General features: G+C 39.3%; 8 protein-coding genes and 1 long non-coding RNA gene across 18 annotated transcripts; 5 read left to right on the forward strand and 4 right to left on the reverse strand.

Moving 5' to 3' along the window:
- Positions 1-20,574: 20,574 nt before the first annotated feature.
- On the reverse strand, positions 20,575-22,109 carry LOC122049557 (protein TIFY 6b-like). Of its 3 annotated transcripts, none has more exons than XM_042610928.1 (7): positions 21,893-22,109; positions 21,604-21,773; positions 21,436-21,524; positions 21,277-21,367; positions 21,120-21,195; positions 20,981-21,038; positions 20,575-20,903 (listed from the first exon to the last, which is right to left on the reverse strand). In XM_042610928.1, exons 1-7 carry the CDS (start codon positions 21,978-21,980, stop codon positions 20,756-20,758), a joined length of 720 nt encoding a protein of 239 aa, XP_042466862.1. In that variant the 5' UTR covers positions 21,981-22,109; the 3' UTR covers positions 20,575-20,755. The 3 variants fall into 3 exon arrangements, with proteins under 3 accessions (XP_042466862.1, XP_042466861.1, XP_042466860.1); XM_042610927.1 differs by having other exon boundaries at positions 21,604-21,776; XM_042610926.1 differs by having other exon boundaries at positions 21,604-21,785.
- A 3,221-nt stretch (positions 22,110-25,330) lies between these two features.
- On the forward strand, positions 25,331-27,989 carry LOC122047288 (uncharacterized protein At1g66480-like). The gene is made up of 2 exons (XM_042608459.1): positions 25,331-26,001; positions 27,547-27,989. The coding sequence occupies exons 1-2, from the start codon at positions 25,390-25,392 to the stop codon at positions 27,589-27,591; spliced, it is 657 nt and encodes a 218-aa protein (XP_042464393.1). The 5' UTR covers positions 25,331-25,389; the 3' UTR covers positions 27,592-27,989.
- LOC122047286 (ubiquitin receptor RAD23d-like) lies at positions 27,477-56,179 on the reverse strand. 5 transcript variants are annotated; one of them, XM_042608458.1, is made up of 13 exons: positions 55,971-56,179; positions 53,534-53,585; positions 53,162-53,323; positions 42,764-42,814; positions 41,834-41,916; positions 41,682-41,744; positions 33,696-33,873; positions 33,183-33,332; positions 33,035-33,100; positions 32,913-32,960; positions 32,721-32,836; positions 32,555-32,636; positions 29,094-29,214 (listed from the first exon to the last, which is right to left on the reverse strand). In XM_042608458.1, the coding sequence occupies exons 3-13, from the start codon at positions 53,255-53,257 to the stop codon at positions 29,098-29,100; spliced, it is 1,050 nt and encodes a 349-aa protein (XP_042464392.1). In that variant the 5' UTR covers positions 53,258-53,323; positions 53,534-53,585; positions 55,971-56,179; the 3' UTR covers positions 29,094-29,097. The 5 variants fall into 5 exon arrangements, with proteins under 5 accessions (XP_042464391.1, XP_042464390.1, XP_042464392.1 ...); XM_042608457.1 differs by lacking the exons at positions 29,094-29,214; positions 53,534-53,585 and adding an exon at positions 27,477-27,607 and having other exon boundaries at positions 55,971-56,175; XM_042608456.1 differs by lacking the exons at positions 29,094-29,214; positions 53,534-53,585 and adding an exon at positions 28,382-28,735 and having other exon boundaries at positions 55,971-56,175.
- A 390-nt stretch (positions 56,180-56,569) lies between these two features.
- On the forward strand, positions 56,570-60,227 carry LOC122047289 (protein CPR-5-like). The gene is made up of 5 exons (XM_042608460.1): positions 56,570-56,998; positions 58,338-58,394; positions 58,477-58,512; positions 58,617-59,387; positions 59,471-60,227. Exons 1-5 carry the CDS (start codon positions 56,639-56,641, stop codon positions 59,999-60,001), a joined length of 1,755 nt encoding a protein of 584 aa, XP_042464394.1. The 5' UTR covers positions 56,570-56,638; the 3' UTR covers positions 60,002-60,227.
- Positions 60,228-62,066: 1,839 nt separating this feature from the next.
- On the forward strand, positions 62,067-67,526 carry LOC122047290. Its single transcript, XM_042608462.1, has 5 exons — positions 62,067-63,064; positions 63,189-63,886; positions 63,972-64,061; positions 66,385-67,119; positions 67,290-67,526. The coding sequence occupies exons 1-5, from the start codon at positions 62,965-62,967 to the stop codon at positions 67,362-67,364; spliced, it is 1,698 nt and encodes a 565-aa protein (XP_042464396.1). The 5' UTR covers positions 62,067-62,964; the 3' UTR covers positions 67,365-67,526.
- Positions 67,527-67,648: 122 nt separating this feature from the next.
- Positions 67,649-69,035, reverse strand: LOC122048725 (F-box protein At1g10780-like). The gene is made up of 3 exons (XM_042610259.1): positions 68,504-69,035; positions 68,141-68,422; positions 67,649-68,020 (listed from the first exon to the last, which is right to left on the reverse strand). The coding sequence occupies exons 1-2, from the start codon at positions 69,033-69,035 to the stop codon at positions 68,151-68,153; spliced, it is 804 nt and encodes a 267-aa protein (XP_042466193.1). The 3' UTR covers positions 67,649-68,020; positions 68,141-68,150.
- A 40,870-nt stretch (positions 69,036-109,905) lies between these two features.
- Positions 109,906-124,373, forward strand: LOC122047291. 4 transcript variants are annotated; one of them, XM_042608465.1, is made up of 5 exons: positions 109,906-109,984; positions 122,886-122,969; positions 123,293-123,396; positions 123,746-123,826; positions 124,183-124,373. In XM_042608465.1, exons 1-5 carry the CDS (start codon positions 109,972-109,974, stop codon positions 124,210-124,212), a joined length of 312 nt encoding a protein of 103 aa, XP_042464399.1. In that variant the 5' UTR covers positions 109,906-109,971; the 3' UTR covers positions 124,213-124,373. The 4 variants fall into 4 exon arrangements, with proteins under 4 accessions (XP_042464399.1, XP_042464397.1, XP_042464398.1 ...); XM_042608463.1 differs by lacking the exon at positions 109,906-109,984 and adding an exon at positions 122,451-122,715; XM_042608464.1 differs by lacking the exons at positions 109,906-109,984; positions 123,293-123,396 and adding an exon at positions 122,451-122,715.
- Positions 124,374-125,698: 1,325 nt separating this feature from the next.
- Positions 125,699-127,259, reverse strand: LOC122048727 (alpha carbonic anhydrase 7-like). The gene is made up of 7 exons (XM_042610260.1): positions 127,159-127,259; positions 126,874-127,102; positions 126,680-126,786; positions 126,508-126,610; positions 126,003-126,170; positions 125,843-125,896; positions 125,699-125,776 (listed from the first exon to the last, which is right to left on the reverse strand). Exons 1-7 carry the CDS (start codon positions 127,257-127,259, stop codon positions 125,699-125,701), a joined length of 840 nt encoding a protein of 279 aa, XP_042466194.1.
- A 10,370-nt stretch (positions 127,260-137,629) lies between these two features.
- LOC122049558 lies at positions 137,630-139,411 on the forward strand. The gene is made up of 2 exons (XR_006130987.1): positions 137,630-138,356; positions 138,433-139,411. It is a non-coding gene; the product is annotated as an uncharacterized LOC122049558 (long non-coding RNA).
- Positions 139,412-143,620: the final 4,209 nt, after the last annotated feature.

The raw sequence follows: 143,620 nt of genomic DNA on the forward strand, positions 1-143,620 counted from the left end.
TTAACTAGTTATACCTTTCTTTGTATCTTAAAGACCTCTTGATCTTCTGCTGTATTCCTCTCCTCCTCTTGGACGTCGTGTGAGCGACGATCTACCAAGAAGCAAAACCACCCAAGTCCTTCTTTCTTCCAAGACTTTCGGCCACCAAGGGATCAAAGCTAGGAACACCACCTCTTGCTCTTCTTTCTTCCTTGCAACCTGATGGCCACAAGATGGTTGAAGCCTCTTGATGTCGCCGACCTTAGGTGAGAAAGTAAGGGGAGAATAAGAATATAAGGGGGCCGCCCACAAGGAGAATAAAAAAGGAATAGAAATTGTGTAGATGATTATTACCTCTAAGGCACCATCTATCCTCTTTTATAATCCTTGGTAATGGCTAAAAAGAAAAGATTTTAACAACAATTAAAATCTCTCTTTTAAATTTCCTATTTTGGATGGCTACAAAAGGAAAGTTTTAAAATTAAAAATTTCTCTCTTAAACATTGTAGATGGTTACAAAAAAGAAAGATTTTTAAAATTAAAACCTCTCTTTTAAATCATGATTACAAAAAAGGAAAGTTTTAATAAAAAAAAAATCTCGCTTTTAAACCATTGTAGATGACTATAAAAGGAAAGATTTTTTAAATTTAAAACTCTCTTTTAAAATCATACGGATGACTTCAAAAAAGGAAAGTTTTTAAAATTAAAAATCTCTCTTTTAAAATATTGTAGATGACTACAAAAGGAAAGATTTAAAAAATTAAAAACTCACTTTTAAACCTATCTTGGTCGTCCCCTTGCTTGAGCACTAAGCAAGGGGTGGTCGACCCCTTGCTTGGGCACCAAGCAAGGATGTGGCAACCCATAAGGATAACTTTAGTGGATGCGAGGTTTTATACATAGAGGATACAATAGGAACCTAGAGGAGAAATTGATTTTGGCCTCCTGATGAGCTTGAGCTTCTTATGTTCGACCCGAACACCCAACTCAAGTTCATCAATAATAACTCATACCACTAAAGAGTTATTATTGAACTACCGCACCAATCCCATATTACATTATGGGTTCCTTCTTATCATGAGTGCGTTAATCTTCCTGTGTTTAAGATATCGAATGCCCATTAATTAAATGAGTTACTAATAACTCACTTAATTAACATCTAGCTCCAAGAATAGTACCACTCAACTTCATTGTCAAGTCGGAACTAAGTCCACCTACAGGGTTTACATGACAATCCTTATGAGCTCCTCAAGGGGGCATCATCATCCTAATAAATAGGATACAGTTTCCTTCTATAATCAACAACACACTATATAAATAATATTATTTCTCAACTTATCGGACCTATTGATTTAACAAATAAATCTCACCCTTTGATAAATTAAAGAAATAAATACTAAGTACATGTGCTTGTTATTATATCGGGATTAAGAGTACACACATCCATAATAACAGAGGTTCTGTTCTTTTATGCAGTTAGTATAAAGGAACAACCTCAAATGGTCCTGCTCTATACACACATAGTGTACTAGTGTAATTTTATAGTCAAGATAAATTAGTACCAAATTACACTACAACCATTCCAATGGTTTGTCCCAATCCATCTTGGTTGTGAGCTTCTATTTATAATTTATAAGGAACTGATACCATGATCTTCTGTGTGACACCACACACCATGTTATCTACAATATAAATTAAATGCACAACTGCATTTAACTAAATGCAAACATTTGATCAATGTGATTCTCATTTCAAAATAAATGTTTATACAAAAGCTAGGCTTTTATGATACATTCTAACATGCCGGAGGCGCCCTCAACAAGGGTTAAAGGCGCCTCCGAGGCGCGTCTGCACCTCTGCCACCTTCAGGCAGAAGGCGCCCTCCATAAGCATGAAGGGCACCCTCCATAAGCATGGAAGGCGCCCTCCATGAGTATGGAAGGTGTTGGTTGGTCCTAGGAAGATCGTACCGGTTTCACTGTACAAAAAATTTGTACAAGTGTCGAACCTTTCCTAAATAACCTATTGTGTTCTTTAGAAGTTAAATTAGGAATCACAAACGGAACTTAACATTATTGATTTCAAATTTAACTTATCTGTTCTTAATGGTTTAGATTTGGGTCGCAAGCGAAACTTAACACTATTGATCCAAATCAACCTATGTTATAAAGTTAATTAAATATTTATTTCTAAAATCGGCTCCCAGGTCAAACATGGCGAGGCACTAGTCCTTCTTGGGTATGAGATCATCCACCACTGCCTCGGCAAAGCCTTTAATATAAATTCAATATTTAATTTCCTAAAATAACATTAGGTTTAACCGAAAAGAATAATCGAATCACAAATTTGAAAAAAAAAAAAACACAACTCGAATTACAAATTCGAAAAATTAGAATCTAATGCCTCTTGTGTTTGGAATTCATACAAAGAAAAATAACTAGCATGATGCGGAAAATAATTACTAGTTATACCTTTTCTTTGTATGCTGATAACCTTGAGATCTTCTGTCGTATTCCTCACCTCGCCTTGGACGTCATGTGAGTGACGATCCTCCAAGATGAACACCACCCAAAAGCCTTCTTTCTCCTTCTCTAAAATCTGACCACCACCACAAGAGAACAAAAGAGAGCAAGGGGAAAAGAAGAGGGAAAGGGCCGACCACAAGAGGGAGCACCAACTTGAGAATAAGAATTGATAATGCATGAGGTCTCCTCTCCCCTTCTTTTATATTACTTTCCCAAGGCAAATAAGGAAAGACTTTTATAAAAATTAAAATCTTCCTCTTGTTTTTCCTTTTCTCCTTTTATTTTTCCTTTTCTTTCCTCTTGATTGATTCAATCATCAATCATTGATTCAATTGATTGAATCATGGATGATTGGATGCTTTTAATGGTCGACCCCTTGCTTGGACACCAAGCAAGGGTGGCCGGCCACATCATCATCAAGAGAAATAATTTTTTATAAAATTTTATAAAAGAAGAAATCCTCTTATAAAATTTTACAAGCTCTCTTTCCTTATGTGGATGTTAAAAAAGGAAAGTTTTAAAAAATTAAAACCAAGTCTTAAAATTTAAAACTTCTCTTCTAAAATTTCCTTTTTTAACATGGTTACAAAAAAGGAAAGTTTTAAATTTAAAACTCTCTTTTAAAAAACCATGAGGATGGTTAAATAAGGAAAGTTTTAAAACTTTTAAAACTCTCTTTTAAACCATGTGGCATAATTCAAATAAGGAAAGTTTTAAATTTTAAAATCTCTCTTTTAAACTTGTAGCTATCTACAAAGAGAAGATTTTAAAAATTTAAAACACCCCTCCTAATTTGAAATATCTCCTTTGCTTGGGCACTAAGCATAGGGCCGACCCTCTTGAGGAGATGGTGGTCGGCCCTTGGCTTGGTCACCAAGCCTTGGGTCGGCTCCCTTCTTGGACACCAAGATGGACTTTTATTTGTATGAACTTGAGGCTTTAATGAGGCTACGATAGGGACCTAGAGGAGAAATTGGTTTTGGCCTCCCGACGGGCTTGAGTATCCCGTGTTCGCCCCGAACACACAACTCAAGTTCATCGATAATAACTCATTCCACTAGAGAGTTATTATCGTACTACCACACCAATCCCAAATTACATTATGGGCTCCTTCTCATCATGAGTGTGTTAGTCTCCCTGTGTTTAAGATATCGAATGTCCACTAATTAATTGAGTTATTGGCAACTCATTTTAATTAATGTCTTAGTCCAAGAGTAGTACCACTCAACCTCATTATCATGTCGGATTAAGTCCACCAACAGGGTTTAACATGACAATCCTTATGAGCTCCTCTTGGGGGCATTCTCAACCTAGATGACTAGGACACAGTTTCCTTCTATAATCAATAATACAAACTATAAGTAATATCATTTCCCAACTTATCGAGCCTATTGATTTATCAAGTTAAATCTCACCTTTTGATAAGTCAAAGAAATAAATACTAAATATATGTGTTTGTTATTATATTAGGATTAAGAGCACACACTTTCATAATAACTAAGGTCTTGTTCTTTTATTAAGTCAGTATAAAAAGAACTTACCTTAAATGGTCATACTCAATATACTTAGAGTGTATTAGTGTAATTTATTAGTCAAGATAAACTAATACCTAATTATACTACTACTATTCCAATGGTTTGTTCCTTTCCATCTTAATCGTGAGCAACTGTTTATAATTTATAAAGAACTGATAACATGATCTTCTGTGTGTGACACCACACACCATGTTATCTACAATATAAATTAATTGAACAACTACACTTAACAAATAAATGTAGACATTTGACCAATGTGATTTTTTTATTTCAAAAATAAATGTTTACAAAAGCTAGGCTTTTAGTATACACTCTAATAGAAGGCTCCTTCGGCCAGTCAAAATAGTCGTTCTCAATGGATAAAGCTTTATCCATTGCATCTCACTGGAGGCGCCCTCAAGCTATAGATAAGATTTTCCAAGGACTATAAAAAGACCCATGGACCAAGGAAATATGTATCAACTCTAGTTCTCATTTCCTACCACATTCCTGAGCTTTTGAAAAGTGTAATAGACTTCTCCGCCTACACGAAAGAGATCTTTTAGCGTTTTCCTTTGTCTTTGATTAACAACCACGTAGGTTCTAACCAAGTAATTCATTTGTGTCTTTCTTTATTTATTAGTTACTTAACGTCATTTATATAAGTGTGCTACTAATCTAAGTTGAAGATCGATGAAGGGTTTTATTTTTCTATTTCAGGCAATTCACCCCCTTCTTGCCCGCCCCACTGCCCTAACAAGTGGTATCAGAGCCCAACCACCTCAAAAGAATTAACTGCCGACTGAAGCATTAAGATCAAAGACGATGGCTGGACCGACAATCTATCCACCAAAATTCAAGGGAGAATTTGTGTCTTGGAAGAAACGAATGGAGGTATTCTTCAAAACTGACTTTGAAATATTGCTAATAATTAAATACGGTCTTGTAGCTCTAAACCCCCCCCCCCCTCCCAGGAGAAGAAAAAGAAGAATATCAGTGGACCAAGAAGGAGTAAGCAGACTTCATAGCAAACGGACGAGCCGAGTTCCACCTATTCAGCGTACTTCCACCCAGGAAGTAAATTGAATCAGAGATTACAACTCAGTAAAGGAACTTTGGGAGAAGTTCCTGGAACTGCATGAAGGAACTTCCGAAACAAAGCTTACGAGATGGGACATGCTCCAGAATCGACTGACGAACATCTGGATGGAAGAAGGAGAGTCAGTAGCACAACTACATGGAAGACTCAAGGATCTAATCACCGAATTATCAAACCTCGGAGAAAAGGTAACGAACTGGGATGCACAAAGATATGCATTAAATGTGTTCCCAAGAACACTTGAATGGACATCTATAGTAGACTCCTACTATATATCAAAGGATCTCGAGGTAAGTACTTTAGAAAGTCTTTTCTCTACTTTCGAATTACACGAATCTCGGTGTGCAAGACAAAGAAAAGGATCAAATCAGAATGTTACCCTAAAGGCAAGAACAAACGATTCAGACTTCGAAGAATCAATTGAGCTACGTTTAGTTGGGTGTAATGTAATCTAGCTTGTAATGTAATCTTGATTACATTACTACATTTGGTAATGTAATGTATGTAATCTTTGATTACAAAGGTGATTATATTTTTTTGTTTGGTGTTCATTATTTTATATAAGGAATGTAATTCGTATTATTATAAAATGACAAAAATATCCTGCGACCTCTACCGACGGTCGTCGCACCTCTGCCGGAGCTTGCAACAACCAGCGCCCACCACAGTTGGCCTCCTCCGTCGGCCGCCGCCGCCAACAACTCCCGATCACCACCGGCAACGGTGGCGGCGACAGCAAGCGGCGGTGGGCGGCGGCCAAGGTGGACCAGGGGTATATTCGGTATTTAAATTTTGATTAAACGGTGACCTCGTAATGTAATCGGATTACATAGTATTTGCTTTGTAATTCAGATTATAAAACTTCATTACCTTTTGTAATCTAGATTACATTACATTACAAATTTAAAATTAAACCAAACAAAATAATCAACCTTGTAATGTAATTCTGATTACATTACAAGGCAGATTACACCCTACCAAACGTAGCCTTGATGAAAGTGAAGCAGCCCTAATGGTAAGGAAGTTCAATAAATTTATTCAATCTAATAAATTTAAATCACAGACAAAGAGGGATTACTGAAACAAAAGGAAGGTCTGATGCTACAACTGCAACGAAGAAGGGCACATCATGGATGACTGCCCAAAATTGAAGAAGAGGGACAAGGAAAAAGATAAAGTCTAAAAGACCAACATCTTCTAAACATAAGAATATGAAGGTCACATGAGATGAATCATCATCCTCCGATTCTGAGGTCGAAGCTTTCTCCGGACTAGCTTTACTGGCCAACCACCAAGTAGAAGATGAAACCAGCTCAGAGATGAGCATCGATGAAGGGGGAGAATCAGAAGAAGAAAGCTGCGATGAAGGGGAAACATTAGAATATGAGGTAAGTGAAGTACATGCTCTATCTCCCAAGCAGTATTTTCAGTTTATTAAGATTCTTTCTAAAGATTTAGTTAAATTAGAAAAAGAAAATGCTGAGTTAAAATTAAACTTATCAAAAGCATGTCTCTTAGACTTATTTAACAATTTAAAATTAGAAAATGATAAATTGAAAAGTCAAATTGAAAGTTTAAAAGAACATGCGTGTTTGAAATTAACTAACTTTCAAAAATCAAAATTTAGAAATTATAGTAAAATCAATTGGTACATAAGGAAACACAGGGACAAATTAGGAAAATTCTAAAAAATCATGTACCTCCCAAATTTTTTATTAATCCAATAGGAAGGAACCTGTATTGGATTCCAAAATTATGTTTGAACTGAATTTTTCTTTGGGTTTTCAGAAAAGGAAATTAAATGTTTAATTCTTTAAAAGACTTTGTCTAGAAAGTGGTTGATGATCCAATAACCAAGAAAGCCTACTACCTCACCACAACCTGGAATTTAATTACTGAATTGAATATTTAATTGACAAACTGATAAACATGTCAAATTTATGCTTTCAATATTTGTCAATCATTTCAATTAATTTAGCAAAATTATAAACTTTTAACTTGTTTTCTTAAACTCAAACTTATTATTAACCTTACTAAAATTCTTTAAGTACCCCAATTTTTTTTTATGTGATCAAAGGGGGAGGAAAAGGTACAACTTCAAGGGGCGTTAAGAGCTTAAGATTTTTTTCTTTCAAATTTGAATTATGCTAACTCTATCAATTTGAATTTGAATTATGTTTTTGCAATTTCTTTGATTGCAAACTTATGCTTAAAATGTTTGTTTTACAATTTCTTTTATTGCAACTTATTCGTTTTTAACCCTAACTTGAACTTAGGTTGATGCACATAAAAAATGTAGAGATTGTTGATCCCCGTGGTTGTTTTAGTGTGATCAACCAAGTTAAAGTTAGGTCCGGTTTTGTTTTGATCTCTGTGTTTATGTGTGCAGGAGCTTAGGAGCACAGGAAGTCGAGCGGAAGACGTAGCTAGCGAGAAGGATGACATGGGAAAGGAGCCGACGGGCTTGGTGCATCCGAGAGACAAAGTGCTACGAAAGAGTACATCGGTGGACGAGAAGAACGTATGCGACGTTCGAGGGACGAGAAACTATAGCGGAAGCCTGCTCGAGAAGAAGGTCAAAAATTAGGTTCGTGTAAACCCTATTTCAATTGGCCACAATCACTCAGGCGATCGGAGCAGCGGAAGAGCGAAAGAAGCTGATGAAGATTGCCGGAGGCGCCCTCAACAAGGGTTGAAGGCGCCTCCGAGGTGCGTCCGCGCCTCCGCCACCTTCAAGCGGAAGGCGCCCTCCATAAGCATGGAAGGCGCCCTCCATGAGTATGGAAGGCGCCTTCGGCTAGTCAAAGTAGTTGTTCGCAGTGGATAAAGCTTTATCCACTGCGCCTCGCTGGAGGCACCCTCCAAGCCCTTTAGAGGTTCCCTCAAGCTACAGACTCAAGCTATAGATAAAATTTTCTAGAGATTATAAAAAGACCCCTGGATCTAGGAAATATGTATCAACTCTAGTTCTCATTTCCTAGCATATTCCTGAGTTTTTGAAAAGTGTAATAGGCTTCTCCACCTACACGAAGGAGATCTTTTAGGGCTTTTCTTTGTCTTGGATTAATAACTACGTAGATTGTAACCAAGTAATTCCTTTGTGTATTTCTTTATTTATTAGTTTCTTAATGTCATTTATATAAGTGTGCTACTAATCTGAGTTGAACATCGAGGAAAGGTTTTATTTTTCTATTTCAGGCAATTCACCCTCCTCTTATCAGCCCTGCTGCTCCAACAGAATAAACCGACTGAATTTAAAAAATTTGGTTCAATTTTTTTTTTCAAAAATTCATTTTTTTAGAAAATTGGTTATTTCGGTATGATTTCAATTTTAAAATTTCTTATTCAGTTAAACCAAATAGACTGAATAAACTAAATTTTTCTACCAAATCAAAATTTTAGACTATATGTTTTTAGACCAAAATTGAATTTATTGAATTTCTAGACCCGACTTAGAAAAATTTGGTTAAACCCATATTTTATCAATTTGGTTTGGTTTTATCAAAAAATTTGGTCGGTTAAGTTAGTTCAAAAAAAATTTTGTTCAATATAGTTCAGTTTTAATCCCTACCATCGGATACTAATTGAATCGTGATTCCCTCTCGGATCACTTCGCCTCGGATCATCGACTAGTATCGAAGATGGAGACTCGACTCAGATTTGGCAAAGTCATCTTGATGATTGCTCGACATAGATACAAATAGAGGTAAGGCTTCATAGCATCATTGGTTGATGTCATTTTCACTCCACGTCATCCGACAGGTATAATTTATTATTATAAAATTTTATATTACAATTATGTTTGACATGTTGTATCCTATATGCATATGATGTGTGTTGTAATAATTAATTTATTATTATTATTGTCTTCCATTGTGCATTTGTGAAACGTGTTCAATGTGCGCATTCATCGAGCCCGCAATAGGATTTTGATTGTATTCCCAATAACCCTTCACTCAAACAAAGAACCACCACTATTCTTATGGTCTAAACCTCCCTTTAAGCATCTTGTCACCCTTGATGTGCTCTGGGCCTCCTTGTTGGTGCAACATCCCTCAGGTCAAGGTTGACCTGGTTGACCAAGCTTGAGTCTTGGTTTGGGTTTCAATGTTTGACAATACGAGACTTCGATGATATGGACAAGTGCCGGTGCAGTTGTTCATTTGGGGAGATTGTATGGTGCAATTCCCCTCTGATCAGGGTCTGATCAGGTTGACTGAAGAAGAGTCAAGTAGGTCAAGGTTGACCGGATACTTGACCGGGAAGTCCTAACTGGGATGTTAGGCAGAAGGTGAAAATCCTAGTGAGTGAAGCTAGGTGAAAGTCCTAGTGAGTGAAGCTAGGCAGAATGGAAATCCTAGTGAGTGAAGCTAGGCAGAATGGAAATCCTTGTGAGTGAAGTTAGGTGAAAGTCCTAGTGAGTGAAGCTAGGCAGAATGAAAATCCTAGTGAGTGAAGCTAGGTGAAAGTCCTAGTGAGTGAAGCTAGGCAGAATGGAAGTCCTGGTGAGTGAAGCTAGGTGAAAGTTCTGGTGAGTGAAGCCAGGCACGGAGAAATCCAGATGGGTCAAGGTTGATCAGACATCTGGTGAAAAGTCCAAGTAGGTCAAAGGATTGACTGGATACTTGGCACGGAGAAATCCAGATGGGTCAAGGTTGACCAGACATTTGGTGAAAGTCCAAGAAGGTCAAAGGAGTGACCGGATGCTTGGCATGATGAAGAAAAGTTTAAGTGGGTCTAAGAGGTTGACCGGACACTTGGTGAGGGAGTCCTAGCAGGTCAAGGGTGACCGGATGCTAGGCATGATGAACCAACAGGTCAAGTTTAACCAGATGTTGGTTTGGGAGGTTTGGGACTTAGTTTTGGGCAAAAACTAGTAGCCGGATTGATCAGCCGATCGATTGGCTGGAGCCCAATCGATCGACCGATCGATTGGTGTGTCCCTGCGACAAGCCTTCGTCCCAATCGATCAGTGGATCGATTGGGAGGCAGTCGCGAGAACACAGTAGCCTTCTGGATCGATCAGTGGATCGATCCAGAGGTCCCAATCGATCAGTGGATCGATTGGGAAGGTGTTGTATGTCGCGATAAGCCTTGGATCGATCGACCAATCGATCCAGGCGAATTTCCAGAGCACAGAGGCGCTCTGGATCGATCTGTGGATCGATCCAAAGCCTCCCCGATCGATTGAGAGCAATCCAATCTATCGGGATCCGACCATTGGCGTAGATAAAGGTCATTGCGTCTTCTTCGGTAGAGCTTACACGATTCATCTCTGATCTTCACCAGCGACTCCACAACTCTCTCTCAAGTTCAGATCGCGAGTTCTTGAAGATTCTTGGAGGTTTTTCCAAGTCAAGAGGCGGATCAAAAGCAAGAAGAGAAGTTAGGGTTAGGGTTTATTGTAAGCTTTTGCTTGTATTTCATATCCTTTCCTTTCTTCTTGTATTGAGAGTTTGTAAAGGCTTCTCCGCCTTCGGTAGTTACCGTAGAGGAGTGTGTTTCATAGTGGAGGGTGCGTGAGTGTGTGGATCCTTGGATTAGTCACCTCTTGTGAGGTGGATACCAAGTAAAATCTTTTTGTTAGCATTGTATTTTGTTTCTTGTACATTTCCGCTGCACATCTTTGAAGAAACAAGCAACGCCAACCACGAAGCACGCGACGAGCTATTCACCCCCCCCCCCCCCTCTAGCTACTTTTCGGTCCCAACACTCCTCTCAAGCATCCGATCACTATTGACTTGCTCCGAACCTCCCCTTAAGCATCCAGTCAATTGAGGTCACTTCTTTCCTCTAAGACTTTTTAATCACCTAGGGTGCATTCCCCAGGATTTTCGCCAAGCATTCAATCACCCTTGACATGCTTGGACTTTTTGCTTAGAGTTCACTCATCTGGGATTTCCCACCTCCTTTGTTCAATGTCAGTATTCCACCCACATGACTCAATCTGAACTATGACTCTGATACCAATTGATATGACCAGAAAAATTCACATATCTCTACAATGATATGATATTATTCACTTTGGGTTTAAGTCCTCAGGCATCCGGTCAATCGAGATCACTCCTCGGTTCACTCCCCCAGGAATTTTGCTAAGCATTCGGTCACCCTTGACCTGCTTGGACTTTTCACCACCTAGGGTTTACTCCCTGGTCACCCTTGACTTGTTTGGAAGGGGTTTACTCCCCTAGGATTTCCACTAAGCATATTGACCTGCTTGGGCAGGGTTCACTCCCAAAAGATTTCTGTCAAGCATATTGACCTGCTTGAACTTCTATCTCAGAGTTCACTCCTTTAGGATCCCCACCTCCTTCGTTCAAGATCATTATTCCATCCATATGGCTAGATCTGGACCATGACTCTAATACCACTTGATAGAACCAAAAGAATTCACATATTTCTATAATAATATGATATTATCTACTTTGGGTCTAAGTCCTTATGGATTTATTTTGAGTTTAAGCCAAAAGGCCTAAACTAATGGAGATATCTTTCATCTTATGAACTCATAATCTTTTCTATATATTACTTGTTAGTGTATGTACTTATGTGCCAAGACACTCCTTATGTATTTTGTGGATAATTATTTCATAAAAGCAAGTATATATCATTAATTATTTATTTTTTTGTACATATATGATTAATGATAAAGTTCCACGGATTAATAAATATATTAATATAAAAATAGTTCTTGATCGGATAGATATCTAGAGGGAACATGAATATTTAGATCAACGTTGAGTATGACTAGGTCGAGATAAACGAGGGATGGATATTCAAGTTATACTTGGGGGTGTCTTGATCTTAGAGGTACACTAGGCATGATCTGCTTAAGAGGATACCACATATTAAGCATCATTTGGTTATTCCTCTTATGAACGAGTGTAACTGATCTTTTGACTTGAGACTTTCATTTATGTTGAAGCAATCTAGGTGCCCTAGGTTTTGATGTTTGGGCAAAGGTTTAAGTTAGGTTTATTGCTGTATTTGATATACATTGTGAGTGTGCAGGATACAAGTACAACAAGGAAAGTCCAAGTGTGATCTTGGCAAAGGAGGAAAGTCCAATAATGAGTCTTGGCGGTGTAAGTCCAAGCATGTAGTCTTGGCAACGTAAGTCCAAGTGTGACTTGGCAATGGATGAAGTCCCGGAGGTGAGGAGCCTCTTGGCAAAGAAAGACCCGACAATATGGACAAGGCCGATGGAAGCTCCAGAAGGTAAGACGTGAAGGATGGGGAGGCATCCGAGGGACGCAAGGCTGATGGAGGAGGCTATAGGCTAGGTCTAGGTTGGTCGGGCGAGAACGAGTGCTGAGTGAATGTACTCGAGGTAAAATCCTAAAATTAGGGTTTACTGTAGCAGTACTGTAGTGTTACTGTAGCAATACTGTAGCAGTCGACTGATGACTGTAGCAGTCGACTGGTGCACTGTAGAGAGCCGTTGAGAGAGCCGTTGGGATGGCACCAGTCGACTGGTGCAAGGACCAGTCGACTGGTAACGGGCAAATAAGCTTACTGATTTGTTCTAAGCTCTATAAGAAGGAGCTTGGGATGGCCGGCCAAGGTGACGAAATTAGACTTGGTTAAAGCCTAATTAGTAGTCACTAAAGTGCTCAAGGATCTCTTGTGTCCAAGTGTTCTTGGTTGAAGTTGTGGTGAGGTTTCTCCACCCACAAGGAGCGGTTTGAGCTAGCCGGAGTTTCCGGGGACTAATCCACCGACGGATTGAGGGATCGTCCACCTTACGGACAGCCGTGGAGTAGGAGCATCATCTCCGAACCACGTTACATCGACGTGCATTGGTTTGCTTGTTCTTTTCTTTATCTTTAGCTTTCGTATTCATAATTTGTATTGTATTATTCCGCTTGCGCACTAACGAATACATAGGAAGCCATCGATTTGGGTGAGACGCTATTCACCCCCCCTCTAGCGGCCACCGATCCTCCAACAATTTATTCTATGCGTGGAGTTATATACTCTAACGGCGTTAAAAGTAGTCTTTAATCAGATTATGATTAATATGGTTGTTGGATACATAACAAAGCATAGAGAGAATAATGTTGAGTCATTAGAGGATTCATTGTTCTCTTGGAAATATTAGTAACTCGAAATCCATGTCCATGGGAGGAATGATTTATCATTCAAAAGGAATCTATTATATTTTGGAAATCAAGTAAAATAATTAATCTGCTGATGATGCATAATGTACCGAATTAATTGGGATGTAGGCTAGATGAAGAGATTAAATTACATAGTAATCGGCTTATAGTAGTTTATAGTTTATAACTAATATTAATTTTATCATATTGGGTGGCTAAAAACTGTTGCTAGATGGTTACCTTAGTCTGTATATGGATTTACACTGCCCTCATGTATAAAACCTAGAGGGTCGCATACATAGTACGTAGACATGAACATTATTTATAATTGATTATTTTTGTTGATACTAAAATTAACCAATTTATTATTTCAGAATAAGAATTAATTGAGTTATTAATAAATTATAAAACATTGGAAGCTAATACAGGTCAAAATCAAATATAGTTTTATTTGATTCAAAGAAGAGGAAGTAGAGAATTTGGATAGACATAATAATGGTGATCCTTGGAAAATTTGAAGAGTCATAACTCTTCATCTTCCTTGAAGAATTAATGGAGGTATAATTCTACTTAAATGAAGAATTAATGGAGGTCATAACTCTTCATCTTCCTAATTAATGGAGGACATAATTCTACTTAAATGAAGAATTAATGGAGAGATTAATTGTTCATCTTCCTTGGAGGCTATAAATAGCCACCCTTGGAAAGGTTTGAATTATGAACTCTCTCTCCACTTATCCCTCGAAGACTTCTTCTTCACTTTCTTCCATCAAAAAAGATCGATAGTGCTTCCAAGGTTTTGTCGATCTAAGAGGCTAACACTTGACGAATCGTATCAAATTCGTGATCTAGTGCATGTGGATACTACTAGAGGAGTCACACGTGGGACTATCATTTGTTTGTGATATTATTCACTCTATCAAGGACTACAAGGTATATTTTATTTTGAGTTATTTTATTTAAAACTATATGTACCACGAAGAGATCCATGATTTAAGGAGAAAAAATATCTGATTTTAGTATATGTATTCCGCTGCACTATGATTCCAACATTATCAATGTGAGACTTTAATTGTATTTATAACAAAAATGAACTAAATCCTTGGTTGAAATAGTTATTCAAGCTTAGTTTGATTCCATTTTTATAAGCTTGATTTAATATTGTCTTGAGCTTATTCATTTATATATTATCCAGTTAGTGTTGGGTGCACAATATTTAATTTAGAATTTTGATATATGACTAAGGTTAAAATTAGGTTAGTTGTTATCTAACCAATTGTGTTAAGTTTTAGGTGCAAGATACTTGACAAGTGTTAAAGTTATAGTTGTGAACCAGACAGTGACTAAGTCCTAATAGATCTAGACATCTAAATTTCTGATTGGGAATCATGCATGAGTTAAGTCTTGATTGGAGATCAAACAATAACTTTTTAGCTATAAGCTAAGCTAGGTGAATCAAGTCCAAGTGATTAAGGTTTGACAGACAAATTCCTAGCTGGGGGCTAGGTTAATCAAGTCCAAGTAGAGTTAGCTAAGAGCTATAGGCTTGACAAACAAGTCCAGGAAGTGTAAGTACCCCAAGGTAGTTTTTGATGTAATCAACCAAGTTAGGTTAGGTCCTGTTGATATTTAACCCCTATGTCTAAGTGTATAGGAACTTAGGAGCACAGGAATGTCGAGAGAAAGACGCAACTAGCGAGAAGGACGACACAGGAGAGAGCCGACGAGCTCAATGCGTCCGAGGGACTAAGTGCTGCGGAAGAGTATGTGGGCGGACGAGAAGGAGGCGTGCGGCGTTTCCGAGGGACGAGAAGTTGGAGTGGAAGATTGCTCGAAGGCTGAAAACTGGGTTTGGGTAAGCCCTATTTCGGATGGCCGAAATCACCCAAGCAAGCAAAACTAGAGCCGGAGCGGAAGACCTGGACCTAAGCGAGTGGAGCCAAAGCAAGAACCCGGACCAAACAGTTAACACAAAGTTAACTTAGGTATGGATGCCTGGACTGAGCCTAGGCGCTTGGACCATGAATTTTATCTAGATCAAGTTTGATGAGATCTGTTGCGATGGAGATAAAGTTTTATCCCCTAGAGGCGTCTGGAACCCTTCTAGGTGCCCCGACCGGGACTATAAATATAAACTTGGTCCCAATAGTTCAGAACAACACTAGTGATTGATTCTTCTTTAGTTTTGTTCTGTAATTGAGTGCTTTAATTGATATAAAGAGGCTTCTCCGCCTGAAGGAGAGTTTAATGAGTTTTCAACTTTCTTGGATTAACAACCTCCCCAGTTGTAACCAAGTAAACCTTTTCATGCCTCTTCTTTTTCAGTCTCGTATTTATTTTATGTGAGTGTTAGTACTATAAAGTTCGAGGAAAGTTTATTTTTCTTTGCAGGGCTATTCGCCCCCCTCTAGTCGGTCGACAAGGGTCCTACAAGTGGTATTAGAGTCAGGTCGCTTCAGGAGGACTAACCGTCGAATGAAGCACATGAGATGGTCGGACCGAGCATCTGCCCACTGAAGTTTGAGGGGGAGTTCACGAGCTGGAAGAAAAAGATAGAGGTATTATTTAAGACAGATTTCAAGTTACTTTTAATAATAAAATTTGGTTTTGTAGCACCTGAGGACAAAGAAGAATACCAATGGACGAAGAAGGAATAAACCAATTTCATGGCAAACGGTAAAGCAGAGTTCCATCTGCTGAGCATCTTACTGCCACAAGAAGTCAACTGGATCAAAACCTACGAGTCAACCACGGAGCTTTGGGAGAAATTTCTGGAACTACACAAAGGGACCTCGGAGGCAAAACTCACGATACGGGATATGCTCAGGAACCAGATCAGCAACATCAAGTTAGGAAAAGGCGAAACTGTTGCACACTTCACTCAAAAATAAAGGAGCTCATCATTGAACTTACGAATCTCGAGAAAAAGGTAAGCAACTAAGATTCATTAAGGTACGCGCTTAACGCATTTCCTAAGACTACTGAATGAGCATCATTAGTAGATGCTTATTATATATCTAAGGATCTAGAATTAAGTACTTTAGAAGAAATATTTTCAACTTTTGAAGTCCATGAAATGAGATGTGCAAATTTGAAGAAGGAGTCAAAACACAACATTGCCTTAAAGGTAAAGATGGACAAATAAGACTCTGAATCTTCTCTCGACGATGACGAAACAACACTCATGGTAAGAAAATTTAAAAAGTTATTTAAAACTAAAAAATTTAATCAAGTGCAGGGTACAAGAAGAAAAAGAAAAGTAAGATGCTACCACTATAATGAAGAAGAACACGTGAAAGACAGCTACCCAAAATTGAAGAAAAGGGACAAGGACAAGAAAAAGAACAAGAAGTCATCCCAGACCAAGTATAATCTAAAAGCGACATGGGATGACATGTCGTCTGAATCAGAGATAGAAGCTCTCGTCGGACTTGCGCTAGTGGCAAGTCACCAAGAAGATGAAGATGAAGCAAGCTCATCTGAAATGAGCATCAAAAGCATCGATGAAGGGGGAGCGACATCGGAAGGAAGCAATACTTCAGGAGGAGCTTCAAATTACAGGATCGATAAGGTAAGTTAGGTACGGTCTCTTCCTCCTAACAAGTTATTTAAGTTTGTAAAAATATTATCAAAAAATTACTGCAAGTTAGAAAAAGAAAATAAAGAGTTAAAATCAACCTTAGCTGATTCTTGTCGATTAGAAGATTTCGACAAACTAAAATAGAAAATGGAAAATTGAAAAAGAAAATTTAAAATTTAAAAAGTCATACATGCTTAACTTTTATTCCTTTTAATTTTAGAAATTATTCAAGACTTAATTGGTATCTCAAATATCATAAGGGTCAAATTAGGAAAATATCATAGAAATATATTCCTAAAAAATTCTTGATTAATCATGTAGGAAGGAATCTATTTTGGATTCCAAAATCATATTTAAATTGATTTTTTTGGACTTAGGGCTTTCATAGAGAAAATTGAATATTTAATTTCTTTAAAAGTCTTTGTCTAGAAAGTGGTTGTTATTCCAATAACCAAGAAGACCTAGTGCCTCGCCATAACTTGGAAACCAATTATTGAAATAAATGTTTAATTGACTTACTGTGAAACACTTAACTAATACTTTAAATTATTTTTCAAAATTTCTGTTAGAAAAATTCTGATCGTTAAAATTTATTTAATAAAAATCATATTTGTTAGAGTTATTTTAGTAAATTTATTTTTTCTGTGAAATATTATCTAAACAATTTTCTAAAACTTTTTCGGTTAGAAAATTTTCTATGAATTAACTATCAAAATGTATTTTTTTTAATTTTTATTTAAAATTCAACTTTTTATGAAATTTTTTGCATGCTCAAATCTTGTTAAGATTTTCAATAATTAAAAGAGTTTTTTTTCAAAATTTGTTAATAAAATCAGAGTTTTTGAAGCTTAACCTTTCATTTTTTTTTTTTTGTTTTCCCTTAGAATTTAAATTTAGATTTTCCAAAGTCATTTTAAAGTACCATATTTAATGTGATCAAAGGGGAAGAAGGGAAGATTAAGTCTAAGGGGAGGATAATTTAATATTTTTTTTTGCACATTATTGAGTTGTAAATTTATTACCTTGTTATTTCTTTTTTATGTTTGTTTACCCTAACTTAACTTGGGTTGCTCACATCAAAAATGAGGAGATTGTAAGTACCCCCAAGATAGTCCTGTTGGTATTTAACTCCAATATCTAAGTGTACAGGAACTTAGGAGCACAAGAAGTCAAGCGAAAGACGCAGCTAGTGAGGACAGCACGAGAGAGAGCCAGCAGGCTTGGTGCGTCCGAAGGATGAGGTGCTATGGAAGAGTACGCGGCCGGACGAGAAGGAGGTGTGAGGCGTTTCCGAGAGACGAGAAGCCGAAGCAGAAGATTGCTCGAAGGCCAAAAAAATGGGTTTCGGTGAACCTTATTCTAGAGGTCCGAAATCATCTAAGTAAGCATAGCTGGAGCCAGATCAGAAGACCCAGAGCCAAGCAAGCGGAGCCGGAGCAAGAACCCGAACCAAACAGTTAACACAGAGTTAACTTAGGTCCGAGTGCCCGGACCATGAATTTTATCCGGATCAAGTTTGACGAGATCCGTTACGACGGGGATAGAATTTTATCCCCCTAGAGGCATTTGAAACCCTTCCACACGCCCTGACCAAGGCTATAAATATAGCCCTGGTCCGGTTCAGAACAACACTTATGATTGATTTTTCTTTATTTTTGTTCTGTAATCAAGTGTTTTAATTGTTGTAAAGAAGCTTCTCTGCCTGAATGAGAGTTTAGTGAGCTTTCAACTTCTTTTGATTAACAACCTCCCCGGTTATAAATAAGTAAACCCTTTCATGCCTCTTCTTTTTCAGTGTTATATTTATTTTATACAAGTGTTAGTGCTATAAAGTTCGAAGAAGGTTCGTTTTCCTTTGCAGGGCTATTTACCCTTGTCTAGCCAGCCGACAAAGGTCCTATAGGAAGAAGCAACTAGAAGTTGTGGCTTGACACCTTAGACTAGATGAGTCAGTTGGAGGTTGAACATCCAGACTCAGCATAAGTGCAAGTAACTTTACATTTGATATCATACTCATTATGTTACATGTAGGGAACCATGTTTGACGATTCCAGATAATTAGATGGAATCCAGGGGTGACTAACTGATGATAACTTTCGACGAAAGGATTTCGGAGGGTCTAGGTGACCAAGGATACAGGCGACCGGAGTAGCTTCGAGGCGACCGGGAGATGTCGTTATCAGCAAACTGAGGGAGTCGGATCAAGATGAGATTTGACCCTTCTCCAGGCGACTGAAGAGCTTCGTTAACGTTATCAAATGGATAAAAGTTTTAACCACATCAACACCTCTATAGGCAATTGAGAAGGCTCTAAGTGACCTGAGGATTCCTATATAAGGAGTTTTGAGGCATATCTTGAAAGTCACTTATTTATACATAATTCACTCTTGTTCTCATGCTCTAAGTGCTTTTTTGCCTTCTGTGTTGCGACAAGATTGTGAGTGACACTTCACTTTATTTTAATCGACAACATCTAAAGTAATATTTTTATTTTTGTTGTGTTGCTTAATTTTGTTATTATGCTTAATTTTTAAATTCTTTTTCGGTAATGTTTCTCCATCCAAGAGAAATTAAAAAAATAAGAATAATATTTTATAACTACCGTGTGTCTATACTTCTAGGTTGATTGACCAACTTTCATGTGTAAACTATTAGCTAAATATATTACATGTTTTTATTGTTATGTATTGTTATGTGTTATTTGATTGAATCAGTTTAAATTTAGTTTATTTTTGATGGACTACTCTGATTAATTTAACGGTTTTAATTACTATCTATCCATTTATAATGCTATTCACCTCTCTAAGAGTTTGATCTTACACTCAATTTAAATTTACTTTATTGTTTGTAGTTTTTACTAGTTGTCTTTTTCACTAGGAAGTTTAGTTTATCCACACCCCCTGCAAGCCCTCACGAGTCGAGTTTAGTTTATCCACACCCCCACAAGCGCTCACGAGTCGGGTGCAGGAGAGAGCAAATAAGAGATTTGAGGATGATTTTAAAGATAGTTTTTGAGTGGGTACAAGTTATAAGTTATACTCCGAATTTATTAACACATCGATTGATCGAGTTAGATCTGGATTAAAAAAATAAATAGAAAATAAAGAAAATTAAAAAAAAAAAAACGAAATCAAATTAAGCATCACTCTCGCAGTCTCACTCACATAATGTCCTTTCTTCTTTACAGTGGCACACTAAATCTTTAATGGCTCAGTATCTCTCTAATTCCAACACATGATCCATATGCTATCTTCCTTTACATAATCAAGGACACATTACGAGTGAGACGTTTAAGATAAACATAATTAGAATTAATTTGATTCAGACGGTTGAAATTCAATATAAGATTTTAAACTTTAAACGAATATAACTTTTAATTTGAAATCTATCGTTGTATAGAATTCAAAAACATATATTTATTACCGATAAAAATCATAACTATCAAATTTTCAATCCTAAATTTCATCGTTAAAATCTTTTTTGAGAGTCTTTTTACTATTGAGGGTCTTTTTATTATTTTAAATAATTTTTAAGTATTTAAAATAATTTTTATATTTTTGATATATTTTTTAAAAAAATTGTCTTGATCCGTATTTTGATCCGTATTTTGATTTAAGTTAAGATGATTAATTTAATTATTTTTTTAGATAAAAATATATTTCCTTATTTTGTAAGATTAAAATTAACATCTTAATTTTTTTTTCATTATTTGAATAAATCGTGCTATAATTCCTTCTAGTTTTAATAAAAAGTTTTTTTCTTGAGATTCCTTTTCTCATCTTCTTTTCAATTTTCTTCTTCTAATCAGCCATAATCACTATAACGTAAGAAGGAAGAGGTTTGAGTGCCACAAACAGAGATATTCTCAATTGATGACGACTAAACCACTATAACACAGCAGTATAATTTCGGCATATTTCTGGCACTAAAATGAGCACCATGAATGGCTCAACGCTAGACTATATCGTTAGCTCAGTGCTGATGGACTCGATGCTGTTCTTGAGGTGTCCGGCGAAAGATGAATGGGAGGTGCTCGACGCATTGCATCCTCCACTGTCATTCCCCGATGATATTTTGGTGGAGGAGTACGGCATGGCACCGGTCAGCCTGCAAAAGGAACAAGAAGACACTAAACAACGTAACACTTGTAATCGAAAAGCTTCACATGAACATCACCAACTCACCTCTCTTTTCTCTTTTCCAAGAACCGTGCTAAGGACGCCTTCCGAGCTTGAGGAATGGCTGCCGGAAATCGATTGCCAAGGTTAGTTGAAAGATGGAATTAGAGCTTAAAGGATTCAGTTATTAGAAGTTGATGATCACCTCTTGGAGCGACCGGTTTAAGAACAGATGCTTCGTTTGCCCCACGATTTGCCAAAGATGACATTATTGATTGAGCCTGGAAAAAAAAAGGTATTCCTGAGAAATTAAACACTACTAATTAACCATATCTATGCGAAGAAGATGAAAGAATACATACCTTGTCTGATGGAACATCATCAAAAACATTCACACAGCCGCCGTAGAACACCGTCAACTGAGCAGTCCTTTGGTTTTTCTTGGCCTTGTTCCTGAAGTGAAGGAATAACAGTTACTGGCTGTCTTACTGATATCTGAACTTTCTGAACGAAGTGTTTACCTGTGACCGAAGGATCCAACAAAGGGGAATACTTGTGATGATGAACTAGCAGCAAAATTGTGAGGATTCGGAGCCTTGAAGTAAGGATTCTGAGACAAATGGAAATATGAAGAAACAGATACAAAAGATCACTGATCCATTTTGATGAAAGAGGAATTGCAAACAAACCTGAGGAGCTAAAGCAGGGTGGTGGGGAGCCCTTAGCAGAGGGTGAGATCTCAAAGAAGGGTGCTTGGGCAAAGCGTGGTTTCTTGGCCTCTCCTCTTGCGAAGCCTTGAAGAGCATGAACTGCTGCATGGCTGACGCCTTGTTTGGGAAAGGCCACTGCAGAGATGGACCTGCTAAAATAGCTTCGATTTGAAGGGGAGAAAGAAAACAGGAACAAACCAATCAATTGGGAGAACGACTCGAAAGAAAAAGGAAAACGCTCCAAAATCGAAGCTTTAGGGAAGAGCACCTGCATCTTGGCGGATTCCACGGGCGTCTCCTTCGGCTGCATCAGGATGGAGAATTTTGGAGTGAATTCCTAAGAAATCCCTCTTCATTTTGCTCGATTCGATCAAAAGGAAGCCCTTTTTCCTCCTCCTCCTCCTCCTCCTCTCTCTTCACCGAGATTCTTCTCTTCTCTGTGCATTTATTGCTCTTCTTCGACTCTTCCGGATTCGATCGAGCTCTGTTTCTTTGGGAGAGAAGGGAGGAGAAGATATAGGGGACGAGGAACCGGCGGGGGCCACGGGCGGTGCCACCACGTGCGAGAATTCTCGACGAGTGGGGTCTACCGCCGCATCCAATGGTGGAGGTCCGCTTGGGACCTCAGCGTCACTTCGCGGCGAAATAGCTGTCGATAGATTTGGTGTAGCGACGAGTATATTTTTTATCCTTGAAAAACTTTATTATTTTTGAGTAAAATAAAAATGCTTAAATACTCACAAAATAACTAAAATTCATTTTAAAAAATTACGGATTAAGATTATTACATGAATTATAAATTTAAAATTTACCGTTTAAATAAATAAATATATTAAAAATATATATTTAAAAAAAAAGAATGAAATTATACAAATTTTATGAGAAAGGAAAAGGAGAACCTACCTTATTGTTCTTCATAAAAATAATTTTTCTCTTTCACGTTATTGTCAAATAAATATAAAACAAAGAAAGACAAAAGTGAGAAGGACGTCTGTTTTAACTAAATCGTTAAAGGAGATATATTTTTTTTCTTTATAAAAAAGTATCTTATCGTTGTAAGATGATATAATTATTTTCTAATATTATTCTTATTATTATCTTTTATATATCTCTCATTTAAATCAGATATATCATAGTAGCTAAAAAATCATAATTACTATATAATTGTTCATATCTAGTACACCTTAAACCCTAAATTTTAAATTTCAAAAGTTCATAATTTTTTATTCGGGTGAAATCACGAAATATATAATATATAATTAGTTACATGGTGGAACTCCTAATAGCTAGGTTTCAAACTCAAAATATGGCGTTTAAATTATTTTAAGATGCTTCAAACAATTTTAATTTTAAATATTTTCTCATATTTTAACAGCAACAAAATTGTGGTTACTGTAATTCTGTAGTGGCTATAATATGTCGAATTAGACTAAAAATAATAAGAGAGAAATAATAATAAAAATAAATTATCACTTGATAGTGCATGGAGAGTCTCCCTCGATCATTATTCCAAAGATTAGTAGCCGCCCGTGATTTATTTCCTCCGTGTTAATCCTGGGACGAGTTGGCGGGGGCACTGGGGGCGAGCGTATTCATCTTTTGCCACCATGAAGAGTCTCCCTCGGATTTTTTTTTTTTGATGGTCGATGGAAAATTTTTGTGGGGTCGTGTCGATCACCCTAGGTTCGACGTTACCCATCCTGATTAATCATATGGAGAGTCTATCTCGGGACATGACGATGGTTAAAACATGGGACATTACCATATGAAATCTTGAATTCGAAACGTCAGCACATATTTTCATCATGCCTTGACCACCTGCATGTTGATCCGATGGTTAAAACATGGAGTATCACCAGATCATGGGGTGATTGGCAAATTAAATTTTGCAAACAAAAATATTTAGGAAATTTTAGTATCGAAATATATTATTAAGCTACATTTATTTTAATGAAAAATTATAAAGAAAATGAAAAAAGCCTCATAAATCACATGTAACAAATAAAAAAATAAATAAATACGGTTAATTTTAATTCCCCACCCATTTTGAAACATTGCTTGTGGTCTCACTCCCCATCAATAATAATTAAGTCACATGCCTTTAAAGGGAAAGAGAGACCTATAGATATCTTTAGAGCGATAGGAAGTCACCTTTAATTCTCAATTAAAATGCACGACCACAAAAGGAGAAGAAAGATCGTGATGGAAGCATGTGATGAGTTCTAGAAATGAGTCTCGCAACCCCACAAACTTCGAAAAGTTAACTCCATCCTCAAATACAAAATGATTTAGAGCACGAGTTCAAAAGAGTCCACGAAACGTAAATCTCTAAGAGATCGATGCTAGTTTGGTCCTCTAACTTCCCTTTAGCCTAACTTGAGAATCGGTCCAAACAGGATCTTCAAATGTGTATGCATAACTCTCAAGTGAAAGATTACTATATTATGCTTTATATTATGATGATTTAAAGAAAATAACTAAATTGTCGGGGTAAAATGAAATTTTCCCACTACATTTTTCATTAATGCAGTTCGGGAGTCAAAATTACCAAAATGCCCAAATCGACGGTCCAGGTTACCTTATGAGCCGGCCCGGTCCATGGGTTTAAAAGGTCTGACCCAGTTGGTCCATTTGAGCCCAACTCGATATCCTTCCAGTCGCTTTTAATGGCGATTTCGCTCCGGCGATAGTCGGTTACGTGCATGCGGCCGGAGGCGGCGAGCGCGGAGTCAGGGGCTGGTGGGGTTAAGAGATTTAGGGAGGGCCAACCAGCCTAAGGTGAAGCCGCCGCCGGTGACGGCTGCCGAAGAGAAAGCGGGGGCGCGATGAGTTGGTGGTGGTGATGGCATGGTTGACTATGCAGTGTAGTTGACCGACTGGATTCGGCGGTGTTGACGTTTTGTCTGTCATATTTGACTTTTTAGAAAGAGTGCTCGAGTTAAGATGGAGAAAACTCAACAAAATCACTGAGCTGTTTGCTTCAATTGCCCTCGTTGCTGTCGTCAGTGATGATTGATGTCATAAGAAAATAACTCAACAGTGTTCCTGTATCCATCCGTCTGCAGTTACAGTTCGAGTCAATCAGCGAGCTTGCAATGACATTCCTCAACCTCACTGAAAATGGTCAACTGCCCAAGGATCTCACAACGAAAGAGAATCTAGTTCGCAAACTTGTCTCAAATTTCTCATACGATACTCGTGCGCGTGTTTTGGCGGGCCTTGTTTAGGCCCATGGGCTTAACTGTGACAATGAAGTCACGTTACGGCACTTACGGCCGTTATTTCGGCGGGTGGTGACGTCGTGCTTCCGTCACTGTTACGTCGCTGGGGATTTCCCATTAATGCGACGGCGGTTACGCCTCACAAGTTGACGACAAGAACATTAATGGGGAAAAGTTTCACTTTGCTCCTTCGTAATGTTCAAAATTTCCCACTGCATCTCCCAATTTTTCATGAAATTAACTAAGTTAGAAATGGTTATTTGAAATATTTATATTTTTAAATTTATTTAATTGATTAGCGGAGATATGCTCATTCATTTTAAGATTTTTTTTTATTTACCTTATTGATGAATATTTTATACCATCCTTCTATCAATATTTAGTTCATATATAATACTAAAATTAATATAAAGGTCTTATTAAAAATTATATTAATCTGAGGGCCTTTTCATGAAGAAATCGGTGATTTTAATTTCTCTGTTCTCTTCTGTCCTTCCTCCCAACCAAACGCAACCGAGAGAGTGAGAGAGGGAGAGGGAGGGAGATGGGGAATAGTTTGGGAGGAAGGAAGAAAATGGCGAAGGTGATGAAGGTGGACGGCAGCACCTTCAAGGTGAAGCCTCCGGCGCAGGCCGCCGGCGTGCTCAGGGACTACCCCGCCCACGCCTTGCTGGACGCCCAAAAAGTCCACCGCCTCGGCCTCCGCGCTCGCCCTCTAGACCCCGACGCCCCGCTCAAGCCCGGTAGGCTCTACTTCCTAGTCGAGCTCCGCCCCCCGCGCCACCGGGTCGGCTCGGGAGGCAGCCGCAGGGCCTGGTCAGGGGAGCTCGGCCAGTCGGGCGCCAGGGAGCGTCTCGAGAGCCTCCGCCTCTCCCGGCGGTCCGCGTCCGACGTGTCGAGCCGCTCCGGAATCGCCTGCGCGCCCGCCACGGTGACGGGGGCCAAGGACGACGGCACTTTGCGGATCAAGATGAGGCTGCCCAAGGCGCAGGTAGAGAAGCTCATGGAGGAGACTGCCGGCGACGCCGTGGAGGTGGCGCAAAGGATCATGCAGCTTTGCGCGGTGGAAGACAAGGACGGCGCCACTAGCCGTCCTACTCTTTTGTCGGCGCCGCCGCCTGCGGCGCCGTCTTCTCTGTCGGCCAGTCGGAAGGAGGTGCGTCCGCATTACCTTTATAAATAAATAAAAAAAAAAAATAATTATCATTTTCATGCAACAATCCATCTTAATAAATCAACATCGATGCCTTTAAAACAATCTAAAAATCCCACATTAAAACTTTTTTTTCTTTTATTATTCTACTACATTAAATTAAACTAGTTAGACGATACGTAGAGGAGATCGAGTTTGACACTTGAGCGGGTATTTACTGAAGGTAGCTAGGTCAAAAATTACTCGATGTCCTAATCAATGGCATTGAGTGGTAAAAGGTGGAACCGCCACCCTAGCGGTCCCTGGCCCCGACCCCACAAGATTTCAGAGGGAATAAATCACGATTAATGCTGGGCAGGATAGGTGACTGGGGGCCGAAGGAATTTTTGACGCACAGATCAGGATTTTATCTCCGAGTGCAACTGACGACCTTCGACCCCACAACTTCAGTGGCAAGCTGCAGGCACTTAACCAACTGATCCAACCCGTGGGGGCCTAATCAATGGCATTGAGCCACCATGTGGAAGTTGCTTTAGGGGTCTTGTTAATAATTGTGTGGGTCAAATTAAGGAGCACACCATGTGAGCATATCGTGTGTTTGTTGCAAGATCAGAATCATGGGCATGGGGGCCAGTTTAAGTTGCATGGTTGTGTCAACAAGGATTGATCTCTCTCCTATATGCTTAGATCGAATCTTGGCTTGATTGATTGAACCATCAGACGATCGAATTTAGTGCTCCTAATTTAGGTCTACTAGTTTCATTTAGAAATTAAGTACCACTCGAGGAATAGTGAGTACTACATGAAAAAACAAAACACTTTTGCAATCTTAATCAAACAGTGAGCGTGTTTTTATTGTAGGAGTAGGTAGATGCTTCCAAAGTTGGAGATTCATAATATATTCCGGAGAACTTTCTTAATTATGCTAGTTTATTGACCGATATATTTGAGTTTTCTCTACTTTCTTTTAGTAAATCTCATTTCTAACTACTAGTCTCGAGGCTCCATATGTTAAACAAAGCGAGAAGATGTGGGTGGAACTCTATTATAAAGAGGATTAGCATTTTCTTGCAATTTGTATTGGCGAGGAAGAAGAGGATGGTTGGTACTCTTTTTCCTTTAGAAGCTTAAGGGGCGTTTGATTTGCATTTTTCACGCTGTTTTCTGTTTTCATTTTCCGAGAAAATGGAAAACACGTTTGGTTTGCATTTTCCACGTTCATTTTTAAAGAAATGAGAGAGCGCTTTCAAAGAAAACGAAAAATACAGAAAAATCATTTTCTTAAAAATGAAAAACATATATTTTTCAGAAAATGAAAATGGGACAAACCAAACATACTCTTAATTATCTTGGGTGAATGTTTAGATGTTTTGAACTTGGATTGGGCGTTGAATGTTTTTAACTAGTTGAACTGGCGAGCGTAACTTGATACAATTCAGAGAACAATGTTTTTAAAATGAATTTTGATTTAGTTATTTATTGCTATTTGTGTTTCCAGTAGAAAGAAAGAATGAAAGATTTTCTGACCCTTTTCTCTATTTGTTGCAGAAAAGAACAAGATTTCTTGCAACGCCACAGGAAATCATGGTGTGATTCGTCTTCCAAGCTCCTGCAAAATTTGAAAGTAGACGTATTCATATATGTATTACGGGGGTGATCTGAAATATAGTTTAGTAGGGCCCTGTGATTTTAGCACAAGTTCAAAAAAAAAAACAAAAAAAAAGACGTGTCAGCATTTATGTTCTTTTCAGTAGATATAGATTAATAGTTGTTAGTTGTAATTAGCTAATTATTATGAGAAATGGCACTCCCTTGATTATGTTTGTAATTATATAATTTTGTATTTTTTTTTTCCTTCTCATGTTTTGTTTTAGTGCGTGGAGCACTTCAGTCCTGTTGTTTCTTGAGGTGTGTTATGAGTGAATGGAACGCTACAACACTGTAATTAATTAGATTATGCTTAAGAAATAGATCTCTTAATTTTATTTTTAGTCAACCTTTTAATTTGTTTTCCTTTCAATGTTGTGCTCGAGCACGTGCAATACTTATACCCATTATTGAACAAATATTTTCATTTTGAGAATTTTTTGGAATTTGACTGGATTCGCAAGAATTGCCTCATAAACTGAGAGAAGAAAAGGCAAAAGGACCAAAAAAAAAAAAAAAGAAGAAGAAGAGGAGCTAAATAGGCCACAACTAGCTGTAATGTAGTGATTAAATTCTATTATATAGTTTATTAAGTTATATATATATTTGTATCTACTACAATATTTAAGACTTTCAGTAACCATCATAATGCTTAGATTGCGATGTTAAATTTATTAAGATTAATTATAGAAAGGAAAAAAAACGAGTATGGGTTTAAGATTATAATTTAAAATATTGTAACGAGCTTTAAATGTGTGATCAATATGTTAATTTTGACAATGCGATAAGCTTATATATACTACATAAACACTGTAAGGGCTATTATGTCAAAGTGCAATGGCAAAGGAAGCATGTGGTAGGTATACGAGAAATAAATATGATGATGATCTTGAGCTGAATTCCATCCCGTGATTTTATGATACGGCCATTCTTTAAATTGTAGTGAGGATGGTGGCTCGTGGCAGATGCTCAAAGAGATGCCAAGCAGAAAAAGCAGGTAGCACGGGTCACGTCGTAGCAGTAGGTATATAATTTTGGGTCACAGTATTGGTCCACTCTAGTGGGTAGATGAAGAAATTTGCCCTTTTTTCTTCAAAACAATAATAATAAATAAACAAGCGCATTTTAATAAATAAATAATGCAAAAGGGGGAAAGAAAAAAAAGTGATGAAAAGAGAAATTTTTTTTCTTTGTTTTGCCTACTTGAAATATAGAAACAAGAGAAAGGAAGAACATGGCAAAAGTAAGCCATTCATTTCGTTTTTCCCTGCTAATTATCACTCGACGAAAAGAAAAAGAAGAAAGATGGAACTGGAACTATCTTTGTGCGAAATTAAGGCTTTCAAGAATCTAAAAAACAGCTTTAAGCAGCACAAATGAATACTACACAGGCCTACTATCATCTCGGAAACTCGCAGCTGAGCTGAACACAAAATAGATCAACTTACCGGATTATTCCTCAAACTCGTGCATATGATCCAGAAGATAGTTGGCGGCGAGCTCCTCGTTCTTGTCGCAAGCAAAGAACGCCTGCAACACAGCAGCGCGACTGAAGCCCAATGACTCGAGCTGAGAAAATAAGGATGGACAGGGGCGGATCCAGAATTTTAAATTTAGGGGGGCCGTATGCTAAGTGACAAAAATAATTATCGTCAAAAATTTGTACACCCTTAAACAACCTCCGAATTCTCAATTTATCACTGAAATCGAGGTCAAAATTTACCTAGAAATCACTGTCCTAGGTTATCGTGGTTGACAAGACAACAATAACGAACAAGTTCAAATGTAGCTCCGACACGAAACAAGGGCCAACGACCCTTCTCAAGTTGCGATATTACTTCAAGATTTTGATATTAAACTACCAATAGAAAATTTAGGTTGCGAACTTTCTAAATATGTAATCAATTTTGAATTCTGGCGATCGATGATGCTACAATTGATAATGAAAGCAACAATAATGATTTTGGTGTGAATTGGAAAAGATCGAGATGTCTAGCCATAGGAGAGAAAATGTCTATATCATAAATTAGAAAAGATTTCTATATAGTAATAAACTAATAATATTATTACTAATAATATTTGTATATAATTAATTATCAGTAGTTTCCTTTTGTTAAATTTTATTTTTTTTCCAACATAATTCCTACCAGGTAAATTAGTTTCCTTTTGTTAAATTTTATTTTTTTCCAACATAATTCCTATCAGGTAAATTAAAAAACACCCAAGAAAAATATTTTTCTCTAAAATTATATAGCATATTTAATAAGTATATCATCATTATATTAAAATATATTAAAAAGGAAAATTAATTTAATCATCTTGTACTCCTTCACCATTCTAATTATATCTGTATACTATATATATATATATATCCTAGTATATAGAATATAACCATGTATATATATCCATATATAGGGAGGATTTACATGGAGACTTGGGGGGGCCGTGGCCCCCCCAAGCCCCCCTTTAAATCCGCCACTGAGGATGGATGAAGTTAGTAAGATAGGTTATGGAAATGGAAAACACGGGATATGGTACTGGTTCTAGTATCAAATAATACTCGTAGGAGATATGGTACTGGATCTAGTTTCTCCATATATCCATTAATAAATCCTAGTAACCACTGAGAGTTGTACATGAACTAAACTACAATTGGAACTAGAATAATCACAAGTATAGAGGATATGAATATATCTTGATTTCTCTAAACCTGCATCATTACTATTTGTTATTGTTAGTGCTTTGGTAGGCGCTCTCTCTCTTTTCCTACCCTCTGTTTTTATACTGTTTCATCTTCCGGTGACAGACAAATACAACTGAAGGATAAATTAAAGGAAGATAATCTTCCTATTTAGATTGTGCGATTGATCTTGGTACCTATCCCAGTCAGTACGAGCAAAACTGTATAAGCCAAGGGCGACATAGTGGTACTAATTCAGGCCAACAAAGCATTGATATTGGCAGCCAGCCGAAGCAATAAGATCTTAACAGTGCCGATTCACGCTGATTGGCGCTTGAAAGCATGGACACTGGAGAGAGTTTCTCTAGCTTCTCTCATTTTTTCCAGTAACGATAATTGATAGATTGAAGAATAACAAAATGGGTTCCAACTAAAAGTCATGTGAATGTGTAAGATTCACAACCCTTCAACGTAATATTGAATCTAAATATGTTACAAACATGGTTTGAAATTTCGAACCGTATCGGATTTTTAGTGTTTGACAGGAGTGATACGATTTTGATACCGTATCATGTCATGTTGATATCGTTTAGTTTTTTTTAAATATAAAATATATTAATAAAAATAAGAAATTTAACTTAATTATTATATATATATATATATATAAAGGGATGCACGAAATTCCCGTCATGCGGGGTCCTGAGAAGGATCCATTGTACGCAGCCTTACTCTGCTTTTTGCAAGAGGCTGTTTCTAGGATTCGAACCCGTGACCTTTTGGTCACATAGCAACAATGTCACCGTTGCGCCAAGGCTCCCCTTCAATTATTTAAAAAAATATGATTTTTTTTTAAATTGTATTATAAATAAATAAATTTTATTATATATTTTTAGAATTAAAATAAATAATATATATATATATATATATAGTTGAGAGTTAATTGAAATTATTAAACTAAGTTTTAATTAAAAATTAAGACACCGGAGGCAATCTAGCTCACGCGACCCCTCTAGTGATTTAATTAATTATACTTTTAGAATTAAAATAAATAAAATATATAGTTAATTAGAAGTATCCCTATCCTATATAGGAGTTGATTAAGATAATCAATTTAAATATTTAATTAAAACCCCTAGTTCGCTCATGCGACCCCTTCATGGCCGCAGAAGTTGCGCAATTCCTCCATGATATTTTAAAAATACAAAATATAATAATTAAAAAAAATAAAACTTTTTTAAAAAAGGAAAAAAATATGGAGATGAATAAATAATAATAAATTATTATATATTTTAAGAATTAAAATAAAAAATATATATAATTAATTAGATAATTTTATTAGAGTTTAATTAAGCCTTTTTGGATTATCCCTATCATAGGTAGGAGTTGATTGATAATCAACAAAGTTCTCAATTTTAATTAAATAAATCCTCCCGCTAGTGTGACCCCTCTGATGTCATTGGGTCACGTGATACCTCCGCGGCTATTGTTGGAGTTGGTGATGGATCGTGCCGGTGCCAGTCGGCGAGCAGAATAAAATATTCCGCTTGTTTCGACCAACTCGGTATGATATTTTAATCCATAGTCACAAATAAGGAAATATTGCGCACACAAAGTATCAATCATCATAAAATAATGGATTTCTTATAGGTTGACCAAGTTGTTTGAACACCACTGACCATCCACTCTATGGCGTAATGGCCAGGGGTCGATTCTCATGAACTGACGACCTGAGATTTATCCCACCATGCACTTGACGCCTGTGTACCTGCATATACCTCCCTCCATATCCGTGGGGCCGGCACTGGGGTCGTTAATGTAGCGGATCTATATTTTTTAAAAGATTTGGAAACTATATTTTTTCTTAGAAACTGAGAAATATTTCATTTAAGCTGTTGTGTAGACAACTATTCATACCAACACTTCTCTCCTGTTTGTGGAATGCTAATACAGAGCTCAACCTTGTATTGTCTCTTATAAAGACTGAACTGATATAAAATGAGGATGAAGCTTTTGTTAGAATTGTAACATCTAAATGACAATTATCCTTCTTTGCCAATGAGCAGGGGTGGGGGCATATGCTTCATGACGTCAAAAAAAAAAAAAACGAAACATGGAACTGGCACAGCAATGTTTCAGGATGACTAAAAAAATTTACTAAGGAGCAGGTACATAATAGGGAAAAAAAAACAGGAAAAAAAAATCTGTCAAATATAAAGAAGACCAACTTACACGTTCAATGGCTATGCGCTCCTCATCAGTGACGAGAACAAGGGCTTCTGGCATTGCAGCATCCAATTGACCGAGAAGATTTCTATTTCCATTGATTAATAGAAGTAAGAAAATTTGATATGCATACGTGAAACGAGGTGAACTAAATGAAATTAATTTTCCTTACCCCTCAGCCTCAGTACCCTCAGCAGGTTGGTTTAATAATCGAAGGAACTCTCCTTGATGTTCCTGAAAGATCCTCATAAACTGAGGATTTTGTTTCCCCAACTCTTGCAGCATGGGCTGAAAACAAGATATTATTTGATAGAGCAAAAAACACGAAAAAAAAAGACATGCTAAATGGAAGCAATGAAAGAACCTGTAAGATTTGTGGATTTGCCTGGATCAAAGCCTGCAAAGCTTGGAACTGTAAAATAAGACAATAAGTTAGAATTCCAGTTCAAATGTTTTAATTTGTTGCATAAGACAAACTACAGGCACCTGTGGATTATCCCTCAAAAAATCAAGGCTGCCCCCACCAGCATTTGATCCAAAATTGGGAAGGCCCTATAAATTGTGGATAATAGTGATGTCCACTTATTGTACTTATAAATAGTAGAATGGACTGAAGCATATATGCCGTGGTTACCTGGGGAAAGAGGTCCAAAGGGCTAGAATTAGGACCACTAGAAGGAACCGAAGACTGAACTGATGGCAGAGCTTCGACTGTAGAACTGAGAGTTTGCCCGCTAGGAGGTACCTGTGCAACGGTTTGGGCTTCGGCATTCTCAGGAATACCCTGACATATGTTCGGATCTTATAAAGCAAAATTTGCATAACAAAAAAAAAGATTATGGGACAATCATGTCTAGAAATCTGCAAGGGGGGAAACAATTGAGAAAAGTTGGTCTTATTGCCAAATATAAGTTGTACTCAATGTTATTGTACGATGTGATAAAGCTCCATGGAGAATGAGATTCATGCAGTCTGACCTCAGATAGTTAGGACAAACATGGCTTGATGATAGCGTTAATGATGATGACGTTGCTGGAGAATGTGAAGTGAAATCGTACACAAACAAGAACAATAACTATTTGGACGAAAAGGCATTCAACATGTTTTTTAACAAGAGAGACAAGCACAATGCATAAGTGGATCTTACAGAGTATAGATATTCGACTGCACGCTCAGGATTATTATATGCAGCATGCAAGGCACGAATAACAGTGCCCCTTTCCCAAGCCCCCCCACCCATGGCAAGAATTTGTTTGATGGTTTGTTCCAAGTTGCTACCAGCAACAAGATTTGATGCAACTTGACTGTAAGGATCATCTTCAGTGCTGTTTAATCATATACACAAATAAAGGATCAGAATTGGAGAACATGAAGGCATATTATTTTATGATATTAAACTGAACTGATAGACTAATGCAATTATTATATAAAAAAAAGATAATTAAGTAATAAATAATTAAGGGAAAGGTTTGCACATATGACCTAATTGCAAGTCAGCTATCCAGAGATAGAAATATGGCAACTAAGAGTTGTTTCATGAAAACGTTTTTAGAAGAAAAATTTTCCAGAAGAAACAAATTGCAGTATGCAACTAATGGGCTGATTCAGGCTCGGTCTTCTTTCAAATAATTATGTATCTTTCCACAAGCCTCTCATGACAATACCCGAACAACATTTTGGCATTGGCAATGGTAGGAACGTGACATTTTGGCACCATTGTTCTCCTGTCATCAAGTCATAAACTTCCTTTGCCTTGCCCCGCCGGCTATGGTGCAGTACGAATGCAGTCTCTGTTGGGATCTCTTGTAGTGGTGCAATCTGAGCGCAGGCAGAATGACGGTATCCCACCGTTTTGGCAAAATCAAGGCTAGAGTTAGACTCTATCTCTTTAAGACGAATTTGCCCCGCACACGGTGCTTACGGAACACGACAATCGCCTCCCAAGATACAACGATTGTATTTTGCGATAACAACACTACAAATCGCAAGACCTTCAAACCGAAGAAGCTTCTTGAACTCTCCAATGCCAGTATAGAATGCAATGCTTGCTATGCTTCAAAGGAATTGAGTGATTGAAATGAGATTGTGAGGGATCTTATTTGTACTAAATGAAGGGGTATAAAAACCTCTTGGTTCAATTAGATCTCATCCATCCATTTTAAATTAGATGATATAGATCACATCATTTCCTAAGAAACACTACCTCTTTATTAGATGTCATCCTTTAGAAATCAATGGATGAGATTGAACCATCCAAAACCTTTCAAGTTGGATGAACAAGATTTGTCAATCTTGATCCAACGATCTAGATTTAATTTCTCATTCACTTTAAATTTCCAACAATCTCCCACATGAATGAAAATTAATGCATGCATATTATCACCTAAGGAGAGTTCAATCGAGAAATTATTGGATCAGGAGAGGTAACTTGTGACTTTGAACCTTCCGTAGTGGAGTACCATCAAATTTACTAGGCCGCTTAGTGAACATGATGTCTTAAACTACTTAGCCGTTCGTGTAAACCAAGACAATGGTACCTACACAATAACTTCTCTCACTTCTTTATAGTTCTCACTGTTTTGTCTGTGGACAACATCTTGGATTCATAAATATTTTATTGAAGCGGCCAACTTCATACTTATATAGATGACCTTCTATAAAGAGTATCCTGTCGTACTCTACTTTTTCAAGTATAGGAGTCATTAAAAGTTTATAACTTAACCTCACTACATATCATAGGTAGCACTTTTTCATCCTAGGAATGAGAGGGGAACTAGTCCAAGTGCTCACGTGAACTTTCATAATTTCGTTGTCCCATTGAATCAAGATCTTAGGATCTCCAATAAATAAGGTTGGGTTACCACTATGAATGTTCTTGTTTGTAGATTTTTATTCTCATTCCTCTTGATGTGCAATATATTTGATCTCTATTTAATCATTTTGTAAAAGGATCCGCTAAGTTATCTTTTGATTTGACATAATCGATAGAGATAACTTTGTTAGAGATCAGCTACCTAATGATATTGTGTCGTCGACGAATATGTTGTGACTTACCATTATACGAACTATTTTGTGCCCTTGCAATTGCCGATTGATTATCATAATATATCATCACTTCAGGCACTGGTTTTTCCCAACATTGGATATCTTCTAAGAGGTTACGAAGCCATTTTGCTTCTTCTGCGGCTTTATCTAAGGCTATAAACTCAGATTCCATAGTTGATCGAGCTATGCAGGTTTGTTTCGTGAATTTCCATGACACTGCTCCACTACCAATGGTAAATATATATCCACTGGTGGATTTAGAGTCTTTTGTATCAGATATCCAATTTGCATCACAATAGCCTTCTAGTGTCGCTAGATATCTCGTATAATGTAATCCATACTTTAAGGTATGTCTTAAATATTTAAGAAGCCTAATGCCTTCCAATGGTCATTATTTGGATTATTCGTAAATATACTTAATTTGTTAACCGCATAGACAATATCTGGACGTGTGCAATTAGTGATATACATCAAGTTGCTAATTATCCTCGAATATTCCAATTGGGATACAGGTTCACCATGGTTCTTAGCTAAGTACAAGCTTAAGTCTATCGGTATTTTTACAAGGGAAAGATCATATACATTAAATTTCCTTAGTACTGTCTCAATATAATAAGGTTGTAAAAGAATAGTTCCATCTAATGTCTTATTGATCTTAATCCTGAGTATAACGTCTGCTATATCCATATCTTTCATATCAAAAGTTTTGGTCAACATCTTCTTAGTGGTCATGATTATATCATGATTACTACCTATGATGAGCATATCGTCTACATATAGATAGATAATGACAAACGAGTTAGGTGTGCCTTTGATATATATGTAGTTATTGCACTCGTTTATTTTAAATCCATTTGACATCATAGTTTTGTCAAATTTCTCATGCCACTGTTTCGGTGCTCGTTTTAGCCAATACAGTGACTTCACGAGTCTACACACCTTATTTTCTTGTCTGGAATCACAAACCCTTCAGGTTGCTCCATATATATTTCTTCTTCTAATTCACCATTTAGAAAGGTTGTTTTCACATTCATTTAATGTATCTCAAGGTTATGTATTGCAGCAATAGCAATGAGTACTCGAACGGATGTGATCATTGTTACTGGTGAATATGTATCAAAGAAGTCAAGGTCTTCAAAGTCTTCTTTTTGTTTGATCCCTTTGCCACTAGTCTTGCCTTGTATTTTTCAATAGTTCCATCAACCTTATATTTCTTCTTTAGGATCTATTTACATCCTAAAGGCTTGATTCCATCCCAAGTATAGTTTTGCATGATGGAATTTATTTCACTATAATGGCTTCTTTCCAAAAGGGAGTCTCAAGACTTGATAAGACTTCACTAATTGTCCTTGGTTCATTTTCCAACATGAGTCATGAAATTAGGACCAAATGAATTTACTATTCTAACCCTCTTGCTGCGTCCTGGTTCTTCATTATTTCCAAGATTACTCGCAGTTTCATAAATTCTTTTATTTGAACTTTCCTCTTTCCTATCTTTGCAAGGAGAAATATATTAAAAAATTATAGCATTCCTTGAATCAATTGTTGTTCCAACATGTACATCAAGAACTGCTGATTTGTGCACCAAAAATCGATATGCACTACTATTATTGATATATCCAATAAAAATGCAATCAATCGTCTTTGGTCCTATTTTTGTTTGCTTTGCCTTAAGCACTTTTACCTTAGCCAAACACCCCATACTTTTAGATATTTATAAGAAAACTTATGACCCTTCCATAACTTATAAGGAGTTTTATCTTTCCTTTTGTGAGGGATTTTATTGAGAATACAGTTTGCCGATAAAATAGCTCCCCCCCCACAAATTCTGGGGTAAGCTCCAACTTATCAACATAGCACTCATCATTTCTTTAAGAGTTCGGTTCTTATGCTCGTCAATCCCATTTGATTGAGGAAAGTAACGAGCTGTCGTTTGATGAATAATGTCAGATTTTGCACAAAATTCATCAAATAGACCATCATATTCTCCTCCTCGATCAGTTCGAATTCTTTTAATTTGTCGACCAATTTGATTCTCAACTTCATTCTTATAATTTTTTAATGCTTCTAAGGCTTCATCTTTGCCTTTCAATAGATACACATAATAGTATCTAGTGCAATTATCAATGAAAGTAACAAAGTACTTTTTGCCTCCTCTAGTTTACACAAATTTTAAGTCACATATGTCACTATGAATTAATTCTAGAGGGGTTGTGCTTCTTTCCACTGAATGGAAAGATAATTTTGTCATTTTAACTTCAACACATATTTCACATTTATGTGTTGGATCAACATTAAATGTTGGTAATAAATTTAAATTCATAAGTCGTCATAAAGTGTTATAATTTATATGTCTAAGTCTAACATGCCATAAATTGGAACACTCGACAAAATAAGCAGAATTTATCATTTTATTATCATTGAATTCACGGTGTACAACCGTTACATTCATTTTAAATAGATCGTTCTCCATGAATCCTCTGCCTATGAATTGACCATTTTTTGTCAAAACATATTTATTCGACTCAAACACTAGCTTGAATCCAGCTTTGACAAGAGCCGACCCTGATGCTAAATTCTTCCAAATGTTAGGAACATGAAGCACATCAATTAGTGTCACTTCTTTGCCTGATGTAATCTTTAGTACTATCTTGCCAAGACCAATAATGTTGGAAGTTGCAGAATTGCCAATAATTAGTTTTCTCCCATTAATAGGGGTATAAGTTGAAAAATGAACCTTGTTAGAGCAAATGTGCCGTGTGACACCAATATCGACTCACCACTGCCTTGGACTGCCCACCAAGTTGGCTTCAAATACAATGGTAGTTAGGTCAAATTCTAACATATCTATTGGCACTGACTTATCTTCAGTCATGTGTACTTGAGTGACTTTCTTTGGATGTCGGTTGTCTTTGACATTATGATTCGGTTTGCCACAGTTGTGGAATGTTCCTTGGAACTTCTTGGCCCTCCCTTGGCTTTGCCCTTTGTCGAGATACTTTCTTTTTTTGTCAGTGTCTGGTTCCAGCAGATTTGCCTTTGCAAATATAGGCATTTTTATTGATTATGATTGCTTGCGATTGTTTTTTCAATTCGTAGTCTTACAATCAGATCCTCAAGTCTCATCTCCTTTCGCTTGTGCTTTAGATAAGTTTTGAATTCCCTCCACGAAGGTGGAAGTTTCTCGATTATCGCGACAACTTGAAAAGACTCATTCATTGTCATGCCCTTGGCATGCAAATTATGTAGGATCAACTGCAACTCTTGGACTTGAGTTGTCACAGTTTTGGAATCAATCATTTTGAAGTTTAAGAATTTGCCGACGATAAATTTCTTCAATTTGGCATCTTATGTTTTGTACTTCTTTTCGAGAGATTCTCATAACTCCTTTGCAGTTATCAATGGAATATACACATATAACGTGTTATCAAAGCCATTGAGGATATAGTTTCAACATAAGAAGTCACTATGTCCCAGACATCATATGCCGCCCTCTTTCCTTTATCAGTCTCGTCTTGAGATATAGAGGGAGCGTCTTCACATAAGAACCTTGCAAGGTTCAACGTGGTTAGGTAAAACATCTTTTGCTACCACCTCTTAAAATCCGTACCTGTAAACTTCTCTGGCTTCTCACCATATGCCGGTGGAACAGGAGCCATCGAATCCATTAAGATTGCACATAAGAATACGTCTTAAAATTGTTGGAATATGTTATAGTGGTGCAATTTGAGCGCGGGCAAAATGACGGTATCCCACCGTTTTGGCGAAGTCGAGACTAGAGTTAGACTCTATCTCTTTAAGATGAATTTACCCCGCACACGGTACTCACAGAACACGACAATCGTCTCCCAAGATACAACGACTATATTTTGCAATAGCAACACTACAAATCGCAAGACCTCCGAATTGAAGAAGCTTCTTAAACTCTCCAATTCAAGTATGGAAAGTAATGCTTGCTTTGCTTGAAAGGAATTGAGTGATTGGAATGAGGTTGTGAGAGATCTTATTTGTACTAAATGAAGGGGTATAAGAACCTCTTAATTCAATTATATCTCATCCATCCATTTTGAATTGGAGAATATAAATCACATCCTTTCCTAAGAGACACACTATCTTTTCATTAGATGTCATCCTTTAAAAATCAATGGATGAGATTGAGTCATCCAAAGGGCACTTAAACCTTTCAAGTTGGATGAACAAGAGTTGTCAATCTTGATCCAACGATCTAGATTTAATTTTTCATTCACTTTAAATTTCCAACGGTTTCCTAAGCACCCACGATTCGATTTCCAGCTATGGCGCACTATAAGGCATTTTCCTCCTGTGGGATAACAAATCTGGGATGTTGAGCTGTTGGAATGTCTGTTCTTCCAGATTTACCTGATAGTCGGTGGAAAACTTTTGTGAGACTGGGCAGTCATCCCAGGATTAGTCGGCTTGAAGGGTTGGATATCTAGTGCTAGCAAAAAAAAAAAAACCTTCCTTCGCCTTACACTCTTCCAGCATTAGGCAAGCAGCAAACACATAATCTCATGGTTCTGCAAACGTGTTTTTTGGTGAATATTCTCCAAACCCTAATCAATAAGTCTCCATTAACCTCCCCTTTTCAGACTCCAAAAGCTACATTTATTTTTCTATATCGCTAGTATAATATGATAATAAACAATTTTTACATTTTTATAAATTGATTTCCTTAGTTTGGTTTTGGCCCAACAGATAAGTAGAGTTACATCACTTTATTAAAATTTCTACATATGCATTATTTTTTAATGTTAGCACATTTTGTTTTCATTATTTTTGTTATGTTTCAACTTTTCTATTTTCTTTCTGCTGCTATTTGATTTCATGTTTAATTTGAATATACTTGGGATATGATGGCAGCATTATCCGTGGGATTGTATATAGTTTTACCTTGTCTTGCAAGAGACTATTTTCAAGACTCAAACTTGTAACCTCTCGGTCACATGAAAATTTTATCATTGTGTCAAGACTCTCCTTACTTTAGGAATATTTCCTAAAAGAGAAAAAATCATTTTTCATATAGTTATGGTTATATATTAAGTTAATTAATGAAAAAAATTGGGGATTTTCTGTTTAAGAGAACACCAAGAAATGTGCCAAGAGAAAGAACTCAATACTATTTTAATACGTAAATGGGTCCTAAAAGATTATAATGTAAATAATAAAACAAAGTAAAGAAACCAAGATTATTTTTTATGATGAAATCAGTTTTGGCCCTTTTCTTTCCTTTTTATTTTGCGCTTTACTTGATTGCTGATAACATATTTTAAGTCATTTAGCAATAGTGTGACGCAACCAAGTAAAATCACAGGCAGAGAAGCACACAACACAAAGAAGTCAGAGTTTTTTCTAGAAACATTTCCATCACCGAGTCTACAATATTTAGAATTTGATGCCTAAACTTGTACTAAGGGTAGCACAATCTACTACTATATAGTAAAATACAGAGGAAAACATTACTCTCTTCCTTGATTTTGCTGTTCTTAAATTTACAGTTTAAATACACATGCAATATACAGTTTAAGCATTGTTCACGGAATACAATTAATGCAATTTAAGCATTGTTCACGGAACATTACTCTGCTGATGTGGCAGTTTCGTATTTTTTTTAATTAGTAAAATTTTTTTTAATACACCACTCAGCAGATCCCAAATTAAGGCAGTTTGAAATTGCCTTTCTCATCTCTAAATTTGCTATAAATAACTTCATTCAACAAAAGAAAATACACTTCTGGCAATTAATGTCAGATTTATATACAAAATTTGGTAAGTGAAGCCCCTTTTTCAAAGAAAAGAAGGCATAGTATACAATTATCTTTCTTTGATAAAAAATAAATTGTATGATTACTCCAATATATCAAACATTATTTTTTAAGTCATGTTTAGCTTTTAGTATTAATATTTTTACACTGATAAATAAAGTTTCTTAGGAATTTGTTAGGTTATATATTGATTCCATCAAAAAATATATATTTGATCTGTTTTAAAATTGAATTAAATTTTCTAAACAAACCCAGCATTGGCGAGTTATAGAATTAGTTACATGAATAAAGAAAAGGAGGCTCACGGGTTGCTAGTTATTGAGGCTGCGGTAGCAGTGGCAGTTGGGGTTGCTGTATCTATGGGTGCTCTGCATAATAAAGAAAAAGAGTGTCATCAAAATCAATAGATATAGAAAATTGAATAAAAATTATAACAGGATTGTCAAAAGAAACCTACATTGATAATGTTGATGCAGATGTTTGAGATGGAACAGATGCTGGAACTGAATGGACTGGGGCAGCTGCATTAGTGGGTGGAGCCTACGAAAGGAAAAACATGAATATTTACATTCTAAAATAATGAAGTATTCATTTCAAGGTAACCACAATTAGAAGACATAATTAGTGGAAACACCTGCAGCATTTTTATCAAACCAATGTGACCAATCATAGTTCAACACTAACCATAAATGAGTTAAATTTAATTAAGAAAGATTAAGTAAAATGCACAAGAGATCACCGAATTGCTAAGAATCCAGCTAAATCAGACTTCATGTAAATATCAGCACCATAGTTTGAGATAAATGAGATGATCTATGTAATAACCAATAATCAATTGCAAATTCATAATCTAGTCATTGGTGTATAATAGATTGACCTAACATTGGACTGTTGATGCCATTTCACAACAACCTACAATGACTTAATTAGTTTTCCAATGAGGACTTCTACATTAATCTTGTAGACAAAATAGTTCTAAAACATCATGTACTCATGTATATGTTAGCCACAAATATTATAGATTGAAGTGTTTATATTCAACTTTAAAAAAACTTGCATTCAAATTGCTTGGAAGCATCATAAGCTATGCTAGGTATTTGTGAGTGTCAAATCAACTACAAATAGAGTATGGAGTGGGCCATCTAGACCAAAGTGAACCACACTACATGGACTGCAGCAAGAATACAGATAAGAGGATTAAAACAAGCAAGTCAGAACCATTTGGTGTTGCCAAATCAAGTTTAAAATACTAATCAAAACAGCTAGTTAACGGATATATTGATGGCCTTACTTATTCAAATGGTGCATACGATAACAGAACAAAGATATAAACATAAATAGAGTTATACAATTTCATAAATGACACATTAATCAAATCTACTGTTACCTGACTTAAAGGTGCTTTTGCAGTCATTACTCCACTAGATGAACCCTTAGTCTGTAAGGAAAAAAAGATGTATGTTCATAAAAAACAAAATTGCACTCTTTATCTTGCAGGCATCATTTTAAGTTTGCTTGCTGGTTATAATTTTAAACAAAGACAGACATTGAATATGCGCAATATATAAAAAACAAAAATTTGAGTGCATAAGTATAGAAATAACCATTAAGGTGAAATTATTCAAATCAGTTAATAAAGTTTACAAGAATCAGGAAACAGTTGTCTGCAACACAGATTAGTGAAATTATAGTTAACATGAATGCTTCCACAAAAGGTGTTGCAATCATACAACACCAATTAACAAGGTTGCAATCACTATTTGCACCAATTGATGAAAGACAGAAAATGATCTCCAGTTGATGAAAGACAAAAAATGATCTCCAGATAGAAGTCTATAATTTGAAATGACCATGTATTTTAGGAGGTTGGTTATGGTTGTAATGCATATGTTAATAATTTCTATACAAACAACATACGCATAAAAACTGTCTGATGCAAACAATATAAGATAAATTGGGGAACTTGCACCACATATTGATAAATTATACTGAAGTCCACTTTCCATGAAAATAGAATAGTATAAGATCCGCATACTAGGGAGAATTTAATGTATTTTCCTACTATTGGTGCCAGAAGCAACACCTTGAAATGAAACATTAGAAAATGCTTTTTGGTTTTTCAATATCAATAGGTCAACTTTTCTCTCCTAGTGGGGAATATACCACTAACTAAAGAAAGAAAAAATGATTACACATCACAAGAAAGTATTTTAAAAAATTGTCTTATGTGATAATTAGTTGGACAATGTGGGCATCAAAAGTGGCAAAATGATAAGAAGTGCAAGAAATGCAAATTAAAAATGGACTTAAGCACAGATCAAGGTAATCTATATCAAGAGTTGAGGTTTACTATTGTGCAGAAATAAAAAATAGCAGTTTTTATGTTCTTAAAAAAAGTACATTGGTTCAAGGTCCAAGGATTTAAGCATCTATATCGCAACCAATGTGCTACAGTATAGCTTAGGATTCACCATATAAGGGAATAATAGTTGCAGCCAAGGGCAACATAAGTTTCACATAAATTGGTGAGACGGTGTAAGATGCGATTCCCTTCCCATTATATCAAAGACTAAAAAGCATACAATCGTAAAGAAGTAAATCTTTGTTTAAGTAGAAAAAAGAAATGAGAGGCGTTAGGAAAAATTCCCTCTTGGACACTTCAGGGTTATTGACTTTTATAGGGAAGAGGATATATAGCATAATTACAAAATTACCCCTAGCTATATTTACAATATTCTAGTACTCCCCCTCAAGCTGGAGAATATAGATCATATGCACCAATCTTGTTACATATGTAGTCAATTCGGGGATCTCTAAGTGACTTAGTGGATATATCTGCTAGTTGATCATGTGAATTGACAAAACTAGTAGATATTTCCCCAGATATGACTTTCTCTCTGACAAAGTGACAGTCAACTTCAATATGCTTTGTCTTCTCATAAAAAATTAGGCTTGAGGCGATATACATGGCGGCCTGGTTATCACATATAAGTGATATTTGTGTAACCTCTCCAAACCTTAGTTCCTGAAGCAACTGTTTTAGTCATATAAGCTCTTGACTGGCTATGGTCATAGCTCGATACTTTGCCTTTGCACTGAATCTTGCCACAATATTCTGCTTTTTACTTTTCCAAGAAACAAGGTTATCTCCGACAAATATACAAAACCCAGAAGTGAATCTTCTATCAGTGGAAGATCCTGCCCAATTTGCATCAGAATATCCTACAACTCGAGTATGTCCTTTGTCCTCATACAAAAGAACCTTTCCTGGTGCGCCTCTGATATACCGAATAATGCGAGTCACAACATCCCAATGTTCCTTGCATGGAGAGTTGAGAAACTGACTTACTACACTTACTACAAACGAGATATCCGGATGAGTGACAGTAAACTAGCTTAGTTTCCCTACTAATCGTTTGTATCGTTCAGGATCTGGAAGAGGCTCCCCCTGATTTGGTAGGAACTTGACATTATGATCCATGGGGTTGTTGACTGTATTTGAGTTTAACATTCCTGTTTCTTCTAGAAGATCTATTGCATACTTCCTTTAGGATATGATGATCTCATCTTTAGATTGTGCTACTTCTATCCTCAAGAAATATTTGAGTTTACCGAGATCCTTCGTCTGGAAATGTTTGAAAAGATGTTATTTTACCTGTGAAATCCCAAGATGATCACTACCTGTGATGACTGTTGGTACCCCAGGGTTATTTTGATGTGATCAAACAAGTTAGGTTAAGTCATGTTGTGTTTAATCCTGTGTCTAAGTGTGCAGGAACTTAGGAGCACAGGATATCGAGCAAAAGACGCAGCTAGTGAGAAGGACAACACGGAAGAGAGCCGGCGGGCTCGGTGCGTCTGAGGGACGAGGTGCTGCAGAAGAGTATGTGGGTGGACGAGAAGGAGGCGCGCGACGTTTCCGAGGGACGAGAAGCCAGGAGTGGAAGCTTGCTCTAGAAGGTTGGAAGTTGGGTTTGGGTGAGCCCTATTCCAGATGGCCGAGATCACCCAAGCAAGAGGAACCGGAGCGGAAAACCCAGACCAAGACAAGCGAAACCAGAGCGGAAGGCCCGGACTAAAAAAAATCAACTTGGTTAACTTTCCTGGTCCAGGCGCCCTTGCTCCCAAATCTAAACAACAACGAGAAATATAAAGAAACAACACTTGTGTGCTCCTAGTTTTTGTTTAGCTTCCTTTTTGTGCGTTCATTACTGTAAGAGGTTTCTCCGCTTGAAGGAGATTTTTTAGTGCGCTTTTTCGCCTTGGATTAACAACCTCTCCGATTGTAACCAAGTAATTCGTTGTGCCTCTTTCTTTTCAGTTTCTTTATTATTCTTTTATACAAGTGTTCATTTTATGTAAGTTATAAGCTGAGGAAGGTATTTTTTTGCTTGTTTTGTGCTGGGGCTATTCACCCCCCTCTAGCCAGCCGTCAAGGGTCCTAACAAGTGGTATCAGAGCGAGGACGCTTCAGGAGGACTAACCACCGATTGAAGCACCGAATCGATGGCTGGACCGAGCATATACCCACTGAAGTTCAAGGGGGACTTCGTGAGCTGGAAAAAGAGAATGTAGGTTTTTTTCAAAACCAATTTTGAATTGCTTTTAATAATGAAGTTCGATTTTGTAGCGCCCGAAGGAAAGGAAGAATACCAGTGAACGAAGAAAGAGCAGGCCAACTACGTGGCAAACGGCAAAGCAAAGTTCCATCTGCTGAGCGTCCTTCTGCCACAAGAAGTCAACTGGATTGGCGCCTATGACTCAACAAAGGAGCTTTGGGAGAAGTTCCTTGAGCTACACAAAGGGACGTCCGAAGTCAAGCTCGTAAGACGGGATTTGCTAAGGAACTAGTTAAGTAACATAAAATTGGAAGCAGAAGAAACCGTTGCACATCTTCACTCGAGAATGAAGGAAATCATCACCTGACTCATGAATCTCGGAGAAAAGGTAAGCAACCGAGATTGCTAAGGTACGTACTCAATGCATTTCCTAGAACTACAAAGTGGGCATTATTAATAGATGCTTACTATATATCTAAAGATTTAGAATCTGTTATCTTAGAAGAAATGTTTTCAACATTTCAAGTCCATGAAATTAGGTGTGCAGATCCGAAGGAGTCGAAACACAACGTTGCCTTTAAGGTAAGGATGGACGAACAAGATTCAGAATCCTCTCTTGATGACGAAAAAACGGTAATGATGGTAAGACAATTTAAAAAATTATTTAAATATAAAAAAACTAATCATCTGCAGGGTAGAAAGAAAAGAACAATCAGATGCTACCACTGCAATGAAGAAGGGCACGTTAAAGACAACTGCCCTATGTTAAAGATCAAGGACAAGGACAAAGGAAAGAACAAGAAGCCTGTCCAATCTAACAAATACAACATGTTAAAGGCGACGTCTGATGAAACATCGTCCGAATCAGAAGTTGAAGCTGTTGCTGGACTTACGTTAATGGCAAGTCATCAAGACGACCAAAATGAAGCAAGCTCATTCGAAATGAGCATTGATGAAGGGGGAGCGACATCGAAAGAAAGCAGCAGTTTAGGGGGAGCTACAGACAACGAGATCGACAAGGTAAGTCAGGTATGATCTCTTCCTCCTGATAAGTTATTTAAATTTGTTAAGTTATTATCTAAAGACTGTTGCAAATTTAAAAAAATAAAGAATTAAAATTAATTTTAGCCAAATCTTGCCTATTAGAAGATTTTGAAAAATTAAAATTGAAAAATGATAAATTGAAAATACAAGTAGAAGACTTGAAACATCGTACATGCTTAAATGTTAAAAATCAAAATATTAGGAAATATAATAATTTGAGCTGGTATTTTAATTACCACAAGGGACAAATTAAGACAATTTCTCAGAAATATATTCGTAGAAGATTTTTAATTAACCGGAATCTATATTGGGTTCCAAAGTCTTGTCTAAATTGAACTATAATTAGACTTAGGGCTTTCAGCAAGAAAATTAAATGTTTGAATTTCCTTAAGAGGCTTTGTCTATAAAGTGGTTGTTGCTCCAATAACCAAGAAGGCCTAGTGCCTCGCAAAAGTTACTCAAAATATTTTCTTTTTGGTATTTTTAACTTACAAAAAAATTAAAGTTTTTTTGGAAGTATCAATTTTACTTTACCAAAATTATTTTTACAAAATTAATTTTTGCAAATTTGTTTAACTTAGGAAATTATTGATGTTACAATTTTTTTTGGTGATATCAAAAATATTTTTTACTTAGAATTTTTTTAAAGTTATTGCAATTTTTTTTTAAATTGCTATCAAAATTGTTTTCAAAATTTTCAAAAACTTGATAAGTTTTTAAAAATATTGAAAATCATTTTTTTTAAACTAAAAACTTTCCTATATTTTGAAAAATTGATCCTTAGATTTCTTTTGATATCCCATTTTTTTATGTGATCAAAGGAGAAGAAGGAAAGATTAAATCTAGGGGGAGGTAGTTTTAACTTTCTTAATTTTTACACTGTAATTGCAAATTTATTGCTTTTACTTTATGTTAGTTTACTCTAACTTAACTTGGGTTGTTTACATCAAAAAAGGGGAGATTGTTGGTACCCCAGGATTGTTTTGATGTGATCAAATAAGTTAGGTTAGGTTATGTTGTGTTTAATCTTGTGTCTAAGTGTGCAGGAACTTAGAAGCACAGGATATCGAGCAAAAGACATAGCTAGTGAGAAGAACGGCACGGGAGAGAGCCGACGGGCTCGGTGCGTCTGAGAGACAAAGTGCTGCGGAAGAGTACGCGGGTGGACGAGGGACGAGAAGCCAGAAGTGGAAGCTTGCTCGAGAAGGCCGGAAGTTGGGTTCGGGTGAGCCCTATTCCGAATGGTCGAGATCACCCAAGCAAGAGGAACCAGAACGGAAGACCCGGACCGAGACGAGCGAAACCGGAGCGGAAGGACCGGACTAAAAAAGTCAACTTGGTTGACTTTCCTGGTCCGGGCGCTCGGAATCAAATTTTATCTGGATCGCGTTTGACCGCGATCCGTTACGAAGGGGGTAAAATTTTATCACCCTTCAGGCGCCTGAACCCTTCCAGGCGCCCCGAGCAAGGCTATATAAGCAATCTTGCTCCCAAAGCTAAACAACAACAAGAAATACAAAGAAATAACACTTGTGCGCTCCTAGTTTTTTGTTTAGCTTCTTTTCTGTGCGTTCATTGATTTAAGAGGCTTCTCTGTCTGAAGGAGATTTTTTAGTGCGCTTTTTCGCCTTAGATTAACAACCTCTCCGGTTGTAACCAAGTAATTTGTTGTGCCTCTTTCTTTTCAGTTTCTTTATTGTTCTTTTATGCAAGTGTTCATTTTATTTAAGTTATAAGCCGAGGAAGGTATTTTTGTTTGTTTTGTGCAGGAGTTATTCACCCCCCTCTAGCCGGTCGCCAAGGGTCCTAACAATGACGATATCATCAACAGAAACCACTAAGTAGATGCAACCAGTAGATGAGTGACAATAAAAAACAAAATGGTCAGTCTCGCCCTGAGTTATGTCAAATTGTTGAATTACAGCACTAAATCTACCGAACCATGCTCTGAGTGACTGCTTGAGGCCATATAAAGATTTATGCAAGCGACATACAAGACCAAAAGACTCCCCTTGATCAACAAAACACGAAGATTGCTCCATGTAGACCTCCTCGAGCATGTCACCATGTAAGAATGCATTTTTGATGTCCTAAAGAAGTCAATGTCGAATCGCAGCAATGGACAGAAAAAGGTGCACAGAAGACATCTTGACAACAGGAGAAAAAGTGTCCCGATAATCCAATCCGAAGATCTGAGTATAGCCTTTAGCGACGAGGCGAGCCTTAAGCCGGTCAACCGTGCCGTCTAGACAAACTTTCACTCTATACACCCATCGACAACAAACAATTAACTTCCCAAGTGGTAGAGGAACTAGGCCCCAAGTTCTACTGCGTTGCAAGACACACATTTCATCGAGCATAGCCCGTTTCCATCCTGGATGGGCAAAGACATCACTTGCAATCTTTGGAAGAGACACAGACGACAAGGAAGAAAGACAAGAATAGTAAGAAGGAGAAAGACAATGATAACTCAAGGAAATATAATGAGGAGAAGGATTACGAGTGAAACACATTATTGGTGCAGTTTGCACTAACGGTCTAACTTAGATTTTGATGAATGACAAATAAGTTAAGTTAAGTATAATTGTGATCTAACCACTTTACCAAGTGTGCAGGAGTTAACCAGATAGGTCGACGGGCCAACCGAATATCTGCTGAGAAGTCCAGTTAGGTCGACGAGCCAGTAAAGGAACTCAAGGACCTGAAGGGCGAGATATATTAGCAAAGGAATTACCAGCGTGTGCGACAGCAACGGTGAAATATGAAGCCTAACGATCCTCATACCATTTCAGAAAGTTATCATAAGAAAGCGGCGGGGTCGGATCAAGTGGCAATTGTGCAGCAAAAGCTGAAGAAGCGACAGAACTCGATCTGAGCAGCGCGAGGAGGTTGACCATGCAGACTCCAACACTTATCAATCGTGTGTCCTGGTCGGTGGCAGTGATCACTATTAGTTAGAGCCCTAGAGCCAATCATATGATGATTGTTGTATGGACTCGATGTATCATATTCCTATATATATTTATAAAGCCATTTCATTATGGTTATTATACTTACTTGTATTTGTGCCAAATAACTAAGTATAATATCGTCCTTAAGTAGAGGGTTCTTATCTATATCAATCGATTGGTTGAATCGATAGTGAGATGATATAGAGAACACTACTCTCAATCATTCCTAGTCAAGTATTAACATTCAGGGACAATGTTAATGCGACGAGACTAGCATGTAGGTCAACTCGATGACTTGATCTCACAAGTCATGGATATAGAGATATCAAGTTGACACATGGGTATGCATTGGAGAATGTATACTGAATGATCCGCCATGAGAAAGTATCATGGATCGTTATATGAGTGTCATATACTTTCTCATGTGACTATTAGTATGTCTATCAGTCCTTGGACCTGAAGTCACCATGGTTCCCTACATAAGGAGTTACATACTTTGGCTTCGTCAAACGTCACCCGTAACTGGGTGGATCATAAAGGCGATTATCGGGTATGTAACAAATTATGCGGAGGGATGTGAGTGATGTAGATGTGATCTGTCCCTCCTATATGACGGGAGAGACATCATCATTCTTGATAGAGTGAGACCACTAAGTGCATGGCCATACCCAAATGAGTCAATATGAAATATTGAGCTCATTTGATTAGAGTGAGTCTACTTGGAGTTCAAGATATAGATTGATTAGAGGATAACACGGTCTATGCCTTATTTGATCAATCTAGATGTCAAGGATAGAAGGACATTGTCACATAATGTGAGAGTCACAATTAGTAGTCACAAAGGTGATGTTGGATCTCAACATTCTTGTAACTTGGGTAGTAATGATGTGTTGCTAGATACCGCTCATTACTTATGCTTCTAAATGGGTTTAGGAGCATTGCCAACATTACAAGAACCTATAGGGTCACACACAAAGGGCAATTAAATGGAGATTAGGTTCATTTGATGAACCAAGAGGATTAGGTTCATGTGATGAACCAAGTTGGATTAAGAGTAATCCAAATTAAACTAATTGAGTTAGACTCAATTTGATTCATGTGTTAAATGAGTCTAATTTAGACTTGGATTAGTCAATTTAATTCAATGAATAGAGATTCATTAAATCAAATTGACTTGAACCAATGGTTAGATTTGATCAACCATGGGAGATAAGAGGTCAAGTTTGACTTGACTTGAGAGGGAAGATGAAAGGTCAAGTTTGACTTGACCAATGCCACATCATTTGTGTGTTGACATAAGGTGGGACAATGATGATGTTCCACATCATCAAGGTTGGCTTATGTGTGTGCCACCTCATGAGGGAGACCAAGAGCCATGACTCTTGGTATTCCATGGAGGTTTATAACCTCTCCATGAAGTGGTCGGCCACTTGATTGCAAGTGAATGCAATTGTGTGCTCATTCACTCCTTCTTCCTCATCTCTTCCTCTCTACTCTCCCTCTTCCTCCATTGCCGTGAGCCACAAAGAGTGTTAGCACACTCTAGTGTCTTTTCTCCATCTCGTTATTCGTGTGGATACATATAGAGGAGTGTTCACTTGACACTCTCGAGATCCGACAACCTTGGACGAGCGGGATAAGTGAAGGGCTTCGCATCAAAGGTATAAAATCTCTACCATGTAGATCTAGAGTAGATCTAGAATAGAAACAAGTACATGAATTTATTTTAATCTTCGCACGGATCCGGTGGTAAGACTTCGGGGTTTCCGCAATGCAAAAAATGATTTTTGTGGCCCGAAAGTCCCAACAATCACACCAAGGACTTCCTTTGCCACCCTTACGAGGTGGAGGTCTATTGTTGTTTCGAGAGACCAAAGTTGACGAGTCAATAAGAACAAAAGGAGGCAACGTCAAGACTTTGGCAAGGCACGGAGGAGAGTTGCCCAGATACTGTCCATGGTAGCTTCAGTGGGACTGCCCAGGATCTAATCGCGAACATGAGAATACTCTGTGGGCAGACTATATAAAGCCAGAGACATAAAAAATTTCTAATATTTTCAAACTCAGCAACAGGAGTGGCCGCAGGTGGAAGCAGTTCATTGAAGTTACAAAGAAGGCTAGAAATTGAACCTAGATGGGTTGACATTGAATCCTTAACCTGATGGGCACTGAGGATGGTCATGAGATCTTCACAAACCTAATAGAGTCGTCGAGAGGTGTTTGTAAAGAGTTGTTAAGCCTGTGTCCAAATAGCTTTATAAGTTTTGTGAGTGCGGAAGACATCCCTAAGAGATGGATGGATGGTGGCACGGATAATGCAACACAATTGGGCGTCAACCTTTTTCCATAGAGGACGATCGACGACTTGGACATCCTCTTCGGTTTGAGTGAGATGTGTCTCATAACCCTATCCAACAAGCCAAAGCTCGATGTGAGAGGCCCAAGAAGAGTAATTCTTACCATCCAACTGCTCAGAAGAGAGTGATGCAGTGATATGGTTGGTAAAGATTGAAATATCTGACTTTGGAGTGCCGGAGATAGTTATTGATCAGCTTGGTGAAAGAGGGCATATGGCGAAGAAAGGCTCAAGCGATGCAAGAAGATAGGTGAGGACGGTGGAATGCAGGAAAGATAATCTGTGCCATCGCCAAACTGCTGATCTACCGAACTTCTCTCCGTCGCCGGACTGCAGGAGAGGGCGAAGGACAATGTGCTCACGACGCATGAAAACGCCGGCGTCAGTTCGCGAAGAGGAGAGTAGGGCGGCAACGTCGGGTGGTTGGCGAAGAGGGGTTGCGATATGCGTGCGCGATGCTGTGGCACAAGGAACGACGACATAGAAAAAAAAAGGGTTTGCCTCTCAACTTGGCTCTGATATCATGTAGAAAAGAGAAACGAGAGGCGTTAGGAAAAATTCCCTCTTGGGCACTCCAGGGTTATTGACTTTTATAGGGAAGAGGATATACAACATAATTACAAAATTATCCCTACCTATATTTACAATATTCTAACAATTTCCATCCCTTAGATAATAAACTCAACATCCAGTGACTAATTCAGTGACAAGACATATTAATCATCATAAAGTCAGCATAATTACAAAATTAGCCCTAGCTATATTTACAATATTCTAACAGTTTCCTTTCCTTAGATAATAAACTCAACATCCAGTGACTAATTCAGTGACAAGACATATTAATCATCATAAAATCTAATGATGGACGCATGTACCTTGCTCAGCATTATAACAAGAAAGCTATTATCAGATACTTCATTATCCGCCAATGTAGTATCATCTTTTAGGATTTTTCCTTGATGTATAAGCATCTGCTGCCCAGCTGGATAAACAGATTCTCCTTGAGATGTCTCAATACTTTTTTTAACATCAACAACCTAAAAAGCAACTAAACAATCAGATTGGGATAATCTATTCAGATCATAATCAAATTATAGTAATCAGCATTTACAACTGCAAAGAGTGTGGGGGAAGAGAGCTTGGAATGTGTGCGACAGGGGCATGCATGTTAAGGGTTTTTATATTGACCTGGAAATCATGGTTTTCAGATGTAAACTGGAATCAGAAAAAGGCTACAGAGAGCTCACGTTTCAATGCGTCTTTTCCAGATTGGTGAATTAATCCGTTGAACTGAATGCTCTAGTAAGGAAAGACATGTGAGGAGGGCATTGAAATTTTATGGCAAGGGACAAATATATGTGCGAGTTAGAAGAAATATAGTAAATAATAAATAGAACTATAAAACTATAGGACTATGAGATTATGGAGTTACTCCAGTGGACAGATACTGCCTTTCCTTTTCCTACCACTTCTTATTTATAAATTGAGATACTACAATACTGACAATTGTCAAAAGCAAAAATTCAAAAATGCATTCACCACTTCTTGTCCGGATAAAGGGTTACTAGCTTTCTGCTGTCTATTCTCCCTTTCTTCCATCCTCTTGTTCAATATTTATAGCTAAACAATTAGCCTACTATAGTCCAATGGAAGGACAGGATCCATGTCACCAACTGGAAATAGTTGGGACTAACACAACTTAATAATCACGACAATGATGAGTTAAACAATTAGATTAGGTAGAATGAACCACAATTAACCGAATACAATGTGGTTCAATTTACTCCAGCCAATTTAAATTAGTTTTATACTGAAAGCCTACAGATCAAACTTAAAACCTACATAGAAACATATATGTGAATATCTGGAAAAGGAATCAGTCAATACTAAATTATACTATATAGAACAGCTTCTAACTTTAGGCAAATTGTCTAAGTTAGCACCTGTAGAAGTATGATTTCAGATTATTAGAGAAATTATACAAATATAGCCTTTTAGGAGGTAGGATTGGGATATTATGTCAAGCTAAGTGTAACTCACTGAACCTTGTATAACCTATTTGCTATTTTATAGTTGCTTAATTGCATTGACTATAAATGAATATATTGGGTAAAATATATATTTAACATAGTGAAAATTTAAATTATATGGATATTACTAGCTATGTAGCCCTTCATAAAGTTTAATGGTGGACTTGATTTAATGTAATTGATCTCAAGTAGTTGTGGATCTAAAGTTGTCAAGTTGGTGATCAGAACCTCAGGATCCTACAATCCAAATTGGCTCGATGATTCAAAACTCAATAGGATTTCACAGTGCTAGGATTTAATTCATTATTCATCTCTATTGCCATGACCATACCCAAAAACATCTTGATCTGCACAGTCTTAAAAAAGCAAACTTATATTCATATAGATAATTTAAAATTTGAGGTGAGGATCTCACAAGCCTACAATAGCCGTTGCCAAGTAAGATCTCTTTCCACAAAATCATGCCTTAAAAAAAACTACATTCAGATAGACATTTCAATATTCGGTATTTGATAAAAGTTTGATATATTTTTCAAACCATAATCCAAAAAACAATTGGAATTATGTTAGAAGTCTCTTAACTTCCAAGTAGTAAACAATTTTGTCATTTTTCATTTTATAAAGTTAGCTAAACCAAAATTGTTTAGGAATATCAGACATCATAATTAAATGTTGAAATTATGTGACATTTAACTAACTTTCAATCTCTCACAATCATATTACATTGTTCATGTTTTTTCCTCAAGAAAAATATGCTTTATGATATACAAATCTTGAAATGTTTCCAATGATACCATATACTGAAAGTTAATATCTCTGATAAATTTTAGTTTTCAAGTATAATTTTCAAAAATAATAGTGGAATTGTGGGAAATTATGATCCCATGCTCTGCTCGTGTGATTTCATTCAATGAACCTTATGTCACTCCAGGGAAGAATTAATTGACTGTTCTTGTAATATACCCTCCTCAGCAAACAAGATATCTAAATAGAATATGACCAATTCCGCCGGTAAACTTGTTGATTCATCTCTAACATGCAAGATCTCATAGTAATTTATGAGAGGTACAGCAGAACTCAGTGTGTCAACACATCAATTACTTCGTTTTTACATCAAAATTTGATCAAAATATTTCTAAATGTATAAGCACTACATTTTTATCTTGCACTTCTTCAAGGTTTTAGAAGTACCAGTTTAATCCAATTTATAAATGGTTCATATTTTTTTGATAACGGTTCATTATTTTGTTAGTCAATCATCAAAGCACTCTAAATAACAGCACACAAAAAATCAGCTAAAAGAGCTAATCAGAAACACCACATCCAATCCAGATACGTCTCAAACTACCTGCACAAGGAAGATGAGATACGACGGTACAAAATCCTTAATCATACATCGTTGTAATTCAACGAACAAGTGTTCTAACAAGAATAAACTGGAGCGAGCTGGTACCAGTAAGCTCAATACCGCCAGGTAATCCATACCCGCAGGCCGCATGAGCTTATTATTTGAGACCGACGATAAAAGTGCACAAATGACTATGAATTCCAATCCGGCAATACAGTATAAGCGACATCATCTATCAGATGGAACTACGAACGAATAAATAAGCAAACAAGTGCGGAGAAATCCCAGACGGATCAAGAAACGTACCGTGTCGCCAGGGTTGGCGTCGATCTCGAAGCTGGTTCCCTTGAGAGTCTTCACGGAAAGCCTCATCTCTCTCTCTCTCTCTCTCCCCCCTATTACTTTCACCGGCGAAGTTCCGATCAAAGTTTCTGGACTCCTCCGATGACGACAGGGCGAGGTGCATTCGAGATGCCTTCTGCCGCAAGCTAAAGAACAGAGTGTGAGTGCATCGTCGGTGTATCAATAAGGTTGTTGTGATTATCTGTTTTGATTAAAGTACGCAATACGGTTTGTTCGTCTTCTACAGGGTAAACAGATATGGGTCCCATGGACAAGCCCCTGCTGACTTCCTTCCGTTGAGTTATTGTACGATTGCTCACGAACATCTAATCATGCGATGTAAATTTCGAGTTTTTTTTCTGGAACCGTCGAAGGAATGGAAGGAGAAAACAGAATTCCTAAATAGGAAATGTTTACAATTTACTAAAATATCATATTTGGAAATATCTTTTCCCACGTGGCACAATCGGATGAATAGCAAGATTTTCCACGCCCGTTCGATTTCATTTCGCTGAAAATTACAACTGTGCCACCGTCCCTCTTATCACCGTTTTCCAGAGGCCTTGTTGAATGCCACCTTCCTTCCCCCTTCCCCCTTCTCCAAATCAAATCCCTTTCCTTCTCCGCTTCGCATGGATCCCACCCTATCCCACGGCCGAGCTACGGTTGATGGACGTGGCGGAGATAACATCAGCGATGGAGGCGGAGGTGTGTCTTGCGATAACGCCGGGGGACGGCGGTCCCAGCCGCTAAGGAGTGGAAAGGGCGTGGCTACCTCGAGAACCAGGAGGAAGGAGAGGGATGACGCCTCTTCCTCGTCGTCCTCGTATTCCTCTTCGTCGGCCTCGCGTTTCACGAGGAAGCGGTCAAAGATCAGAGGGGTGCGTTTGCGGAGCGGGGGAAGCCGTGGCCTTTTGGTGTTTCGCGGCAATGAGTGTCTGCAGGAACTTGCTCTTCCGCTCGGCATGTCCTTCGCTGCGGTTATTGCTCAGGTGCTTTGGTTTGTTAGGCTTCAAATTTATGTTTTTATCCGTGAAATCTGAAATTTAATATTTTGCTTATGTATGTCATGATTGGAAGAGAATACTGATGGAACGAAAGTGTGCCATCTCAGTCTACATTGTTTTATTGGTATCTTCTACTCGGATTTTTCACGAGTGGGCACTAGAACTTGAGTAGATAGAATATAGATTATAATATTTTTGAAGAACGAAGTAAAACCAAGTTTTGCGACAATGTTGGTTAACATGAAGTGAAAGATAATTCACATGAGAATTAAACTAACAATTTTATAAATTAACACTTTAATGCTATTTACATGCTAATTCTTCATGTTAAATGTTGCTTCCCTATTCACTAAAAAGAGTTACTTTTCATCATTTGTATTTCAAACTATTAATCTCCATGCAACCTGTGATTGAATCTTCTTGTTTTTTTGATAAGGAAAGTATTGTATGAATGTTGCACAAGTTGGAAGGGGGAATAAGGATAGTAAACCATCCTTTTTTGGCCGATTAATTGGTTAACTAGTTTGAATGTAGCTTTGTGCATGCCTTTGCTATCTGCATACACTGAATTCTTTACACTCTAGTTAGAAACAAAGAAAGCGTCTGATTTCAAGAGTTCTGTAAAAATTTCAGCTTGGTATCATATTGTACCTGTAGAATTTGGTGCTTGTTTGTCAAATGTCCCACTGTATCACACAAGTTGATAGAATAATCCCCTGATGAATTATTAATTACCAGACCACTCAATAAGTAGACCTCATGTAATTATATCCTCCCTTGAATAACAAATGTCTATCCCACTTAACTTTTATGATTAGTTTCTTAGAATCTTGATCAGACTACCTTTTGATCTATATTTTCTGTTCTATGCTTCAATTAAACTTGGCAAATCATTAAATACTGATCATATTTTTAAGTGTGAGAAGCAATTCTTCTCTGCTGCTAATGTTTCTGAATCTGTCTTGTGCACGAATACTTTCATTTATAAGTTTTAGCTGTCTGTTCAGATGTCAAGTAATTACTCTAATTTTCATATTTACTTTGTAATTACCAAACCCAATTTCTCAATGAGTTGTTATGTCACATAATTACATCAAATAATCAATGAATAATTACAATGAGTTGTTGTGTATAAGTGCTACTGCTGTGACTTATGAGTAATTACAACAAGTCATACCTTTTTCAGATATGTTCATGAACAGAAATGATAGTGATAGTTATTTTGGGAAATTCTTAGTGATTTGACATCATTTTTTCTTTCCATTGTACTTCTAGCTTGTAAATAGTCACAATATGTAGATGCTTGAAATACCTTATTTTCCAGGTTGTGTTTGGGAAGAGCATTTCAAAAGAGAGTATAGAAATAGATCATCTTTCCAAGGTTAGCCTATTGTTTCTTCGATCTGTTTTCATATCGCTAGTGTTTTTATACATATCTAATTTGGATATACTATTTGCCGCAGATGTGTAGTTCAGCAATCAAGGAATCAATAACAAATGTAAGTCCATCTCTAGTTCTCATGTATCTTTAGATTATTTTGCAGCTATTATTATATAGTTATTAAAATGTATTCTTTTTCTTTTCTTTCTTTAATTCGGACAGATATATGGGCAAAAATTTGATTATTTCATAAGAAATTTTGATAAGTCATTCTCTAGCTCATTGAAGACCCTTGGTTTGATAAATAACATGTCTGTTAATAGGAAGGAAAATGCTGTTGCCCCTGGTTTGTGTTCTTACAACAGTCATGAAATGACACCTGACTTGACCAACTCTGAACTTATCAGAACCATCAAAGATCCTGTGGAAAATGTTGTTTCTTCCCATTTTTGTTCTTTGAGTTATGAACCTACACCTGACATGACCAATGCTGAATTTATCAGAGCCATTGAAGGTCGTAAGGAACATGCTCCATTTAAATCAGCAGACAATCAACTCATTATCCATCAACATACGAACCAGCAACTTACAAATATTCACAGTAACACAGACGGTACTGCATTTAGTCATTCTATTCTGAGTACAATGGAAAGATCTGTTATTGAGCAGGCTCGCTCTAATGACCTCAAGGCTGTTGAGATAGAGCTAGTAATGAAGAAGTTGCAGTTCAAGCAATCTCAGTTAGTCATTAGTTCAGATGCAAATTTGCTAGAGAAGATTAAGATATCTTTAGGTATTTCCAAGACTTCCTTCAAGGAAGAGAAATTGAGGAATCAAATGCAGGAGACTAGACATGCACAACTTTTGCAACAATGTATGGACCTTCTAGTTGCTGGTTTGATTGTCATGTGTATCTTGCTTACGTACGGAGCTTTCATCTTTTCATATCAACGTGTTGCAGAGGTCACATCTGCCTGCGAGTCTGTTAAAGAGGTATGAGATACTTTTGATGTTCTCGACTCTTTTTTGCTGTTGGTTTCGTAAGCTTAGTGGAACTTCTGTCTGTTTCTCTCCAGAAATCCAGCTCCTGGTGGATTCCTAAGGGAGTCCAGTCTTTCAATTCAGGCATGCACATTTTGAGGTGCCAGTTTGTGGTCCTATCTCGCATGTCGTTTGGGATATTAATGATTGTAGTGATAGCTTATGTGGCTTTCCAAAGGTCAGCAAAGTCAGCTGCAGCCATGCCGGTGACATTTATTGCGCTTCTGCTAGGAGCTCTTTGTGGTTTTTTCGGAAAGGTATGCATAGATACACTAGGCGGAAATGGATATCGCTGGCTAATTGATTGGGAAGTTCTGTGCATGCTCCATTTCTTCGCCAATGCTTTCCCATCTGTGTTATACAATCTTCTTTACGGCCCTGTAGCTGTATCCCAAGGAGCAAATTCAGCTATGTTTCCTTACTGGCTGAGAAGATATGTATTCTATGCACTGCTGCTGCCTATTCTTCCGATATCAAGCGGCTTGCTGCCATTTGCTTCTTTCTTTGAATGGAAAGTGCATTTTGTGGAGAAATTAACTTTCTGGGGTTCAGATTCAACATATTGAGAAATTTGCTGTATTGCACAAGATTCTCCATTATCTTTGCTTCCCTAATCCTCCTCGTTGTACTTTAATTAAGCTATTTATCTATGAGCATGTTTATCTCACCTCTTGAGCTCCATGACCTAACTATTAGGAGGGACTTGAAGAATCTTATTGTCGGTGAATGTATGTATATCTTAACCTTTAAGTGATTGCTAAAACTATTAGGTTTCAGTTCTTATATTTAAAATGGCGTGTGATATGAACATTTATGATTCTTTGTTGTAGCTTTGATGAAGTATCAATTTTGTGTCTTCATATTGTCAATGATTCAATTGGGAATATGGGGCGGTTTGGTTTAGTTTGAGCAATTCATTGTGGAAATTCTAAGTGAACCAGAGTTTTGCCCTGTTAAAATAATGGATATTGTTGTAAGATCCAATTCCAAAGAAAAATTATGAACTATTTTAGTTATACAATTAATGGGTGGATTAGGATTTTTATTTGTTCTTGGAAGTCTTTGATTTGAAGATTATTTTGTATAATTAATTTAGAATAATAATATATTGATGTGAGACTTTAATCCTCTGTTTACTTGCGAGGATGGATTTAAAAATCGAGCAAAGTCTGTCGCATGAAAAATTTCCCGCTGTGAAGGATGGATTAATCATCCTTTTTACTTCTTGAAAAATAATGGACGGATGAATTTGTGAATCCATCCCGATCATTTTTTCTTGGCTGTTTTTTCATCCTCCTAAATGGGGCGTAAAGCCAACGTCTGTCGTCGCATCTCGCCTCTTAATTAGGTATTGAACTTGATCCCACCGGTAGGTTTCGTTCTTCTCGATGGCGGCGGAGAGCAGCAGGGAGCTCCTGGACCAGCCATCGGCGCTCGTGCTCCTGCACTGGCTTCGCATGTCCGGCACGACGCATAAGCGAGGGCGCACCGCCAAAGCCACGGCGGCGACGGCAGCGGTACCTCGAAGCCAAGTGATGGACAAGTTGAAGGACTTCTTGGGCGTGATCGCCAAAGCCAACGACAAACTGGAGCTCGAGGTCCGCGAGAGATCGCGTGTGGACTATGACGTCGAGGTGCTTAGCGGCAACGAGAAGGCGTACATCGATATGGATCTGCTCCTGGGCGTCGCCGACCTCCACGACGACGAGGCCGTGGCGGCGGCCAAGGCTGCCATGAGCGGCGGCCAAGGCTGCCATGAGCGGCGTCACGTCACCGTCGCTGACTGCCGCTAGCGACACAGACGACGACTCAAGTGACGAAAAGGAAGCATCTAGTGGATCGGTGAAGAAGCGCAAGTGGAACAAGCGGCCGAAGATAGTGTTGGATCCATCTTCGAATCAAAGCTGATGCGAGCTCGATGCAAATGCAATAGTGATCACTAGACATTGCGCTGCAATTCTTCTAATCCCCTTTTCATATTCCACGTACATTGTCGTTCGTCATTTTACTTTTTTTTTCTTTCCCTTTTCCTTTGCAGAGATTCTTTTTCTCCCCTTTTCCTTCCCTCTTCTTTTCTTTTCCTCCGCCACGTGGATTTATTATCCGCGAGGATTCCTTTCCTTCGTCGTCGATCCACGCCTCCAAGGAAACAAAGCATAAATCTAATTTGTTTTGTTAGACATATTCTCAATAATACTGAATCAAAAATAAAAGACACGATTGAAATAATTAGAATAATAAAGTTATTATAATTTGTAAATTTTAAATACTTATGATACAATTAATTAATTAATTAATTACAATTGGTAATATTTTAATAAAATTATTTATCATTAGCAGAAAACGCATACATAACAAGACAAGATTAATTCTTAAGACTACAAAAAAAGAGGAAACATCGAAAGAGAGTTTAAAATGGAAATTATTCCTTTAAATTAGCTAAAATGTGTCCATAAATAAAACAAAATAATATTTAAAATTTAAAATTTTAAGACCGAGACAATCTTTCGCCACCACCACACACGGATCGAGTGATATTTATTTCCGGATAAATATTTGTTTTTTAAATTAATTGATTTTTGGTATTATTTCATAATTAAATAAAAATAAGAAACCACAAAAAGCAACAAGCCAAGAAGGAGAGCGAGTTAGTTGCATCCTTAGCCATCTCCCTCTCATCGTCATCATCGATCGTAGGTTTTTCCCAGTCGAGACCGCAACGATTACAGCGAGCAATCTGACCACGCCACAGGATTCTCAGACCCAGCGGCTTCCGATTCCTCGATTAGAGAGGTCCAAATCGATCTTCTCGCCCCCGCAGTGACTCTTTGAATCGCTCGCAACTACCTTTTGCCCGATCGAAACCGGATTCCAGTTAGCAGGAATCTATCTCGCTTGGGCTCGGAGACTCGCGAGGCCAATCTTCGCCGTCTTTCTGCTTGTTATTAATTTTTTAATGGGCGGAATTAGGGTTTGAAGTTTGAAGGTCGTCGTGGTTTTTCTCAGGTGCTTTGAGGTGAGGGTGGGATATTTTCCCTCTTTCGTTTCCTCGCCCTCGGTTTCTCCTTGTTAGGGCTCGCTGTGCCCGATTGGGAGCACTGTTGTTTTGGGGGAGTATTGGGGTCGTTCTGCTAAAGAATTGAGGTAGTTTTGTGGTTGCATCTTTGCTTCGTTTCAAATCCGAGTGCCCTCCCATGGGTGTCTGATGCCGTGAAATGCATGCATAAAGGTTGACGCTTAACCATCTGAGCAAAAATAGGTTTTTCCCACTCCCCTGACAGTTTAGCTGTCTTGCTAGACAAAGCCCTTTCAATTTTATGGTGCAAGCTTAGAGCCTGTGGTGGATGCACGACTCGAGAGTGGCTCTTCATTTAGGAAACTTCACACTTCCTCTGGGCAAGGTAGTGGGATGGGCTTCTGTTGTTGATGTGTTTTGTTTAGGAAGTAAAATTGGATGAGTAAGTTGGTTCAAAATTGGATGTAGAGGTAGAGGATCTTAACTGTATATTGATAATGGTCTGTGTGGAAAATGGAGCAAGGTGAGCCAGCGTTGGTTCCGCAGTGGTACAAGGTTGCAAACGGGAGTGCATCAACCAATGGCCTGCGAACCAGTTCATCCAAACGTTTTGGTACCCCAACTATTTCACACTAGATTCGTTAACCTTTAGTTATTGTTGTTATGGAACGTGTGTTTTAATATGTTCATGAATATAATTGTTGCTAATGCAATGTTTGTTTGTTTGTTTTCCTTAGATGAAAATGGTGTGGGACTTAGCCCAAGGAATAGATTACTAGACGACCAAGAGAGGAATCTGCGCCGGAGCTTGAGCTCGAATGGTTGTGTAGTTCGTGAGAAAGGTAATTCTGGCAGATCTCAGGCTTACAGTAGTTTCAGGAGATCTCGGGATAGGAACCAGGATAAGGATTTTGATTTCCGTGACAGAGAAAACAAGTTGCATTCGCTTGACAATGAATTTGAATATCATGATTCAGCAATAGGAGTTAGGTCTGAAGAACATGCCTTAAGGCGGTCTCAATCTTTTGTAGCAGGAAGGCAAGTTGAGTCTTGGCCAAAAAAGCTTGGAAGTAGTGGAAATAACAATTCTCCATCTAGGGGAAGTACTATTGGAAGTATCGGCAAAACCTCATTTGACAAAGAGTTCCCATCTCTTCGAGTTGAAGGAAAGCAAGGCTTCTCAGATGCAGTTGTTGTGTCACCTCTTGGTCTTAGAACTGCTGTTCAGAGTCTTCCTACTGGCTCTCCTGTCATAATTGGAACTTCAGCCCTGGCACAAGTACCAGTCAAAGTTGAAACTGATGGAAGTATAAACTCACCTGTTCTACAGGCTTCTACAGTCAATCATGTATCTACACCAGGAAGCAGTATGCCAGGATTAAACATGGCAGAGGCATTGACTCAAGCACCATCTCAAGTTAGTGAAACTCCACAGGTAATTCATTGAAAGGAATATTACCACATGTTTCTTTAACACTAAGACAACATTTTCATCAAACTAATCTTTCATTTATTTGCAGTTGCTCATAAACTCTCAAAGGATTGAGGAACTCACTCTTCGGAAATGCAAGCAGCTGATACCCATGACACCTTCATTGCCTAAAGCCTTGGTATGATAACCTCCTTGATTCTTGGCAAGTTTTTTTTTTTCCCAATCTTTTATATAAAAAATAGTTACTTCCTTCCCTGATTCTCTATTGCTCAAATCTTCTTATGAGAAGAAATTTTTGTAAGGACAAGGTTCTTGATGCACTGCACTTTTACTCCATAAATTACATGAGAAAAGTCATGTATCATCATAGTTGGTATTACTTTCTCATACTAGACAACTAGTATCATGCAAAATAAGTTACTGTTTGAATAAGATAAGTAGGGTGTGTGGTAAAGCTGAATAAATGTGTTTCTTAACTTTTAAAAAGTTCAGTTCTGTGTGATTTAGTGTGCATATTAGCAGCACCTGTAACATGCTGTCTGTATCTTTTACCATAATGGGATGTCTTTTAGTAAAAAGTGAAGATGATTGTTTGCTTCCTATACAAGTAGAGAGAATAAAATGGAAAACTATCTACGATTTTGTATAAATTCCTGCAACTCAGTTCTAGTTGGGTGCAATATATCTATGTTCTATTCATTCTTCCCCCATTTTGATTATGATTTTTTGTGGCAATTTCTATCTCGGTTGTTGATCTTCCTCTTCTTATCCTGTTTGTCAACAGTTAGTGAGGGTATAAATTCCAATTTTCCTACTCCTGAACTTACAATAGATAAAGAAACCCAAAATTTCATTATGCTCAATGCTTTAGATAATGGATTCAGTTACAATATCTATGGTAACCAATATAAGAATGGCATGTATTTAATTTGACTCCATGATTCTGAAAATTTTACTACGTCTTAAATGCATCTTATAAAAAAACTTGACCAAGTTAAATGGTTTGTTTATGCTTCCTGTTCATGCAAAAAAATCAGTTTAAAATATTTATGATACATTAGAGGAGCTCCATGTAGAAGGTAAAAAAAAAAACCCCCCCTCAAATGCTTGTGTCTGTTTAGGTGCTTGCACAACTGTTTATTCAAGAAAAAAGTGAGCATATTTCCTTTTTTCCCTCTTTCTATTTGATCAGAAAAGATATCCATCTTCATTCTTTTATATCTTTGTTTATAAGGGAGATTGAACTCTGCTTTTTCTTTAAATTTGGCCTGATCATTGGTTAACAAAAGCTTCATCCATTTGCAAAGAATAGTTTTATAATTCATTAATCAGGAGACTGAGATCTAGTATTAAAGACTGAGATTTAGTATTAAGTCGATTTATCATTCTCGTAACTTAGTCTGGTTGGATAATCCAGAAAAGTATAGTTTAACTATTTGATGAAAAATGTTTTTTTAGGAAACTTTGGCTGTCACGATGTCTACACATTAGATTGCATGTATAGTTAAAAGGATTGAGCCTATTTGAGTGGAAGACACAAATGGTAGAGGAGACCAAAGGAAATATTAGTTGTTGGAATAACAACTATGAAAACGACAAGTCGGCGTTGTGAAAAAATATACTACAACAACAATCAAGTCTTATCCCACTAGGTGGAGTTGACTATATGTATCATTTTACACCATTAAGCTCTATCCACTAAGTGAAAAATATAAATATGTAAATTTATTTGTCTTAACAACTCAAGTTTTTGTGATAAGTCATTAAACAATTAACTTTAACATGATATGAGAGCAGGGGTCCAGCTTTAAATCCTACCCATGTTAAAAAAAAATCAACAATATATATATGGATTTGTACCAATCAGGGAAAGTATATCCACTCACATATGATATGAGACTTGAGAGTATTACACTCACACATGTGGAAGGGTGTTAAAGGGCATGAAGGGAGAGTGAAATCCATACATACAGAGCATGTTAAGAATATAAATATATAAATTGGTCTTTTTTGTAGACCTCAAAGTTTTAGGATAAGTAGTTAGCCAATCAACTTTATATCTTGCATAAAGCTCAGTAGAGTGAGAAGATTCATCCCTGCTATTTGTTGCTTGTCGTTACCACTTTTTCTCTACTGCATACTGTAGGTTGCAACCATTTCTAAACATCTACTGTAACTATAAGCCTGAAATGCTGTCCTTTTAAGTGCCCCATTGGTTCCACTTATTATAGACATTTAGGAGAGAGATTTGCGACTTCGCAACTATCGGCCTAATTAACATGATCTACAAATCGTCCACGTCTGGATTTTTATTTGTTTATACACAAGCAATTTAATGGATAAAAACATTGTGTTCCACGTCTTCAAGCTTGACTATTTGAGTTGAGTGATTTTCAAGCTCAAAATGAGTTCCACCTTTCATAGATCTCAATAGTTCAAAAGGATGTTTCACTGTTCATGTTTTTATTCTTCGTTTGTTCACAATATTTTGTTGCTCGCAGAATGGCGGCAACCTGTCAGATAAGGCAAAATCTAAAGTTGCAAGAGGTGGGGATTTTACTTCTCTTACCAAGGCTGGCCAACTGTTGCACGTGAACCAAACTATTCGGTCGCCAACTAATTCTGATGTTGCAAAGACATCTTCAGTGGGGAGTTTTCAGGTTCTTAACCGAGAGAAGAATGGCATCACCTCCGTTGCTAAAGATGGTCAAGGTCTAAGCAAGATTGTGAACCCCGTTGGTCCCATCTTGTCTTCTGCATTTCTTCCTTCAAAGGTCTCAACTGACCAGAATGTTAACATCGACAAGAATACAGGGGATAGAAAAATCCTTTCTCAAGCTCAAAATAGGAATGCCTTCTTCAATTTGCTAAGGAAGAAATCTTCAAATAATTCAAGTACTATCTCAGTGCCAAGCTCACTCGAACCAACACTGAGTGCAGAAAAGTCGAATGGAGAGCAACAGCACAACACCTTCCCTGTTAATATGATGAAAAATAACCTTCCATCAGTATCTGATGGTTTTGATGGACCAACAGATATTGGAAGTATGAATCTAGATTTTTGTGCTTCAGATCAATCTAAGAGATCTTTTGCTGATGACAATGTAGAAACTAATCTCAACTCAGACAATGTTGTCGATCCTGAGGAGGAAGCCTTCTTACGGTCCCTTGGATGGGACAAAAATGGCTGGGAGGAAGCTCTGACTGCGGAGGAGATTGATGACTTTCTTAAGAAGGTAAAGTTCTTCAGAGTATTTTGTTCATTGCTTTGGCCTCCTATGATCCCTGGTTAACTAGTTAAACTGTCGATTCTGAAACCACTGCCTTTGTCCTTCAGCATTATTCCTTTTTCTTTCTTTCTTTTTGTATGTTTCACACATGCTGCTTGGCTTCATTCTTTTCCCAGTATGAGAAGCAGAGACCACTGAAGATTGTGCCCGAGTATATAGATGGAAGCAACTCGTCTGGTGCTGAAACTTGAAGATCGAGACCAAGCATATTTTGGTTCAATATCGAATGCCGTTAGTGAGCTAATTCCTTTTTTTTTCCTGAAGTGTTTTCTCATTGATATTTATGGGAACTTGAGATACGAGTTGTGAAAAATATAGAATGCTGAAAAGAAAAAATCAATGAGTTTTGTTTTCCTGGTCTTTAGCTGCCGAAATGAATTTGAAATGCTGAATAAGATCAAACTTCGTCCCTGGGTTATGGCTCGCTATCGAGTTATGACCAGGGAGAAAGCTCCGACTGGAAATAATGATAAGTTTTTTTAAAAATATTCTGCTAGTCTATCCATTATATGCAAATCTCAAACCACATGCGAAGGATTAATAATCTTGCAGGCATTAGAACTGATAGAGAGCTGCATGGTATAGTTTACACAGGCACGGTAGATAATTGTAAGTCAATCTGGACGATCGTGCAGTACAAGTTCCTGATATTGCCAATATCTTCAAAGAAATCATCAACCTTCTCTTCACTGACCATCTGCGAGATTCTGATCAATATCCTCCGCAGCTTCACGCAATGCTACAGCAAATATTCGAGTGTGTTCGCCTTCTCCTTCAAATGCAGCGGCGAGCTCACTGTGACGATCAGCTCCTCGAGAGAGGAAGAAATCATGAACTCTAGCTCCAACTGCCATGTCAAAGGTAAGTTCTTCATAAACTCTAGCTCCAACTTCCATATCAAAAATAAGAAATTCTAAACAAGGATCATCAATGAATTACCAAAATACGAGCAGAACCCAAAACTCACATCTTCTGGACTAATACCATGCTGAAATGCTGCGAAGAACGCACCGTGGATGTCCTCCAACTTGTAGTTTCCTGTGGTTGCTGAAGAATTCTTCCAATTGAATCGCTGGAAAAGTTTCTGGTTCAAGGAAATCGCCAGAATATTCAATGTTAATGGCCAAGTGCTCCACCTCAATTGCATTTCGTAGAAGAGACCTTATCTCACTCCAATACCAATGTTGACCTTCGATCGACAAATACTCCAGCTCCGGTAGATTCCCCACATCCACCATCGTCACATTACCTAACGAACACTTGAAATCATTCAACTTGAATTTGAGCTTAATGGATAGGAAAGTTGTGATTTTGGTGTTGTGGAATTCACCTTCACTGTTTGCGATGGAAAGCCTCTTTAACCGGTGATTATGGCCGACTCGAATCTGGTAAAATCCTTGGATATCAAGGTCTTGAAGCCTCGGCGAGTTCAGATTTAGGGAACAATGCACTGTAAAATAGAGGTCCAACTTGCATCTCTCCAATCGCTCCAGTTCAATCGAGATCGCGCCTTCCGAACAGCATCTAATTAGAATCAAGTCAGTGAGATGGGGGCAAGCACGCATCATGTCGGCCAAATGTTCGCTGAGAACAATGCCGCCGACCAGCTCCAATTTGCACAATCTCCCGTAGGCGGGCAAACCCCAATTGGGAGAAGAAATCAGGGAGGGATGCCAGAGCTTGAGAGACTCTAACCCTTTGGCGAGGCTGACGCAGTCGAGCCCGCCGTCGAAGAAGTTCATGCGGAGATCGAGGGAGCGGAGGGATCGGTCGCAGAGGGCGAGGCAGGAGGCGAGGCTGCGGCCGAAAAAGGGACAGTGGATGACGAGATCCTCGAGGGAGGAGGCGGCGGCGGAAACCATGCGTAAGATGTCGACGTCGACAGTCCTTGCAAGGCATTGTTGAGGAAGTGGAGGGAAGGGATGAAGGCGGTGGCCTCTCGCCAACGCCGGGAGACAGAGGAGCAAGTGGCAACGTCTCGGGTGTCGCTCAGCCTGGAGAGGATCCGGCGCAGCATGTCGTCTGGAAGCGACTCCATCATCGTCCTCTCGCCGGAAAACGGCGACCTTTCTTCCTCGTCATCGTTTCCAGGGACAGAGGTAAGGGAAAATTTGCATGCAGTCCCGATTGACAAATACAACTTTGCATGCACTCTTCATTAGAAAAAGTTTTTCTTTTCACTCCCTAGTCTAATATACTTACCTAATTGCCCATGATATTTTAAGTATAAAAAGTTTAAAAATGAGTATAAATCCTCTTAAATTCAGTATATTAAACTAGAATCTAGTATATTTTCTATCAAATTAAGTACGATTCTTTTCCCACCATTGGATGGAAAATATACTAGATTTTCTTTAAATGATACTCGATTGGACGTAAAATATATTAGATTTTCTTTAAATGATATTCAATTGGATGAAAAATATACTTGATTTTTTTTCAAATGGTACTGAATTTAGGAGGAATTATATTAAATAGGAAAAAAATCGTACTCAATTTAATAAAAAATATACTCGATTCTAGTTTAAAATGTTGAATTTAATAGGAATTATACTCATTTTTAAACTATTTATACATAAAAATATGAAGGGCAATTTTAATAGAAAATATACTCGAATATACTAGATTTTTTTTAAATGATACTCAATTGGATAGAAAATATACTAGATTTTCTTTAAATCATACTTAATTGGATAGAAAATATACTAGATTTTCTTTTTACATAGTGCTGAATTTAGGAGGAATTATATTAAAATAGGGAAAAAAAATATGCCCAATTTAATAGAAAATATACTCGATTCTAATATAAAGTGCTGAATTTAAGAGGAATTATACTCATTTTTGGACCTTTTGTACCTAAAAAATTTGAGGGGCAATTTGGTCACAATATTTGCATGAGGGAGTTGAAGCAAATAAAATTTTGCATGCAGGGAGTGGAAACAAAGTTTTTTATGAGTGGAGATTGCATGTAAAATTCAAGTTGTGATTGGAGATTTTTCTCTACTTTACGTGCTTTTTTTCCTTTAATTTGATGTTTTTTCGAATTTTGTGGGTCTTGTTTAGAATTTCAGGGTTTAGAGTAAAATTGCATTGCCACCAATTTTACTCTATGCATCGACATTCGACGCAATCAATTTTAAAATATAATTAACATTAAAAATATATAAAAAAAGTTTTCCCATTTTTTCAAATGCCAACGTTCTAACCACACCGACCCATAACCAAGGAAATGACCAACCCGTCCCGGCCCATCATTTAGGCGGGGTCAGATCATATTTAAATGAACGGTTCCTAAGCCTACTAACTCCGATTCGCGTGGTCCCAATCTTCTGTTTTGATATATAAATCATTGTTGGATATTATTCGTCTAAGAAAAAGCATGGGTATATTGATTTTTGATATTGAGATCTAACAGTTATGTCTGGTTAATCAATACGATGATGAGTTGACTCTAATCGGTAGACCTCGGTATGGCGATGTGGACCTTGTCTCATTTATACTCTCGATATTCCCTTTCGGTTATCGAAGTACCCCTTCAGGTAAGAGACATACCTTTTTTGGTATCGTCGCTACCGACCTAATCTTGTCGGTCGTCTAATCATCCTTTCGGATATCGACACAATCCCTTTGGGTAAACTCATCCCTAAGGATAAGAGTATTAAAGTCGAGGTGAAGGCTCGGTCTTCTTTCCTTAAGATGATATTGCTCCGCCTAGGTGCTTATGGTTTATTGGCAATCGTCTCTCAAGATACAACGACTTACGTTTCTAAATAGGAGTACTCCAAATTTCGAGCCCTATCAAACTTTCGAAGTCTTAAAACTCTTAAGAGAGGAGAGAGAGAATATAACCCAAGAAAAAAATTCACAACTTGAGAATTGAGTTATTTGAGTGGAAGGAATGAGATTTGTTTTATAGGAATGAAGGGTTACTCAGCTCTCAAGAGGTGAAAGATTTCTTCCAAGAGGTGGAAGGATATGAGATGTGTCTTTTCCCTTAAACTTTTTCATTAAACTTTTTCATTATAATTAATTTAATTGATTAATGTGATTAACTATTTACTTCATCTATTGTAAATATTAATTAATTAATTAATATCACAATGATTAATCTTTTAATCAATCAATAAATTAATCAATGAAATTAATTATAATTTTATACCTCTCAATAGTTTCACATATTCGAGTTAGCGTTCATCCATTAATCCAACTTGTATACGAATCAAATTTTCGTTCGATCATACCGGAGCAATTCTTCATTAAACATTAATTTCTCATTCACTCGATAAATTGATTTACAACGGTCTGCTCACAAAATAGTTGTCTTATCCCTAATGGTCATCAAATCAACTTTCCAACAATCCCCCACACGAATGGAAATTATGGATAAGTTTCAAATCTCAAACAAGAGTTTTATCGGAAAACTATTACATCAGGAAAGGTAGCTTGTGACTTTGAACCTTCCGTAGTGGAATACGATCATATTTACTTAGCTGCCCAATGAACTATATCTTGAATTGTTCAGCCGTTGTTGTAAACCAAGATAATCATATCCACACAATAGCCCCCTAGACTTTTACTAGTTCTCTATTGTGCCCGTTTTAGTTATGGACAAAGCTTGGGATTCATAAATGTTTCATTGAACAAGTCTGTCTTCACACTTATATAGATGATCTCCTATTAAGAGTATCCTGCAATACCCTATTATACCCTTTATGGTATAATATAGGAATCATTAAGAACTTTTGTTCATCCTTTACTTATTTCACAGGTTGCACCTTTTGTCTCCAGGAATGAGTTGGAGTAATTACTCCTAGATGCCTCGAATCTTATAGCTTAGTTATCCCTTTTGAACCATGATCTTGGAATCTCTAGTCAACATGGTTGGGTTACCACTACTCGATTTAAATGTTGAGTTTTAGGCTCATTCCCCTAGACATGCAGTATAATTGATCTCTTGGTAGGCCTAGCGGATCTGCATAATTCTCTATATTTAATAGAGATTTTACCACTAAAGATCTACTGCTTTAATGGTATTAAGTTATTTCAAAACTTACCATTTTATACTAGTGACATTCTCATAATTTTTTAGATACTATAATGTATCATATATATTGGCACAGTGGTTAACCCCCACATTAGAAGGTTCGTGACCTTTCAATGTCTTACAGAGATTTTTCATTTCTATCTCACTGAGGCTTGTGGTTTACCGAGAGGATAAATTCCCCCATAATTTTTAGGATAAACCCAAAATTTATCAACATAGCTTTTATCGTCTCTTTAATGTTTAAGCCATCATTGTTGAATTGAGGTGAATGTGATATAGTCAATTATCGGAATGTTGTTCTTCCTTGAGTAACATTCCTTGAGGAATATCCTGCCGTTAATCACCATGGATGATCTTGCTTAATTGATTTTTCCAACCACATTTCTAGTATTTATAAAACACTTCAAGGGCCTCAATCTTACTTAAAAGCAAGTCTCCATAATTCCAATCTTTTGATTTCACCGAGTTAAAACTATGGTTGTCTAATCAGGATGATGATCATGATTACACTCGTTGTAAAAAAAGTGCTCAATCTAGTATGCATCACTTGGTCTTCCAATTTCACTGAGCTAGAGCTATGATCGTCTACTTGGAGTATTGACCAGGATTGACTCAAGAGGTATACATCCCTTGGTCTTCCAATCTTATCGAGCCAAACTTGTGGTCATCTGATCGGAGTGCTGACCAAGATTGTATTTACTCTTCGAGAGACACTCGACTCAAGAAGTATACATCGCCTGGTCTTCCAATCTTATCAAGCCAAAGATGTGGTCATCTGATTGGAGTGCTGACTAGGATTGTATTACTTTTCGAGAGATACTCGACTCAAGAAGTATACTTCCCTTGGTCCTCCAATCTTATCAAGCCAAACTTGTGGTCATTTGATCAGAGTGCTGACCAAGATTGTATTTACTCTTCGAGAGACACTCACTTAAGAAGTATACATCGCTTGGTCTTCCAATCTTATTGAGCCAAAGGTGTGGTTGTCTGATTGGAGTGCTGACTAGGATTGTATTACTTTTCGAGAGATACTTGACTTAAGAAGTATACTTCCCTTGGTCTTCCAATCTTATCGATCCAAAGTTGTGGTCGTCTGATTAGAGTGCTGACCAAGATTGTATTACTCTTCAAGAGACACTTGATTCAAGAAGTATAAATCCCTTTGTCTTCCAATCTTATTGAGCCAAAGCCGCGGTCGTCTGATTGGAGTGCTGACTAAGATTGTTACTCTTTGAGAGATACTCGACTCAAGAAGTATACATCTCTTTGTCTTCTAATCTTATCGAGCCAAAGCTGCGGTCGTCTGATTGGAGTGCTGCCTAAGATTTGTATTACTTTTCGAGAGATACTCGACTCAAGAAGTATACATTTCTTGGTCTTCCAATCTTATCGAGTCATAGTTGTAGTCGTTTGATTGAAGTGCTGACTATGATTGTATTTATTCTTTGTGAGACACTTGACTTCATTCTTAGTCACTTGCAACACATGTAATGCAATCCTTCTAACTCATCTATTTTGACCTCAACTTAGGTCTTATTGAGTTAGACTCAATTCTAGCTTTTTTCTAAGTGGGCTTGATCTTCTATCTGAAGACTCATTAGCCCTCTTTTTGGATAGTTTAAACTCACCGTCCTCAACTTTGTGACTCTAGTCAAATGATCCTCACAAAGCCTTGACCATCACTGTTATATTATACCCATGGTATAATTTTGTTGCTCATCCTTTTAAGACATGGTTCTCACATAAGAAAATTCTATTATTTCTTGCGAGTAATTCTCCCATCACTTGAGGTTCACTTTTAGATGTGCTAGAACATCTTTTGATAGTAATCTTAAAAGATGCATTTTGTTCAAGTAATATAGTGTCTTTTACTGTCATTGCTTGAAGACAATTACGGAGAATTTCTCCAAATGTTTTTCTCCTGTAGGAGTGGGACCCACAGTCGCCATAATCGCCAATATCGTCTTAAGATTGTTGGATATTATTCATCTAAGAAAAAATATGGTATATTGATCTTCGGTATTGAGATCCAATAGTTGGGCCCGGTTAGTCATCTCGACAATGAGTCAATGACTCTAACCGGTGGAGCTCGGTATGACGATGTGGACCTTGTCCCATTTATACTCTTGACATCTCCTTTTGGTTATCGAAGTACCCCTTCGGGTAAGAGACATACATTTATTGGTATCATCGCTACTGACCTAATCTTGTCGGTCATCGAATCATCCCTTCGGATATCGACACTGTTAGGATGTATACTAAAAGTCTAGCTTTTGGTATAAACATTTATCTAGAAATAAGAATCACATTGGTCAAATGTCTACATTTAGTTGTATTTGTTCAATTAATTTATATTGTAGATAACATAGCATGTGGTGTCACGTGCAGAAGATGATGTTATCAGTACCTTATAAATTATAAACAATAGCTCACGATCAAAATGGAAATGAACAAACCATTAGAAGGTCGTAGTGTAATTAGGTATCAGTTTGTCTTGACTGTATAATTACACTAGTACACTTAGAGTGTATTGAGTAGGACCATTTGAGGTCGTTTCTTTTATACTGACTTTATAAAGGAACAAAGACCTCAGTTATTATGGAAGTGTGTGCTCTTAATCCTAATATAATAACAAGCACATATATTTGATATTTATTTCTTTAATTTATCAATGGGTGAGATTTAGTTCGATGAATCGATAAGCCCGATAAGTTGGGAAATGATATCACTTATAGTGTGTGTTGTTGATTATAGAATGAAACTGTGTCCTAGAGATACTAGGTTGATAATGTCCTCAAGAGGAGCTCATAAGGATTGTCATGTTAAACCCTGCAGGTGGACTTAGTCCGACATGACGATAAGGTTGAGTGGTACTACTCTTGGAGTAAGATATTAATTAAATGAGTTGTCAGTAACTCACTTAATTAGTGGGCATTCGACATCTTAAACACAGGGAGACTAACACACTCATAATAAGAAGGAGCCCAAAAATGTAATTTGGGATTGGTGCGGTAGTTCAATAATAGTTCTCTAGTGGAATGAATTATTATTGATAAAATTAAGTTGTGTGTTCGGGGCGAACACGGGATGCTTAATTTTATCGGGAGACCAAAACCAATTCCTCCTCTCGGTCCCTATCGTAGCCTCTTGTATATAGAGATTTATACCCACCACATACCCACCTTCTTATCCATCCAATGGGGCCGGCCAAGCTAGCTTGGAACCCAAGCTAGGGCCGGCCATGACCAAATGGATAAGCCAAGTTGGTGGCCGGCCAAAGCTTGGGTCCCAAGCTTAGGTGGCCGACCACTAGATTATTAAAAGGGATTTTTATTAAAATTATTTCTTATGTGGATATAAAGGAGAGTTTAAAAATTAAAAATTTCCTTTTATAGCTTTCTACAAAAGATTAAGAGAAGAGATTAATCTCTTTCCTTATTTGTAGATTAAAAGGATGGTTTTAATTTTTTGGTAAAAACTTTCCTTATTTGTAAATCATCTACATGTTTAAAAGAGAGTTTAAAATCTTTCCTTATTTGTTGATTAAAAAGGTGGATTTTAAATTTTAAGAAAACTTTCCTTTTTAATCATGTTCATGATTTAAAAGAAAGTTTAAAAATTAAATATTCTCTTTTATAAGTTTCTACAAAAGATTAAGAAAAGATTTGATATCTTTCCTTATTTGTAGATTAAAAGAGATTTTAATTTTTAGAGATAACTTTCTTTTTATCCACATGTTTAAAAGAGAGATTTTAATTTATTAAATTTCCTTTTTATAAACCAATCATGAAGGGATAAAAATTATTGGAGAAATTTTTATAAATTTCTAGAAACAAATTAGGAAGTTTTAATTTTTGTTTAAATTAAAACTCTCCTTGTTTTGGGGAAAGAGTGGCCGGCCATTACAATTGAAAAAAGAAAATTGTTTTAATTAAAATAATTTTTCTTTTTCATGGCAAAGGAATTAAGGAAATTTTTATTTAAATTTCCTTATTTGCCAAGACCAAGGATTATAAAAGAGGAGGTAGAGGTGCCTTCATGGCTAACGACTCTATTCTTTTCTTCCTCTCTTTTCTTCCTTGGTGTGGCGGCCCCTAGAGGTTCTCCTTCTCCTTCTCTCTTCTCCTTCTTGTGGCCGAGACTTCATCATCTCTTGGAGGCATAGAAGTGGCCGGATCTAGCTTGGAGAAAAGAAGATAAAGGAGTCTTGTTTCTTGCATCCCTTGGAGCTTGGTTGGTGAAAAAGATCTTCATCTTTTGGAAGCTTTGTGCTTGGCCGAAACTTGAAGAAAGGAGAAGAAGGTGCTTTGGTGGATTCTCATCTCGGAAGATCGTTGCCCACACAACGTCCGAGGTTAGAAGAGGAATACGGTAGAAGATCAAGAGGTCTTTCTAAAAGGTATAACTAGTATTTTTCCTTTCCGCATCATACTAGTTATTTTGGAAATAATACCAAATACAAGAGGCTTACGATTCTAGTGTTTCGAATATGTTTTTCGAAGTTGTGTTCTTTTGTTTCTTTCTTTTCCTTGTGATTTGATTGTTCTCTTTGGTTAACCTAAAGTTATTTTAGGAAATTAAATATTAGCTTTCTATTAAAGGTTTTGTCTAGTCGGTGGTGGTTGCTCCCATATCCAAGAAGGCCATGTGCCTCGCCACGTCAGTACTGGGAACCTTTTATGGAAATTAATATTTAATGGAATTAATAACTTAAGGAGACTTGGGTCGAACGTGTTAAGTTCCGCAGGAGATCCAAGTCAAAACCTAAAAGAACAAATAGATTAAGTTTTGGATCAAACGTGTTAAGTTCCGCAGGCGATCCAAAATTTAATTTAAAAGAACACATGGTAGCTAGGAAAAAGGTTCAGACCTTTGTACAAAATTTGTACAGTGGAACCTATAGGTTTTCCGAGTAGCAACCAACAATTGGTATCAGAGCTAGGGTTTTGCCTCTGTGTATTTGGTATTAGTTTAATTATGCACATGTCATACATAATTTAGGCAGGTTAATAGTAGGATGTGCTAACTTTGTGGATGCAGGATCCAACTATTATGGCTTATAGTTATTATGTGTGTGATTGGACCCTTGGACATGTCAAGGGCATTTTATATGTGTGTGTATGATTGTATTAAAAATACAGCAGGAGTTGTATTTAGTTTTATTAGGATTTTATTTTTTGATCTAGTTACATGTACATTCCTTTTATGGAATATAGGATCGATGGATGTAAATTTTATTTTATGTTCGATCTAGTTTACATGTACATTCCTACGAGGAATATAGGATCGAAAAATGTAAAATTCTATTTATGTCGCGGATCGAATCTTGCAAGGCGTGGACCTTTTGAGGACCAGAGGCGCAGCGGAACAAGGAGCAAGATGGATGCGACAACTAGACCCGGTGGCGGTGGCCAAGATGGCAGCAGCTAGGGTTGGCGACACACGGAGGACAACAACTAGAGATAAAAGCCATAATAGTTGAAAATTAGATTTTCTATTTATTGCTTTTATATTGTGTTGTGTGTGCATGTTAGTTTACATGTTTAGTAGGCTAGCATAGTTAAAATTCCTCATTTATAAATAACTAAGTGGGAGAGGGATTTTTAAGTAAATCCCATGGTCTCCATTACTGGTTTGTAAGTGATGCAAACAAGCTTGCGCGTTGGCTCTGAGTGCCTTCCTCCATAACGGATGAGCTTGTCTGTGGATCACTAGAACAGACTTCCATTTTTGGATGACTATAGGAAGTTAATTAAGAGCGTGTGATCTTCCCCAATGGAAGGGGCATAATCTTATTAATGGACTTAGTGTCAAGTAATGGTATACACTTAGACACATCTAATAGTATCCTCCCCATCGGAGTCACTGCTATTATTTGTGTGACCAAAAGACACCAACTATTAATTTTATTTGTCAAAAAGTTAAGTTGACAAAATAATAAAATTAATGGGTTAAAACCCTCCTTTTACAAATGTTGAATTTGTATACGTCCACACTAACGTGGCATGCAAAATTCACGGTGTTTTGAGGTGTTGGTTAATTTAAAATAGTATTGTTTGAGGAATCAATATTATTCTAAATTTAAAGTTTTGACCAAATATTTGATCAAAGATAGATCAACTATTAATTTTATTTGTCATAAAGTAAAGTTGATGAGATAATAAAATTAATGGATTAAATCTTCTCTTTGATTTTGTATACGTCCACACTATCGTGGCATACAAAATTCATAGGGATTTTTAAAAGAATTGATCTTGACCAAATATTTTTGTGATTCTTAGGATTTAAAATGTTTGTCAATCCCCTAGTTGTTATACTATAGAAAAGACTTAGTAGTCCCAATTGTAATGATTGGAAATAGGACTTGGACATTAAGGTAGACTGTCTTCTTAGAACTAAGAACAATTTAGGTGTATTTAATTCATTAGTTGAAACATGTCTAGTGGTGTTATCTACCAGAACCTGGAGTGTAGATACAAGATGTCATGTATGCAATTCATTGCAGGGTTCCAGGAAACCCGACAACTAAATGAAAGGTAAATCACCGTCCACATGGGCACTACTGTAAAAGTGGTAGCTGTTGCAGTAGGAGATGTTTATCCTTTGATAAGAATAAAATATGGATTTTAAGTAATTGTCTTTACGTACCAAGTTTAGAAAGAACCTGATTTCAGTTTCTAAACTATTATAGATATTGTGTCTATTTTGATAACAAAGTTGTTATCAAGAAAAATAGGAAAGTTATCTATTCTGGTATGATGGTTGACAATTTATAATCCAATAACTCCCACGATGCAACAAATGGAAATTAGTAGCACATCTTCTAATTTTAAGAGAAAGCAACCTTCGGAAATGAACCAATTATATCTTTGGCATCTAAAGCTAGGTTATACTTGAGTAGGATTCATTGGTAGCTGATGAACTTTTGGGTTCATTAGTAGTGGAAATCTTTCCAACCTGCGAGTCTTACTTGGAAGAAAAAATAACCAAGAAGCTTTTAAGTCTAAGGGGCATGCAGCCAAAGATATATTATTAGTTCATTCTGATTTGTGTGATCCTATGACTATCCAGTCAAGAGGTAGTATCGAATATTTCGTCTATTTTATAGACAACTATTCAAGATACAAATACATTTACTTAATGTGCCGCAAGACTAAGTGCTTTGATTAGTTCAAAGAGTACAAGGCTGATGCGGAGAAACGTTAAAGTAAAAGTATCAAGTCACTATGGTAAGATCGTAGTGACAAGTACCTCTTGGGACGATTTAGGAGTCACTTATCAAAAGTAGGGATTCAATCCCAACTAACTGCACCTGGTACACCCCAACAGAATGGTGTAGTAGAAAGAAGGTATAAGACTCTTATGGAAATAATTAGATTGATGATGAGTTATTCAGAAAATTACCAAGTTCGTTTTAAGGATATACCCTGGAAAAGAAAGTGAACATAGTATCTTCCAAAGTCAGAACTCTCTACTCATATAGAATTGCTGAATAGGTGTAAGCCTATTTTGAAGCATATTCGGATTCGGGAAGTCCAGCACATATGCTGAAGAGAGACAATGGTAATTTGGACAGGAATTCACTTGTTTGTGGGTTATCCTAGAGAAATGAATGTAGGTTTATAGTCTTAAAAATCAGAAGGTCATTGTTAGCATCAATGATCGATTTTTAGAAAAGGACTATGTAATAAACCGAGTGCCCATAAGTAAATTTGTTCTTATGGAAATAATAAAAGACATGTCTAATCTAGTACCAACTGTACAAGATGAGATACCACAAGGAAACTGCAACACGTATCACAAATGATACACAATTGCAGAAAGTGCCTTGTCTAGTGGGAGGGTTGTTAGGCAACCTAAAAGATTCATGTTTTGGGAGAGTTTTTGGACTCGATCCCTGGAGGACATGAACCTGATCTCCGGACATATGACGAAGCACTCCAAGATAAAGATGCAGCATCTTGGCAAAGAGTAATGAATAACAGAATTAGAATATATGTATTCTAATAAAATCTGGAAGCTTATAGAACCACCAAAATGTGTAAAAGCCTTTGGGTGTAAAAAGGTCTATAATAGGAAAAGAGGGATAGACAGGAAGGTAGAAACTTTCAAAGCAAGGCTTGATGAAAAAGGAAACCTTTTCACTGGTAGTCATGCTTAAGTCTATCCGAATTCTTTTATCTATTTGGCAAGTGGATGTCAAGACAACATTCCTTAATGGAAGTCTTGAAGAAAGGATCCATATAAAGCAACCAAAAGGGTTCATTGCAAAGGGCTAAGAGCATCTTGTGTGCAAGCTCAATCAGTCTATGGACTGAGGCAAAGCTTCAAGGTCTTGGAACATCCGGTTTATCAAAGTAATCCAGACCTATGGATTTATTTAGTAACTGGATAAGTCTTGTGTATACAAAAGGTGTGATGGAAGCGTGGTTGTATTTTTTGTACTATACGTAGATAACATTTTTGGTAGTTGGAAACAATATCAAAATGTTGTCAGAAGTAAGGGTATGGTTGTCCAAACAATTCAATATAAAGGACTTGGGAGGATGTATATATTCTTGAGATCAAAGTAATAAGGGATCGCAAGAAAAGAATATTTTACTTATCCCAAGCTTCATACATCGGAAAAATCCTTGCTCGTTTTAAGCATGCAAAACTCCAAGAAAGGTTTCTTACCTTTTAAGGATGGAGTAACTTTATCTAAAGATATGTCTCTGTAGACATCAAAGGAGATAAAGGAAATAAAGGCAGTTCTTTATGCTTCGGCTATAGGAAGCCTAGAGTATGCTATACACGAGATCAGAAATCTGTTTTGCCAAGGGCATAGTTAGCAGATATCAAAGTAACCCTGGACAAGGATAGTAGACTGCAGTAAAGCATATATTGAAGTACCTTAGAGGCACTAGAGATTATATGCTAGCTTACAAGGCAGTTAATTTGGTCCCTGTGGGTTGCATGGATTTTGACTTCCAATCGGATAGGGACAATAATAAGTCAACCTCGGGGTTTTGTGTTTACATTAGGAGGTAAAGTCATAACTATGGAAGAGTGATAAGCATATGTGTTTTTCTGGACTCCACCATAGAAGTTTAGTATATGGCAAGCCTCTGAGGTAGCCATAAAAGCTGAATGACTCAATAACCTCAAGATAGACTTAGATATGATTTCTGGTTTGTCCAAAGATTATTACAATTTATTGTAATAATATTGGTGCAGTAGCAAACTCGAAGAAATCATAAGTCTATAAAGGCAAGTAAACACAATAGAGCGCAAGTACCACCCAATACGAGAAATCGTATAAACGAGGAGAAGTTGTTGCTGCCTAGATTACATCAGATGATGACCTATAGATCTTTTCACTAAGGCCCTTAAGGCAAGAGCTTTTGATGGGCATGTTGAAGGGTTGGGATTCAGATGTATGACAGCAGATATGGCAGCTTAGTCTTTTAGTATAAGTGGGAGATTGTTAGGATGTATACTAAAAGTCTAGCTTTTGGTATAAACATTTATCTAGAAATAAGAATCACATTGGTCAAATGTCTACATTTAGTTGTATTTGTTCAATTAATTTATATTGTAGATAACATAGCATGTGGTGTCACGTGCAGAAGATGATGTTATCAGTACCTTATAAATTATAAACAATAGCTCACGATCAAAATGGAAATGAACAAACCATTAGAAGGTCGTAGTGTAATTAGGTATCAGTTTGTCTTGACTGTATAATTACACTAGTACACTTAGAGTGTATTGAGTAGGACCATTTGAGGTCGTTTCTTTTATACTGACTTTATAAAGGAACAAAGACCTCAGTTATTATGGAAGTGTGTGCTCTTAATCCTAATATAATAACAAGCACATATATTTGATATTTATTTCTTTAATTTATCAATGGGTGAGATTTAGTTCGATGAATCGATAAGCCCGATAAGTTGGGAAATGATATCACTTATAGTGTGTGTTGTTGATTATAGAAGGAAACTGTGTCCTAGAGATACTAGGTTGATAATGTCCTCAAGAGGAGCTCATAAGGATTGTCATGTTAAACCCTGCAGGTGGACTTAGTCCGACATGACGATAAGGTTGAGTGGTACTACTCTTGGACTAAGATATTAATTAAATGAGTTGTCAGTAACTCACTTAATTAGTGGGCATTCGACATCTTAAACACAGGGAGACTAACACACTCATAATAAGAAGGAGCCCAAAAATGTAATTTGGGATTGGTGCGGTAGTTCAATAATAGTTCTCTAGTGGAATGAATTATTATTGATAAAATTAAGTTGTGTGTTCGGGGCGAACACGGGATGCTTAATTTTATCGGGAGACCAAAACCAATTCCTCCTCTCGGTCCCTATCGTAGCCTCTTGTATATAGAGATTTATACCCACCACATACCCACCTTCTTATCCATCCAATGGGGCCAGCCAAGCTTGGAACCCAAGCTAGGGCCGGCCATGACCAAATGGATAAGCCAAGTTGGTGGCCGGCCAAAGCTTGGGTCCCAAGCTTAGGTGGCCGACCACTAGATTATTAAAAGGGATTTTTATTAAAATTATTTCTTATGTGGATATAAAGGAGAGTTTAAAAATTAAAAATTTCCTTTTATAGCTTTCTACAAAAGATTAAGAGAAGAGATTAATCTCTTTCCTTATTTGTAGATTAAAAGGATGGTTTTAATTTTTTGGTAAAAACTTTCCTTATTTGTAAATCATCTACATGTTTAAAAGAGAGTTTAAAATCTTTTCTTATTTGTTGATTAAAAATGTGGATTTTAAATTTTAAGAAAACTTTCCTTTTTAATCATGTTCATGATTTAAAAGAAAGTTTAAAAATTAAATATTCTCTTTTATAAGTTTCTACAAAAGATTAAGAAAAGATTTGATATCTTTCCTTATTTGTAGATTAAAAGAGATTTTAATTTTTAGAGATAACTTTCTTTTTATCCACATGTTTAAAAGAGAGATTTTAATTTATTAAATTTCCTTTTTATAAACCAATCATGAAGGGATAAAAATTATTGGAGAAATTTTTATAAATTTCTAGAAACAAATTAGGAAGTTTTAATTTTTGTTTAAATTAAAACTCTCCTTGTTTTGGGGAAAGAGTGGCCGGCCATTACAATTGAAAAAAGAAAATTGTTTTAATTAAAATAATTTTTCTTTTTCATGGCAAAGGAATTAAGGAAATTTTTATTTAAATTTCCTTATTTGCCAAGACCAAGGATTATAAAAGAGGAGGTAGAGGTGCCTTCATGGCTAACGACTCTATTCTTTTTCTTCCTCTCTTTTCTTCCTTGGTGTGGCCGACCCCTAGAGGTTCTCCTTCTCCTTCTCTCTTCTCCTTCTTGTGGCCGAGACTTCATCATCTCTTGGAGGCATAGAAGTGGCCGGATCTAGCTTGGAGAAAAGAAGATAAAGGAGTCTTGTTTCTTGCATCCCTTGGAGCTTGGTTGGTGAAAAAGATCTTCATCTTTTGGAAGCTTTGTGCTTGGCCGAAACTTGAAGAAAGGAGAAGAAGGTGCTTTGGTGGATTCTCATCTCGGAAGATCGTTGCCCACACAACGTCCGAGGTTAGAAGAGGAATACGGTAGAAGATCAAGAGGTCTTTCTAAAAGGTATAACTAGTATTTTTCCTTTCCGCATCATACTAGTTATTTTTGGAAATAATACCAAATACAAGAGGCTTACGTTCTAGTGTTTCGAATATGGTTTTTCGAAGTTGTGTTCTTTTGTTTCTTTCTTTTCCTTGTGATTTGATTGTTCTCTTTGGTTAGCCTAAAGTTATTTTAGGAAATTAAATATTAGCTTTCTATTAAAGGTTTTGTCTAGTCGGTGGTGGTTGCTCCCATATCCAAGAAGGCCATGTGCCTCGCCACGTCAGTACTGGGAACCTTTTATGGAAATTAATATTTAATGGAATTAATAACTTAAGGAGACTTGGGTCGAACGTGTTAAGTTCCGCAGGAGATCCAAGTCAAAACCTAAAAGAACAAATAGATTAAGTTTTGGATCAAACGTGTTAAGTTCCGCAGGCGATCCAAAATTTAATTTAAAAGAACACATGGTAGCTAGGAAAAAGGTTCAGACCTTTGTACAAAATTTTGTACAGTGGAACCTATAGGTTTTCCGAGTAGCAACCAACAGACACTACCCCTTTGGGTAAACTCATCCCTAAGGATAAGAGTATTAAGCTCGAGGTGAAGGCTAGACCTTCTTGTTGGGACCGATATGACCGCTAGAGGGGGAGTGAATAGCGTTTCGTGGCGCTCCTTGTGTCATTTGCTTCGTCTTGATGATGATATGCTGCGGAAATAAAATACAAGACTCACACAACGCTAACAAGTAGATTTACTTGGTATCCACCTCAAGATTGTTGGGGTTGCAAGGTTGCAAACATAGTCCCATATTGGAAACACATGGGAAAGATCATGGGTTTATAAGAGAAAAGATATCTCCATTAGCATGAGGCCTTTTGGGGAGAGCCCAAGAGCAAAACCATGAGGGCTTAGGCCCAAAGTGGACAATATCATGCAATTGTGGAGATATCTAAATTATTTTCGATCCTACAATTGGTATCAGAGCCCGGACTGCCAGAAAGTTTAACCGCCGACTGTGCACAAGAGCTATGGTTTGATTGAGCCATGTGGGTACAATATTGACCTCGAACAAAGAAAGTGGGGGCTCCTATGTTCGGATCAAGAGGACAAGACACCAGGCAGGAAGTCCTAGTTGCGACTAGGCAAGGAAGTCCTAGTAGGTCGGATGGACCGAGGGGCAGGAAGACCTGGTGGGTCGAGGATCGGACGTGGGAAGCCTATGGTCCTTTGTTTGAGGGGGGATTGTTGGGGTTGCAAGGTTGTAAATATAGTCCCATATTGGAAACACATGGAAAAGATCATGGGTTTATAAGAGAAAAGATATCTCCATTGGCATCAGGCCTTTTGGGGAGAGCCCAAGAGCAAAACCATGAGGGCTTAGGCCCAAAGTGGACAATATCATGCAATTGTGGAGATATCTAAATTCTTTTCGATCCTACAAAGATGAGGTGACTAATCCAAGGATCCACACACGACACGCTATCTCCACTATGAACAACTCCTTCTCGGTCGCAGCCGGAAGGAGAAGCCTCGTACAGACTCACACACAACACAAACACAAATACAAGAAGAAACCCTAAGAATACAAGTGAATACCCTTTCTTCTTGCTACTTGTTGTTGCCTCTTGAACGTTGAAAATGCTCCTCAAGTGCCTTCAAGAACTGGCGTGAGTGCTGGAGAAATCGCCGTGAGAATCACTGTTAGCTCGCTGGAAAAGATCGCAAAGATCTGTAGAGAAAATGCTCCGCAACGGCTATATCCTGTGCTCCTAATCGATTGAAATCAACCCCAATCGATTGTCACGTCAGGTCTGCACAATCCCAATCGTCCATCACCTGCATCCTGTACAACGGTCGAATCCCAATCGATCGGCTTATCGATTGGGGCAGTCTGAACCGATCGGTGGATCGATTCAGAAGCTTTCTGTGTTCTCACGATCGCGCGAGAACTCCCAGCTCCAATCGATCGACCAATCGATTAGAGATTCCCAATCGATTGCCCGATCGATTGGGAAGGCCTCTGTGCTCGCGATTTATGCTTCCAATCTATCGACCAATCGATTGGGTCATTCATTCCTTCGTAGCACACTCCAATCGATCGGCTGATCGATTGGGACCCTGTTCAATCGATCGCCCGATCGACTAAACACTCTGAACTTGACTCAAACTCAAGTCCAAAGTCCCAAACCCAACTTCTGGTCAACCTTGACCTATTGGGTCTCCATGCCTAGCATTTGGTCACACCCGACCAACCTCGAACTAGTCTTCTAGCCTCCTCCATCGGCCTTGCGTCCCTCAAATATCTCCTCATCCTTCACGCCTTGCCTTCAGGAGCTTCCTTCAGCCTCATCCTAGTTGTCGGGTCTTCCTTGCCAAGTTATATAAGGACTTACCTTGCCAAGACCACATGCTTGGACTTTCCAATTGTCTGGCTCCTCACCAGGACTTTCTCCTTTGCCAAGATTACACTTGGACTTTCCAATTGCCTGGCTCCTCACCAAGACTTTCTCCTTTGCCAAGATCACACTTGGACTTTCCAACTGCTTGGCTCCTCAATAGGACTTTCTCCTTTGCCAAGATCACACTTGGACTTTCCAACTGCTTGGCTCCTCAGCAGGACTTTCTCCTTTGCCAAGATCACACTTGGACTTTCCAACTGTCTAGCTCCTCACCAGGATTTTCTCCTGCCTAGCTCCTCACTAGGACTTTCCAAATGCCTAACATCCAATTAGGATTTTCCTAGTCAAGTCTCCTGTCAACCTTGACCTACTTGACCTGTATTTTCATCAACCTGGTCAACCCTTTGACCATCTCCATAGCCGGACGATTGCTCCAACAACCTCCTTATATTGCCAAACATCAAAACTCAAATCTTGACTCTAGCTTGACTCAACTCAAGTTTAGTCAAACTGGTCAAACTTGACCTAGGAAAATTGCCCCAACAATCTGTCCCTTTTTGATGTTTGACAATACCTCTAAGTTAGGCTAAATCTCATGGTCTTAACCTCTTCTTTATACTAAGGCTAAATCTCATAGCCTTAACCTCTTCTTTATCACAAGGTTAAATCTCATAGCCTTAACATCTTCTTTATCACAAGGCTAAATCTCATAGCCTTAACCCTTTCATGACAAGGCATGAATGAAGGTTTCCTTCATTCTCTCCCTTTCCTAGAGGGCAAACTCCCCCGTTTGGGATGAAGGCCTAACTTAACCTTCCATTCTCCCCCTTTGTCACACATCAAAAACTGAAAACAAACTCTTCTCCATTGCCGCCAAAGCTCCCCCTTGAGCTCTAGTTCACTTCACAATGCTCATCCTAGAGCATGCATCAACTTCCCAATGAAACTCCCATTCATTGTATTCAATACTCCCCCTTGAGTAGTAATCTTCTTCTCAATGCTCATCCAAGAGCATTTTTCACTTTACCAATGAAGGTCCGATCCTCTTCATTAATCCAATGTTCCCCCTTAAGCAGTAACCTACTCCACAATGCTCATCCGAGAGCATTTATCATCCTAGCAATGAAGATAACCAATCTTCCATTGTTCCCCAATACTCGACCCTGAATATTTTTCATTACGAAGGTTTAACCCCCTTCCAAGGTCCTTGAAGATAAATTTTCATGCATTCAAGGAGTAACTCCCCCTAAAAACATGATCAAACTTCTGTCATTGCACCAACAATAACTTTGGAGTTCCTAAACAATTAGGAAAACTAAAACTTGAAGTTTTAAGGTTCAAAATTCAATAATGAAACTAAACCCCAACCTAAACTTCACTTAAGTCTACCTTAACCAATCAATACTTGCTTTCATCATAAAAACTCCCCCTAAATATATACAAGTGTATTCCAAAGGGTTAGAATGGTTAATGACCCTTGAAAATCAAAACTTGAAGTTTTGAGATTCCAAAATTCGAAATTAAAACTAAACCCCCATCCTAAACTTCACTTTGATTTATCTTAACCAATACATACCTGTTTTCATCAAGAAAACTCTCCCTAAATATATACGAATGTATTCCAAGGGATTTAGAATGGTTATTGGAACTTGAAGTGACTTAATGTGCTGAAATCAGGCTTTTTCAGCCATAATCAGACTTCCTAATCGATTGAAGTTGGGGCTCAATCAATTGAAGCTACTTCAATCGATCCATTGATCGATTCTGCAAGGTACTGCTCGCAGAAATTCTCTCTGAATCGATCGGCTGATCGATCCAGCCTGGGTCAATCGATCAGCTGATCGATCCACTGACTCTCTGTTCACGAGAATTGGCTTTCCAATCGATCGACTAATCGATTAAAACCATCCCAATCAATCGGCTGATCGATTGAGTTTCTGATTTCTCTGAAATTTAATTTCAGCAGACTTCAGAAACTCCCCAAAAATTCTACAAACCTTTAAAAATCATGAAAACTTATGTAGACATTATTTAAGGTATATTCTATCAAGGAAAAATAGTTTTCTACGAGAATACTTTCTATTTTCAAAGAGTGACACAAATTTGAAAACTTTTAAAAACTTCAATGTTTTCTCCTAGTTTGTGTCTAACTTTTCAATGATGAATACTATCAAGAGATAGTCTTCACCAAGGTTTTCAAAAGCATTTTTAAAAACATTATAAAAACCAATATCCAACCATGTTCTTTGGGATCAATGCACATGACTTGTACATTAGCTTTCCCAATGATTGGAAAACACATAACTATGTGTTTTGATGAACCTAAAACTCAACAAGATGCATTAAATCAACATCTTGAGTTTTGTTCACCATCCTAACATCTCACTTGTATCTAATATATACTAAAACACATATAAGTCACCTTATTGTTCTTTGTGAGATGTATATTTGTTTTTGCCCTAAACTAAGGAATCATGCATAACTATCTAGGCATTATGAAACTTGTGATCATCCACCTAGGATGTCACTTGGTGTCATCCCACTTGTTGAGATATTTACCATTCATGATAAATATTTTTTATCCTTAATTACAAGGAATTAAACATGATGCATGATATGTTATGACATACATCAAAAAGAAATAATTTTCAAAAGAAAATTAACATGAACCTTGAAAATGCTCCTCAAGTGCCTTCAAGAACTGGCGTGAGTGCTGGAGAAATCGCCGTGAGAATCACTGTTAGCTCGCTGGAAAAGATCTCAAAGATCTGCAGAGAAAACGCTCTGCAACGGCTATATCCTGTGCTCCCAATCGATTGAAATCAACCCAATCGATTACCACGTCAGCTCTGTACAATTCCAGTCGTCCATCACCTGCATCCTGTGCAACGCTCGAATCTCAATCGATTGGGACAGTCTGAATCGATCAGTGGATCGATTCAGAAGCTTTCTGTGTTCTCGCGATCGCGCGAGAACTCCCAGCTCCAATCGATCAACCAATCGATTGGAGATTCCCAATCGATTGCCCGATCAATTGGGAAGGCCTCTGTGCTCGCGATTTATGCTTCCAATCGATCGACCAATCGATTGGGTCATTCTTTCTTTCGCAGCACACACCAATCCATCGGCTGATCGATTGAGACCCTGTTCAATCAATCGCCCGATCGACTGAACACTCTAAACTTGACTTAAACTCAAGTCCAAAGTCTCAAACCCAACTTTTGGTCAACCGTGACCTATTGGGTCTCCATGCTTAGCATTTGGCCACACCCGACCAACCTCGAACTACCCTTTTAGCCTCCTCCATTGGCCTTGCGTCCCTCGGATATCTCCCTATCTTTCATGTCTTGCTTTCAGGAGTTTCCTTTGGCCTCATCCTAGTTGTCGAGTCTTCATTGCAAAGTCATATAAGGACTTACCTTGCCAAGACCACATGTTTGGACTTTTTAATTGTCTGGCTCCTCACCAAGACTTTCTCCTTTGCCAAGATTACACTTGGACTTTCCAATTGTCTGGCTCCTCACCAAGACTTTCTCCTTTGCCAAGATCACACTTGGACTCTCCAACTGTCTGGCTCCTTACTAGGACTTTCTCTTGCCTAGCTTCTCACTAGGACTTTCCAAATGCCTAACATCCAGTTAGGATTTTCCAGTCAAGTCTCTTGTCAACCTTGACCTACTTGACCTGTATTCTCATCAACCTGGTCAACCCTTTGACCATCTCCATAGCCGGACGATTTCTCCAGCAACCTCATATTGTCAAACATCAAAACTCAAATCTTGACTCAAACTTGACTCAACTCAAGGTTAGTCAAACTGGTCAAACTTGACTTAGGGAAATTGCCCCAACACTTCTTTCCTTAAGACGATATTGCCCCGCTCAGGTGCTTACGGTTTATTGGCAATCGTCTCCCAAGATACAACGACTTGCGTCTCGAAATAGGAGCATTCCAAATTTCGTGCTCTGTTGAACTTTCGAAGCCTTGAAACTCTTAAGAGAGGAGAGAGGGAATAAAATCCAAGAGGAGAATTTACAACTTGAGAATTGAATTAGAATTTAGTGAAAGGAATGAGGTTTATTTTATACGGATGAAGGGGTACTCTCAAGAGGTGAAAGATTTCTTCTAAGAGGTGAAAGAATATGAGATGTATCTTTTCCACTACAAAAAAACTGTAATTTAGGGACGAATATTTGCAACGAATAATATTTGTTGCAAATTTGCAACAGATTTTGCAACGAAAACCAAATTTGTCGCTAATTAGCAACTAAAATAGCAACGAAATAAATTCGTTGGATATTAGCAACAAATATATTTTCGTCACAGAATTCATTGCTAACTAATTGCCAACAAATATATATTCGTCACCAAATTTGTCGCAATTTAGGGACGAAATTTCAAATTCGTCCCTAATTATTTTTTTTAAGTTTAAACTTTTAAAAATTGGAAGATGACCCTAGAGAACTCGGAATGACATGAAACAAGTTTCTATAAGCACATATCGATCTCCTGGTCTTGTTAGTAGGGTCAAACATAATTTTATACAAATACACTGATGTTTACCCTACTAATAAGATCAGGAGATCGATACGAACCCATAGAAACTTGTTTCGTGTCATTCCGAGCTCTCTAGGGTCATCTCCCAATTTTTAAAAGTCTAACCTTAAAAAACAATTAGGGACGAATTTGAAATTTCGTCCCTAAATTTTGCGACGAACTTCAGAGTTCGTCCCAAATTAGGGACGAATTTCTAAGTTCATTGCAAAATTTAATTTTTTCAAAAATCAAAATAAATACGTATAAAATGTGGAAGGTGGACCTACAGAGCTCGATATCGCACGAAACAAGTTCCTATAGATTCGTATCGATCTCCTGATCACAATGATGACATCAAACATTTTATAAAATTTTTTAATCATAATAATAATTGGACGGAGTCTATAAGCCTTAAGACTTGACTTAAAAAGCATTAGAGTTTAGGGGATTTTGATATCCAAAAATCACTCATCTAAATATATTGTGTGAAAAAAATGTTTGAGGCTCTTATTGTGATCGAGATATCGATACGAACTCATAAGAACTTGTTTCGTGCGATTCCGAGCTCTGTAGGTCCACCTTCCGCATTTTATACGCATTTATTTTGATTTTTGAAAAAATTAAATTTTGCAACGAACTTAGAAATTCATCCCTAATATGGGACGAACTCTGATGTTCGTCGCAAAATTTAGGGACAAAATTTCAAATTCGTCCCTAATTGTTTTTCATAAAGTTAGACTTTTAAAAATTAGAAAATGACCCTAGAGAGCTCGGAATGACACGAAATAAGTTTCTATGGGCTCGTATCGATCTCTTGATCTTATTAGTAGGGTCAAACATATTTTTATACAAATACACTGACATTTATAAATTTTTTACCCCGAACGAGTAATAAATATTTAATTCTTGTTCCAAAAATTTATAAACATCATTGTATTTGTATAAAATTATGTTTGACCCTACTAAAAAGAGAAGGAGATCGATACGAGCTCATAGAAACTTGTTTCGTGTCATTCCGAGCTCTCTAGGGTCATCTTCCAAATTTTAAAAGTGTAACCTAAAAAAAACAATTAGGGACGAATTTGAAATTTCGTCTCTAAATTTTGTGACGAACTTCAGAGTTCGTCCCAGATTAGGGTCGAATTTCTAAGTTCGTTGCAAAATTTAATTTTTTCAAAAATCAAAATAAATGCGTATAACATGCGGAAGGTGGACCTACAGAGCTCGGAATCGCACGAAACAAGTTCCTATGGATTCGTATCGATCTCCTAATCACAATGATGGCCTCAAACATTTTATAGAAAATTTTAATCGTAATAATAATTGGACGGAATCTATAAGCCTTAAGACTTGACTTAAAAAGAGTTAGAGTTTGAAAATGGTTAGATGATTTTGATATCCAAAATCACTCACCTAAATATATTGTGTGAAAAAAATGTTTGAGGCCGTTATTGTGATCGGGAGATCGATATGAACCCATAGGAACTTGTTTCGTGCAATTTCGAGCTCTGTAGGTCCACCTTCTGCATTTTATACGTATTTATTTTGATTTTTGAAAACATTAAATTTTGCAACGAACTTAGAAATTCGTCCCTAATCTGGGACGAACTCTGATGTTCGTCGCAAAATTTAGGGACGAAATTTCAAATTTGTCCCTAATTGTTTTTTTTAAAGTTAGACTTTAAAAATTCGAAAATGATTCTAGAGAGCTCGGAATGACACGAAACAAGTTTCTATGGGCTCGTATCGATCTCTTGATCTTATTAGTAGGGTCAAACATATTTTTATATAAATACACTGACATTTATAAATTTTTTACCCTGAACGAGTAATAAATATTTAATTCTTGTTCCAAAAATTTATAAACATCATTGTATTTGTATAAAATTATGTTTGACCCTACTAAAAAGACCAGGAGATCGATACGAGCTCATAAAAACTTGTTTCGTGTCATTCCGAGCTCTCTAGGGTCATCTTCCAATTTTTAAAAGTGTAACCTAATAAAAACAAATAGGGACGAATTTGAAATTTCGTCCCTAAATTTTGCGACGAACTTCAGAGTTCGTCCCAAATTAGGGACGAATTTCTAAGTTCGTTGCAAAATTTAATTTTTTCAAAAATCAAAATAAGTGCGTATAAAATGCGGAAGGTGGACCTACAAAGCTTGGAATCGCACGAAACAAGTTCCTATGGATTCGTATCGATCTCCTGATCACAATGATGGCCTCAAACATTTTATAAAAAATTTTAATCGTAATAATAATTGGACGGAGTCTATAAACCTTAAGACTTGACTTTAAAAGATCTAGAGTTTGAAAATGGTTAGGTGATTTTGATATCCAAAAATCACTCACCTAAATATATTATGTGAAGAAAATGGTTAGCTTCTGGAGTATGCAAACTGATCGTCGAGGCTAGTGTTCGACACTATCTCCGTAAACGATATTGCTCCGCTACGGTGCTTAACGGATTGTTGAAATTCGTTCCCAAGATACAACGACGACGAACGTCTCGGAATCGTAGCACTCCGACTTCCGAGACCAGCGAACTTTCTAGTAGACTTCTTGGACTCTTGAATGCACAAGATGAGATGAATGCTTGAGGAAGAGAAGAGAGGATTGAGTGAATTGAGTGAATATTCCATCATCTGGAAGGTTCTATTTATACTGAAAGAAGACGTTGATTGTCCTTTGGGTGAGTGGATGTGTTCCTTGGGCTGGATCGATCTAGATCATCCATTCAAGTGCAAAGTGCGCCTACAAAGCGCCCATTGCGCACGTGCGCACGTGGCGGGTGGCGGGCTCACAGGTGCGAGCACCTGCTCGCCCTGGGCTAAGGGAGCACCTGTCCTTTTATTTTTTGTGTTAACTCCATTAACACATCTTCATTAATAAGTAGAGAATACAAATCGAGAATTTCCGATGTGGGACTATTCTCTCATGCACTTTATTAATGAATAATAAATGTTATTTTGGGCTGACTTTAAACATTAATTTCTCATTCACCCTTAATCGGTTTTGAGCAAATTAATAGTCTAAATCAATCTACGCGAATCGTAGACTCCAATTTTGAAGTCAATTACGACTTTCAACAATTGATGGCTTCCTTCCTCAAAATCGTTTTGGTCCATTTAAGGCCCCAATATCCAACAATCCCCCACATGAATGGAAATTAATGCAATGCGTGTATGCATGCTGACACTTTACAAGAGTACAATCGTTAAGTCACTGCATCGGGAGAGGTAGCTTGTGGCTTTGAACCTTCCGTAGTGAAATGCTATCGAGTATACTAGGCTACGCAGTGAACGTGATGTCTTGAACTACTCAGCTGTTGGTGTATACTTAGACAATAACACCCACACAGAGATCTATCTCACCTACTTTAGGTTCTCATGGTTGGTTCCGTTTCGGCCATGGATACCATCTTGGATTCATGAGTGTTTCATTGAAGCGACATGTCTTCACACTCACATAGGTGACACTTCTATCAAGAGTATCCTACCATACTCCACCTTATCAGGTATAGAAGTCACTAAAAGCATAAGCTTAACCTCACTACATGAGGTAGGACAACACAAATTCATCCTAGGATTGGGATAGAGATAAACTATCTAATGTGCTGGACCACAACTTCTGTAACTTCGTTGTCCCATTGAAACAAGATCTTGGGATCTCCAGTCAACAAGGTTGGGTTACCGCTACAGTCGTTTTCAGTTGTAGATTTTTAATCCCATTCCTCTTGATGAACAGTATACTTGATCTCGACTCAACCCCTTCGTTAGAGAATCTGCCAAATTATCTTTGGACTTAACATAGTCGATTGCAATCACTCCATTCGAGATCAACTGCCTAATGGTATTATGTCTATGACGTATATGTCGTGACTTCCCATTATACATATTACTCTGTGCCCTTCCAATCGCCGATTGACTATCACAGTGGATTAGTACGGCAGGCACAGGTTTCATCCAGCTCGAAATATCTTCCAAGAAATTCCGCAGCCATTCAGCTTCCTCAGCTGCTTTGTCTAGTGCTATAAATTCGGATTCCATAGTTGACCGAGCAATGCAAGTCTGCTTAGTGGATTTCCAAGATACTGCTCCCCCACCGATCGTGAATACATATCCACTAGTGGATTTGGAGTCTTTTGTATCTGATATCCAATTAGCATCACAATATCCTTCCAACACAGCGGGATATTTTCCATAATGTAATCCATAGTTCATAGTATATTTCAAATATCTGAGAACTCGCATCAATGCTTTCCAATGGGTGTCGTTTGGATTACTCGTAAAATGACTCAGTTTGTTGACCGTACAGGCAATATCCGGACGTGTGCAGTTTGTGAGATACATCAAACTGCCTATTATCCGAGAATATTCCAACTGCGATATGGTCTCACCATGGTTTTTCGCTAAGTGTTGACTTAGATCCATAGGTGTTTTCACTGTAGAGAGATCGTACGCATTGAATTTTTTCAATACAGATTCTACATAATGGGATTGTGTTAAAACTATCCCTTCTGATGTCCTGAGAATTTTAATTCCCAATATAACATCTGCTTGACCCATATCTTTCATATGAAAATTTTTGGTCAACATTTTCTTTGTAGTCATGATTACATCATGATTACTGCCCATTATTAGCATGTCGTCTACGTATAGACAGACAATTACATAGCCTTCAGGTGTGTTTTTGACATAAATGCATTTGTCACATTCATTTATTCTGAATTCGTTTGACAGCATTACTTTGTCAAATTTTTCGTGTCATTGTTTAGGCGCTTGCTTAAGTCCGTACAATGACTTAACAAGTCGACACACATTTTTCTCATTTCCAGGAGCCATGAACCCTTCGGGTTGCTCCATATAAATTTCTTCTTCCAACTCACCATTTAAGAACACAGTCTTAATATCCATTTGATGTATTTCATGATCATACAGTGCTGCAATGGCTATTAGCACTCGTATGGACGTAATCCTTGTCACCGGTGAGTATGTATCGAAGTAATTAAGGCCTTCCTCTTGCTTGTACCCCTTGGCTACAAGTCTGGCCTTATACTTGTCGATTGATCCATCAGCTTTATACTTACGTTTTAGTATCCACTTACAACCTAATGGTTTATTACCAGAAGGAAGGTCTACTAATTCCCAAGTATGATTATTCATGATAGACTCAATTTCACTATTAACAGCTTCTTTCCACATTTGAGCATCGGGTCTAGAGAGAGCTTCACTTAATGTTCTTGGTTCCATTTCTGACATGAAAGTCATGAAATCTGGCCCGAACGATTTCTCAACTCTAGCCCGTTTGCTACGACGTGGCTCCTCACTTTGATCGTCAATAGTCCTTTTATAATAGCTAAGTTCGGTAACGTCATATTTGTTTGAACTTCCGTTGTTATCACTTTCAACGTTTCCCTTTTTATTTGGGAATACGTTTTCAAAGAATATCGCATTCCGAGATTCTATGGTTGTTCCCACATGTATATCAGGAATGTCTGATTTGTGAACTAGGAAATGATATGCACTACTATTATGGGCATATCCGACAAATACAGCATCGAACGTTTTAGGTCCGATCTTTACTTGCTTTGGTTTAGATACTTCGACCTTTGCCAAGCACCCCCACACTTTCAGGTATTTGTACGATGGCTTGCGGCCTTTCCACAGTTCATATGGAGTTTTATCATTTTTCTTATGAGGGATTCTGTTGAGAATGTGATTTGTCGATAATATTGCTTCCCCCACAAGTTTTGAGGTAAGCCTGAATTTATCAACAAGGCATTCATCATTTCTTTTAGTGTCCGATTTTTACGTTCGGCAACACCGTTTGATTGAGGTGAGTAAGGCGCCGTTGTTTGATGGATAATGCCAGATTCATCAAACGGTGCACCATATTCTCCACCTCTATCGCTTCGAATTATTTTAATTCGTTTGTCAAGTTGGTTTTCAACTTCAGTTTTATAGGTTCTGAACGCCTCTAGGGCTTCGTCTTTACTTCTTAAAAGAAAGACATAACAGAACTTTGTGCAATCATCGATAAAAGTAATAAAATATTTTTTACCTCCTCTAGTTTGCACAAATTTCAAGTCACATAGATCACTATGTATCAACTCTAGAGAAGTTGTTGTCCTTTCCACCGAATGAAAAGGTAGTTTCATCATTTTCGCTTCCACGCACACTTCACATTTGTGTGTTCCGTCAACATTGACGTTTGGTAATAATTTTAATTTGACGAGATGTTTGAGAGTATTATTATGCACATTTCCGAGTCGATCATGCCATAAATTAAAACACTCAACAACATAGCTGGAAGCATTTATTTTATTACCATCAAAATTTCGGAGTACAGACATTACAACCATTTTGAATAGACCCTTTTCTAGGTACCCCTTTCCTACGAAGACATCATTCTTCGTAAGTACAAAGTTGTCTAACTGGAACACTAGCCTAAATCCGACCTTGACCAATGCCGCTCCAGAAACTAGGTTTTTACTGATGTCGGGAACATGGAGTACATCAATGAGTGTTAGCTCCTTTCCGGACGTCATCTTCAGAACAACCTTTCCGAGTCCAACAATTGGCGACGTCGTGGAATTACCCATATAGAGCTTCCTGCCATTTATCGGAGTATACTTGGAGAACATCGCCTTATTGGAACAGATATGACGAGTTGCTCCAGTATCAATGAACCACTGCTTCGGGTTGGTATCCACCAAGTTGGCTTCAAATACAACCGCAGTGAGATCCAAGTCCTCAAGAGAGGTTGCGACATGATTCGCAGCATCCTTTGGCCCCTTGGTTGGCTTCTTTGGGCGTCTGCAGTCCTTGGACAGGTGTCCTGCCTTTCCACAGTTGTAGCAGGAGCCTTTGAACTTCTTTGCATGAGCCTTCTTTTTGAACTGCTTCGGCTTTTTAGCGTTCGGCTCGACTAGGTTGGACATTTCGTCTATAGTCCGCTAGGTTCCTCTAGAGTCGGATAAATTTCGATTATCCTCCTCTATTCGTAGCCTCAGGATCAGGTCTTGCAGCCCTATCTCCTTTTGCTTGTGCTTTAGGTAATTCTTGAAATCCTTCCATGACGGAGGGAGCTTCTCAATTACCGCAGCAACTGCGAATGTCTCGTTCAGCTTCATGCCTTCGGCATCCAGATCATGTAGTATTAATTGCATATCTTGGACTTGAGATGAGACGCTTTTTGAGTCCACCATCTTGAAATCCAGAAACCGACCGACGATGAATTTCTTCAATCCAGCATTTTCGGTCTTGTATTTCTTCTCAAGGGATTCCCACAAAGATTTTGCCGTCTCCAGAGAACAATATACGTTATATAACATGTTGTCCAAGGCGTTGAGTATATAATTGCGGCACAGAAAATCTCCGTGAGACCACGCATCGCTAGCAGCCTTACTACCTTCCGTAGCGGCTGGCGTGTCTTCGTGCAAAAATCGTACAAGGTTTAGCGTTGTTAGATAAAATGGCATCTTCTGCTGCCACCTTTTGAAGTCGATTCCGGTGAATTTCTCCGGCTTTTCTCCGTGCGGAATGGTTTTCGGAATGGCGGTCGGAATGACGGTCGGAACGGCCGTCGGAATGTCGTTGGTAGCAATATCAGTTTGCACGAAATATCGTTTACGACTGTTATTCCCGGGTAGCTTCTGGAGTATGCAAACTGATCGTCGAGGCTAGTGTTCGACACTATCTCCGTAAGCGATATTGCTCCGCCACGGAGCTTAACGGATTGTTGCAATTCGTTCCCAAGATACAACGACGACGAACGTCTCAGAATCGTAGCACTCCGACTTCCGAGACCAGCGAACCTTCTAGTAGACTTCTTGGACTCTTGAATGCACAAGATGAGATGAATGCTTGAGGAAGAGAAGAGATGATTGAGTGAATATTCCATCATCTGGAGGGTTCTATTTATACTGAAAGAAGAGGTTGATTGTCCTTTGGGTGAGTGGATGTGTTCCTTGGGCTGGATCGATCTAGATCATCCATTCTGAAGGGTTGTAACCCTTCACCAAGCCCACTTCAATCTCATCCATCAGATCTGAGGAGTTGTGACCCTCAGATCCCGCCTATTGTCATCGGCCATCGGATCTGGATCCATTGATTCGATGCTTCAGATCAAGTCTCATCCCAATCCGTCAGATCATTACTCTTTGCGATCCAACGCTCTAGATCGCATCACAAGCGATCCATCATACCTATTTCATCAACGTTGATCAACGGTAGCCATCCATTCCCTAAGTCAACTGTCCAGTCATCTCCCTTTGCCCACAAGGATGCCGCATAGGTGCTGCCACGTCAGGTACGAGCCTGACACGTCACCCGAGTGCCACGTAGGCACTCCAATGTCACTTGGAGCATAAATTTAAGCTCCTCAATGCTCCTCGCGAAGTGAAAAGTGAAAAGTGAAAAGTGCAAAGTGCCCATTGCGCACGTGGCGCGTGGCGGGCTCACAGGTACGAGCACCTGCTCGCCCTGGGCTAAGGGAGCATCTGTCATTTTATTTTTTGTGTTAACTCCATTAACACATCTTCATTAATAAGTAGAGAATACACATCGAGAATTTCCAATGTGGGACTATTCTCCCATGCACTTTATTAATGAATAATAAATGTTATTTTGGGCCGACTTTAAACATTAATTTCTCATTCACCCTTAATCGGTTTTGAGCAAATTAATAGTCTAAATCTATCTACGCGAATCGTAGATTTCAATTTTGAAGTCAACTACGACTTTCAACAATTGATGGCTTCCTTCCTCAAAATCGTTTTGGTCCATTTAAGGTCCCAATATCCAACAATCCCCCACTGAATGGAAATTAATGCAATGCGTCTATGCATGCTGACACTTTACAAGAGTCCAATCGTTAAGTCACTGCATCGGGAGAGGTAGCTTGTGGCTTTGAACCTTCCGTAGTGAAATGCTATCGAGTATACTAGGCTGCGCAGTGAACGTGATGTCTTGAACTGCTCAGCTGTTGGTGTATACTTAGACAATAACACCCACACAGAGATCTATTTCACCTACTTTAGGTTCTCATGGTTGGTTCCGTTTCGGCCATGGATACCATCTTGGATTCATGAGTGTTTCATTTAAGCGGCCTGTCTTTACACTCACATAGGTGACACTTCTATCAAGAGTATCCTACCATACTCCACCTTATCAGGTATAGAAGTCACTAAAAGCATAAGCTTAACCTCACTACATGAGGTAGGACAGCAAAAATTCATCCTAGGATTGGGATAGAGATAAACTCTCTAATGTGCTGGACCACAACTTCTGTAACTTCGTTGTCACATTGAACCAAGATCTTGGGATCTCCAATCAACAAGGTTGGGTTACCGCTACAGTCATTTTTAGTTGTAGATTTTTAATCTCATTCCTCTTGATGAGCAGAATACTTGATCTCGACTCAACCCCATCGTTAGAGAATCTGCCAAATTATCTTTGGACTTAACATAGTCGATTGCAATCACTCCATTCGAGATCAACTGCCTAATGGTATTATGTCTACGACGTATATGTCGTGACTTCCCATTATACATATTACTCTGTGCCCTTCCAATCGCCGATTGACTATCACAGTCGATTAGTACGACAGGCACAGGTTTCATCCAGTTCGGAATATCTTCCAAGAAATTCCACAGCCATTCAGCTTCCTCAGCTGCTTTGTCTAGTGCTATAAACTCGGATTCCATAGTTGACCGAGCAATGCAAGTCTGCTTAGTGGATTTCCAAGATACTGCTCCCCCACCGATCGTGAATACATATCCACTAGTGGATTTGGAGTCTTTTGTATCTGATATCCAATTAGCATCACAATATCCTTCCAACACAGTGGGATATTTTCCATAATGTAATCCATAGTTCATAGTATATTTCAAATATCTGAGAACTCGCATCAATGCTTTCCAATGGGTGTCGTTTGGATTACTCGTAAAATGACTCAGTTTGTTGACCGTACAGGCAATATCCGGACGTGTGCAGTTTGTGAGATACATCAAACTGCCTATTATCCGAGAATATTCCAACTGCGATATGGTCTCACCATGGTTTTTCGCTAAGTGTTGACTTAGATCCATAGGTGTTTTCACTGTAGAGAGATCGTACGCATTGAATTTTTTCAATACAGATTCTACATAATGGGATTGTGTTAAAACTATCCCTTCTGATGTCCTGAGAATTTTAATTCCCAATATAACATCTGCTTGACCCATATCTTTCATATGAAAATTTTTGGTCAACATTTTCTTTGTAGTCATGATTACATCAGAAGATAACATAGTATGTGGTGTCACATACAGAAGATGATGTTATCAGTACCTTATAAATTATAAACAGTAGCTCACGACCAGAATGGAAAGGAACAAACCATTAGAAGGTCGTAGTGTAATTAGGTATTAGTTTATCTTGACTATATAATTACACTAGTACACTCAGAGTGTATTGAGTAGGACCATTTGAGGTCGTTTCTTTATACTGACTTTATAAAGGAACAAAGACCTCGGTTATTATGGAAGTGTGTGCTCTTAATCCTAATATAATAACAAGCACATATATTTGATATTTATTTCTTTAATTTATCAATGGGTGAGATTTAGTTCGATGAATCAATAAGCCCGATAAATTGGGAAATGATATCACTTATAGTGTGTGTTGTTGATTATAGAAGGAAACTGTGTCCTAGAGATACTAGGTTGATAATGTCCCCAAGAGGAGCTCATAAGGATTGTCATGTTAAACCCTGCAGGTGGACTTAGTCCGACATGACGATAAGGTTGAGTGGTACTACTCTTGGACTTAGATATTAATTAAATGAGTTGTCAGTAACTCACTTAATTAGTGGACATTCGATATCTTAAACACAGGGAGACTAACACACTCATAATAAGAAGGAGCCCAAAAATGTAATTTGGGATTGGTGCGGTAGTTCAATGATAGTTCTGTAGTGGAATGAATTATCATTGATAAAATTAAGTTGTGTGTTCGGGGCGAACACGGGATGCTTAATTTTATCGGGAGACCAAAATCAATTCCTCCTCTCGGTCCCTATCGTAGCCTCTTATTTATAGAGTTCTATACCCACCTATACCCACCTTCTATACCCACCCAATAGGGGCCGGCCAAGCTAGCTTGGGAACAAGCTAGGGCCGGCCTAGGTATAAAATTGGGTGGCCGGCCCTAGCTTGAACCCAAGCTAGTAGGGCCGGCCAAATTAAATTAAAAAGAAATTTAATTTTAATTTTTATTATTATGTGGAAGATATAATTTAAAGAGAATTAAAAATAAAATATCTCTCTTATAAAAGATCTACAAAAGATTAAAGAAAGAGATTAGATCTCTTTCTTTATTTGTAGATTGGAAAGATGTTTTATTTTCTCTTTAAAAATTATTCACATGTTGATAAAATTAAAATTATAGAAATTTCCTTTTATCAACCATGAAGAGATTTTTAAAGAGAAATTTTATTTTTTAAAATTTCCGGAAACAAATAAGGAAAGTTTTAATTGTTGATTGAAACTTGTCCAATTTGCTTCCTCTTGATGTGGCCGGCCATTAGAGTTTATTTGGGAAATTTTATTTTATTTTTCTCAAATAAATCATGTCAAGGAAATTAAGGAAATTTTATTGTAAATAAATTTCCTAATTTGCCTAGGCCAAGGAATATAAAAGAAGGGGTAGGGGTGCCTTCATGAGACACAACCTCTATTGTTTTCTCTCCCTTTTTCCTTGGTGTTGTGGCCGGCCATTACCCTCTCCCTCTCTTCCTCTTGTGGTGGCCGAATACTTCATCTTTCTTGGAGTTCTTGTGGTGGCCGGATACTACTTGGAGAAGAAGAAGAAGAAGGAGAGAAAGCTAGCATCTCTTGGAGCTTGGTTAGTATTTTGATTTTCTTCTTTGGTAAAGTTCTTCCTTTGTGGCCGAACCTTGCTTGGAGGAGAAGAAGGTGGTTGGTGGTTTCTCATCTCGGTAGATTGTTGCCCACACAACGTCCGAGGTTAGAAGAGGAATACGGTAGAAGATCAAGAGGTTTTTCTACAAGGTATAACTAGTAATTTCTATTTCCGCATCATGCTAGTTATTTATGGAAATAATACTAAATACAAGAGGCTTACGTTCTAGAATTTCGAATATGTTTTTTTCGAAGTTGTGTTCTTTTATTTCTTCTTTTCCTTGTGATTTGATTGTTCTCTTTGGTTAACCTAAAGTTATTTTAGGAAATTAAATATTAGCTTTCTATTAAAGGTTTTGTCTAGTCGGTGGTGGTTGCTCCCATATCCAAGAAGGCCATGTGCCTCGCCACGTCAGTACTGGGAACCTTTTATGGAAATTAATATTTAATGGAATTAATAACTTAAGGAGACTTGGGTCGAACGTGTTAAGTTCCGCAGGAGATCCAAGTCAAAACCTAAAAGAACAAATAGATTAAGTTTTGGATCAAACGTGTTAAGTTCCGCAGGCGATCCAAAATTTAATTTAAAAGAACACATGGTAGCTAGGAAAAGGTTCAGACCTTTGTACAAAATTTTTGTACAGTGGAACCTATAGGTTTTCCGAGTAGCAACCAACAGTTGGTAGTCATATCAGTTTGCACGAGATATCGTTTACGACTGTTATTCCCGGGTAGCTTCTGGAGTATGCAAACTGATCGTCGAGGCTAGTGTTCGACACTATCTCCGTAAACGATATTGCTCCGCTACGGTGCTTTACGGATTGTTGCAATTTGTTCCCAAGATACAACTGTTGGTTGCTACTCGGAAAAACCTAGAGGTTCCACTGTACAAAAATTTTGTACAAAGGTCTGAACCTTTTCCTAGCTACTATGTGTTCTTTTAAATTAAATTTTGGATCGCCTGCGGAACTTAACACGTTTAATCCAAAACTTAATCTATTTGTTCTTTTAGGTTTTGACTTGGATCTCCTGCGGAACTTAACACGTTTGACCCAAGTCACCTTAAGTTATTAATTCCATTAAATATTAATTTCCATAATTGGTTCGCATGGCGAGGCACATGGCCTTCTGGATATGGGAGCAACCACCACCGACTAGACAAAACATTTTATGGAAAGCTAATATTTAATTTCTAAAATAACTTTAGGTTAACCGAAAAGAACAATCAAATCAGGAAAAGAAAAAAAAGAACACTATATCGAAAACAAATTGAAACTCTAGAATCGTATGCCTCTTGTATTTAGTATTATTTCAAAATAACTAGCATGATCTTGAAAGGAAAATTACTAGTTATACCTTCTGGAAAGACCTCTTGATCTTCTACCATATTCCTCTTCGTGGGCAACGCTCTTCCGAGATGAGAAACCACCAATCACCTTCTTCTTCCTTGCAAGTTTCGGCCATCAAAACTTCTCCTAGGATGAAGAGGTTCGGCCACCACCACCATGCTCCAAGGGATGCTAGAAAAGAGGCTTCTTTTCTCTCCTTCTTCTCCTTCTTAGATCCGGCCACCAAAGATATCTCCACCATGAGAAGGTTTCGGCCACACAAAGGAGAGGAGAGGAAAGAAAGGGCCGGCCACACCCAAGGAGAAAAGAGAGGAAAAATAGAATAGAGTCGTTCACCTTGAAGCTTCCTCTACCCCCTCTTTTATAATCCTTGGTCTTGGCAAATAAGGAAAATTTAATAAAAACTTCCTTAATTCTTTTGCCATTGAAAAGGAAAATTTATTTAATTAAAATAATTTTCTCTTTTCAAATTATAATGGCCGGCCACTCTTCTCCCCAAAACAAGGAGAGTTTTAATTAAAACAAAAATTAAAACTTCCTAATTTGTTTCTAGAAATTTATAAAAATTTCTCCAATAATTTTAATCCCTTCATGATTGGTTAATAAAAAGAAATAAATTAAAATCTTTCTTTTAAATATGTGGATAATTTCCAAAAAGGAAAGTTATCTCTAAAAATTAAAATCTCCTTTCAATCTACAAATAAGGAAAGATATTAAATCTTTTCTTAATCTTTTGTAGAAACTAATAAAAGAGAATTTTTAATTTTCAAACTTTCTTTTAAATCATGAATATAATTAAAAGGAAAGTTTTTACCAAAATTAAAATCAACCTTTTAATCTACAAATAAGGAAAGAGATTTTAACTCTTCTCTTAATCTTTTGTAGAATCTTATAAATGGAAGGATTTAAATTTTTAAACTCTCTTTTAAATTATATTATCCACATAAGAAAAATTTTAAAATTAAAATTCCTTTTTATTTTAATAGGGACGACCACATGAATTCACCCATGAACATACCCATGGCCGGCTCTAGCTTGGTCTCCAAGCTAGCTTGACCGGCCCCTATAGGATGGGTAAGAAGGTGGGTATAGGTGGGTATAGTACTCTATAATTAAGAGGCTACGATAGGGACCGAGAGGAGGAATTGGTTTTGGTCTCCCGATAAAATTAAGCATCCCGTGCTCGCCCCGAACACACAACTTAATTTTATCAATAATAATTCATTCCACTAGAGAACTATTATTGAACTACCGCACCAATCCCAAATTACATTTTGGGCTCCTTCTTATCATGAGTGTGTTAGTCTCCCTGTGTTTAAGATAACAAATGTCCACTAATTAAGTAAGTTACTGACAACTCACTTAATTAATATCTAGCTCCAAGAGTAGTACCACTCAACTTCATCGTCATGTCGGACTAAGTCCACCTGCAGGGTTTAACATGACAATCCTTATGAGCTCCTCTTGGGGACATTCTCAACCTAGATCACTAGGACACAGTTTCCTTCTATAATCAACAACACACACTATAAGTGATGTCATTTCCCAACTTATCGGGCTTATTGATTCATCGAACTAAATCTCACCCATTGATAAATTAAAGAAATAAATATCAAATATATGTGCTTGTTATTATATTAGGATTAAGAGCACACACTTCCATAATAACTGAGGTCTTTGTTTCTTTATAAAGTCAGTATAAAAGAAACGACCTCTAATGGTCCTACTCAATACACTCTAAGTGTACTAGTGTAATTATATAGTTAAGATAAACTAATACCTAATTACACTACGACCTTCCAATGGTTTGTTCCTTTCCATTATGGTCGTGAGCTACTGTTTATAATTTATAAGGTACTGATAACATGATCCTCTGTGTGTGACACCACACACCATGTTATCTACAATATAAATTAATTGAACAACTACATTTATCATAAATGTAAACATTTGACCAATGTGATTCTTATTTCTAGATAAATGTTTATACCAAAAGCTAGACTTTTAGTATACACTCTAACAACAACGACGACGAACGTCTCAGAATCGTAGCACTCCGACTTCCGAGACCAGCGAACCTTCTAGTAGACTTCTTGTACTCTTGAATGCACAAGATGAGATGAATGCTTGAGGAAGAGAAGAGATGATTGAGTGAATATTCCATCATCTGGAGGGTTCTATTTATACTGAAAGAAGAGGTTGATTGTCCTTTGGGTGAGTGGATGTGTTCCTTGGGCTGGATCGATCTAGATCATCCATTCTAAAGGGTTGTAACCCTTCACCAAGCCCACTTCAATCTCATCCATCAGATCTGAGGAGTTGTGACCCTCAGATCCCGCCTATTGTTATCGGCCATCGGATCTGGATCCATTGATTCGATGCTTCGGATCAAGTTTCATCCCAAGCCGTCCATTCCCTAAGTCAACTGTCCAGTCATCTCCCTTTGCCCACGAGGATGCCGCATAGGTGCTGCACGTCAGGTACGAGCCTAACACGTCACCCGAGTGCCACGTAGGCACTGCAATGTCACCTGGAGCATAAATTTAAGCTCCTCGCGACGATGCGTACATGCAAAGTGCGCCTACAATGCGCCCATTGCGCACGTGGCGGGTGGCGGGCTCACAGGTGCGAGCACCTGCTCGCCCTGGGCTAAGGGAGCACCTGTCCTTTATTTTTTGTGTTAACTCCATTAACACATCTTCATTGATAAGTAGAGAATACACATCGAGAATTTTCGATGTGGGACTATTCTCCCATGCACTTTATTAATGAATAATAAATGTTATTTTGGGCCGACTTTAAACATTAATTTCTCATTCACCCTTAATCGGTTTTGAGCAAATTAATAGTCTAAATCTATCTACGCGAATCGTAGATTTCAATTTTGAAGTCAATTACGACTTTCAACAATTGATGGCTTCCTTCCTCAAAATCATTTTGGTCCATTTAAAGCCCCAATATCCAACAATTCCGAGCTATGTAGGTCCACCTTTCGCATTTTATACGCTTTTATTTTGATTTTTGAAAAAATTAAATTTTGGAACGAACTTAGAAATTCGTCCCTAATCTGGGACGAACTCTAAAGTTCGTCGCAAAATTTAGGGATGAAATTTCAAATTCGTCCCTAATTGTTTTTTTTAAGGTTAGACTTTTAAAAATTAGAAAATGACCCTAGAGAGCTCGGAATGACACGAAACAAGTTTCTATGGGCTCGTATCGATCTCTTAATCTTATTAGTAGGGTCAAACATATTTTTATACAAATACACTGATATTTATAAAATTTTTACCCCGAACGAGTAATAAATATTTAATTCTTGTTCCAAAAATTTATATACATCATTGTATTTGTATAAAATTATGTTTGACCCTACTAACAAGACCAGGAGATCGATACGAGCTCATAGAAACTTGTTTCTTGTCATTCCGAGCTCTCTAGGGTCATCTTCTAATTTTTAAAAGTATAACTTAAAAAAAAACAATTAGGGACGAATTTGAAATTTCGTCCCTAAATTTTGCGACGAACTTCAGAGTTCGTCCCAGATTAGGGACGAATTTCTAAGTTCGTTGCAAAATTTAATTTTTTCAAAAATCAAAATAAATGCGTATAAATTGTGGAATGTTGACTTACAGAGCTCGGAATCACACGAAACAAGTTCCTATGGATTCATATCGATCTCTCGATCACAATGATGACCTCATACATTTTATAAAAAATTTTAATCGTAATAATAATTGGACGGAGTCTATAAGCCTTAAGACTTGGCTTAAAAAGAGTTAGAGTTTGAAAATTGTTAGATGATTTTGATATCCAAAAATCACTCACCTAAATATATTGTGTGAAAAAAATGTTTGAGGTCATCATTGTGATCGGGAGATCGATACGAACTAATAGGAACTTGTTTCGTGCGATTTCGATTTATCTAGGTCCACCTTCCGTATTTTATACGTATTTATTTTGATTTTTGAAAAAAATTAAAGTTTGCAACGAACTTAGAAATTCGTCCCTAATCTGGGACGAACTCTGAAGTTCGTCGCAAAATTTAGGGACGAAATTTTAAATTCGTCCCTAATTGTTTTTTTTAAGGTTAGACTTTTAAAAATTGGAAGATGACCCTAGAGAGCTCGGAATGACACAAAACAAGTTTCTATGGGCCCGTATCGATCTCCTGGTCCTTTTAGTAACATAATTTTATACAAATACACTGACGTTTATAAATTTTTGGAACAAGAATTAAATATTTATTACTCGTTCAGGGTAAAAAATTTATAAACGTTAGTATATTTGTATAAAAATATGTTTGACCCTCCTAATAAGATCATGAGATCGATACGAGTCCATAGAAATTTGTTTCGTGTCATTCCGAACTCTCTAGGGTCATCTTCCAATTTTTAAAATTCTAATCTTAAAAAAAAAATTAGGGACGAATTTGAAATTTCATCCCTAAATTTTGCGACAAACTTCAGAGTTCGTCCCGAATTAGGGACGAATTTCTAAATTCGTTACAAAATTTAATTTTTTCAAAAATCAAAATAAATGAGTATAAAATACGGAATGTGAACCTAGAGAACTCGAAATCGTACGAAACAAGTTCCTATGAGTTCGTATCGATCTCCCGATCACAATGATGAACTCAAACATTTTATAAAAATATTTAATCGTAATAATAATTGGACGGAGTCTATAAGCCTTAAGACTTGGCTTAAAAGGAGTTAGAGTTTGAAAATGGTTAGGTGGTTTTGATATCCAAAAATTACTCACCTAAATATATTGTGTGAAAAAAATATTTGAGGTCGTTATTATGATCGGGAGATCGATACGAACCCATAGAAACTTGTTTCGTGCGATTCCGAGCTCTGTAGGTCCACCTTCCACATTTTATACACATTTATTTTGATTTTTGAAAACATTAAATTTTGCAACGAACTTAGAACTTCGTCCCTAATCTGGGACGAACTCTGAAGTTCGTCGCAAAATTTAGGGACAAAATTTCAAATTCGTCCCTAATTGTTTTTTTTAAAGTTAGACTTTTAAAAATTAGAAAATGACCCTACAGAGCTCGGAATGGCACGAAACAAGTTTCTATGGGCTCGTATCGATTTCTTGATCTTATTAGTAGGGTCAAACATATTTTCATATAAATACACTGACATTTATAAATTTTTTACCCCAAACGAGTAATAAATATTTAATTCTTGTTCCAAGAATTTATAAATATCATTGTATTTGTATAAAATTATGTTTGACCCTACTAAAAAGGCCAGGAGATCGATACGAGCCCATAGAAACTTGTTTCGTGTCATTCCGAGCTCTCTAGGGTCATCTTCCAATTTTTAAAAGTGTAACCTAAAAAAAACAATTAGGGACGAATTTGAAATTTCATCCCTAAATTTTGCGACGAACTTCAGAGTTCGTCCCAGATTAGGGACAAATTTCTAAGTTTGTTGCAAAATTTAATTTTTTCAAAAATCAAAATAAATGCGTATAAAATGCGGAAGGTGGACCTACAGAGCTTGGAATCGCACGAAACAAGTTCCTATGGATTCGTATCGATTTCCTGATCACAATGATGACCTCAACCAATTTTTTCACCAAATATATTGAGGTTAATGAATTTTTTAAAATGAAATATTTAATCCTTGTCCAAAAAATCTATAAATATCAGTATATTGGGTGAAAATTATGTTTGAGGCCATTTTTGAGATCAGAAGAACGATACGAACTCATAGAAACTTGTTTCGTATGATTCCAAGCTCTATAAGGACATCTTTCAATTTTATGAAATATTATTTGAAAAATAGATAAATATATATTTTGGGACGAATTTAGAAATTCGTCCCTAATTTGGGACGAACGATTTCGTCCCTAATTTGCCCTAATATTCCCGATCCATTCCAAAATTCTCTATCTCCTCTTCTCTTCTCAACTCGGTGACGGCAGCAGCGCGCAATCCCTCTTCTTCGTCGATGTCTCCGGCAGGTAAGTTTCATTACTCTCCCCTCACCTCTCCGGCATTTTCGGCGCACTGCGGCCAGCCGTGCCTGGTCGGCGCGGCTGGCCTTGCACGGCAACTGCGGGTTGGCCAGGAGGGCCGCTGGCGGCCGATCGCCGCCCCCTGGGCCGCTGTGGCCCCCTGGCCGCTACCAGGCGGGGGTGGCCGCTGCCGGCCCCTAGGTGCACCGAATGCATACTGCCTTCAGGGACTATGAGAGGAGTTACGACGCCCACATCGCAGGGTCACTTCACTATGCCAGTGACACTTTCTCATAGAGGATGTCGGACCCAGGCCCGGCTCAAGGCATACGCCATTAAGGCCTATGCCTAGGGCCCCAATTTTATTGGGGCCTATTGATTAATTAATTAAAGATATTGAAAAAATTAAATTAGCATCATTAATATTAATTAATTATAAATGTCTTGCTAATTCATTAATGACACATTGTCAATTAATTCATTATCGATTCCACTTCCTTACCTTGTCTTTATTTCCTCATTAATTGTCTACCATAATTTTATATGAGATTTTATTCTCGCTTAAATATAATTCGTTTTTAAATTGACATATTTCTTTCTTTTTTTATTATTACTCTGATTCCCATTTTATTTTGCAATTAGTAATACTATTCTTATAAAACCTAATGAATTCTTTTCTCCTCAATATTTCTTAAAAATCCTAATAATTCTCTCATCAGTGCATTATGCCCTTTTCTTTTTTCATCAACAATTTTGCATGTTTCTCCTTCCTCACCGATGATATTCACAGAGAACTTTCTTCTTCGCTCTTTCTTTATATTTCTCGATAATAATATGTGATTCGGCGGTAAGAAGGGAGGGCCCACCCTCTGAAGGGTCCCAGCCTAAGGAAGGATGGAGGGCTGGCCCAGCGAATAATGGTCCGAGCGGAGCTATAGATAACCCATCCATGGGCTTGGGTTTCCGACGCCAAGGCAGGAAGATCGAAGGGCCGAGCGGAAGTCCGCTCGGCTGGGACCGAAGGGCCGATCGGGTGGTCCATTCGGCCAGGATAGAGGCGAGGGTACAAAGGTGGCCGAGCGGCCTATGCGCTCGGCATGGGTTATGGGATGTCAGCAGAAGCATGTCTGATGATTAGGCCATACACAAGATCACACGATGGAGGATCTTGCCGTCACATCAGGGGAAGGTTGCTACAGTAGTAGTATGGCCTCATGGACGTCTTCCTGACAGATCCATACCTGGGCATGGTCGAAAGCAGGTGATTGCTTTGATTGGCGCGCCCAGGCTTCTTCGAGAGGTCTATATAAGGTCTCCATTTCTTCATCGGAGGTATGCGAGTCTTCATCCTAAGGCCACCTTTTTGTTATTCCTCGCCTGACTTGAGCGTCGGAGGGCTGTCGCCGGGACACCCCTCCCGGCTCGGTTTTGCTGCAGGTTCACCGGAGCGCTCGAGGATTCAGCAGGGAGTGCCACGTGCCCAGTGTCCGTTGGCTCCTGGTTCGGACAGGATCAAATTGGCGCCGTCTGTGGGAACGCTCCTGCATCCGACTGGAAACAATGGACGAAGCTGGACGACAACATACGGTGGCGCTTTCGACGGAAGAACTCGAAGCTCTGGTCGAGATAAGGGCCGCCAAACTTGTGGAACAAAAACAGAAAGCAGCAGCCGAGCGGCCTGAGCAACAAGCAACATCTGCGTCAGGTGGCCGAGCGGAAGCACCTCCAGCCACCGTCGCATTCCATCGAGCCTTGTTTCGCACCCCTGAAGTCGTACCAGCTCGAAGAGATAGGGGATCATCTTCAAACGAGATGTCAAGGCGGGATGACAGAAAAGGGAAAGCTCCCCGGGCGGACTCATCTCCCGAGCGGATCAATCGCCAATTCTCGGAGGCTATTCTACGAGACCCTCTACCCAAGCACTACGTGCCTCCGACGATCGGCGAGTACAACGGAACAACGGACCCGGATGATCACCTGGGTAAGTTTGATAACACAGCTACACTCCATCAATATACAGATGGAGTAAAGTGCCGCGTCTTCCTTACAACTCTCTCGGGATCGGCTCAACGGTGGTTTCGGAGGTTGCCGGATGGATCCATCACTAGCTTCAAGGACTTCCGAACGGCCTTCCTCCACCACTTCGCTAGCAGTCGGCGTTATCAGAAGACAAGTGTCAGCTTGTTTGCCATCAAGCAAGAGTCGAGAGAATCGCTGCGAGCTTACATCCAGCGATTCAACCAAGTGGCGATGGATATCCCAACGGCCACATCAGAGACGATGATGAATGCCTTCACGCAGGGCCTTGTGGATGGGGACTTCTTCCGGTCGCTCATCCGAAAGCCGCCCCGAGATTATGATCATATGCTACATCGGGCCAACGAATACATTAACGTGGAAGAAGCGCAAGCCGCCCGGAAAAAGGAAACTCCAACAGAGCGGGCACCTATTCAGGCCGAACGGAAACAGAACGCCGCTCAGCAGCCACCTAGAGGACCGAGGGCAGAAGCAATCCGATCCCCTCGTGTAAGGTCCCAAGTACAAGAAGTAGTTGCCGCTCGAAGCAAGCCAAAGAGGAGATGGACCCCGATGTTCTGCTCCTTCCACCAGATGGATACGCACAACACCAGGGATTGTCGAAGTCTGCCCTTCGTGGCTCACCCTGTGCCGCGGAATGCCGTACGGCGATCTACCTCAGCCGATCGGCTACAAAGAACTCAGGAAGCCGATCGAACTCGCGATAGGCCACGGCAACAGACTCCCGATCGGCATCGCTCACCCAGGCGAGAGAATCGCCGAGCGTCCAGAGAACGGTCCCGACCATCCGCTCGTGAAGAGGAAAATAAAAGCAACACTTCCCGAGGCGAGATTAATGTCATCGCTGGTGGGCCGACCGGAGGAGACTCCAACCGAGCCAGAAAGGCGGGCGTCCATGCAGTCGGTTGTAGCCAAGAGCGGGCCAGTGGACCGGAAATCACTTTCGGGCCCGGAGACTTAGAGGGAGTTGAAGTGCCCCACGACGACGCTCTGCTCATTAAAGCGGTAATAGCAAATTACACTATTCACCGCGTATTTGTTGACACAAGGAGCTCGGTCAACATCATATTCAAGAAGGCATTCGATCAGCTGCAAATTGATCGAGCCAAGCTGCTACCCATGACAACGCCGCTCTACGAGTTCACAGGTAACGAAGTGCAGCCGGTCGGCCAAATCCGGCTGGCTACCTCATTGGGAGAGGAGCCGCTCAGGAGGACCAGGACAATAAATTTCGTGGTGGTCGATTCTCCCTCGTCCTACAACGTCATTTTGGGACGACCGGCGCTCAGTGAATTCCGAGCGGTCGTCTCAACCTTCCACCAGAAGATGAAGTTCCCCGTCGAAGACAAGGTGGGAGAGGTATGGGGAGACCAGTTAGCAGCTCGGCGGTGTTACATAGAGATGGTCCGAGCGGAAGCCAACTCCACTAGGAAGGCGCCTCGAATCGAGGTAAATGCTATCACTGAAAAGCCACCCGCCTTAATTTATGAGGAAAAAGAGGAGGTGCAAATTCATCCGACCCGATCGGAGGCCACGACTTTTGTTGCCTCTGATCTGGAGGAGAAGCAGAAGGAGGAGCTGATCCAATGCCTCCGACTAAATCATGATGTGTTCGTCTGGTCGACACATGAATTGCCCGGAATTTCGCCGGGTATAGCGCAGCATGAGTTGCACGTCCGACCGGACGCTCGACCAGTGAAGCAGAGAAAAAGGGATTTCAGTGCCGAGCAGAATGCAATCATCCGGGCGGAAGTAGAGAAACTTCTGGAGGCCGGCCACATACGAGAAGTGCAGTTCCCGAGCTGGCTGGCTAACGTGGTATTAGTCTCCAAGCCGGGCGGCAAGTGGAGAGTCTGCATCGACTTTCGGGACTTGAACAAAGCATGCCCCAAGGACTTCTATCCTCTGCCCCGGATAGATCAGCTGGTGGACTCTACGGCCGGCTGCGAGTTAATTTGCATGCTTGACGCCTACCAAGGATATCATCAAGTGCCGCTCGCCCGGGAAGATCAAGAAAAAGTAAGCTTCGTAACGGCCGACGGCACATATTGCTATAATGTGATGCCGTTCGGATTGAAGAATGTCGGGGCCACCTATCAACGCTTGATGAACAAGGTGTTCAAGGAGCAGATCGGGCGTAATCTGGAAGTCTATGTGGACGACATTCTTATCAAATCCGTCCGAGCGACCGATCTTGTCAAGGATATGGAAGAAACCTTCCGAACGCTGCGCAAATATGGAGTCAAGCTAAATCCCCAGAAGTGCCTGTTCGGAGCAAAAGGAGGGCGTTTCTTGGGGTACATAGTGACCGAGCGGGGAATCGAAGCAAATCCCAGCAAAGTGAAAGCCCTGCAGGACATGCCACCCCCAAGAAATACAAGAGAAGTGCAGAGGTTAACCGGTCGGATAACTGCTTTGTCCAGATTCATCTCCAAAACCGCCGACCGGAGCCTTCCATTCTTCAAGATCCTGCGCAAGGCTACTAAGTTCCAGTGGGATGAAGAATGTGACCAAGCGTTCGAAGAATTGAAGACATATCTTAATTCTCTGCCAGTGTTAGCCAAGCCAATCGGGGGTGAGTCAGTTTATATTTATTTGTCATCGACTGAGCATGCTGTAGGCTCAACACTTGTGAGGGCAAGCGGTGAAGAGCAGCCGGTGTATTTTCTAAGCCACATTTTAAAAGATGCTGAATCTCGTTACACCGGGCTCGAGAAGTTGGCCTTTGCTTTGGTTCTAGCCGCTCGGCGCCTTCGACCGTATTTCTTGGTGCACACCATCATTGTCCGGACGAACAGTCCACTCGGAAGAGTACTGTTGAATCCAGAAGTGTCCGGACGGCTCATCAAGTGGACGACAGAATTGAGTGAATTTGACATCCAATATCAGCCCCGCTCGGCGATCAAAGCCCAATCCTTGGCTGATTTTGTGACCGAAGTGCAAAGGCCAGAGCCGGAAGCTACGTGGAGAATATATGTGGATGGGTCCTCCACTCGGCTCGGAAGTGGGATTGGAATATTGTTGCTCTCACCTCAGGAAGAGAAGATGCACCTATCCGTCCGGCTGGATTACAAAGCTACCAACAACGAAGCAGAGTATGAGGGCCTCATAGCCGGATTGCAGGCAGCCCGGCATGTGGGTGCCGGTCGGGTGACTCTCTATTCGGATTCACAGTTGGCCGCTCAACAACTTTCTGGCACCTTTGAAATCAATAGTGCTCGGCTTAAACTCTACGTTGAGGCCTTTGAAAAACTCAAAGCCACTTTCCGAGAGGTTCTTATACAGAAGATCCCCCGAACGGAGAACCAGGCAGCAGACGAGCTAGCTAGACTCGCGAGTTCAATAACACCAATAGCCATTCAGCAACCAATTGAAAAAGTACTGCTGGTGGCGCACGTCGATCGGATGCAAGGCCTCACGTTTCCAAGAGACTAGAGGACACCTATTATAGAATTTCTTCGTTCGGGCACCACACCCTCAGATGAATATGCAGCCCAGCTCCTCAGAAGAAGAGCCGGTCGGTTTACACTCATCGGAGATCAGCTTTACAAGAAAGCTTTCTCGCGCCCGTTGCTGAAATGTGTAAGCTCGGAGGACTCAAAGTACATCAAGGATCATGCGGGGGTCATCCGGGCGGGCGCTCATTGGCCAAGAAGATCATCTTGGCCGGATACTTTTGGCCAACTTTACAAACAGATGCCGCTCGGACAGTATCTACCTGCCTTTCATGCCAGAAGTATCACAACTTCTCCCACCGACCGGCTGAAGAAATGAAGGCGTCAAGCGTTTCATGCCCGTTCGACCAATGGGGAATGGATATTGTCGGTCCATTTCCAATGGCGGCCGGGCAGAGGAAATTTTTACTAGTGGCGGTAGACTACTTCTCCAAGTGGGTGGAGGCCGAGCCGCTAGCAAAGATCACTGAGCAAATGGTTAAAAAATTCATCTGGCAACACATCATTTGTCGGTTCGGCATCCCTCGCCGACTAGTGTCCGACAACGGGCGGCAGTTCACAGGGAAGATGTTAGAGGATTGGTGCAAGAGCTACGGCATTGAGCAACATTTCACATCCGTGGCCTATCCTCAAAGCAACGGTCAAGCTGAAGTGGCCAACCGGGAAATTCTCCGTATTCTGCGCACTCGGCTCGATCATTTAGGAGGAAGTTGGCCGGACGAAGTGCCGAGCGTCTTGTGGGCCATCCGAACGACGCCAAAAGAAGGGACAGGAGTCACACCGTTCCATTTGGTATATGGCGGTGAGGCCGTCATTCCGGTCGAAGTCGGCGTTGAGTCAAGCCGGATCCAGAGCTACGATGATGACAACGCCGAAAGGAGAAACATGGAGCTGGATTTGGTAGAAGAGGAGAGGGCAAAAGCATCCGTTCGGCTGATGGCGTACCGTCAACGAATGAAGCAAAACTATAACCGGCGCGTCATTCCCCAATCATTCCAGGTCGGCGACCTTGTCTGGAAGAAAGTCAAGCCGATCGGCGACGTCGGCAAACTTGAAGCTCCGTGGGCAGGTCCCTTCAAAATCATCGAGAAGCTCCGCTCGGGTGCGTATTATTTGGAAGATGAGGAAGGTCGCCAGCTAGATAGGTCGTGGAGCGCGAACCACCTCCAGCCTTACCGGGCAGGGTGAAAGGTGTGCCTATGTAAATCATCTTGTGTACTTTTTTCGACTGAATACTTAAATTGCAGAAACGAAAAATCAAGAGAACAATTCGGACGGAGATAAATTATCCGAGCCAAAATGCTCGACGCAGCAGACCCTGAGCCGTTCGGCCAGGAGTACGTTCTCCGAGCTGGGTGGAAGGGGCATATGGATTATCCGAGCCAGGTGCCCGAATAGCGAAGGCCCCCCAGCCGATTATATTCGCGAGCAAATGACCCGTGCTGTTCGGCCGGGCACAAAGACTGTCCAAACGCGAGATAAGATATGAAGGCCAAGGTCGCTCGACCTGGTAAGGAGTTAGCCTTCAAGGCCGACGAGCACCGTCGTTAAAGATCGAGAGCCGCGCCGACCGGCTATAAAAACCGAGCGGAAAACCGACGAGCACCGTCGTTAAAGATCGAGAGCCGCGCCGATCGGCTATAAAAACCGAGCGGAAAACCGACGAGCACCGTCGTTAAAGATCGAGAGCCGCGCCGATCGGCTATAAACATCCGCGCCGACGAGCACCGTCGTTAAAGATCGAGAGCCGCGCCGATCGGCTATAAAAACCGAGCGGAAAACCGACGAGCACCGTCGTTAAAGATCGAGAGCCGCGCCGACCGGCTATAAAAACCGAGCGGAAAACCGACGAGCACCGTCGTTAAAGATCGAGAGCCGCGCCGACCGGCTATAAAAACCGAGCGGAAAACCGACGAGCACCGTCGTTAAAGATCGAGAGCCGCGCCGATCGGCTATAAAAACCGAGCGGAAAACCGACGAGCACCGTCGTTAAAGATCGAGAGTCGCGCCGATCGGCTATAAACATCCGCGCCGACGAGCACCGTCGTTAAAGATTGAGAGCCGCGCCGATCGGCTATAAAAACCGAGCGGAAAACCGACGAGCACCGTCGTTAAAGATCGAGAGTCGCGCCGATCGGCTATAAACATCCGCGCCGACGAGCACCGTCGTTAAAGATCGAGAGCCGCGCCGACCGGCTATAAAAACCGAGCGGAAAACCGACGAGCACCGTCGTTAAAGATCGAGAGCTGCGCCGACCGGCTATACAAACCGAGCGGAAAACCGACGAGCACCGTCGTTAAAGATCGAGAGCCGCACTGATCGGCTATAAAAATCGAGCGGAAAACCGACGAGCACCGTCGTTAAAGATCGAGAGCCGCGCCGACCGGCTATAAAAACCGAGCGGAAAACCGACGAGCACCGTCGTTAAAGATCGAGAGCCGCGCCGATTGGCTATAAAAATCGAGCGGAAAACCGACGAGCACCGTCGTTAAAGATCGAGAGCCGCGCCGATCGGCTATAAAAACCGAGCGGAAAACCGAAGAGCACCGTCGTTAAAGATCGAGAGCCGCGCCGATCGGCTATAAACATCCGCGCCGACGAGCACCGTCGTTAAAGATCGAGAGCCGCGCCGATCGGCTATAAACATCCGCGCCGACGAGCACCGTCGTTAAAAATCAAGTCGGACCGGCGACTATAAATACCCCGAACAGACGAACGAACATCAGAGTAAGAAACCGCGGAAACTACAAATATTAAAACATTCAGGCCCGATTGGGGGTTGGTCCTTCGATACTCGGCGTTTGTTAACTTCGCGCAGGCAAAATACGTGCAAAGCGAATAGGCCTCCCCGCTCGGACTTTATGCAATGGGCCAAGCCGATCGGACGCGTGACGGTGAACGCTTAAGAGCATGACTGACTCTAAGCATACACGCTAAGCAAACAAAAGAATATTATGGATAATGAGTAAGAAGACAAAAGCAGATGGGCATCGTTGCATTAAAGGAAAAATTAGGTCGAACGGCACGTACAAAAATTTTGCATCCGCCGAGCGGATGAAATACAGAAAGCACTTAACTCGCCTCACTCAGGGTCTTCAAAATTAAAAAAGGCGTCCGGGATATCATCGATCATGGCCGCCAGGTCGGAGGCGGGAATATGCATTCCCTCAGGAAGGTGGCCACCCCTCTTGAAGTACGCCATGGCGACCTTGACCGCTTCGGCGAAAGTAGAGGAGACGCTGCCACCGAATTTTACGCCGAACCTCTCCGAATGGAGGTATTCCTGGCGCGCTGCTGCTAAGCGACTCGGCTCTCCCTCTTTATATTTTTTGAGCACCGCCCGGGAGGCGATTAAGGAATCTTGGAGGGCCTTCAAGTCCATCGCAACCTTTGTGCGTTCTGCCGAACGGTCCTCTCGCTCGGCGTTCAGCTGGGCCTCCAGATCCTTGGATCGCTCATCTAGCGCACGGACTTCGACTTTCATTTTATCTAGATCAGCAATTGCTCGCCTCTTCCGACCATTGGCGCGCTTCACGTCCCCGTCCCGCTTCTTCACCAAGTCTTCAAGTCGGGCCACCTCTGCAGCCAGATCGACAGCCTTCTTCTGTTCGGCCTCAAGACCTTGTTTCTCCCGCTCGGCCATGGGACCTCCCGATACTTGAAGTTTTTCCAGGAGATCCTCCAACTCGGCTAGCCGATGGCTAGTGGCGATTTGCTCAGCCCAGCGCTGTAAAGGAAATAATGGAGTCAGTAACCAAACAGTGGCATGGTACAGGAAGAAAAATGAATTTACCTGAGTGGCCTGCTGCATATTGTTGTCGCTGAGCTGCTTGGGCGTCATGAGGGCCACTTGAATCTGAGCGTCCTCAAAGAGCTTGGCGAGTGGACCCGTCAGGGTTACTTCGTGGACAGGGCTCGATGGCCGATCGTCTGATAGTAAATATTCCTCCGATGGGAATCGGAGGGTAGTCTTGATAGTCGGATGGCTGGACGGCGCTTCTTCAGTCGCGACCGCCTGATGCAAGGACTCCCCTATGGTGGAAGTTTCGCCCAACCGACGTAAGCGGTGGCGAGTTCGGGGAGGAGAGCCGGAGGACTGTGCGGTGGGCGAAACCACAGGGGTCCCGATCTGTGATGGCGTGCGATCCGGCGAAGTTACGTCGATTGGTGCCTGTGTTTCCGCCTCTTGGGTCGGCGGACGGCTGGAGTCTCTTCGACGTTTCCGCCGAACATCCAATGGGGGATCCCCGACCAGGGGAACGCCTAGCTCGGCGGGGGCTGAGGAAACAGGATCCGCCTCAACCTCCGTTGAAGCGGATTGGGCAGCTTCTGCTTCAGGGGCGGACTGCGCTCCCCCCTCTCCTGCATCTGCCGAGCGGCTGGGGATAAGACCCCGCTCGGCGAGCTTTTTCTTGGTGGCCGCTTCAATCTCCACGGACTTTAATTTCAAATTAGCGGTAGCCTTAGAGCGCCACATGACTTCAGCTGCAGTAAAAGAAATTAAAATCAGTTAGACAAAAAATAGTAAGAAAGTAAAGAATCCTTACTCATGCGGAAGGGTAGATTTGCCCGAACGGGAGACAATCCGAAAATATACAACACCCCCTTGAGCAGCAACTGGTCGATCTTGTATCGCTGACCGGACAACCAGTTCGCCGCATGGAGATAAGCTGGATTGCTTCTGAACTTGCCTAGCTCCGGCTGAGGCGGCACAGCGGTCTGCCATTTGGTTCGGAATGCTGGCCGCTCGGGAAGTCGGATATAGAAGAAAAACTCCTTCCAGTGTTTGTTGGAGGTCGGCATATTATCAAAAAATCTAAAGCCTATTCTACTTTGGAAGATAAAAGTGCTCGGCTCGGATTGTTTGGGGTAGAAGAAGAAGTGGAATATTTTGGGGTCAAGGGGGATACTATGCAGCTTGAAGAGGACGACCACCCCGCTCAGCAGCCTAAAGGAATTCGGCACAAGTTGGCCGAGCGGGATACGAAAATAGTTACAAACTTCCAAAATAAATCGATGGGTGGGAAACCTAAGGCCGCCCTGGAATTGGTCTAGAAAGAAACAAATGGTGTCGGTCGGCGGGTCATGGGGCCGATCGGCTGGGCCGGCTATAATTATTTCATGGTCATCTGGGATCCCGTACGTCCGAACTAGACGCCGAGCGCCCTCTTCGTTAAACCGACTCTCCATACTCATATACCATGGACCGTGAACATGGGTAGAGGGGTCAGAAGAGCTCGCCATCTCGAAGAGACAAAAGGATAGCAACGAAAGAGAGGTAAAACGGTTAGGAAAGACCTGGTAAGCGAGGAAAGAAGGCTCACTAAGAAGGGGATGGGCGGAGAAGATCGCCGGTGAGATGGTAGCTGCCGAAGAACAGGAGCTGGATCGCCGGAGGCCGCAGCAACAGAAGAGGCAGGGGGGCAAAGCACGGGCAAAGATGCGTAGGCGGAGGAGGGCTAAGGCTTTATACGGCCGAAGTCGATGGGCCTCCACCGTCCGATCCAGGTCACGGGAAACAAAGACGCCATCGGGTCGTCCATTTTAAACGGAGGCGTCCCATCGTAAGTGACGCCGCCGTCACACAATGGTCGACACGTGGCGCTCTGTCACCAAGCGCAATTAATGCGCCCATACTGCGCATGCTTCGACTTAATGGAGAGGATTTGTGTGATCTTCAAGAAGATTTAGACAAGCAAACATTCCTGTTGAGCGACAAGACCACCATAACGAAGAGCCGAGCGGCTGAATTTGGAGGAAGGGCCGAACGGCCCCACGAATATTATAAGCAACGGAAAGGCGACGAACGCCCGCTCGGACACATAGTCCAGTCAGTCGGACTCACTGCCTCCTTCGACTAGACTTGAAGGGAAGGCAAGTGATCCGGCGGTAAGAAGGGAGGGCCCACCCTCTGAAGGGTCCCAGCCTAAGGAAGGATGGAGGGCTGGCCCAGCGAATAATGGTCCGAGCGGAGCTATAGATAACCCATCCATGGGCTTGGGTTTCCGACGCCAAGGCAGGAAGATCGAAGGGCCGAGCGGAAGTCCGCTCGGCTGGGACCGAAGGGCCGATCGGGTGGTCCATTCGGCCAGGATAGAGGCGAGGGTACAAAGGTGGCCGAGCGGCCTATGCGCTCGGCATGGGTTATGGGATGTCAGCAGAAGCATGTCTGATGATTAGGCCATACACAAGATCACACGATGGAGGATCTTGCCGTCACATCAGGGGAAGGTTGCTACAGTAGTAGTATGGCCTCATGGACGTCTTCCTGACAGATCCATATCTGGGCATGGCCCTTCTGACAGACCCATACCTGGGCATGGTCGAAGGCAGGTGGTTGCTTTGACTGGTGCGCCTAGGCTTCTTCGAGAGGTCTATATAAGGCCTCCATTTCTTCATCGGAGGTACGAGGGTCTCCTACTTAAAAGCCACTTTTTTGCTATTCCTCGCCTGACTTGAGCGTTGGAGGGCCGTCGCCGGGACACCCCTCCCGGCTCGGTTTTGCTGTAGGTTCGCCGGAGCGCTCGAGGATTCAGCAGGGAGTGCCACGTGCCCAGTGTCCGTTGGCTCCTGGTTTGGACAGGATCAATATGAATTAAAGATTTTTTTATCATAAAATATAAAGTAAATACATTAGCAAAAATAAATTTTTTAAAATTAAAATTAATAAAGTTTATTTGATAACTAAAAAGATTAAATAATTTAATAATTTTATTAATAAAAAATAAAATTATTATCAAAATACCTATTAGAAAACTAAATTTTATATCAAAAATTAGTTTTTTTAAAAAAATAATATTTAATTCTTTTTAATAACTAATTTTGAAAATATTTTTTTAAATTATTATTTTCGGTCCCAAATCTAAATGAAAAATGTTAAAAAAAATTAAAAATATATTAAAAATTTCTATTTTTTAATATTTTTTTTACCTAGGGCCTCAAGGAATCTTGAGACGGCCCTGATCGGACCTCATCCACGCTGTCAAGGGCAAGGACACCCTAGTCTTTCATTCCGCCCTCAGCCAGGTCGCCCCTTTTCTTCTCTTGTCAATTGTTGTGGCTGGCGCATTGGTGGTCAACTCCACTGCTGTGCGTGGTGGTTTTAGATGCGTTTACGCACCGGGATTCACTGGAGATGGTTTTGCTGGGGGCACTGGATGTCTTAAATGTGAGATTGCTGGACTCGAGTCATTATTTATATTCACTGCCTTACATTCCAATACAACAAACAAACAAAAAGAAAGATAGCATTTTGATTTGTTGCTTTTCTTTCCCGTTTTTGTATATAGCTTGTTTTCTCTCAATAGGTTTCATTACGATGGTTTACTTGTTCGAATCTTTTGCTAACTAAGTATTCTAATGTTTTTTTTCTATTACTAAGATTTTTGTAAACAAAATTTAATTTCATTTAAAGCTTGTAGCAATGATCCTCAAGATGAGAATGACGTAGGGTGCTATAAGGGGAGGTTTTGCAGAAAAAGAATGGTTATTCTTGCTGGTACGTGCTCATTATCTATCTTGTTTCAATTGTATATTTTTACATCTCCGGATCTTGCTGGCACCTCAGAATGAATATTGCGTCTGAAATTGCAAGTGCCCTTGCATACCTGTAATACGAAATATCAATATCAAATTATATTGAAGATCTCAAGACCAGTGACACTTACTATTCTGCCAAAGTTACTGGTTTCAAGTTCCTCAAATCTGGACTTGTCGATGGATCCTACTCATTCGTGGTCTCTCATGATACTTATGCCATCTACAGCCTTAGTCTTATATTACTTGAACTAATCATGGGCTCCAAACCTGGAAATCTTTCAGATACAATCTTGCCTAAGATTGAAAGTAACAAGTTTCCTGAGATTGTGGATCCAACATGTGCAGACAACATGTGCAGCAATAGCAGAATAGAGCCTAAACTAGAGGTGACATTTTCAAACTCTAGCCTTTTACAGATGGTATTGATGTCTCCTGATAACATGCATGCTTCCTTTGTCCAGAATACAAACTAGAACATATCAGAGATGACCATTCATCGGAAATGTATGTGTATTCCTTTTGAGGTATTGTATGCATGGATGGATGAACATGACCCCCGTCTAATGTGTATTAATTTTCTACTGCCATTGTTATTTAGATCCTAAACCTTTTCTAAGTTCTTATGGTTGAGTTTGACGTTATAGGAAACTTTCTACGTGCTTGTATACTTTTCGCACTCTGACATTGTTGATATATTGTAACTTCTATGAATAATGAATGTGTGTTTCCATACAGGAAAGAAGTTTGAAGGTGATTGTGTTGAAGGCAACCGGACAAGCAATCAAAAAAGTTGTAGCTGCTATTGGAATTATCAAGGTGGAAGTTTTACTTGTCTGTTTGTATATTTTTTACTCTACTAATCCATGTAAATTTAGCTATATATGTTTTGATACTTTTATTATGTCATGGAACATTTGATACATGTATTTTTGATTTCATGACTTACACATTTTTTTTAACGCTTAGCTATAAGTTTCATTTCATTTATGTATATGTTTCATACAAATAAGGATGAATAATATTTTTTTACCATTAAGCCTTGGATATATTATGATAATGATTTAAGTTTTGTTTAATTTGTTCTAAATGTTAGGTATAGATATCATTGATATGTTAGGTACTTTTTTTTTTTTTATAAATGTTACTTATTATTTATTTGTAATTTGATGCAGGAAAAGAAGAAAGGAAAAGAATGCGAATGAAGCTCGGGATGATGATTTGTATTGTCCTTTTTTTTTTTGCTTTGGATGTCTTGTTAGATTTGTTGTTTGGATTATGACTTGTTGACCTTTGTATTTTGCATATTATATGACTTGTTGTTTGGATATTGTTTATTTGTGTATGAATATGATGTGTTTAATTTTGAATGACTTCTTGGAATGTTTATATGGATGTTTTGAATATGTTTAATTGAATGTGTTGACGTATTTGATATGTAAATATGTAAACAGGATAAAAGAAAAAAGAGGGGAGATGTTGGAATTTTTTCTTGATTTGGGACAAAATTTGTGATGAAATCTTTTCGTTGCGAAATTATCATAAATTTGGGATGATATTTGGGACGAATTTTGGGATGAATCTAAATTCGTCCCAAATTTTGTCACAAATTTGGGACGAAACTTTATTTTCGTCGCAAATCTGCGATTGTAAATATGTTTTCTTGTTGATTTTTTTCTAGATTTTCATCCCAAATCAACGATGAATTTTGGGACGAATCTGGGTTCGTCCCCAATTTGGGACGAATTTGGATTCGTTTCAAATTCGGGACGAATCTGGATTCGTTCCAAATTCGGGACGAATCCAGATTCGTTCCAAATTCGGGACAAATCCAGATTCGTCCCGAATTTGGAACGAATCCAGATTCGTCCCAAATTGGGGACGAGCCCAAATTCGTCCCAAACTTCGCCGCAAATTTGGGACGAAAATCTATTTTTGTCGCAAATATGTGAAGGTAAATTTTTTTTTGGCCGAGTTTTTTCGCAACGAAATGAGATTTTCGTCCCAAATTTGCGACGAATTTTGGGACGAAAATAAAATTCGTCGCAGAATTTGCAACGAATTTTCAACTTTTCGTCGCAAAAATGAGCAACAACAGATTAGCGATGATTATATTTTCGTCCCAAAATTCGTCGTAAAAAATTTTGCAACGAATTTTTTTTTAAAGTTCGTCCCTAAATTTGTCCCCAAAATCCTATTTTTTTGTAGTGTTCCCTTAAACCTTTTCACTTAAAACTTTTCATTATGATTAATTTAATTAATTAATATGATTAACTATTTACTTAATCTGTTATAAATATTAATTAATTAAATAATTAATCTTTTAATCGATCAATAAATTAATTATAATTTCATAACCCTCAATAGTTCCACATACTCGAATTAGCGTTCATCTATGAATCCAACTTATATGCGAATCAAATTTTCGTCCGTTCATATCGGAGCAACTCTTCATTAAACATTAATATATCATTTACTCGAGAAATTAATTTACAACAATCTACACATAAAATAGCCGTCTTACCTCTAATAGTCACCAAACCAATTTTCCAATATCATCACCAGCTCAATTCAACTGTGTGTAACTTCTCATTTTCATGATAGATAGAGGATTAATTCCATCACTTATTCTCATTTATTCATTGAATAAAAACAAGATAAAATACAAAGAAACATACACCCATCAAATCATCAATTTTCTTTTCGTCGAGGACGAAATAAACCTATTCCCCTATTGTTGATTTCCTGTATTGGCCTTGCATTCATGGGCTGCAAATGAATTTAATAATCCTTAATTACTTTATCAAATAAATATTTTAAAAAATTATTACTTACATCGTGAACAGCTTGTCTCAGCCGTCTTACTTGTTCCCTTGACACCGTTCTAACCTGCAAAACCATCCTTACTAATTAATCTCAAAACATCGATAAAGACTAAACTCTGATCCTAACCTTATACCTTAATCGATGATAAGACCAATGTTTTTCGACTAACCTTATTGATGATGGTCCAAACTACACCTTCAGTGCAAGGGGGTGTGGTTAAAGAGCCCATGTATCTGTAGTATTTCCTGCTCCCTCTCTTTATCTCCCTTGGATCCACCAGACCCACCTCTTCCTCTGCTTCGTGTTTGTCTTTGATCATATCGATGTATCTCTCCATCTGCATCAAGAAATTTATTTAAATGTTGAGAGATCTTTTAATAGTTTTTCATATATATATATATATATATATATATATATATATATATATATATATATATATATATATATATATATATATATATATATATATATTTTATGCTGAGCACCCCGTGGGTGAACGCCTGAGTGCAGTCGGATGTCCAGATCACTTCATGACGCCCTGCATGCACTCAGGCGTGGGTGGACACGTCCTGCAGGCACTCAGGCGCCTATGTTGGCCGTGCACGATCGGCACCCAACATAATTAAATCGTGTGTGTATATATATATATATATTTTGAATGATTAATGAAGGACCTTGGCGAGGAAGGGTTCACTGCGGCCGAGGGTGTAGAGAATGCCAACGACGGCGGTGCGGTTGTCGGCGGTCTGATGAACCATGTGGAGCTCCATGTGGAACCTGCGAAAAGATAGCTCAGATTTGTTGAATTCGAAGAGTTTGGAGATGAAGGGAGGGAGATCGACGCACCTGCGTCCGTTGATGGTGTGCTCCGACGGCGAGTGCCAGTGCAGCTGCTTCAGAGCGTACTCGCTTCCGTCGATTCGCACACTTCCGGCGTTGCCTTCGAACCGGAGCTACCAGATTGAAGATTCGGGATCAAAATCGCATCTTTCTCCTTTTGGCATGATCAAAATTGATTTTTTTTTCATCGGATCACTCACCATGATGTCGTGGCCGCGGTTTTTTAGCACGGTAGCGGCGGGGCGGTAAGAACGGCGGAGGAAGCCTAGGAGGGGCAGAATCTCGACGCGATCGTCAGAGAGGTCCACCGGCGACTGCATCTGGCCTTGGCCGCAGGCCGCCCACTCCTTGTGGATGTTCCCCCAGTGCTCTGGACCCAACTCGCTCCCTTTCTGGTAGCTGAACTCCATCTTGTCAGCTGCAATCAAGCTTTGGATAATAAATCCACATCAAGTTCAAATTTTTAAGCGGAAAAGCTTGCTCACGAACCGACTTCTTGAGAGATTGCGATGTGAGATTGCAGGAGGAGGATGAACAGGACGAGGAAAGCAGAGAGGGTCGCGAGTTTGATGCTGTGATCCGCCATTGATGACCAATCTTTTAGCTCAAGAACGAAGAAGAAGACGCATACATATATATCAGCGGGAATGAAGAGAGCAAGTGAATAAAAAAAAAAGAAGCAAGCAAAGGAGATTACTATCTTTTTTTTTGCACATGATTTCTTTCTATATATTTTTTTTATGGGATGCAATAGATTTTCTTGCTTGCACAGTGAGGGCAGTAAGAATATTTACTTGCATATAAAATTGCCGGATGAGTGGTTCTCGGGCTAGGAAAGACAACCATTACAGCGCATTTATTTTTTTTTTCTCCATTTTTTTTATTTTCTTTATAATATATTCAATTTTAATTAATCATTTCCCTTTTAAACCTCCAAATAGAGCTATCAAATGGGTTTTATCTTAGCAGATTAAAAAATTTTCAACTCAACTCAATTCAAGATGGATTGCAGATTAGGCGAGCAATTCACAACCAATCAAATTTTTGTAAAAAAAATTAAAAAAGTTTCATATCTTTAATATTTTACTTCGTAAAAGTTTTATCAATCAAATATTTCCAGAAATAGGTATTTTCAATGTAAATGGATACAAGCAAGCACTCATGTTTGATGAAAAATACTATTTTTATTTGAAATTTATAACAAATAATAATAATAAATTAATATAAAACTTTGTTTACATATGTTTTTCAACCCGCGGGTCAACCCAAGCCCGTCGTAGACTGACCAATATGGGTCGCGGGCTTAGGCTGGTCGACCCGCGACAGGTTTGAGTTAATAAAATTTTAATCTAACCCGCTTAAATTATTTGACGAGTTGAATCAACCCAACCGACCCAACCTAAAATGACGACTCTATCTCCAAACAACTATCACACACAATGCTATAATTATGAATTGTATTATGAAAAGATATTGTTATTAATATGAATGGTTATTATTTCAATCAAATAACGTGGAAAGTCAAGTCACCCGTCACTGACCATCGCCCACTGGTCAACGAACAATTTAACTCACACATTCATCAAAGATTGTTGGTGCGGATGATGAAGAAGCCCTAAAACACACTTCAGCAGAGGGTAGACTAGCGTCGAGGAGATTCCGATAGGCTACTCCGATGCTCAAGTTAGAATTTACTTGAGGTGATATGTAGGAAGAAGAAAATGATGAAGGAGAAAAGAACACCTAGATACCTTTCCATTACATTCATGAGTGTTTATATAGTTGTTAGAAGAGCATTTTCATGTTCGAGCATGCTCCTCTATCTTCCTCGTATAAGCCAACCAAATGGATCAGATCCAACAGTCATTAGTTGACTTGTCATTCACTAAGCATACATGTTTGGAGGGAAGTATTTGTTGGTGCAACCTTAGGTCAAGGTTGACCTGGTTGACCCGACTCGAGTTGACCTGACTCGAGTTGTATTTTGATGTTTGACAAGAACAAAAGAGTTGTATGTTGAAGGGAGTTTGGCATGGTGAAAAGTCCAAGCAGGGAGCTTGGCACGGGAAAAGTCTAAGTATGGAGACTTGGCATGGAAAAGTCCAAGCAGGGAGCTTGGCACGGGAAAAGTCCAAGTATGGAGACTTGGCACGCAGAAGTCCAAGTATGGGAACTTGGCAGATGGAAGTCGGAGAGAGCTCGGTAGCTCGTTCTCCGGACTGTGGTCAGAGAGGGCTCGGTAGCTCGTTCTCTGGACCGGATGTGGAAAGTCCTGGTGAGTGGAGCCAGGCAGTTTGGAAGTCCTGGTGAGTGAAGCCAGGCAGATTGGAAATCCTGGTGAGTGAAGCCAGGTAAAAACCCTAGTAAGTGAAGCTAGGTGAAAGTCCTGGTGAGTAAAGCCGGGCAAGGGAAAATCCAGATGGATCAAGGGTGATCGAACATCTGGTGTTGGGAAGTCCAAGTAGATCAAGGGAGTGATCGGATACTTGGCACGAAGAGGAAAGCCCAAGTGGGTCAAAGGGATTGACCAAACACTTGGTGGAGAATTCTAACAGGTCAAGGGAGTGACCAGATGCTAGGAATGATGAACCAACAGGTCAAGGTTGACCGGATGTTGGTGTAGAAGCCTGAGGTTTAGGGCTGGGGAGTTTGGATCGGTCTGGGGACCGATCCAGTGATACACTGGATAGCCTGATCGGTCACCGGACTGCTACTGTAGGTTATCTGATCGGTCTGGAGACCGATCAGACAACGATCAGGAGGCGCAAAGAAGTTCGGGAGAAGAGAAGCCTGATCGGTCTACGGACCGATCAGGAGGTTCCCTGATCGGTCCATGGACCGATCAGAGACGGAACAGAAGCGAAGGCTAGGGAATGGATCGGTCTGTGGACCGATCCACATGGAGCCTGATCGGTCCACAGACCGATCCAGGCACTAGCCGTTGCGACGCAACGGCTAGATTTCTTCTGTGTTTCTTCGCTTTCTTCGCAGGTTATAAAAGGAGGGCTGCTGCTGCGAGCCTCAACCCTTCTTCCTTCTTCTTCTTCCTTGGATTGAAGCTTCTGCTTCTGTGCTCTGAGGTTCTGAGCTTTGTTGAGCTCGCTTCCGAAGCTTCGCGTGAGCTTCCAGTCGTCGATCAGCTGCTGCGTTTGGGTTGTGAAGTTGCTGCTTCATCGCCTCCGATCGACAGAGAAGGCAAGCGAGTGTTGCATTCATATTGTTGTTTGTATTTGCTTCTTGCTTTCCTTGTACTCCTTTCTTGTTGTTACAAGTATTGTGGCGAGGTTTCTCCACCCACAAGGAGCATTTATTAGCCGGTTCTCCGGGGACTCATTCATCGACGGATTGATAGGCTTCGTCCACCTTACGGACACGCCGAGGAGTAGGAGTTTATCTCCGAACCTCGTTACATCGGTTTGTTTGAGGTTTGTCTTCTTTCCCTTTCGTTTCTGTGTTTATTTTCCGCTGCGCTAACCTAGTTTGCAGAAACGCGACAATTTGGTGTCGGCTATTCACACCCCCCTCTCTAGCCTCCGTACGAAGGATCCTAACAAGTGGTATCAGAGCAAGGTTGCTCTTCGTCGGATTAACACCCAGAGGAGCACAAGCTAGAGAATGGATCGACTCGGAGAAGACATCACGTTTCCACCCTTCTACGAGTGCTGCGACTTCGCGTATTGGAAGGTAAGAATGAGGTATTTTCTTATGACTAACCTTGAAAATTGGAGTTGTGTTCAATTAGGTTTCAAGCCTCCGATGGACAAGAAAGGAGAAACCCTAGAGAAGAAGGAGTGGACCAAGGAGCAAATCCACCAATCAACCATCAATGATGTGGTAACGAAAATCATTGAATTTTCTTTACCTAATGATATTTTGTGTAAGATAGGAGGATACAATAATGCCAAGGAGTTATGGAACAACTTGGCCAAACTCCATGAGGAGAGCCCCACTTCAAGCCATGAAGAGGAGCCTAGTGAGCCAAGTAGCTCACATCGTGGAGGTGAGGAATTAGAAGTTGAGGGCTACTCAACATCTAAAGAAGAAGAGGAAGTGAGTTCTTCTTCAAGATCGGAGCACGAAGAAGAAGCTTCTACCTTCGGGAGGGATGAAGAAGAGAGCATACATCCATCCTCAACCCTAGGTAACTCAAACACTTTAAGTTCAAGTAAATTGCATATAATGTGTTTCGAGTGTAGGGAATTTGGACATTACAAGAGTAAATGTCCAAAGAAGACTAAGAAGACTCCACCGGCGCCAAAGATCAAGGAAGTCGGAGTTCCAAAACGCAAGGGCAAGGAGCACGTGGTGTGCTTCCAATGCAAGCAACGGGGACACTATAGGAGTCAATGTCCAAGGGGGAGGCAATCTCACAAGAACAAAAGACCAAGCACGTGTAAAGGGGGAGCGAAGGCAAACCCTAAGGTATCATCTAAGGTTCATTCTTGCACTTCTAATAAGATACATGCTAGTAGTCTTATTGCAATTGTCAAGAATGATAAGCATGATAATCATAGAAATCAACATGTGTGCTTAGGTGCTAAGCATCTTAGCTTAGATAAGAACAATACTAGGAAGGCCAACCCTAGGATTAACTCATCTAAGGCTAAGGAGAACCTAGGTAGAAACCCCAAGACAACTAGACATATGCCTAGGAATACCTCAAAGAAGAATGATAAATTAAAACTTGAGGTATTAGAGAAGGAGAATCAAGTCTTGAGGTCAAGACTTGATACTTTGGAAAAGACTCTTAAGAACTTAGAGAAGTCAACTCTAGGGTCTAAGGGTCAAAAACCCAAGTCAAAGGACAAGAGAGGTTTGGGTCACAAACCTAAGTCCCAAGTGGTCAAGCCCACTTATCATAATGTTCCATTCGATTATGGAACAAAATCTAGGGTTAGGAAGACCACCACCAAGGTCACAAGGGGAGTCACCCCTAGAGTTGATCTTGATGAGTCCCAAATGACCAAGGCTTTAAAGCCTAAGAGGGTCATTAGGAGGGTTGCTAGGGAAGTTATCCCTAGTGAATATTTAGTGAACCCAATGAGATCAAATAGGTATTGGGTACCTAGGAGCATCTTCTCTACCCCATAGATGGGTTAGAGAGTGTCAACTCCGATTAGAAGGGTAGTTAACCCAACTTTGAGGAAATTGACACTCAAGGAGCATTTTCAAGGTTTTTGGGAACTTTTGAAAATGAAATGGAACAATCATTAATATTTACTCCTTGGAAGAGTAAAATGTGTCATCATGGAAAATGATGATGTTAATTTCAATTGGCACAATTTGGGAAAATCTAGAGAACTCTTGAGGAAAAATGAAACATGCTAAGATCTGAAGATAAATTTGATCTTTAAGTGGCATGAATGAATCTAGAGTTCAAGAAGTGTCAAAATTAGGATTTTGGCATATTAGGGCAATCAAGGGTTAAAGCTTAAGTATTAGCTAAGGCTAAGGATACTTAGATAGGTAATCTAGGTATGTCTTATTCATGCTAAATCTTGCCATGATTGTTTGCCCTCACATGTCATGACATCATATTTAAGTTTATCTTTTGAAATGTCATGATAATGCTTAGGTTAGTTTAAATGTCATGCTTTATTTAAGTTTCACACTTTATGCCATGACATCATGACATTGGCACATGTTTTTACTTATGACATCATTTTATGTCATGTCATCATCTCTTGCATTAATAATCAATGAAATTGATTTAAGGATAAAAACACAATTTGATATTGAGATCAAATTGATGTTTAGAAAATGCATGAGAATCTAGCCTAAGATAACCTAAACCCATATCTCACATCAAAATTGACTTGGATGTGTTTGATACACCTTAGATGTGTGTGAGATATTAGGATCATGAGTTAGGATCAAAGTGCATAGTTCTTGTACCTAGATGAGACTAATTCAAGAAGGAGGATCATAGGGAAAACTTGTGTACAAGTCATGTACATTTAACCCTAAGATTGTGGTCCTAAATTAAAGGGTTTAAAATCATTTCAAAATTGATTTGAAAAACCTTGGTGAAGCTTTTCTAGTGATAGCATTCATCATTGAACAAAGTGATACAAAGTTTTTGAAACTTTGAGCTATTTCAAAACTTTTCGAACTTTGTATCAAGATTTGAAAATGGAAGTTATTTTCATAGAAAACTATTTTTCCTTGATAGTATATGTTATGAGGAATATATCCTCAAAATTTTATAATTTTTGGAATTTTCTGGAATTTGTTGTGAGTTTCTGAATTTCGGGAGAAGGAAATCAGAACTCGAGTCTGTCCAAGGCTGGATCGGTCACTGGACCGATCCAGGGAAGGCTGGATCGGTCTGGGGATCGATCCATAGGGGTTCTGATCTGTCCGGTGACCGATCAGGCGTGCTGAATTTGCTGAATTTCGACTGTGGTCTGAAATTTCAGCTGTGGGAGTTGAGTTTCGGGTTTTCTAAATGTTTGAAACTCTCCAAGACATTGTTGGTGTAATAGTCAAGGGGGAGTTGACTTTTAGGGAGAGTTTTTACTCCTAAAGACTTGAGTGATGTGGGATTATCACTAAGTTGATTGTTGAATTTAGTTTCAAGGGGGAAATTAAGAGTTTCAATGAAAGGTATGAGACTTTCATTAGGAAGAAACTCTTGACCTTGATTCACTCCTTTTGATGTGTGTCAAAAAGGGGAAGAATGTCTAGAGAATGTTCAAGGAAGAACATTGGAGTTAGTGGGAGAGTTTGTTGATCACGACGAGTGAAGTTGTGAACAACAATAACTTACTCTTCAGGGGGAGAGTTTGTTGATGTGTGTCAATAGGGGGAGAATGAAGGGTTTAAGTTAGGCCTTCATTATCTAAGAAGGAGGTTGCCTTCTTAGAAGGAGAATGTAAGGTTGTAACTTATGTTTCATTACCTAGTGGCATGAGGAAAGTTGAGGCTATTGGATTAGCCTAACTTAAAGGTATTGTCAAACATCAAAAAGGAGGAGATTGTTGGTGCAACCTTAGGTCAAGGTTGACCTGGTTGACCCGACTCGAGTTGACCTGACTCGAGTTGTATTTTGATGTTTGACAAGAACAAAAGAGTTGTATGTTGAAGGGAGTTTGGCATGGTGAAAAGTCCAAGCAGGGAGCTTGGCACGGGAAAAGTCCAAGTATGGAGACTTGACACGGAAAAGTCCAAGCAGGGAGCTTGGCACGGGAAAAGTCTAAGTATGGAGACTTGGCACGGAGAAGTCCAAGTATGGGAACTTGGCAGATAGAAGTCGGAGAGGGCTCGGTAGCTCGTTCTCCGGACTGTGGTCAGAGAGGGCTCGGTAGCTCGTTCTCTGGACCGGATGTGGAAAGTCCTGGTGAGTGGAGCCTGGCAGTTTGGAAGTCCTGGTGAGTGAAGCCAGGCAGATTGGAAATCCTGGTGAGTGAAGCCAGGTAAAAACCCTAGTAAGTGAAGCTAGGTGAAAGTCCTGGTGAGTAAAGCCGGGCAAGGGAAAATCCAGATGGATCAAGGGTGATCGGACATCTGGTGTTGGGAAGTCCAAGTAGATCAAGGGAGTGATCGGATACTTGGCACGAAGAGGAAAGCCCAAGTGGGTCAAAGGGATTGACCGAACACTTGGTGGAGAATTCTATCAGGTCAAGGGAGTGACCAGATGCTAGGAATGATGAACCAACAGGTCAAGGTTGACCGGATGTTGGTGTAGAAGCCTGAGGTTTAGGGATGGGGAGTTTGGATCGGTCTGGGGACCGATCCGATGATACATCGATAGCCCGATCGGTCACCGGACCGATCGGTAACCATCCGAGTAGCCTCATCAGAGTTATCCGATCGGTGCCGAGACCGATCGACAACGATCGAGGCGCAGAAGTTCGGAGAAAGAAGCTGATCGGTCTACGGACCGATCGGAGATTCTGATCGGTCCATGGACCGATCGGAGACGAACAGAAGCGAAGGCTAGGAATGGATCGATGCGTGGACCAATCCATGGAGCTGATCGGTCCACGCATCGATCCAGCACTAGCCGCTGCGCAACGCCAGATTTCTTCGTGTTTCTTCGCTTTCTTCGCAGTTATAAAGGAGGGCTGCTGCGAGCCTCAACCCTTCTTCCTTCTTCTTCTTCCTTGGATTGAAGCTTCTGCTTCTGTGCTCTGAGGTTCTGAGCTTTGTTGAGCTCGCTTCCGAAGTTTCGCGTGAGCTTCCAGTCGTCGATCAGCTGCTGCGTTTGGGTTGTGAAGTTGCTGCTTCATCGCCTCCGATCGACAGAGAAGGCAAGCGAGTGTTGCATTCATATTGTTGTTTGTATTTGCTTCTTGCTTTCCTTGTACTCCTTTCTTGTTGTTACAAGTATTGTGGCGAGGTTTCTCCACCCACAAGGAGCATTTATTAGCCGGTTCTCCGGGGACTCATCCACTGACGGATTGATAGGCTTCGTCCACCTTACGGACACGCCGAGGAGTAGGAGTTTATCTCCGAACCTCGTTACATCGGTTTGTTTGAGGTTTGTCTTCTTTCCCTTTCGTTTCTATGTTTATTTTCCGCTGCGCTAACACGTTTTGTAGAAACGCGACGATTTGGGGTCGGCTATTCACACCCCCCTCTCTAGCCTCTGTAAGAAGGATCCTAACAGTATTTGGGAGAACAGATCTGATAACTTTATAACTGTTTCTCCATTCATCTAGCGACATTGTTCTAGAGTATTTGCAGAGAAATAATTTTTAATGATGGGGTGGTTGCACGACCTCCTTACTCACATGCCTAGGACACGTAGAGTGTGTGTCTAATTTGAGAATGAGAGAATATGGCATTGAGATTGATGTTATATGGCTTTAAGAGTAGACAATGTTAGCGACTGAAGTCGAGGCATAGGTGAGGCTAAGATCGGAGACTCAGCCGAAGTAGATGTCGACGACTGAAGTCAAGACATAAGTGGTGTCAGGATTTGAGATTGAGACCTAGAAGATATCAACGACTAGGTTGATCCGTTTGAGACTGAGATTTGGCATATGCCAATGACTAGGCTGAGCCATATGAGATTGAGACCTGGAGGGTATCGATGATTGGGATGAGCGATGTAGATAGTGCTGGGATCTAAGACTAAGACCTAGGGGGTATCAACAACTGGGGTAGAAATAAGTAGATGGTGTCGGGATATGAGATTGAGACCTGGAGAGTGTCAGTGACTGAGGCCGGATTGGGGTCAGGATTAGGAACTGAGATAGGACTCATTGTAGTTGACTTGTACCTAACCAAACTTGAATCCCTAGGATGAGCTTACTAAGCCGGTTCAATCAGACTTGAGTCTCATTTGAACAGAGTCCAATTCTCTTTGGATCATATTTGACCCATCTTGACTTTAACTGATTGATCAACATGACTTTTGATCACACGAGATGGGGGTTGTAGAAAATTATCACATCACATGCCTCTCCTTTAGATTTAGTTGAAGGAGGTGCAGTTTGACTAATTGTCAGGGAGAGAGAGCATTACATTTAATGGACATGATACACATGATTGTGTATCATGCGTATGATTGGTGTACGATACTGTTGCATTAATGGGTGGTGTGTGGTATCTATCTTGAGCTACGGAAGCACCCTACTACATTAACTGTAAAGACGTGTGACGGTGTCGTTGCTGATGCAACCCCGGATATGATGGCAGCGGCATGTTGGCACCTATCTAATCTCTGCATTCGATGACTGCATTTGAATTGTCTTAAAGGTCGATGGATCACTTTGTAACATATCATTGTTGTGCTTTGATGACGAAGATTGCATTGTGATTGCGACCATTCAATTGAGTTATCTGCGACGGGATCTTGTGACTCCCTTTTCATCATCCAATGATTCGAAGGGATGATGTGACAATCCTATTGTGTTGTTGTCAAAGTATATTATGTTATTTGAAATCCACATCGCCTCTATTTTCTCTTGCTGCTTCTTGCCTTCGTCTTTCTTCAATTCTCACCTATTGACATAGCAAGTTTATCATTTTTTTTTTTTTCATTTGTGCCTTCCTTTTCCTCTCATGGCTGCCAGCAATCCATTAGACAGTTGGTATAAGTCTCATTGAATTGTATTCACATGGTCCATAGAAGCACAACTTCGAATATCTTATGATATCCTAGTCGATCATAAGATCAGGATTTTGATGCCAAAAAATCGATTACACAAGCCGCCTCAAAGTTATATCACTTAGCTTGTTTCCAAGGTCAGCTAGCGAGTGGCTTAAGGTTTCCAATCCACTTCTTCAATCAAGATATTACCACCTACTTCTGAATCCCTCTCCCTCAGCTTACCCCCAACTTTTACTATTTAATCTATACTGCATACATCATTTTTTGACTATACCAAATTCCACTCGATTCCACGATCTTACACTATCTTTTTTATCGCTAACAGGCAAAACCCGGATGTCTTTACTTCGCGGTTCGATCAAGGTGTAGTTTCCTTGGCGAATGTCCTTCTTCACACAGGAGGTGGAAGAGCTATTTTATTTTTGTTAACCCTCTCATTTATATACATGGTCGGCCTCCTGGTGTGACGACTTACTAGCACAACCATCGTTGGGCCATTTCAAGGAGTAGATGTATTTGGATATAATCGAGATCCTGGTGAGACTGAAGTTCAATGTCAGTCTGTTGGTGGAGAATGAAACCCTTCTATATTGGGCTAGGCTAAGTCTCAATCTAGTCGACCTAGACGACTGACTGAGTAAGACGTTGCATCCTTCAAACTTCTCTTTTTTACTGACTAACTTTCTTTATTTTGTAGGTTAAATCATGTTTAGTGCATTAATGAACAAGATTGTGAAGTGAGATCTGACCTCCATTGAGGGCTTGTGGGCCTCGGCGGATGCAGTTGAAGCTTCCTCAGAACTGTCACCACCTCATCCATCTGCAATAGTTGAAACCCCTATGGTTGCGGTCAAATCTTCTAGAGCAGCTAATGGGTCTAGGGATGCAATTGAAATTGGAGCCACCATTGAGATCGAGGCTTCTACCCTTACTTTACCGACCGATGTTGCCACTGAGACACCGACTCTGATCATTGAACTACAGGAGTCCCCTGAGGCCACCACTCGAGGTTAAGACCCCAACTGACAATCGATCCCAGGAGGAGGAGGTTTACACTCCCCAACGACCATCGGTCTCAAGTTTGCAAAGAGTGACTCAGAGTGAGAGTCGAACATTAAGGCCCGAGGACAAGACCTCGAAGAAAAGCAAGTCCGTGCCTAAGCCTGGGACTTCCAAGATATTAGCGACCGAGTTCTGAGTCTCGAAGAAGTTGACATCCGAGACCGGGACCTCAAGGAAACAAAAGTCCATCCATCCTCTACATGGAGGCATCCTAGCATCACAACCTCTAAGGAGTTGTTCTCTAGATACAAGTGTTAGGGGAAAGGCTGTGGCACCCAGGGCTCAATGATTCTGGTTGCTAGCGATTAAACCACTGCCCCCATGCTTGAGCAGGCGCAATCAACTTCTAGTAGCATGTCTAGACGTTGTGCTTCTCCACTTTATGCACAACTGCGGTAGAGTTTCGACCCTTCCTTGCTACGTCAAGGTCCTCATGTTGAGGAGCGATCAAAGGGATCAAACCCTTCCTTGGCTAAGCGACTCCACACTTACGAGATGGAAGTCATGCCGGGGCTAGGGTTCTTTGATATATCCGAGAATATGATCAGTGTTGCCTTGAAGGTAAAGTTTACTAATTATACAAGAATCCTTTTGGACATTACTAACTTATGTTATTTATTGGTACATTCCAAAATAGAGGCGAAGAGCTTGCACGGACGCCTTCTTCATTTGGTGAAGCATCACCATATCATAGGAAGCGAATAGCGAAGCTGGAGAGCCAATAGACGCAAACAACCCCTTCCAAGAGCGAGGTTGCAGAGGCTCTATCTTTTGCTAATATAGCCAAGGTAGAGAAGGTAATGGCTCAAATGGTGAGGTACAAAGCAGAAGCAGAAATTAGGAAGTGATAGAAGAGGGCCAAGACCTATTTTGACGACTTCATGAACTAGAACATGAGTTGACCTAGGTCAAGCTGCCACACAAGCCTTAGAGAAGCTGACCAAGAAAATGCAGACCACGGAGTAGTCGACCAAACATGCTTAGGAAGAACTGCTTTATGCCCAACGGGAATTAGTCATGCAAGAGGGGAAATGGATGCATCAAAGACTTAGTTACGTTGTTGTAGGTCCAATTGTACCTTCGTGATGAGATCTTAGCCAAGGATAGGTTGGGGTATCAATTATCTGAGGCCAAGGAGAAAAAGGCGAAGACGGCCTATGAGCTGAAGGTTGCCTAGATTGAATTGGAGGTCGTTAAGATTGAACTGGAGGCCGCCAAAATAGAGTTGGCTGACTATTGGGCAAGAGAAGAGAGTCGCTAGGAGAATCAGAAGAAAGCCTTTCTAGTCTCCTAGGATTTTATGGACTGCTCGCACAAAGAAGTAACAATATGCTTAAGCACAACTTTGAGGGCACCATTCCCCAGTTCATCAGGTCCAAACTGATCACAAGGGAGAGCGATATGTCCTTCTTGGATCTGAATAAAGTTTGGGAGGAGCTACCCGACACTAAGAAGGCCAACTGATCATACTTCTTGCCTCTACTGTCTATTTATTTCTGCACTTATTCTTGGGATATTTTTTATTCTGCCTAGGATTTGAAAAGATGTAAAGACTTGCAGGAGTTAATGAAAACCACTTTTTGCAAATCTATCATCTTGAATGCCTGCTTTTGATCTGTCTCTATGTTCTGACTAAGGCGGCGATCCTTCTGCCCGAGTTTAAAGAGTGGCTGAGAATCTAAATGAGTAGCATAACAACCTGTTGGTCTAGGTGGGCCAGTAAAAAAAGGGTAAATTATCTGAAAAAATGAATCTTTCCTTAGTTACAACATAGGTGATTGTTAATCTAAGATAAATGAAAAGCACTAAAAGTCTCTTTCGATGAAGGCGGAGAAGTCTCTTATATTGGTAAAATGCTCAAACAGTTACTAGGAAATGAATAAAAAAGTTGATGTGTATTTCCTAGTTCCAGGAGTCTTTTTATAGTCTCTGAAAAATTCTATCTAGGACTGGAAGACACCTCCAATAAGCTGGAAGGTGCCTCCAGCGAGGCAAGCGAGGATAAAATTTTATCCTCGCCAATGGCCAATTTTTGCCTACTCTAAGGCACCTTCAAGTGATTGAAGGTGCCTTCCATGAAGGCTTGAAAGCGCCTTCAATAGATGGAAGGCGCCTCCCACCAGAACAATGCGAGGGAACCTTCAATACCATTGGAGGCACCTTCAGTAGCTGCTTCTGAGCTCCATGATTCTACTTTGGCTCTTCCGTTGTTCCGCTCACTTGGGTGATTTTGGCCAACCGAAATAGGGTTCACGCGAACCCATTTTCTAGCCTTCTCCTCGAGGACCCTTCCTCCCCGGCTTCTGGTCTCTCAGACCGCCGCACGCGTCCTTCTTATTCGTCAATGTACTCTTCCATGTCGTTACTCAAATGCATCGAGCCCGTCAACTCGCTTCCCGTGCCATCATTCTCGCTAGCTGTGTCTTTCGCTCGACTTCTTGTGTTCCTAAGCTCCTGTACATTTAGACACAAGGATCAAAACATAACAGGACCTAATTGAATTTGGTTAACCACATCAAAACTACCCTAGGGTACTAACAATCTCCTTTTTGATGTGCATCAACCCAAGTTCAAGTTAGGGTTAAAAAACACAATAACATTATGAAGGTATAACAACTATAATTATGCAGAGATAGCAAAGCAATGAATTTAAACAAGTTAGTTGCAAAATCAAAATAAATATAAGGATAAAATCCTAACTCCTCCTTAATCCCTCTGAACTTTTATTTATCTCCCCCTTTGATCACATCAAACAAATTTGAGAAAATATAAGAAAGTGTTAAAATTTAAACAAATTTCTAAGGGTGTATTACAAACATTACCAGTAGACTAATTGTGATACAAACATTTAACCAAAAAAAAAATATTTGTGGAAAATTTTTATAACAGTTGACCATCTTAACAGTTAGTTAATTAAACATTAATTTCAATAATTGGCTTCTAGGCTGTGGCGAGACACTAGACCTTCTTAGATATTGGAACAATAACCACTTCTAGACAAAGTCTTTTAAAGAAAATAAATATTTAATTTTCTTTCTGAGACATCTAGATTTTTAAAAAATTGAATGATAACACTTTAATCTAAGTATAATCTTAGAACCCAGTACATGTTCCTACCTACTGGATTTACTAAAAATTTAGGATGTACATAATTTCTTGGGATTTTTCTAATTTATCCCTGATATTTTCTAATGTACCAGTCTAGTCTACCATACTTTCTAAATTTTGGTTTTTGAAAGTTATTCAACTTCAAACATACATGTTCATTTTTTAAACTTTCGATTTGTATTTTCAATTTATCATTTTTAATTTTAAATTATCAAACAAATCTAAGGGGCATGCATTGGCTAATTGTCTTTTCAAATTTATATTTTCTTTTTCTAATTTTACTAAATCATTGGAAAGAATATTAATAAATTGAAATGACTTTTTAGGAGATAAGGCACGTACCTAACTTACCTCGTATTTTGATGCTCCCCCTTCATCGCAGCTTTCCTCTGATGATCCTCCCCCTTTATCAATGCTTATCTCTGATCTGCTTTCATTTCCTTTTGATGGCCTGCTATTAGGGGCAGTTCGACATAGGTTTCAACTTTGGATTCTGATGATGATGTTTTGTCCCACGTCGCATTCAGTGTTTTGAGCTTAGATTTCATTGATCTTTTGCCCTTATTCTTGTCCTTTTTCTTTAGTTCTGGCAGTCGTCTTTAATGTGCCCTTCTCCTTGGCAGTTGTAACATCGAACATTCCTTTTGCTCCGAGTTTGTATTTTTACCTGTGACTTATTAAATTTATTAGATTTAATAAATTTATTGAATTTTCTTACCATTAGGGGTGCTCCGTCTTCATCGATTAATGCTTCAGAGTCTGGATCTTCCTTCTTGGCTTTCATGGCAAGATTGTTGTTTGACTTTTCAATTTCTTTAAGATATGTACATCGTGTTTTATGAAGTTCAAAAGTAGAAAATAAATTTTCTAGTGTACTTACCTCGAAGTCCTTAGAGATGTAATATGCATCTACTAAGGATGATCATTCTAGAGTTCTCGGGAAGGCGTTGAGCATGTATTAGATTGAATCTCGGTTCGTTGCCAATTCTCCAAGATTGTTGAGCTGAGTGATGAGTTCTTTGATCCGTGCTTGGAGTTGCGCTACCTTTTCTCCATGGTTCATCCATAGGTTTGTTAGCTAGGTTCAGAGGATGTCTCACCTTACTAACTTTGCTTTCGAAGTACTTTCGCAAAATTCCAGAAATTTCTCCTAGAGCTCTTTGGCGGATTTGTAGCTGCCAATTCGATTGAACTCCTGGGACGGAAGGACGCTCAATAGATGGAACTCTGCTTTACCATTCGCCATGAAGTCAGCTTGTTCTTTCTTCGTCCATAATCACTCTTCCTTTCCAGCTCTATGTTGGTCCTTGAGAGCTACAAAATCATATTTCATAATTAACAGGATCTCAAAGTCCATTTTAAAAAATACCTTCATTCGGCGTTTTCATTGCACGAAGTCTCCCTTGAACTTTGGTGGATGAATACTTGCACCGGCCATCGTTTCATTGCTTTAGTGGTGGCTAGTCCTTTCTAAAGCAACCTTGCTCTGAAACCACTTGTTGGTTCAGGTGGGTCAACAAGAGGGGGGGGGGGATTGCTTGAAAAAAATGAACCTTTCCTGACTTTCAACTCAGATTAGTAGCAACAGTATAATTATAACAAGTAAATTAAAAAACTACAAAATGAAAGAAGAGATAAAGAAATTTACTTGGTTACAACCTAGGTGGTTGTTAATCCAAGACAAATGAGAAACACTAAAAGTCTCCTTAGATGAAGGCAGAGAAGTCTCTCACACTCGTTGAATGCTTAGACAGTTGCTAGGAAATGAATACAAGAGTTGATATGTATTTCCTAGCTCCAGGGGTCATTTTATAGCCCTTGAAAAATTTTATTCGGGGCTGGAAGGCGCCTCCAACAAGCTGAAAGGAGCGAGGATAAAATTTTATCCTCGCCAATAGCCAATTTTTGCCCAATTTAAGGAGCCTTTAAGTGATTGAAGGCTCCTTCCATGTAGGCTTGAAGCACCTTCAATAGATTGAAGATGCCTTCCACCAGAAAGACACAAGGGCGCCTTCAATACCATTGAAGGCGCCTTCAGCAGTTGCTTCTGAGCTCCATGCTTCTACTTTGGCTCTTCTGCTGATCCGCTCGCTTGGGTGATTTCGGCCAACTGGAATAGGGCTCATTCGAACTCATTTTCTGACCTTCTCCTCGAGCAGCCTTCCTCTCCAGCTTCTCATCCCTCGGGCTGCTACACGCATCCTTCTAGTCCATCGGTGTACTCTTCCGTAGCACATCATCCCTCGGATGTACTGAGCTTATCGACTTCCTTCCCGTGCCATCCTTCTCACTAGCTACGTCTTTCACTCGACTTCTTATGTTCCTAAGCTCCTACATACTTAGACACAAGGATCAAAACACAACATGACCTAATTGAACTTGGTTGACCACATCAAAACTACTCCGGGGTACTAACACAATCTTTTTTTAATATGTTTGCCTTGTGGAGTGTTGAGCGGTGAGTGATTGGCCTCTCATAGAACTAGTTTGGAGGTGGGAACTCCAAGCCCATTATGAGACTAAGATAGTGGATGCTTACGCCTAAAGCCGAGATACAAAAAAAGTCAGGATCCAAGAATAATATATGAGTGTTGCAAAACTTTGAGATTGATAGGGAGGGTGTTGAAAGTTGAGTCTAAGACATAAATGAGGATAACTGGAGCCCAATCTCAGTAGTTATCCTATTTCCAAAATACGGTCTCTCATTGGGTCAAGCC

Source organism: Zingiber officinale, chromosome 2B, assembly GCF_018446385.1.
Source record: "Zingiber officinale cultivar Zhangliang chromosome 2B, Zo_v1.1, whole genome shotgun sequence".
Lineage (NCBI taxonomy): Eukaryota > Viridiplantae > Streptophyta > Magnoliopsida > Zingiberales > Zingiberaceae > Zingiber > Zingiber officinale.

Coding starts and splice junctions, on each gene's coding strand:
- LOC122049557 (XM_042610926.1), bottom strand. CDS start 21,980: ATGAAGAGGGATTTCTTAGGAATTCACTCCAAAATTCTCCATCCTGAT. Junction 21,525..21,603: donor ACCCTGCTTTAGCTCCTCAG/GTTTGTTTGCAA, acceptor CATTTGTCTCAG/AATCCTTACTTCAAGGCTCC. Junction 21,196..21,276: donor ATGATGTTCCATCAGACAAG/GTATGTATTCTT, acceptor TTTTTTTTCCAG/GCTCAATCAATAATGTCATC.
- LOC122047288 (XM_042608459.1), top strand. CDS start 25,390: ATGGGGAATAGTTTGGGAGGAAGGAAGAAAATGGCGAAGGTGATGAAG. Junction 26,002..27,546: donor TGTCGGCCAGTCGGAAGGAG/GTGCGTCCGCAT, acceptor TATTTGTTGCAG/AAAAGAACAAGATTTCTTGC.
- LOC122047286 (XM_042608454.1), bottom strand. CDS start 56,036: ATGAGGCTTTCCGTGAAGACTCTCAAGGGAACCAGCTTCGAGATCGAC. Junction 33,333..33,695: donor CAGTCGAATATCTATACTCT/GTAAGATCCACT, acceptor AACATATGTCAG/GGTATTCCTGAGAATGCCGA. Junction 29,215..32,554: donor AGCGCATAGCCATTGAACGT/GTAAGTTGGTCT, acceptor TTATTTTCTCAG/CTCGAGTCATTGGGCTTCAG.
- LOC122047289 (XM_042608460.1), top strand. CDS start 56,639: ATGGATCCCACCCTATCCCACGGCCGAGCTACGGTTGATGGACGTGGC. Junction 58,395..58,476: donor AAATAGATCATCTTTCCAAG/GTTAGCCTATTG, acceptor TATTTGCCGCAG/ATGTGTAGTTCAGCAATCAA. Junction 58,513..58,616: donor TCAAGGAATCAATAACAAAT/GTAAGTCCATCT, acceptor TAATTCGGACAG/ATATATGGGCAAAAATTTGA.
- LOC122047290 (XM_042608462.1), top strand. CDS start 62,965: ATGGAGCAAGGTGAGCCAGCGTTGGTTCCGCAGTGGTACAAGGTTGCA. Junction 63,065..63,188: donor CAGTTCATCCAAACGTTTTG/GTACCCCAACTA, acceptor TGTTTTCCTTAG/ATGAAAATGGTGTGGGACTT. Junction 64,062..66,384: donor CTTCATTGCCTAAAGCCTTG/GTATGATAACCT, acceptor TGTTGCTCGCAG/AATGGCGGCAACCTGTCAGA.
- LOC122048725 (XM_042610259.1), bottom strand. CDS start 69,035: ATGGTTTCCGCCGCCGCCTCCTCCCTCGAGGATCTCGTCATCCACTGT. Junction 68,423..68,503: donor TTCCATCGCAAACAGTGAAG/GTGAATTCCACA, acceptor AGTGTTCGTTAG/GTAATGTGACGATGGTGGAT.
- LOC122047291 (XM_042608463.1), top strand. CDS start 122,607: ATGGTTTTGCTGGGGGCACTGGATGTCTTAAATGTGAGATTGCTGGAC. Junction 122,716..122,885: donor ACAAACAAACAAAAAGAAAG/ATAGCATTTTGA, acceptor TTTCATTTAAAG/CTTGTAGCAATGATCCTCAA. Junction 122,970..123,292: donor AAGAATGGTTATTCTTGCTG/GTACGTGCTCAT, acceptor GAAATCTTTCAG/ATACAATCTTGCCTAAGATT.
- LOC122048727 (XM_042610260.1), bottom strand. CDS start 127,259: ATGGCGGATCACAGCATCAAACTCGCGACCCTCTCTGCTTTCCTCGTC. Junction 126,611..126,679: donor CACACCATCAACGGACGCAG/GTGCGTCGATCT, acceptor ATCTTTTCGCAG/GTTCCACATGGAGCTCCACA. Junction 126,171..126,507: donor GTGAACCCTTCCTCGCCAAG/GTCCTTCATTAA, acceptor TTCTTGATGCAG/ATGGAGAGATACATCGATAT.